A 136,337-nucleotide genomic window follows, 5' to 3' on the forward strand; every position below is an offset into this window, starting at 1 on the left:
TGTGTAATGATGTGGGGTTCTGTTCTGTGTGCTATGAATGTTTTATTACCATCGGTTAATAAAAAAGCTTCTTTGGGTCAGAATGTAGCCAGATGAGAAATCTGAACAGAGATATAGAGAGAGGGTAGGCGGAGTCAGGGAGACGCCATGTACGTGCCAAAGGAGACAGATGCTGAAAGTTTACACGGTAAGCCACAGCCTTGTAGTGAAATACAGAATGATTGAAATGGGTTAATTTAAGATTTAACGGCTAGCCAACAATAGGCCAGAGCTAATAGGCCAAGAAGTAATGTAATTAATATGGTTTCTGTGTAATTACTTGAATCTGTGCAGCCAGAAAACCAACAAGCAGTCTCCGTTTACAGTGTGAAATACCATATCCTGGAGACAGCATGGCCCATTCTTGAACTTATCACCTGCATGAGATCATATCAATAATATTGGTCAACATCCCCTGACTTTAACCCACAAACCTATGAGCACCTGATTTTCGATAAAGGAGCTAAAAGTATACAATGGAAAAAAGACAGCATTTTCAACAATTGTGCTGGCAAAACTGGATGTCAATCTGTAAAAGAATGAAAATAGATCCATATCTATCACCATGCACAAAACTCAAGTCCAAATGTATTAAAGACCTCCATATCAGGCTGAACACACTGAACCTGATAGAAGAGGAAGTGGGAAGTACTCTACAGCACATGGGCACAGGAGACCACTTCCTACGTATAACCCCAGCAGCTCAGACACTAAGGGCATCATTGAATAAATGGGACCTACTAAAACTTAGAAGCTTCCGTAAAGCAAAGGACACTGTCACTAAGACAAAAAGGCAACCCACTTACTGGGAGAAGATTTTCACCAACCCCGCAACTAACAAAGGTCTGATCTCCAAAATATATAAAGAAATCAAGAAACTAGACCGTAAAAGGCTAATCAATCCAATTATAAAATGGGGCACTGAGCTGAACAGAGAATTCTCAACAGAAGAACTTCAAATGGCCAAAACACACTTAAGGTCATGCTCAACTTCCTTAGTGATCAGGGAAATGCAAATCAAGACAACTTTAAGATACCATCTTACACCTGTCAAAATGGCTAAAATAAAAAACACCAATGATAGCCTTTGCTGGAGAGGTTGTGGAGAGAAGGGTACACTCACCCATTGCTGGTGGGAATGCAAACTTGTGCAACCACTCTTGAAAGCAGTGTTTCGGTTTCTCAGGAAATTCGGAATCAACCTACGCCTGGATCCAGCAATACCACTCTTGGGAATATACCCAAGAGAGGCCCTATCATACAACAAAAGTATATGCTCAACTATGTTCATGGCAGCATTGTTTGTAATAGCCAGAACCTGGAAACAACCTAGATGCCCTTCAACGGAAGAATGGATGAAGAAAGTATGGAATATATACATATTAGAGTATTACTCAGCAGTAAAAAACAAGGACTTCTTCAATTTTGCATACAAATGGATGGAAATAGAAAACACTATCCTGACTGAGGTAAGCCAGACCCAAAAAGAGGAACATGGGATGTACTCACTCATATTTGGTTTCTAGCCATAAAGCAAGGACATTGAGCTTATAATGCATGTTCCTAGAGAAGCTAAATAAGAAGGTGAACCCAAAGAAAAACATATAGACTTCCTCCTGGGTATTAACCTTCATCAGGCTATGGAAGGAGACAGAGTCCCACATTGGAGCACCAGACTACAACCCCAAGGTCCAAATCAGGAGCAAAAGGAGAGAGAGCACGAGCAAGGAACACAGGGCCATGAGGAGTGCACCCACACACTGAGACAATGGGGATGTTCTATCGGGAACTCACCAAGGCCAGCTGGCCTGGGTCTGAAAAAGCATGGGATAAATCCGGACTAGCTGAACATAGAGGACAATGAGGAATACTGAGAACTCAAGAACAATCGCAGTGGGTTTTTGATCCTACTGCACGTACTGGCTTTGGGGGAGCCTAGGCAGTTTGGATGCTCACCTTAGGAGACCTGGATAGAGGTGGGCGGTCCTTGGGCTTCCCACAGGGCAGGGAACCCTGATTGCTCTTCGAGCAGATGAGGGAGGGTGACTTGATCGGGGGAGGGGGAGGGAAATGGGAGGCGGTTGCGGGGAGGAGGCAGAAATCCTTAATAAATAAATAAATTAAAAAAAATATTGGTCAACATCCTAGCAGGCAGACTATGCTGGACTTACAATATGGCCAAAAAAGAGATGGGGCATTAAATTGAGAGAAAGGTGTGTTGAGGTGTTAGTGGGAAGTGGGGCTGAAAATTAGGGAAGGGTATAATCAAGATATATTGTATACCGTTATGACATTGTCAAAGGATAATAAAATAATTATAAAATAAAGAGAGGAGCAGTGTGTTAAGCCTTTAATCCCAGCACTCAGGAGGTAGAGGTAATGGAATCACTGTGAGTTCAAGGCCAGCCTGTTCTACACGGCAATTTCCAGGCAAGTTGAGCTACCAAGTGAGACTCTCTCTAAAAGAAAATTAAGTTCAGAAACAAAAGTAAGGCAGTACATGTCTTACTGCCTTAAATACTGGATTTTGCCTTTATGTGCAACATGATAAGCTTGTGAATTACATGTCAGGTGAATTATATACCAATAGAGCTGTTAGTTTTGGTAAGTGTGGAAGAGAAAGGCAGAACTTCAAACATGTCCACAGACAAGTGCACTGGGTCAAAAGACAGAAGAATTATCATACATACCTACTGACATTAACAATGGATAAAAAAATCCATTTTTAATAGGTTCTTGGTCTTTTCTATAAAAGGATTATGTCGGTTGTTGAGAGAATCAACGTTCACACCAAATGCCGTGCTCGTAATGACATCCAAGCTGTAGGCCCCTAACACTCTGAGGAGATAAAGATGTGGGAATTTACCACATTCAGAAAGAAGCTTGAAATAATTTATATTTTGGGCAAGACTGGTGAAACCACCCCAGTTGGCCAAGCACCTTCTACTATCCACCCTTTACCCTTGCGACCTTGATACTATCACATTTCTTTCTCAACTGTACATTTGTCACCCTGTGTCTAAAAGGGAAGAAGGAGCAGCTGGACATGTGAGACACACAGGATGGCCCTTCTGCCCCTGCTGCCCTTCCTCTCCCAGAACCACAGTGGATGTACCACTACTCACTCTTTCAAGGTAAGAGGCTTGCCTTTCTCTACCTCTCTTCTCAAGTATTTTACCAAAATATCTCCGTACTCTTCAATGATGGGGAACATCTAAGCAAAAACACAAAGGCACCCATGGTTGTTAGGTGTGGAGACTCAAGTCACACAAACATTTCAACTAACAGTCCTTTTAGTCACCTCTTTGAGTTTTCCACTGGTGAAGGTGGGAGACAGCAAGGCTCGAATTCTCTTCCACTCCTCATCCTTAGCTGATGAGAGGGCTTTACTCATTATCCCCACTGGGCCAAAATTCTAGAGTCAAAAAATGTAAATATTGTTCTCTGTAAGTCCAGACCTTACTATGGTTGCAAAGTGCTAGGTGAATATTGGTGTATAACAGTTTGATTGTGACTGTTTACTATGGATCAAGCCTCATCCTAGAGTCAAAAGTGTTCAGAATTTCCTCACAATCTTTAAGACATTGGGTGCTCACTGGGCTGCCTGTTGAACTTTTAAACATTTTCATTCCAGGATCCTTGTAACTTTTAATCTCTATGTGGTTCAAAAATTAGTTTCAGGGTTGGCAGGAATCAGGAACAAACATAGTAGATTCTCCAGAGTTATGCAGATGGCAAATGGCTTGAGAATAAATAGAAAGTGAACTTTGTATCACACAAGTTCTCCAGCTCTATGTTTACAAAATAGGCCATGTGACAATTGATGCCTTGATATGGGGTGTGCACGTGCATGCATATGAACGTTCAGGTGTGTGTGTGTGTGTGTGTGTGTGTGTGTGTGTGTGTGTGTGTGTAGAGTAGAACACTGGTGTGCATTCTCATTTGGAGAACAGAGGTCTGACATCTTCCTCTATACCTCTACTGTATTTTTTTAGGCTGAGTGTCTCAGTGAATATAGAAGGGTCTGGGTTGGCTAGAGTAGCAGCCAGCAGGCCCCTAGGATCCACCTATTTCCAAATACAGCTCAAATAACACATACATGCTGCTCTGCCCAGCTTTTATGTGGATGCTGGGGATCTACACTCAGGTCCTTTACCGACAGAGCCATTTCCCTAGCCTGAGACACTTTAAATATTTGATCTTTGGGTTTTTTTCGAGAATTATTTTAGTATTGTTTGTATGTATGCATGCTTTTGTGTATAAATGTATGTACATATGTATACAGTGTAATCAGAGGTCAGAGGAGTGAGTTGGATCTCCTAAAGCAGGAGTTACAGGCGATTTGAGCTGCTGGATGTAGATGTAGGCAACCAATCCCCCATCCTCTTTTAGAACTTTCAGCCACTATGTCATCTCTCTAGACCCTGGTTTATTTGTTTTGAGGTTGTTTGTTTAGGAATAGTGTTGTAGGAATCATTATTCCTTAATTTTTTCTTCAGTGATAAAAGGGAAAATATAATTTTATTTCCATGGTGGGAACTTTATTCTGTTTTCCACATTTATACTATATACTAATGTGGAGTTTCACAACTGCCCTTAAATTAAAGCACTCAGCACAACAGGAAGAAGTGGAACTATCTTCCCTTAATGAACAGCAGCAGTTTCAACTAGGCCTTCAGCCAACTTCACGACATGAACAAAAGCTGAATGAGGACAAGAGAGATAGCTCAGTAGGTAAATGTGCTTGCTGCCAAGCCCAACAACCTGAGTTCATTCCCCAGGATGCAGGGGGTAGAAAGAGGGAACCACAAGGTTTCTCCAGACAGAACAGTGGGATAGCCATGATTTAAAAAGAGAGAACATTGAACTAAGTATCATACCTCACAATAATTTACCATAAATAAAATCATATATTTAAGAGCTAATCTCAAAAGGATATTTTTTTACACAAGAAAACCCACACAAAAGGGCCAGGTGACTAGTCATCAACTTGACACTATCCACACAATACACTGAGAAGGGAAATGGATACAAAATGAGAGAATAAGGCAGGCTGTATATGGAGAGGAAGGAGCCACACTCTATTCTGTGTGTTTGCCACTGCACGAGTATAGATCTGTGAAAAACTGCACCATACCACACAGACATAAGAAAGGACCCATGACATAGGAAATGTAAACACAATCTAGATGACAACAGTGTACATCTACAAGTAGATACAATAATATAGTATATTTATACTTCCTCACTAGTAAAATGAATACCCGTACCCTGCTTGTATATTATTGTGGAAACCACTGTGAATCAACATTTATTTCTTTGTTTAAATTCACTAAGTAGCAGTGCATGCTCTTATACCCAGAACTCAGGAGGCAGAGGCAGGCAGATCTTTGTGAGTTCAAGATAGCCTGGCCTATAGAGTAAGTTCCAGATTAGTCAGAGCTACACAAAGATACACTGTCTCTAAAAAACCAAAGAAAACAGAATAATTTCAATAGGTAAAAATAAAGGTTTGTATTCTTAAAAGGGGGAGTCCTGGGTGGTGGTTCAACAGTTAAGGGTGCTTGCTGATCTTCTGGAAGAGCCAGGTCCCAGCACCAATGCCAGGCCCCTCCAACGGTCTGGAACACTAATCTAGTGGACCTCAATCCCTTTTTTGGCCTCCACAGGAACCTACACATGTATGGCATTTACTTTTATAGACACATGCAGTGGGACAATGGTCTTGTACTTTTTAAAGGTTGTCAGTTGTACTGGTTTAGTAAAATGCTGATTGGTCAGTAGTCAGGCAGAAAGTATAGTTGAAGCAACCAGCCAGTAAGTAGAGGCGGGGTGATGAGAAGAGGAGAATTCTGGAAAGAGGAAAGACTCAGTCTGCATTCCTCACCCAGACACAGAGGAATCAGGATGAGACTGCCTCACTAATAGAAGGTACCAAGCTATGTGACTAGCACAGACAAGAATTATGGATTACTGTAAGGTGTAAGAATTAGTTAACAAGGAAGCCTGAGATCATATGTCAACCAGTTTATAATTAATGTAAGCCTCTGTGTGTTTCTTTGGGACTGTGTGGCTGCAGGAGCAGGCACGATAGAACCTCTGTCAACAGACATACATATATACATATAAATGAAAATAGCAAAAACAAGTCTTTAGATTTTTTTAAATTAAAAAAGTTACCTACCCGTCGGTTTGTGAACACAGAATAGCATTCCTTCACTAGTACATTTTTGATCATCTCTGTGTCCGTGATAGCTAACACAGGTGTTCGACCTTCATGCAACCTGGGCGAGGAAAACAGCTCATTAACCCAAGCTAGGTTATAAAGTGGGAGCCCAAATCCTCACTTTGATTCCAATGTTACATGACCCTCACTCTGGTTATACAACAAGTTGTCACACTAATTCCAAGTCCAGCTTAGGGAGTCTGACCACAGATCCATGGAGTCTTTGTAAAGTGACAGGTGATGTCATTGAAGACACAACGAGTCACTTAAAGACAAAACAATTTGTAGTGGGAATCTCGTAGTGGCATTGTATCTTGGGTAAACATTAGGATGAAAAAGTTGTTTCTGACTGTATGAATGATAATGACGGAATATATTAGTTTCTTGTTCAAGGATCCAAGACCTTGAGGAAATCATAGTCGGGAACAGTGATTGTTTTCTATGACTTATAGTTGTTTTCTCTATGGGATTTCCATCCATTGCATGTCTTCTGTCACAGTACTATCCAGGCACACTTGGAGGGCTTGAATTATTGGCTGCTGCAACAATGCACAATAGGGACTGGAATCGCAGGGGTGTGATTATTTCTTTCAGAGAACATGTAGAAGAGATCAAAGCAGCTTTGGCATGAGGAACTTGTTGTACCCCAAACACAACTTTGTGTAGAATCAATAAATACATTTCTGAACTGAGATTTGAGGTTTAGTGTAGAGAGCTGCGTGGAGCCACACCTGATGGCGATGTGTAGAGAGCTGTGTGGAGCTGCACCTGATGGTGCTGGCTTCCGCCCCCTGCGATCCCAAAAGCAAGTGCTCTCTGTGATAATCAGCTTCTATATGGCTAAGGCCTGACTCATGCTATTATCATGCAATGATCATCAGCTGCTTGCATATGCATGAACCTATGGGCAGTGCCCACATGGCAATCCGGGGTTGGCGGCCCATGCCTTTTTAAGGCTGGGAGAGGTTTGCCCAGAAGAAGAAAGAAAGAGAAAGAGAAAGATTGCTGTGAACAAGGTCCTGAATAAACTGCTTGCAAAAAGAGCTCCGGTGTTGCGTCTTCCTTGCTGGTCGAGGCAGGCGTGAGAGTTTAGTTCACAAAAACTGTTCCTCCCTGTTGTGAATGAGCCTAAAATTAAATTCTGGAATTTCTTTCCTCTGAACATCCCACACAACAGGAAGCACCAGACATCTGGTGTCCAGTGTCATGGGTTCAGAGATGAGAGAGGTCTCGATACTCCAGGACTGGTGGTGATAGAGGATGCTCAGAACAGGCGGTTCTTCAGGATAGGATCAGGACTTGGGGATTTCACCATCTCAGGAGCAGCAATATGATGGTCACTTAGTGTTTGTTAAAAGGAAATGGAGTGAATGTGAGAGAAAAACAGCTTACAGAACTGTTGGTAATAGTTACCAGACATTGTTATTGGATTCATGCAACTCCCTTCAATGAAAACTTGGGGTATGGAAGCCAGTGTTGAGAACCTAATGAGCTCATGTGAGAGAGGAGCCCATACATCCTAGAGAGGAGTCAAGATTTGCTCTTTATGTAATTTGATCTCAAATGCTCTGCATCCACTGCAGAGTGAGGAATCACAGAAAGGTCCATTTGAATTTGAACAGGAAAGTAAAAAGGAAAACACCCAGGCTAGCAATTGTCAGTCAGCAGAGGAGAATGTTTCCTCACAAGAAGACAGGAATGTTGTTTCAGAGAAAGAAGAAAGTGAGGAGGGTCAAGGTAATGGAGATGAGACACTGATAGTAACAATTAATAAATGGGACCTTTTGAAACTGAGAAGCTTCTGTAAGGCAAAGGACATGGCCAAAAAGACAAAATGGTAGCCTATAAAATGGGGAACGATCTTTACCAACTCCATATTGGACAGAGGACTGATTTCCAAAATTCATAAAGAACTCAAGAAACTAGATATCAAAATACTAAGTAATCTAATTGAAAACTGGTATGTGGATCTAAAGATAGTATTCCCAACAGAAGAATCTAAAAGGACTGAAAGACACTTAAGGAATTTTTTTTAACATTCTTAGTTATCACAAAAGCAAATCAAAATAACTCTGAGATACCATCTTACCCCTGTCAGAATAGCTAAGATCACAAATACGGTTGACAGCTTATACTGGAGAGGATGTAAGTGGAAACTTCTCCATTGCTGGTGGGAATGCAAACTCATGCAGCCACTTTTGAAATCAGTATGGCAGTTTCTCAGAAAATTCAGCATCAACCTACCTCAAGACCTTACCATACCACCCTTAGTCATATACCCAATGGATGCACAATCATACCATAAGGGTATTTGCTCCACTATGTTCATAGCAGCATTATTCATAATAGCTAGGGCCTGGAAACACCCTAGAGTCCCCTCACCCGAAGAGCGATAAAGAAAATGTGGTAATTTACACAATGAACTACTCAGCAGTAAAAAACAATGACATCTTGAAATTTGCAGACATATGGATGAACTAGAAAAAAGCATCTTGAGTTAGTTAACCCAGACAGAGAAAGACAAACATGGTATATAGTCACTTATAAGTGGATATTAGACATAAAGCAAGGATAAATAAGTTACATTCCTCAGCCCAGAGAAGAAATTGATAAAATATTAATAGAAATTATTTTATAATCTTCAGGTTTTCATAAAACATCATGTTACTAGTAAAGGTCTAAACTAAAAATTTATATTACCAGGTGATAAGCTAAAGAAAGTATAAAAATTATCCTACTTGTTTTTGGTATAGTTCAATTCCTTTACCTGTAAGAAGTAATCCTAAGGATAATCAAAAAAATGAAATTTGGAAAATGTAGATATTTCACTTAACAGAATTAGTAAAAAATAAAATATATACATCATACTATTGATACATACTCAGGATTTCAATGAGTATCTGCCTAAGTTCTGAAAGGGCTGATTCTGTAATTACTCCTTTATTAGAAACAATGGCTATAAAGGGAAAAATCAATGCAAATTAAGCATAAGCACCTGCTTACATTTTCAGTAAAATAAAACATTTGTGTCATTGTAGCTAAACACAACACGGGGATAGCACATAACCCTGGACAAACAATTGTTGGAAGCTCTAATCACACTTTAAAAGACACGTCATTTAGATGCCACTTCTGAAAGTCTTTATTTTTAGAGCAAGGCCAATGGTTTGGATGCCAGTGAGTTGTTGACGCCATAGCAAGACACCTATGATGACTCCAGTCCAGAAACTCTCTGGAAGAATATTAAGAAGAACTCATAGAATGATTGGATTGATGGTTGCTGTGGTATGGAAATTATTGTATTGACTGTAACTGTTGTCATGCCTGGACTAGCATGAGGTAATTGAGACTGCTGAATTGATTAAAGTGTGGCATAAACATGCTGCAGAACTTTGGACTTAGCAAAATAAAATAGATAGCAAGGTAGTCAATGAAATAGATGCTTTGAAACAAGTTGTAATTCTTTTTTTTCCTTGTAGACCAGGCTGGCCTCGAACTCACAGAGATCTGCCTGCCTCTGCCTCCGAGTGCTGGGATTAAAGGCGTATGCCACCATTTCCCAGCTCATTTTGGTTTTTAAATACATTGAATCTCTAAATTCAGTTCAACAAGACAGTACACAATGTTATACACTTCTATCAAAAGTCTGGCAGCAGATGGTGATGGTGCATGCCTGTAATTCCAGATCTCAGGAGCCAGAGGCAGGTGGATCTCTGTGAGTTTGAGATCAGTTTGGTCTACAGAGTGACTTCCAGGACAGCCAGGACTGTTACACAGAGAACCCTGTCTCAAAAACATAATAAAACAAAATAACAAAAACATGAAGTCCAGAGTCCATGGAACATCAAAGCCTTTCAAAAAGCCACAATATACAATGTTCTCAAGATAATTAGTCCTGTGAACCATGGCTCTTCATGACACATGGCATCACCTTTACAACAGAGGGGCCATTACTACAATTCTGGGCTGGCGTTGTCCTGCACAAGTAGAGTACATCCCCCTAAAAAGAGTCAACTCCATGGGACTTTCCAGAATACTCACCTCCACATTTTTCCATATTTTTTATAGCACATAGCATCAAATTTCCATACACCCTGGAATGAAAAACAGCATGACATCCATTATTATCCTGTATGTACCAAACCTTCTGTAGCCAGAAAACCAAACCCTCAAATCCCATGAAATATAGTTTACTGTTTCTGACAGAGAAAAGTTCTTCAGTAACGTTTAGTGGCACCAGAAAGATGACTCAGTGGGAGAAGGCAGAGTGACAGTGCAGGACACCTGACCCCTTCCTGTGGACTCTGCATGCACAGCCATAGTCATACACATGTGCACAGCAGCATATACACACAAAATAATAATAATAATCTTAATAAGAATAATGAAATTGTTTTTGCAGAATTTGCAATCAAAATATAGAATGTCTACAAGAAAATCTGAGCTGATGGCACTGTGAGCTTTGCCTCTCGCCCTCTGAACGTGAGCTTGGGAATGTCTGCTGTGGACGGACCGTAGGCCAGGTGTCAAAGCACGTTCATCACAAATGATCCACATAGACTAAAATGTGGCACATGACATGCTTATTACTGAAGTTTCTAACTTCAGTTGTTTTGTTGAATCTTCCTTTTCCCAGTGGTTTTGCTTTTAATATCTTTAAATGAAAATCCAAAATGCATTGTGCAGTCCAGTATGTGAGGTGACTGACAGCCACCATCCTGTCTCAGGTTACACACTTGCTGCTCACACTCTTTCACAGGCTGCTGCCTTTAAAGGAAGAGAAGGTAGGTCCACGTCCATGTTAAATCACTTGCTGGCATGTCTAAATCCCATTCTCAGCACCACAAAACCGAGACAGAAGAGAAAGCCTGTCTTTAGGGCTCGAGACGTGACGCCACCGTTCTGGGCACTTGCTGTTCTTCCAGAGGAAACAAATTCTGTCCACAGAACTCAAACCCAACACCTCACAACCATCTGTTTCTCTGGCACAAGGAGAATCCTATGCCCTCTTTTGGCCTCTGTATGTACTGCACTTATGTGCATAAACCCACATGGATATATATAAAATCTTCTTTCTAACAGAAACAATCACTATCCTGGACCCTAATTCTTAAAAAAGAGACAAAAGCAAAATACACTAAACTCGAGAACCACCACCATGTCGTGAAGAGTAAATGGTGAGACTAGAGCTATAGAAGTTGTTTCAGGGGTTCAATAATTACACCGAGAACCCAAGGACACAAAATGTCCCCCAAAGGTGTGTATTTATGTCTTTGAAAACCTGATGCTTCAAAAATATTCAGCAAGGGGAGAAAATTATGCCCATGAGTTGGATACAAAGAGAATTTTATGTTGTTCATACAGGTTGATGTCCTAGAAGCTGGAAACCCCCTCAAGATTTTCTTCAAATAAATACAGAAGTGCCTTCCTGGAACCTGCCCTGGGTAAGAAATAAACTTCTTTTACTGCTCACAAAGTCTGAGCTCCTGAATATCAAGATTAAATGGGTTGGAGATCTTTGCATTTCACCAAAGACAAACTTGAGTCTCAATAATCTGACATCAGGGCCAGTGAGATGGCTCCGATGAGAAGGCACTAGCCACCAACCCTGACAACCTGAGATTCATCCCTAGGACTCAGATGGTGGAAAGAGAAAACAGACTCCCACAAATTGTCCCTTAACCTACAAATGCATGCTGTGGTGCATATACACTCACCCCAAAATTAAATAAGTATGGGGGAAGTTGACAATGGGGGCTGTGGAAATGGTTCAATGGGAAGAGCACACTATAAAAACCAGAGTTTGAATCCCCAATATCTGCATAAATGACAACCAGGGTTAAAGTCCTCCAGTATCCCCACTTGCAGGAGGCCAAGACAAGGGATCCCTGGAGCAACCTGGCCACCTAAACTAGTCAAGTCAGAGAGAACTGGGTGTGTGAGAGACCCCGCCTTAAAGTATAAAGTGAAGAGCAATCAAGAACACATCCAGTGCCAACCTGTGGCCTCTACATGCACACGTATATCCATGCATAGGGACCTGCGCACATATGGGCACTCATGCACATGTAAGTACAGGCATAAACACTATAAACAAACACACAAACAGTTGATAGTCTTAAGTTGGCAATAGAGCCCTAAAGAATCACTGAACATTCTCTAGTATCGTGAGAATACACAGTATGAGGGCCTGAAATCACACTATCATTTCCTATCAAGGAGCATTTAACAAAACTAAACCATTTTTGTCCGTCCATCAAGAATCAACAATTACCTCGTAGAAATTCATCAGAGTTCCTAAAAATGGCAGAGGTTTGGGTCCAGGAATTCCCTGTTTCTTAAAAACATCATGGTTACGGGTCCCATATCTATAGAGAGAAACAGAAAGTCTTGTCACCACAAGCAGAGAGGAGATAAACACGACCAAAGCCAAATCTTGAAACATACCAACAACATGGCTGTCCCTTCAGTTCCCAGAGCTTAGGGGCAGGGTGAGGGGTCCAGTGTGCAAGGCAGCCCATGGTTTGTATATGCTCCTACTGAGTTCTGGTGGCTCCAGGTGTAACCTGAAAGTCACTCAGGTCATACCAAGAGTAAATCTGATCAGAAAGCCCCTTCACCTCAGCAAGAGGGAGTTGAAAGTGTGTATGTGTGCCCAGCAGATCTGCATAACATAAACATGAACTTTAATAGTCAGTGCCACTGGGGCTTTAGTATAGTGGTAGAGTGCTTGACTAGCACATATAGGCTCTGGTTTGAGCCTTCTTTCTGCCATAAATAAAAATACAAAATGAACACAATTATTTCATCTCAGGCCTTCAAGATGACTGCACAGGTAAAGGCACTGGCTGCCGAAGTTGACAACCTTAATTTGACCCTCAGGATCCACAAAATAGGAAAGAAAAGACTCCTCAAAGTTTTCTTGTAACACAAACACACACACAGACACACACACAGACACACACACACACACAGACACACAGACACACACACACACACACGTCTCTTGTGCTGCCTCTATTCACAATAATTAAAAGCATGTGATTTCAAAGTTTTTTTACAAGAGTTAATTTTAACTTCTATTATCACGTTTTATAATTGTATTCTGGTGCTTGTGGAAGGCATTGGGTCTCCTGGAACAGTAGTTACAGATGATGTGAGCCATGTGGATAGCAGGATTCTAGCCTGGGTCAAATAGAGCAATCAGTGCTCTTAACCACTGAGCCATCTCTCCAGCCCCTGCTTTCCTTGTCACATTTGACCTTGCACTCAATACCAGAATACAGGTCTGAATACAGCCCCAACCCGAGGACACGGTGGAAGTGGAACTTTGGTGGTGACTCACCGGTATAGGAGCACCAGGCTGATTACCAGGAGGACCCAGGTTTCCAGGGAGAGAATTGAAGTCAGGTCCATCGTTGCTTGATGTCAGCAATGTTACCCTCTGTGTTCTCCCTCCAGCTGTGTGCTACCCTTTGCAAGGCTTCTCTTCCACTAATGGTGCTGAAGTGTGCCCAGCCTGAATGTTTATACTCTGGGAAGATGCGGTCCAGGGTTGTGCATGGCCGGGACTTTGGTCTCCTGGATAGATCATGAAGTTCATCACAGCCTATTTTGATCTTTTGTGAGTTAACATTCTGTGTGTAATCAATACACAGTGTTTTCATTTCAGGAAGACCAAAGATTATTTTTTAATCAAAAATTCAAGCAAATTTATTGATGTGAAATGCCCTTTCACCAAAAATATCTTATGTCAATAACATATGAAATAAAGTCAAAATTGTTCTATATGTGTACAGATCTTTACAGAATGTCTTTCTCCTTCCCTGTAAGATACTTCATTATTTATCAGAACTCAACTTAGATAAAAAAAAATAGTCTCTTTGAATCTATCCTAACCTGTGCCCCTAAGAAATAAAACCACTTCTCCTGAGGTATGTCTCCTTCACATGCATCTCCTTCCCTCCAGCCCAGCACTGAGGGTCTTCCCGTACAGCACCTTTACTGGATTGTGAGAATTTTCTGAGTAGCAGTCACCCAATATGTAATAGAGTGGTCATTCAGACCTGTCAACTTAAGTTGGGAGAGGTGCTGGGTTGAGCAGGTTCCAATTATGTGTTAAAATGTCTTTGATTAGTTTCTAGTAAACGTTAGGGGACCCTTTTTTGAGTGATGAGAATGTTCTAAAACTCACTGACTGTGTAGCTTGTATAACCACATAGAGCCACATTTAAAACATTGAAAATTGCTCTGTGAATGGATAAATCATGCAGTGTATGAATATGTGGTATTCATATTCTGATGAATTGCTTAAAGCTGTTGCATTGCTTAAAATTTTTATTTTTATTTGAGACCACTGATGTTTGTTTGTTTGAGAAAAGGAAAATCCAGGAGAAGTGATAAGAATCAGCTGGGAGAGTGACAGCTCACCAGTCACAAAGCCCTGGCTCCATCCCCATCCCCATGTAATTGGTGGTACACTTTGTAATCCCAGAACTGAGGGAATAGAGGCAGGGGGATCACAAGTTCAAAGAGAAAGTTCAAAGCTACATAAGGAGTTTGAGACCAGCCTGCGGCACATGAGACCCTGTCTTGGGGAACAAAACCACCAACAAAACCAAATTCGTCGACTCCTTCAATATACCAAAATTCATTACCTGCTGCTCCAAGCTAGTGGTCATTATGAGATGAGACAGACCTTACCACTTCCTGCTGAACTGTTTGTAATGATTGTTCTGTCTCTTTAAGAGACAAGCCAAGCCCACTCCCTTCCTGCTTGCAGCCTCAGAGCCCCACTTTCTCTTCTTCCTGTCCCCTCTCTTGGAGAGGCAGCCTATCTCTCCCCTCCCCTTTTTCCTTCCCCTCCATAATCCACCTAATAAATGTCTAACTTTACTCTGTATGGTATGTTTATCTGTCTCTCTAGCCCAACTGCCGCAGTCACATGGAGACCTGCCACGTGTTCTCTTGTGCCATCCCTGCTTGGGACTGGCTGCTTTTGGGACCCCAGCAGCTTTCAGGAAACCCATCTGCATGGTGTGCCTGTCTGTCCCTTGCCCGCCTGCCACCCACATGGCTAGCCAGCCGCTGGGGAGGTCCAGGGGACCAGCCACCTTTGTTTGTTGGCCTGCCGCTGGTCTCGACCCTGCAGCAAGCTGCCGGGACCCGCAACAAATCCATAATACTGTTGACACCTAACAGGTCCTGGGTGAGAGGGAGGCATTGTAGCATTTGTGTGCTAGCCCACTGGTGAGTGGTGAGTCCACAGGCTCTAATGGACAGTTCTAAACCCATGGTCACACAGATGGCACTAGTTAAAGCCTGCAGGGTATAGAAGAAATCATGAATATGGGAAAGAGATTTTAGGGAGGAAGTAAGATTGACAAGGTTGGGAGGGAAATAAGTGAGAGTGGAGAAAATTATCCAGAATTCATTATATACAGGTTGTCAGACAACAAAATTTATTAAGTAAAAATAAGTGCAGGACTCTGGGTTGGGGATGTAGCTCAGTTGAGAGGGTTCTTGCCTAGTACTCAGAAAGCCCAAGGCTGGATCACCAACACCACCGAACATGGTTGGGTGGTGGTTCTAATCCCTGCCCTCCAGAGGTAGAGACAGCAAGATCAGAAGTTTAAGACCATTCTTGGCTACTTAGCAAGTCCGAGGCTAACCTGGACTACAGTGATAGGTCCTGTATTAAAAAAAGCTCATGGCCCTCCAATAAGGATATCAATGTTGTGCCCAGATTACGACCCCCAGAAAGACCACCACAAACCACACAAGACCAGACTGTAAAAAGCAAGGTTTTTATTGCAAGGTATCTCAGAATCCGTCTCCAACACCCAGTCGCAGTGAGGTAGAGAGGAGTTAAGAGTTTCTTTGTGGGGTGTTCTTCTTTTTTTTTCTTTTTTTTTCTTTTTTTTTTTTTTGATTTTCAAGACAGGGTTTCTCCGTAGCTTTTGGTTCCTGTCCTGGAACTAGCTCTTGTAGACCAGGTTGGCCTCGAACTCCACCTGCCTCTGCCTCCCGAGTGCTGGGGTTTGCTTTTTTAAAGGCAAAAATCACAAGCAGCCCTCTGGGTAGTGGTGGTGGGGTTGGCATGGGTGTAATGGCTTTGCTTTCTCTCCTATCCTGTTTAGTCAGTTTGTTCTTTGTTTTCAGAGCAAGTCACCCTGCCCCTGAGTCAGGCCACCTTTATCAGCCACGTGGCTGGGTTTCCTTTTCCTTTCCAACTTCCAAGGCCATTATCTTTCTGAGAACATGAAGTTAGTCTGCATTTTCTGATTTTAAAACATTCTGGTAAAAAATTCCTTCTCGTCCCTTTAAGAATAAGGTATGAGGGTCTCACATCAGTAGACAGAGACTCCAGGTTTTTCAATATACAACATTATATACAGCATTTTTAAAAGTTGTATATTTTAATATACAGTATCACATTAACATTTTCTTTTTTGTTGATTATTGATTTAAAAAATTATTTTTTATTTTTATATACCTACTCCACTTTCTCCTTCTCCTGCCTTCCAGCCTCCCCCTTCCCATATTTATCTTATCTTCAGGTGGGGCAAAGCTTTTCTTGGGGAGTCAATAAAGTCTGGCATACTAGGATTTGACAGGATCAAGCCCCTTCCCCCGTTTCAAGGCTGAGCAAGGTATCCCACCCAAGGGAATGGGCTCCAAAAAGCCAGTTCATGCACCTGGCATAGGTCCTGGTGCCACTGCTAGCTCCCCGTTAACATATCAAGTCACATAACTGTCACCCACATTCAGAGTACCTAGTTCAGTCCTGTGCAGGTCCCCCAGTCAGTCTATAGTCTGTGAGCTCCCACTAGCTTAATTCAGCTGTATCTGTGGTTTTCCCCATCATGCTCCTGACCCCCTTGTTCATATGATCCCTCCTCTGCCTCTTCAAATGATCTCCATGAACCCAGCCCTGCTGAAAAAAAAGTACATGGTCCTTTAATAAGGAAATCAGTAGAGAGAGACTCCAGATTTTTAAATATACAGTATTATATGCAGTATATACAGTATTTTTAAATATATTTACATGTATATTTTAGCATGCACTATTTTATCTACATGTTCTCTATATAATTTCATTCTGTGGATGTAAACAAACAAATGCTGCTGGGGATGTAGCTCAGTAGAGCATATGAGTAGCATGCATGATGTCCTAGATTCAATCCCCTTTAGCAGGGGAAAAAATTCCAAATACACTAAGTTGAGGCAGCATTGGTAAAACTTTGGATGGGTGAGACGGCTTAGCTGGTAAAGGTTCTTGCTGCCAAATTCTGATGACCTGAGGTTGTCCCTGTGGGAATAGAGAATCAACTCCTGCAGGATGTCTTCTGACCTCCCCGTCCTGCATGCCATGGCACAGAAGAAACACGAAGAAAGAACAAATAATATAAAAAATTAAAATAACGTCAAAACCATGTACTCTGTTATTTTCCCTGTAGAGAAAAACCATGTACATGGGTTATATACCTGTCTAACACACTGACCAGGTGATGACTGTTGGCATGGATTCCAAGTGCTCTGGTCATGTCCTGTGATGAGAAGGGCAGATGGCTGGAAATGGGCCTAAGGCTTCATACTTCCTGGAGAAGTTACTGACACCCAGTTCTTTTTCATTACTCTGGTCCTATTTATCACTCAGGATCTCCCAGGTGTTCCAACTCAATCAGGCTCCAAGAGCTCCTGATTGTAGGACGGAGCACTAAGAAGGAAGGATTTTACAGAATTCACCAACCATTGTGGCTTTGTGGTCTAAAGATTACATTATTTTATCAACTGGGGTGAAGAGTGTGGAAGATCACTCAACCACAAGTGCATGCACACATGTGCACCCTATGCCAAGAAAGCTTACATCAGACAATGATATCTAAAGTTTACTGTTCTATGTACTTTGCCCACATTAATTGATAGCATCTATTTCTCAAACTATGTCCAAATGATCAATATTCATCTCAGGTTAAGTAATTAATCTCTAATGCTACAAGGATCCAAGAGATCATGTGGCTGCAAAGCTCACAGTCTCCATCTTTTTTATTTGCAATTTTGAAGAAAAAAATGCATCATCACCCTTACTCTCTTTCCTCCCATTCCTTCACTCCATGTCAATATTATGATCTCTTTGTAATTATTGTGATTACACATATGTAAGCATAAATATATAAAAAAAACATGCTGAGTCCATTTAATGTGGCTTGTTTACATGGTTTCAGGGCTGACCACTCTGTACCGGACAATCAATTAAGAGACCCATCCCTAGGGAAGACTAATTCTCCCTCTCTCAGCAGTTATTAATTGCCTATAGGTCATCATCTAGGGGTGAGGTCTTGTGAGATTCCCCTCTTTGTATTAGCATGTCTATTAGTGATGCCAGTGTTCAGATCTTGTTAAGATAAAAATATTTTGTTATTTCACGGGTGTTACTTCCTATCATTTCTAGGAGACACTATCTTATAGTAGACTTCCTGGTCCTCTGACTCTTACACACACACACGTGCGCGCACACGCACGCACACACACAGACACACAGAAACACACACATTCTCACACACTCATAGTCATGCCTACATTCTCATGCATGCAGGCACACCCAGTGCACAGAACATATGCTCACTCAATACACACAGTCACACACACTGTGTCTCTCTCACATTCAAACACCAATAATGATTCATTAAATAATAAAAAGTTATGTCTTCCCAGCAGTCCTGTAAATAAATCTAATAGTGAACAACTATGTGTGTTTACAATTAAACTGTTATATCTCATCAACCTAACAAAGTATCCTTTAAAAATATAAAGAAAACATTCCTTTTCTATTTTCTTGTGAATTTTATACATGAGTATTGAATTGCGATCAATTCCATCTTACTTTCTCCTCCCTCCAAGTCCTCCAATTACCCATCCCCTCTCAACTTCATGACTTAATCACACTAAGTTCACTTAGTGTTGCTCATGTGTACATCAGTTTAGGGATGATCACTGTCAGGAGTGTCGACTCACAACCCACAAGCCACACACAGCCAAGAGTAAAACATAATTCAGCCCCCAAATTCATAAACTTATTCGAGGCATTGTAAGTTTGGGGCTTGAGAAATAATATAATTTCTTGTAACTCAATTTTTGGTTTGAAGGCATGACTTTTGTAGATGACAATGTTGTCACACAATGTCAAAAAGATGAACTCAAATGCAGTATTTGACACTTTCACCATTAGCATATCCAGCTTTTTTCTCTGGACCTCTCCCACCAGCAACTTTCAAAACCAACCCATAGTTTTAACAGAAACTCTCAGTTGGCTTTTTGCTGTCAAAGTTTGGCTTCATTTCGCAAGTCCACCGTGTCATGCCAGAGTTTCCAGGAGGCAAAGTTTAAAAATCACTAATGAGCTCGGCGGTGGTGGTGCACGCCTTTAATCCCAGCACTCGGGAGGCAGAGGCAGGCGGATCTCTGTGAGTTCAAGACCAGCCTGGTCTACAAGAGCTAGTTCCAGGACAGGCTCCAAAAAGCCACAGAGAAACCCTGTCTCAAAAACACCAAAAAAAAAATCACTAACGAAAATAAACACTTTTTCTACCTCCCTACTCTGCTTGAACTCAACTAATATCAAGGCAGCAAGGGACAGGGGAAATGAGTGTATCCAAAAGGTCATTTGTCCAGGATGAATTGAGTTCTTAAGTTAAAGCTCTAGACTATTAACTAGGACAAGGGCTCTCTTGGTAATTAGCACATAGAAATAATCCACCATAGAAAGACAGAAAACTCCAATCACTTGTTATATTTTCTTTAAACTACATTTACTTGTTTATTGGAGAGTCATACCATGATAGATGTGGAGGTCAGGAGTCAATGTTGAGGAGCATGTGATCCCCAGGGACAGATCACGTCTCTATGTTTGGAAGCAATTGTCTTTACCACTGAGCCACATCACCACCTACACACTTTTTAAATACAACATAATTATGCAATAACATTGCTGTCTAAATTGGGGTTTCTATTGCTGTGCAGAGACATCATGAGCATGGCAACTCTTAGAAAGGAAAATCATGTAAGTGTGGTGGCTTCCATTTTTAGAGATTTAGTCCCTTATCATCATGGTGCCACATGGTGGTGTTCAGGCAGTCATAGTGCTGGAAACGGAGCTAAGATTTCTACGTTTCGATTTGTAGACACCAAGAAAGTATCTGTCTTAGTAAGCGTGGCTTGAGCATATTTGAGACTTCAAATCCCACCTCTACAGTGACAGACTTCCTCCAACAAGATCTCACCTACTCCAACAAGGCCACATCTTCTGATACCCTTCCCTTTGAGATTATGGGGGCCAATTACACTGAAGCTACCACAGCTTTATAAGTTTCAATTTGGCACAGCCCAGAGTCAAATGAGGAAACACTCTCAGTAAAGATATTGTCCAGGTCACACTGGCCTATGGGTACGTCTTGGGAGATTGTCATTTTAATTAATGTAATAGAGTTCAACCAGTTTTGGGAGCATCATTCCCCAGACAGATGATCCTGTGCTGTATGAGAAAACTAAGTTTGAGTCTGAGCCCTCCAGCAAGCAACATTCCTCTATGGCTTCTCCTGAAGTTCCTGCTTGAGTTCCTGCCCTGACTTTCTTCAGTGATGGTCAGTAGCCTATAAGCATAAATAAAAGTTGTTTCTTCCCAAAGTTGCTTTTGTTCAGATTGCTTTATTACAATAATGGAAAGGAAGCCAGAATGATAACCCAGAATAGCATAAGACTCACTCTGTAGTCAAGGCTGCTCTCAAACTTGTGGTCCTCTTCCTCAGCCTCTCATGTTCTGGCATTATAGCCTATAGTCACCTCACCTAAATTACATCCACTTTGCATTCAACTGTACAGGAAGCCCAAGGAAACAAGTGGTTATGGTGCCTGCTGCCCACAGTGACTTTTCCAGGGGTTCTTCCCAGCCTATATCAAGTTCCGGTACTATAGTCTTATCTTGTGGTTCTCTCTAGAACCTGAGCCTCTTCTGTTTGTCCAAATTGAGTCTTCACTTGCCCTGGGCTTGGACTCATCTGTGGGGATATACAGTAAGATGACATGTGAACAAGGCCAGCACCAAGAGAGTCACCAGGTCAGGCAAGGCGGTATAAGCCTTTAATCATTCCTCAAGGCCCAGTAATACCACTTTTGGGCATATATCCAAAGGATGTTCAATCGTGCCACAAGGACATGTGTTCAACTATGTTCACAAGAGCATTGTTTGTCATAGCCAGAACCTGGAAACACCCGAAATGCCCCTTGACCAAAGAATGGATAAGGAAAATGTGGTACATTTACACAATGTCAGAAAAAAACAACAACATCTTGAATTTTGCAAGCAAATGGATGGAGCTAGAAATCATCATTTTGAGTGAGGTAACTCAGACACAGAAAGACAATTATCACACATACTCACTCATAAGTGGTTTTTCAACATAAAGCAAATAAAACCAGCCCACAAATCACTAAGCCAGAGAATTAATGCATAGATCTAATCTACATGGGAAGTAGGAAATGACAAGATCTCTTGAGTAAATTTGGTGCATGAGGACCTTGGGGGAGGGTTTAAAGGGATGGGAGAGGCAAGGAGGGGAACAGAGAAAAATGTAGCTCTCAATAAAAATAAAAAAATAATAAAAAAGATGACTAGTAAAAAATGTACTCTGATTTATCTACATAAGATTGTGAGAAAACATGATAGAGAAAAGTCTATCTTTACTGTGTGACTGCATAATCTTCAACATAGGATGACCTTAAGTGTCTTTTGGCCATTTAAACTTCCTCTGCTGAGAATTCTCTGTTCAGTTCAGTGCCCCATTTTTTAATTGGGTTAATTAGCATTTTAAAGTCTAGTTTCCTGAGTTCTCTATATATTTTGGAGATCAGACCTTTGTCTGTTGCGGGGTTGGTGAAGATCTTCTCCCAGTCAGTAGGTTGCCTTTTTGTCTTGGTGACAATGTCCTTTGCTTTACAGAAGCTTCTCAGTTTTAGTAGGTCCCATTTATTCAATGTTGCCCTTAATGTCTGTGCTGTTGGGGTTACACATAGGAAGCGATCTCCTGTGCCCATGTGTTGTAGAGTACTTCCCACTTTCTCTTCTATCAGGTTCAATGTGTTCTGACTGATCGTGAGGTCTTTAATCCATTTGGACTTGAGTTTTGTGCATGGTGATAGATATGGGTCTATTTTCATTCTTCTACAGGTTGACATCCAGTTATGCCAGCACCATTTGTTGAAGATGCTTTCTTTCTTCCATTGTATACTTTTGGCTCCTTTATCAAAAATGAGGTGATCATAGGTTTGTGGGTTAAAATTCGGGTCTTCTATACGATTCCATTGGTCGACTCCTCTGTTCTTATGCCACACTGTTTTCATCACTGTAGCTCTGTAACATAGTTTGAAGTCAGGGATGGTAATGCCTCCAGACAATCCTTTATTGAATAGGATTGTATTGGCTATCCTAGGTTTTTTGTTTTTCCACATAAAGTTGATTATTGTCCTCTCAAGATCTGTGAAGAATTTTGATAGGACCTTGATGGGGATTGCATTGAATCTATAAAATTGACTTGGGTAGAATTGTCATTTTTAATATGTTGATCCTTCCAATCCAAGAGCAAGGGAGGTCCTTCCAATTTCTGGTATACTCCTCAATTTCTTTCTTCAATGCCTTAAAGTTCTTGTCAAATAGATCTTTCACTTCCTTGGTTAGAGTTACCCCAAGATATTTTATGCTGTTTGTGGCTATCGTGAAAGGTGAAGCTTCTCTGATTTCCCTCTCTGCTTCCATATCCTTTGTGTATAAGAGGGCGACTGATTTTTTGGAGTTGATATTGTATCCTGTCACATTACTAAAGGTGTTTATCAGCTGTAAAAGTTCTTTGGTGGAGTTTTGGGGGTCGCTTATGTACACTATCATATCATCTACAAATAACGAAAGTTTCACTTCTTCCTTTCCAATTCGAATCCCCTTGATCCCATTATGTTGTCTTATTGCTATTGCTAGAACTTCACGCACTATATTGAAGAGGTACGGCGAGAGTGGACAGCCTTGTCGTGTTCCTGAGTTTAGGGGGATGGCTTTGAGTTTCTCTCCGTTTAATTTGATGTTAGCTGTCAGCTTGCTGTATATAGCTTTTATTATATTTAGGTATGACCCTTGTATCCCTAATCTCTCCAAGACTTTTATCATAAAGGGATGATGAATTTTGTCAAATGCTTTTTCATCATCTAATGAAATGATCATATAGTTTTTTTCTTTCAGTTTATTTATATGATGGATTACATTGATAGATTTTCATATGTTGAACCAGCCCTGCATCTCTGGGATGAAGCCTACTTGATCATAATGGATAATTTTTCTAATGTGTTCTTGGATTCGGTTTGCCAGTATTTTGTTGAGGATTTTTGCATTGATGTTCATGAGTGAGATTGGTCTATAATTCTCTTTCTTAGTTGAGACTTTGTGCGGTTTTGGTATCAGAGTAACTGTAGCTTCATAAAAGGAATTTGGCAATGCCTCTTCTGTTTCTATATTGTGAAATACATTAAGGAGTATAGGTATTAGGTCTTCTTGGAAGTTCTGGTAGAATTCTGCATTGAAACCATCTGGTCCTGGGCTTTTTTTGGTAGGGAGGTTTTTGATAACCTCTTCTAATTCTTCGCGACTAACAGGTCTATTTATATTGTCCACCTGGTCCTGGTTTAACTTTGGTATATGGTATTTATCTAAAAAAGGTATCCATTTCCTTTACATTTTCCAGTTTTGTGGCATATAGGTTTTTGTAGTAAGATCTAATGATTCTCTGAATTTCCTCTGTGTCTGTGGTTATGTCCCCTTTTCATTTCTGATCTTATTCATTTGCAAATTCGCTCTGCCGTTTGACTAGTTTGGATAGGGGTTTATCAATCTTGTTGATTTTCTCCAGGAACCAGCTTTTTGTTTCATTGATTCTTTGTATTGTTTTCTGTGTTTCTATTTTGTTGATTTCAGCCCTCAGTTTGATTATTTCCAGTCTTCTACTCCTCCTAGGTGAGTCTGCTTTTTTTTTCTAGAGCTTTCAGGTGGGCTGTTAAGTCTACAATGTGAGCTTTCTCTGTTTTCTTTAAGTGGGCACTTAGTGCTAAGAACTTTCCTCTTAGGACTGATTTCATAGTGTCCCATAAGTTTGAGTATGTTGTTTCTTTATTTTCATTGAATTCCAGGAAGACTTTAATTTCTTTCTTTATTTCTTCCTTAATCCAGGTATGGTTCAGTTTCCATGAATTTGTAGGCTTTCTGGGGGTAGCATTGTTGTTGAATTCTAACTTTAATCCATGGTGATTTGATAAGACACAGGTGGTTACTAATATTTTTTTGTAACTGTGGAAGTTTGCTTTGTTACCAACTATGTGGTCGATTTTTGAGAAGGTTCCATGAGCTGCAGAGACTAAGGTATATTCTTTCGTATTTGGGTGGAATGTTCTATAGATGTCTGTTAAGTCCATTTGCTTCATTACCTCCATTAATTCTCTTATTTCTCTGTTAGGTTTCTGTCTGATTGACCTGTCCATTGGTGAGAGAGGAGTGTTGAAGTCTCCTACTATTAGTGTGTGCGGTTTGATGGCTGCCTTGAGTTTTAGCAATGTTTCTTTTATGTACGTGGGTGCTATTATATTAGGGGCATAGATGTTCAGGATTGAGATTTCATCCTGACGAACTGTTCCTGTTATGAGTATAAAATGCCCCTCTCCATCTCTTCTGATTGATTTAAGTTTGCAGTCAACTTTGTTTTTTTTTTTCTTTTAAACACCGCTTGGCCCATTATATCTAGCCTTTTCTTGGCTAACACTCACACCTGGACTAGCCCATTTCTAATAATCTGTTTAGCCCACGAGCTGGCTTACCAGGAATGATCTTAACGTGCTTCTGCCTGGAGTGGAGGAATCATGGCGACTCACTGATTCAGCTCCTTTCTCCCAGCCTTCTGTTCTGTTTACTCCACCCACCTAGGGGTGGGCCTATCAAATGGGCCTAGCAGTTTCTTTATTGCTTAGCCAATGAAATCAACAAATTGATATATGACACTCCCACATCACTTCCCCTTTTTCTGTTTAAACAACAAAAAAAGGAACGCTTTAACTTTAACATAGTAAAATTACATATAACCAAACAGTTATTATGCAAGAATTACAGTTACTATATATATATATCTTTTATTTTTTTGTTTTTGTTTTTGTTTTTTGTTTGTTTTTCGAGACAGGGTTTCTCTGTGGCTTTTTGGAGCCTGTCCTGGAACTAGCTCTGTAGACCAGGCTGGTCTCGAACTCACAGAGATCCGCCTGCCTCTGCCTCCCGAGTGCTGGGATTAAAGGCGTGTGCCACCACCGCTCAGCTTACTACTTTATCTTTTATAATAACAAAGACATCTTGCTGCCTGGACAGTCACCCAAAGTTCTTTTGTACTGTTGGGGCATCCATCTTCAGCCTTCAGGCCCATAGTATCCAGCAGACATTTTCATCAAGCAGGAAATTCCAAAGACAGTTCAGTTACTTTCTGCTGTGTCCTGCAGAATGTCTCACAGACTCTTTCATGAGTCAGGAACCCCGAAAGACCATCTCACCTTTAGGCAAGTTCAGCAGTCCTCTCTGCGGGTTCTCTTTGTCCAGTTTATGCAACATTCCAGGCAAGAGCAGTTTCTTGCCCAAATGGCTATCAAACTCCATAAGGATCCTCTTCGATGCCCATCTTCCTCTCAAAGTAGATTGGTGCTGCCAGGAGCAGACGTGTCTCATTGTCATGAAAAACCCTAAGTTATTAAAATATTTTAAATGCCCTATTCTGTAGCCTTTGAGAGATATGAAGAATGCCTATCTGAAATATATCTCTATATATCTAGAAAATCTAAGTAACATGATTACAAACTTGACTATTATTTATGATTATCCATCAATAACCTATATTTCCTAATTATACATTACATTTTTTAATGAACTACACAATCACAACACCTTAATCAAGATCAGAAATACATATACATATAACAAAATTGACCTTAAAATCCATACCAATGCAAATTATTCATACCTATATCATTTCCCCCTTTAAATGTAAAAGAACATCTATAAACAATATTTTGGAATCATGGTCACAGTTTTTTCTCTCCAAACTGCTTCCTGCTGAATGGGGGCGTCATTAATGAGGTCTTTCATGGTATAACCTGTGTGCTAGTTTCATCTCAGTTGGCAGTTGAGCGAAGTAATTTTTTGAGGGTATTACAGCAACCTTTCAGGAGGGCGTGGTCTCTCATACCAAATTGGAATAGAAGAAATCCACAGGGTCTGGTCCTCTGTGAAAACAAAAGAAGACCCTCTCCAAAGCATCATATCCTTAGACCCAAATTTTGAAATCGTAATACCCTTATATCCATTCTGGTTTAGCTTGACAACTGTAGTAATATGGAGCGGCGGCGGGGCTGCGTCCCCGGCCCGGCTAGCTTTACCCAAAATAATTACACGGACACTGTATTCTTTTAAACACTGCTTTGGCCCATTTCTACCTAGCATCTTCTAGGCTAACTCTCCCACCTGGACTAGCCCATTTCTTATCATCTGTATAGCACCGGTCTTACCGGGAAGATTCTAGCCTAAGTCCATCCTGGGTCGGAGCTTCATAGTGTGCGTCTTCCCTGGAGCAGGTAGCATGGCGTCTCTCCTGCGTCTGTTCCAGAGAGGAGAGCTGTCGAGTCTGCCCCCACTTCCTCTTCCTCCCAGAGTTTTGTTCTGTTTACTCCTCCCACCTATCTCCTAACCAATGAGAGCCAAGCAGCTTCTTTTATTTTAACCAATGACCTTCCTCCATCAGGCAACCCATGTAATGAAATGTCTCTCTGTATGTAGCTCCTTCACAGTCAAAAATTTTAAAGAAAACACAATGTACATAATCCAGACTCTCTGTGAATTTTCCATTTTTATGTGGCTTATTTTTCTTTATTTCTTTTAATCTCTTAACTATCTGTACTTTGTCTCTTTAAAGGCTTTACCTTTTTTTTTAAACCATTAACTTTATTCTCTATATTCTTTTTCTTCTTTCTCTCAAGCCTATGTGACACACATCCAACAGTGTGATCTTTTATGTCTGAATTTGTTTTATTGTGAATCTGTAATTTTTTTATTATCCAGGAGCATTTTTTAAAATGTTAAGCAGTTCTTAAAAACTTAAGTTGCACCATGTAGGGGTAATACGGTACTGCCTGTTTACTGCCAAGTCTAAACCTTAACTGAGCTGTTATTATGGTAATTACGGCAGTTACTGCCTGAGGTCAGCACAGTTCAACATGGAGCAGCCACTCCAGCCTTAGATCCATTTGATGCCCCTGAGCTGAGCACAGTTCCAGGCACACAGCAAGTCCACATTGGCACCGCAGTCAGCAGTTTAACTCTGAGACTGAGCGTGCAGCACAGAAACTCTTTTCATCCAAGTTACAACCAACTCTGATACGCAGAGCACTGCGCAGTCTGAAAACACGTCTCTTTATGGTGGCAAGAATCCGCCATGCTCTTCCGCCTGCCTAAGCCTGATTCTGCCATCTGCCCAGGTGCAGGCGGGGAGCACTGAGAGCCATCAGCATGGTCTCAGAGCACTCTCCTTCCGATCCCAAGCGGGAACAGAAACATCCAGTCCCATAAAATCCATTGAAATGCTTTAAAGCCAGAGTTCAAGCTGGCAGCACAGCCCCAAGAAGCTGCGCTTTAAAATGACGCAGCATTTTTTTTCTGCTGCTGATGCCGAATCAGGAAATCTCTCTACAGCATGCCACCAACAAACAGCAAAAATCTGTGATAAACTATCTCTCCCTTATTTTTAAGCCTTCTCAGGTTTTTAAGCGGATTTAGTCCATCACGTGTGGGCGCCATTCTATCGTATTAGGAGCGGCAGGCTGCGTCCCCGCACCCGGCCACCCACACGGCTAGCTTTACTCGAAATAATTACACGGAAGCTATATTCTTTTAAACACCTCTTGGCCCATTATATCTAGCCTTTTCTCGGCTAACACTCGCACCTGGACTAACCCATTTCTAATAATTTGTTTAGCCCACGAGCTGGCTTACCAGGAATGATCTTAACCTGCTTCTGCCTGGAGTGGGGGAATCGTGGCTCCTGAAGTCAACTTTGTTAGAGATTAGTATGGCCACACTTTCTTGTTTCTTAGGTGCATTTGCTTGATAAGCCTTTTCCCAGCCCTTTACTCTGAGTAGGTGCCTGTCTTTGTGGTTGAGGTGTGTTTCTTGTAAACAGCAGAATGTTGGATCCTGTTTTCTTATCCAATCTCTTAGCCTGTATTTTTTGTATTTTTTTTTGTTTTTTTTTTTTTGGTTTTTTTTTTTTTGGTTTTTCGAGACAGGGTTTCTCTATGGTTTTGGAGCCTGTCCTGGATCTTAGCCTGTACCTTTTTATAGGTGAGTTGAGTCCATTGACATTAAGTGATATTAATGACCAGTGGTTGTTAACTCTGGTCACTTTTTTAGTCGTAGAGTTTGTGTGTTTCCCTTCTTTGATTTGTGTTGGTGAAGGGTCTCTAGATGTCTGAGTTATTGTGGTCATTGTTGGACTCCTTGGTTAGTGATTTTCTTTCAATTACTTTCTGTAAGGCTGGATTTGTGGCTACATATTGTTTAAATTTGTTTTTATCATGGAAAATTTTATTTTCTCCATTTATAGTGAACGAAAGCTTGGCTGGGTATAGTAATCTGGGCTTGCATCCATGGTCTCTCAGTTTCTGCAGTACATCTGTCCAGGACCTTCTGGCTTTCATGGTTTCCATGGAGAAGTCAGGTGTAAGTCTGATAGGTTTACCTTTATAAATAATTTGGCCTTTTTCCTTTGCAGCTCTTAATATTCTTTCCTTATTCTGTATGCTTTGTGTTTTGATAATTATATGGCGAGGGGATTTTTTTTTTTGATCCAGCCTATTCAGTGTTCTGTATGCTTCTTGAACCTTCATAGGTATATCTTTCTTTAGGTTGGGAAAGTTTTCTTCTATAATTTTATTAAATATATTTTCTGGACCATTGAGCTGCACTTCTTCTCCTTCTTCTACTCCTATTATTCTTAGGTTTGGTCTTTTTATTGTGTCCCATATTTCCTGAATATTTTGTGATGAGAGTTTGTTGGACTTGCTGTTTTCTTTGATCAGTGTGTTTATTTTCTCTATGGTATCTTCAGAATCTGAGATTCTTTCTTCTAACTCTTGTATTCTGCTGGTTATGCTTGTTTCTGTAGACTCTGTTTGTTTACTTAAATTTTCCATGTCCAGCCGGCCCTCTGTTTGTGTTTTCTTCTTTGCCTCCATTTCAGTTTTCAAGTCTTGAACTGTTTCCATTATCTGTTTGATTGTTTTTCCTTGGTTTTCTAGGGTATCATTCACTGATTTATTCAATTCTTCAAACTTTCTTTTATATTTCTCATCCATTTCTTTAAGGGCGTTTTTTACATGCTGTTTTAGGGAGTCAATCACTTTCATGAAGTCAATCTTTTCTACTTCTTCTTGATTAAGGTGTTCATGTCCTCCCATTGTGAGGTTGCTGGTTTCTGGTGGCTTCATGTTGCTTTTCAGCTTGTTGGGCGAATTCTTGCCTTGGTGTCTGTCCATCTCTTCTTCCAAATGCTCCCTTATGGATCTTCTTTTATTGGATCAGGTCTCCTTGCCTACCCAACGCTGGCTCTCCCCAATGTTGGCTCTCCCCAGCGCTGGCTCTCCTGGCGCTGAAAGATCAGGCCTCCGTGCTGGTTGGGGAGCTCGCAAACAAAGCGCCTACCCTGCTTGGTGCAGGCAGGCTATAGAGACGAAGGAACTCCCGCCCACTTGGGTGCCCCGAGGATTTGGACCCAGTGCCCAGACAGGCTGGGCTGGGTGATGTTATGTGCCAAAAAGGGTGGTGGGGCCGAAGTGGGGACGGTTCTGGATGGAAGCTGGGTGGGCTAGGAAGAAAGGCAGTATGCAGGGAGTAGAGGCCCTGCAGAGAGCCCAAGAAGGATAGGGGGCCAAGGAACCTCTGAGCTCCCCATCCCAGGCTGGCACCGTGGGGCCAGAAACTCACCCCAACGCTGGCTCTCCTGGCGCCGAGAGATCAGGTCTCCATGCTGGTTGGGCAGCTCGCAAACAAAGCGCCTACGCTGCTTGGTGCAGGCAGGCCATCTATTTATGGAATATTAATGCAGAAAAAACACATTATCTTTGAATAAATCTTTTTACCACATAAACTGAGTAAAGAGTTAGAAACTCATTTGGCAGAGGTCTCTGAATTGATTATAAAAGGAAAATACAGTGCTCGCTTTGGAAGCACATATCCTAAAACTGTAACGGTACAGAGAAGATTAGCATGGCCCCTGGGCAAGGATGGCACACAAATTCGTGAAGCGTTCCCTATTTTTATCCAACATTCTGCTTTTTACAATAAACACACCTCAGCCACAAAGACAGACATTACCTCAGAGTAAAGGGTTGGGAAAAGTTTTTTCAATCAAACGGACCTAAGAAACAAGCAGGTTTGGCTATAGTAATATATAACAAAATTGACTTCAAAATAAAATCAATCATAAGAGATGGAGAAGGACACTTTATACTCATAACAGGAACAATTCATCAGGATGAAGCCTCAATCCTGAATATCTATGCCCATAATATAAAAGCACACACATATGAAAAAGAAACATTGCTAGAACCCAAGGCACACATCAAACCCCACACACTAATAGTAGGAGACTTCAGCACTCCTCTCTCACCAATGGACAGATCAACCACACAGAAACTTAACAGAGAAATAAGAGAATTAACAGAGGTAATGAATCACATGGATTTAACAGACATCTATAAAACATTCCACCCAAATAGAAAAGAATATACTTTCTTCTCAGCATCTCATGGAACCTTCTTGAAAATTGATCATATACTCGGTAACAACACAAATATCCACAGATACAAAAAATTGTAGTAACCACCTGTGTGTTATTGGATCACCATGGAATAAAGTTAGAATTTAACAACAATTCTACCCCCAGAAAGAGTACAAACTCATGGAAAGTGAACAGTCATCTACTGAACCACCCCTGGGTCAAGGAAGAAATAAAGAAAGAAATTAAATTCTTCCTTGAATTCAATGAAAATAAAGACACAACATACCCAAATTTATGGGACACTATGAAATCAGTGCTAAGCAGAAAGTTCATAGAACTAAGTGTCCACATTAAAAAAAAGAAAAAACAAAGAAATCTCACACTAGAGACTTAACAGCACAGCTGAAATCTCTAGAAAAAAATAAGCAGACTTACCCAGGAGGAGTAGAAGACTGTAAATAATCAAACTGAGGGCTGAAATCAATAAGATAGAAACACAGAACACAATCCAAAGAATCAATGAAACAAAGAGTTGGTTCTTTGAGAAAATCAACAAGATTGACAAGCCCCTATCCAAAACAATGCTGTACAATAAAGAAACTTCCGGAGGCATTACCATCCTTGACTTCAAACTCTATTACAGATCTACAGTAATGAAAACAGCTTGTCATAAAAACAGAGAAGTCGACCAGTTGAATTATATAGAGACCTGGTTATTAACCAACAAACCCATGAACACCTGATTTTTGACAAAGGAGCTAAAAGTATACAATGGAAGAAAGAAAGCATCTTCAACAAATGGTGCTGGTATAACTGGATGTCAACCTGTAGAAGAATGAAAATAGATCCATATCTATCACCATGTACAAAACTCAAGTCCAAATGGATTAAAGACCTTAATATAAATCTGACCACATTGAACCTGATAGAAGAGGAAGTAGGAAGTAGACTGCACCACATGGGCACAGGAGACCACTTCCTACATATAACCCCAGTAGCACAGACAATAAGGGCAACAATGAATAAATGGGACCTCCTGAAACTAAGAAGCTTCTGTAAAGCAAAGGACATTGTCATTAAGACATAAAGGCATCCTAATGAATGGGTGAAGATCTTCACGAATCCCGCATCAGACAAAAGTCTGATCTCCAAAATATATAAATAACTCAAGAAATTGGACTTTAAAATTCTAATTAACCCAATTAAAAATGGGGAAGTAAACTGAACAGAGAATTCTCAACAGAAGAATTTCAAATGCCCAAGAGACACTTAAAGTCATGCCTCAATTCTTTACTCGCCTCAGATTGGCTTCAAGTCGCCACATACCCTATCATTTGCCTTCCAACGTGGATTTAAACTCCACACCTCCTGGAATCCATGGGCCCGGACTCTCTCTGCCTGCTTGGTTTGATTTTTTCTGAGATTTTTATTTTTATCTTTCCATTCAAATATTTACACTTTCTTCCCTCCTCCTAATCCCCTCCCGCTCCCCCACACTGCTCTTCCCTCTCCCTCACTGCTTGAGAAATGGCAGGGAACCCTGCCCTGTGGGAAGTCCAAGACCCTCCCCACTACATCCAGGCCTAGGAAGGTGTGCATCCATAAAAGGACAGTATGTCTGAGCTGTTTTTAATTCTTCCTTGCAGCGTCACACTTAGGCAGAGCAAGTCAGAGTGCAAGCATAAGCATTTGCTGACCGCTGCTAACCCCTTGGGGGCAAAAACTCCCTGTGAAGTTTCTGCACAAATAGATACACTGTTTGAAATCCTCACCGCAACTGAGTGGAGCGCTGCCACAGTGACATTTGCAGCTTGACCTTTTGTCCCAGCATAGGACGCTGGGTGCGCAGTAGTCCGCTCTCGCAGAGGCTGTGTCACAACCCAGTGTGGAGCAGCAGCGTGTGTTCCCAGGGCAAGCTGTGCTGTTTATCAGCCACTAGAAGCTCCCTGGGTTTTTGTGCCCTGTGCCTGGATTCTGGGTTTTCTCCCTCTGTCTACTACATCTAACCTCTCAAGTGACTCATTTTCCCCCAGTTTTTAAATAAATATCAGGGCAGATTTTTTTGTTTTGTTTTTTTTTCTTTGTGTTTTTTTCTTTTTATTGTTTATTTATTAGCATGTGGAGGTCAGAGAACTTACTGTAGTCAGTTCTTCCCTTCCAGTTTGTGAGTTTAAGGGACTGAACTGAGGTTGGTAGGCTTAGCAGCAAGCACCTTTACCCACAGCCCACTGTCTGCGTATTATTTCTTTTTTTTTAATTAGTTAATTTATTCATTTACTAAAGATTTCTGTCTCTTCCCCACCACCGCCTTCCATTTCCTTTCCCCTCCCCAATCAAGTCCCCCTCCCTCCTCAGCCCAAAGAGCAATCAGGGTTCCCTGCCCTGTGGGAAGTCCAAGGACCACCACCTCCATCCAGGTCTAGTAAGGTGAGCATCCAGACTGCCTAGGCTCCCCCAAAGCCAGTACGTGCAGTAGGATCAAAAACCCATTGCCATTGATCACGACAGGAACCAATGCAACAGTGTCACGACAAATCCTGTTTTAAAATCTGCCCTGATTTCCCAACTGGACAAGAAACAGCGCCATCTGCTTGTTAACGGGTAAAATGGCAGGTTTTGTTTCTTATGGGACTTTTGCCATGTTTTTGCTGCCACTATGGAAGAAATCACAAGAGGCCTACATGCCTATGGAGATACCTCAATTTACTGGTTATTAGGTTTCAGTTTTCTTCTTCATATTATATCATTATGGAAGTATATGGCATTAATTGATAGGATTAATACCATGATAGGCAAAATTGACTCCATATCTACGGGTACTAGGAACTTACCTGAGAGGGTCCAGGCTGTTGAATTTGACATTCAGAAGTTATCACAGAGTTTTGATAAGGTAACCGACAGAATATACCTCCAGAATGGCAATTTACATGATATTCAGGAGCATTTCAAGGAGGAGATGTTATCTTTGAAAGGAAACATTAAGACCTTTGAATCGCAGGTGCAGAATAAGGACCATAAAATTGATACCATAGGGAAATCACAAGAAATATTTGCAGGGCAGGAGATTCAGGCTTTATGAGAGATTATGATTAAGAGATTTGAAATGATTGAGGAAATTATTGGAGCTGATGATTAGGGTGAGAAGACACAAGGGCAGGGTACACCGTCACCACCAGCTGTCAGAAACTGGTCTACCCAGGATTTTAGTGACATACCCTGTAATTTACTCTGACAAAGCATCAACTTCTAAAGTCCAAAGGGAGCCAAAAATGGTAGATAGATGTTGATAGGGATGCTGGTCAATCTTACTTCCTCCCTGCAAATCTCTTTCCCATATTCATGATTTCTTCTGTGTCCTACAGGCTTTTACTAGTGCCATCTGTGTGACCATGGGTTTAGAACTGTCCATTAGAGCCTGTGGACTCACCACTCACCAGTGGGCTAACACACAAATGCATACAATGCCTCCCTCTCACCTAGGACCTGTTAGGTGTCAACAGTATTATGGTTTTGCTGCGGGTCCCAGAAGCTTGCTGCAGGGTCAAGACAAGCAGCAGGCCAACAAACAAAGGTGGCTGGTCCCCTGGACATCCCCAGCGGCTGGCTAGCCATGTGGGTGGCAGGTGGGCAAGGGGCAGACAGATAGGCACACCATGCAGATGGGTTTCCTGAAAGCTGCTGGGGTCCCAAAAGCAGCCAGTCCCAAGCAAGGATGGCACAAGAGACCACGTGGCAGGTCTCCATGTGTTGTGGCAGTTGGGCGAGAGAGACAGATAAACATACCATACAGAGTAAAGTTAGACATTTATTAGGTGGATTATGGAGGGGAAGGAAAAACGGGAGGAGAGAGAGAGAAAGAGAGAGAGAGAGAGAGAGAGAGAGAGAGAGAGAGAGAGAGAGAGAGAGAGAGGCTGCCTTTCCAAGAGAAGGGACAGGAAGAAGAGAAAGTGGGGCTCTGAGGCTGCAAGCAGGAAGGGAGTGGGCTTGGCTTGTCTCTTAAAAAGACAGAACAATCATTACAAACAGTTCAGCAGGAAGTGGTAAAGTCTGTCTCATCTCATAATGACCACTAGCGTAGAGCAGCTAGTGGTATATTGAAGGAGTCGAAGAATTTGGTTTTGTTGGTGGTTTTTGTTCCCCAAGACAGGGTCTCATGCCCCCCAGGCTAGTATCAAACTCCTTATGTAGCTTTGAACTTCGTCTTTGAACTTGTGATCCCCCTGCCTCTACTCCCTGAGTCTGGGATTACAGAAGTGCACCACCAATTACAGGGTGCTGGGGATGGAGCCAGGGCTTTGTGACTGGTGAGCTGTCACTCTCCCAAATGATTCTTACCACAACTCCTGGATTTTCTTTTTCTTACACAAACAAACATCAGTGGTCTCAAATAAAAATAAAAATTTTAAGCAATACATCAGCTTTAAGCAATTCATCAAATGTGAATACATGCATATTCATACACTGCATGATTTATCCATTCACAGAGTAATTTCCAAAGCTTTACATGCGGTTCTATGTGGTTAAACAAGCTACACGGGCAGTAAATTTTAGAACATTCTCGTCACTCAAAAAAAGGTCCCCTAACAATTACTAGAAACTAATCAAAGACATTTTAACACATAATTGGAAACTGCTCAACCCAGCACCTCTCCCAACTTAAGTTGACAGGTCTGAATGACCACTCTATTACATATTGGGTGACTGCTACTCAGAATATTCTCACAATCTAGTAAAGGTGTTGTACGGGAAGACCCTCAGTGCTGGGCTGGAGGGAAGGAGATGCATGTGAAGGAGACATACCTCAGGAGAAGAGGTTTTATTTCTTAGGGACACAGGTGAGGACAGATTCAAAGAGACTATTTTTCTTTCTAAGTTGAGTTCTGAAAAATAATGAAGTATCTTACAGGGAAGGAGAAAGACATTGTGTAAAGATCTGTACACAGATAGAACAATTTTGACTTTATTTCATGTGTTATTGACATAAGATATTTTTGGTGAAAGGGAATTTCATGTCAATAAATCTGCTTGAATTTTTGATTAAAAAATAACCTTTGGTCTTCCTGAAATGACAACACTGTGTATTGACTATACACAGAATGTTAACTCACAAAAGATCAAAATAGGCTGTGATGAACTTCATGATCTATCCAGGAGACCAAAGTCCCGGCCATGCACAACCCTGGACCGCATCTTCCCAGAGTATAAACATTCCAGGCTGGGCACACTTCAGCACCATTAGTGGAAGAGAAGCCTTGCAAAGGGTAGCACACAGCTGGAGGGAGAACACAGAGGGTAACATTGCTGACATCAAGCAACGATGGACCTGACTTCAATTCTCTCCCTGGAAACCTGGGTCCTCCTGGTAATCAGCCTGGTGCTCCTATACCGGTGAGTCACCAGCAAAGTTCCTCTTCCACCGTGTCCTCGGGTTGGGGCTGTATTCAGACCTGTATTCTGGTATTGAGTGCAAGGTCAAATGTGACAAGGAAAGCAGGGGCTGGAGAGATGGCTCAGTGGTTAGGAGCACTTATTGCTCTTCTATTTGACCCAGGCTAGAATCCTGCTATCCACATGGCTCACATCATCTGTAACTACAGTCCCAGGGGACCTAATGCCTTCCACAAGCACCAGAATACAATTATAAAACATAATAAAAGTTAAAATTAACTCTTGTAAAAAATAATGTGAAATCACATGCTTTTAATTATTGTGAATAGAGGCAGCACATGAGACGTGTGTGTGTGTGTGTGTGTCTGTGTGTGTGTGTATGTCTGTGTGTGTGTGTCTGTGTTACAAGAAAACTTTGAGGAGTCTTTTCTTTCCTATTTTGTGGATCCTGAGGGTCAAACTAAGGTTGTCAACTTCGGCATCCAGTGCCTTTACCTGTGCAGTCATCTTGAAGGCCTGAGATGAAATAATTGTGTTCATTTTGTATTTTTATTTATGGCAGAAAGAAATCTCAAACCAGAGCCTATATGTCCTAGTTAAGCACTCTACCACTATACTAAAGCCCCAGTGACACTGACTATTAAAGTTCATGTTTATGTTATGCAGATCTGCTGGGCACACATACACACTTTCAACTCCCTCTTGCTGAGGTGAAGGGGCTTTCTGATCAGATTTACTCTTGGTATGACCTGAGTGACTTTCAGGTTACACCTGGAGCCACCAGAACTCAGTAGGAGCGTATACAAACCATGGGCTGCCTTGCACACTGGACCCCTCACCCTGCCCCTAAGCTCTGGGAACTGAAGGGACAGCCAAGTTTTTGTTATGTTTCATGATTTGGCTTTGGTCGTGTTTATCTCCTCTCTGCTTGTGGTGACAAGACTTTCTGTTTCTCTCTATAGATATGGGACCCGTAACCATGATGTTTTTAAGAAACAGGGAATTCCTGGACCCAAACCTCTGCCATTTTTAGGAACTCTGATGAATTACTACGAGGTAATTGTTGATTCTTGATGGACGGACAAAAATGGTTTAGTTTTGTTAAATGCTCCTTGATAGGAAATGATAGTGTGATTTCAGGCCCTCATACTGTGTATTCTCACGATACTAGAGAATGTTCAGTGATTCTTTAGGGCTCTATTGCCAACTTAAGACTATCAACTGTTTGTGTGTTTGTTTATAGTGTTTATGCCTGTACTTACATGTGCATGAGTGCCCATATGTGTGCAGGTCCCTATGCATGGATATACGTGTGCATGTAGAGGCCACAGGTTGGCACTGGATGTGTTCTTGATTGCTCTTCACTTTATACTTTAAGGCGGGGTCTATCACACACCCAGTTCTCTCTGACTTGACTAGTTTAGGTGGCCAGGTTGCTCCAGGGATCCCTTGTCTTGGCCTCCTGCAAGTGGGGATACTGGAGGACTTTAACCCTGGTTGTCATTTGTGCAGATATTGGGGATTCAAACTCTGGTTTTTATAGTGTGCTCTTCCCATTAAACCATTTCCAAAGCCCCCATTGTCAACTTCCCCCATACTTATTAATTTGGGGGTGAGTGTCTATGCGCCACAGCATGCATTTGTAGGTTAAGGGACAATTTGTGGGAGTCAGTTTTCTCTTTCCACCATCTGAGTCCTAGGGATGAATCTCAGGTTGTCAGGGTTGGTGGCTAGTGCCTTCTCATCGGAGCCATCTCACTGGCCCTGATGTCAGATTATTGAGCCTCAAGTTTGTCTTTGGTGAAATGCAAAGATCTCCAACCCATTTAATCTTGATATTCAGGAGCTCAGACTTTGTGAGCAGTAAAGGAAGTTTATTTCTTACCCAGGGCAGGTTCCAGAAAAGCACTTCTGTATTTATTTGAAGAAAATCTAGAGGGGGTTTCCAGCTTCTAGGACATCAACTGTATGAACTAAATAAAATTCTCTTTGTATCCAACTCATGGGCATCATTTTCTCCTTTTGCTGAATATTTCTGAAGCATCAGGTTATCAGAGACATAAATACACACCTTTGGGGGACAATTCGTGTCCTTGGGTTCTCGGTGTAATTATTGAACCCCTGAAACAACTTCTATAGCTCTAGTCTCACCATTTACTATTCACGACATGGTGGTGGTTCTTCAGTTTAGCGTATTTTGCTTTTGTCTCTTTTGTAAGAATTAGGGTCCAGGTTAGTGATTGTTTCTTTTAGAAAGAAGAATTTATATATATCCATGTGGGTTTATGCACATAAGTGCAGTACATACAGAGGCCAAAAGAGGGCATAGGATTCCCTGGTGCCAGAGAAACAGATGGTTGTGAGGTGTTGGGTGTGAGTTCTGTGGACAGAACTTGTACCCTCGGGAAGATCTGCAAGTGCTCAAACTGCGACGTCACATCTCCAGCCCTAAAGACAGCTTTTCTGTACTGTTTCTGTTTTGTGGTGCTGAGAATGGGATCTAGGGATTTAGACATGCCAGCAAGTGATTTAACATGGACGTGGACCTACCTTCTCTTCCTTTAAAGGCAGCAGCCTGTGAAAGAGTGTGAGCAGCAAGTGTGTAACCTGAGACAGGATGGTGGCTGTCAGTCACCTCACATACTGGACTGCACAATGTACTTTGTATTTTCATTTAAAGATATTAAAGGCAAAACCACGGGGAAAAGGAAGATTCAACTAAACAACTGAAGTTAGAAACTTCAGTAATAAGCATGTCATGTGCCACATTTTAGTCTATGTGGATCATTTGTGATGAACCTGCTTTGAAACCTGGCCTATGGTCAGTCCACAGCAGACATTCCCAAGCTCACGTTCAGAGGGCAAGAGGCAAATCTCATACTGCCGTCAGCTCAGATTTTCTTGTAGACGTTCTATATTTTGATTGCAAATTCTGCAAAAACAATTTCATTATTCTTATTAAGATTATTATTATTTTGTGTGTATCTGCTGCTGTGCACATGTGTATGACTATGGCTGTGCATGCAAAGTCCACAGGAAGGGGTCAGGTGTCCTGCACTGTCACTCCGCCTTCTCCCACTGATTCATCTTTCTGGTGCCACTAAACGTTACTGAAGAACTTTTCTCTATCAGAAACAGTAAACTATATTTCATGGGATTTGAGGGTTTGGTTCCCTGGCTACAGAAGGTTTGGCACATACAGGACAATAACGGATTTCATGCTGTTTTTCATTCCAGGGTGTATGGAAATTTGATGCTATGTGCTACAAAAAATATGGAAAAATGTGGAGGTGAGTATTCTGGAAAGTCCCATGGAGTTGACTCTTTTTAGGGGGATGTACTCTACTTGTGCAGGACAACGCCAGCCCAGAATTGTTGTAATGGCCCCACCGTTGTAAAGGTGATGCCATGTGTCATGAAGAGCCATGGTTCACAGGACTAATTATCTTGAGAACATTGTATATTGTGGCTTTTTGAAAGGCTTTGATGTTCCATGGACTCTGGACTTCGTGTTTTTGTTATTTTGTTTTGTTACGTTTTTGAGACAGGGTTCTCTGTGTAACAGTCCTGGCTGTCCTGGAAGTCACTCTGTAGACCAAACTGATCTCAAACTCACAGAGATCCACCTGCCTCTGGCTCCTGAGTTCTGGAATTACAGGCATGCACCATCACCATCTGCTGCCAGACTTTTGATAGAAGTGTATAACATTGTGTACTGTCTTGTTGAACTGACTTTAGAGATTCAACGTGTTTAAAACCTGAAATGAGCTGTGAATTGGTGGCATACGCCTTTAATCCCAGCACTTAGGAGGCAGAGGCAGACAGATCTCTGTGAGTTCAAGGCCAGCCTGGTCTACAAGGACAAAAAGAATTACAACTTGTCTCAAAGCATCTATTTCATTGACTACCTTGCTATCTATTTTATTTTGCTAAGTCCAAAGTTCTGCGGCATGTTTTTGCCACACTTTAATCAATTCAGCAGTCTCAATTACCTCATGCTAGTCCAGGCATGACAACAGTTACAGTCAATACAATAATTTCCATACCACAGCAACCATCAATCCAATCATTCTATGAGTTCTTCTTAATATTCTTCCAGAGAGTTTCTGGACTGGAGTCATCATAGGTGAGCTTGCAATGGTGTCAACAACTCACTGGCATCCAAACCATTGGCCTTGCTCTAAAAATAAAGACTTTCAGAAGTGGCACCTAAATGACATGTCTTTTAAAGTGTGATTAGAGCTTCCAACAATTGTTTGTCCAGGGTTATGTGCTATCCCCGTATTGTGTTTAGCTACAATGACACAAATGTTTTATTTTACTGAAAATGTAAGCAGGTGCTTATGTTTAATTTGCATTGATTTTCCCTTTATAGCCATTGTTTCTATTAAAGGAGTAATTATAGAATCAGCCCTTTCAGAACTTAGGCAGATACTCATTGAAATCCTGAGTATGTATCAATAGTATGATGTATATATTTCATTTTTTACAAAATCTGTTAAGTGAAATATCTACATTTTCCAAATTTCATTTCTTTGATTATCCTTAGGATTACTTCTTACAGGTAAAGGAATTGAACTATACCAAAAACAAGTAGGATAATTTTATATACTTTCTTTAGCTTATCACCAAGTAATAGAAATTTTTAGTGTAGACCTTTACTAGTAACATGATGTTTTATGAAAACCTAAAGATTATAAAATAATTTCTATTAATATTTTATCAATTTCTTCTCTGGGCTGAGGAATGTAACTTATTTATCCTTGCTTTATGTCTAATATCCACTTATAAGTGACTATATACCATGTTTGTCTTTCTCTGTCTGGGTTAACTAACTCAAGATGCTTTTTTCTAGTTCATCCATATGTCTGCAAATTTCAAGATGTCATTGTTTTTTTACTGCTGAATAGTTCATTGTGTAAATTACCACATTTTCTTTATCCACTCTTCAGGTGAGGGGCCTCTAGGGTGTTTCCAGGTCCTAGCTATTATGAATAATGCTGCTATGAACATAGTGGAGCAAATACCCTTATGGTATGATTGTGCATCCATTGGGTATATGACTAAGGGTGGTATGGTAAGGTCTTGAGGTAGGTTGATGCTGAATTTTCTGAGAAACTGCCATACTGATTTCAAAAGTGGCTGCATGAGTTTGCATTCCCACCAGCAGTGGAGAAGTTTCCACTTACATCCTCTCCAATATAAGCTGTCAACCGTATTTGTGATCTTAGCTATTCTCACAGGGATAAGATGGTATCTCAGAGTTGTTTTGATTTGCTTTTGTGATAAGAATGTTAAAGAAAATCCTTAAGTGTCTTTCAGTCATTTTAGATTCTTCTGTTGGGAATACTATCTTTAGATCCACATACCAGTTTTCAATTAGATTACTTAGTATTTTGATATCTAGTTTCTTGAGTTCTTTATGAATTTTGGAAATCAGTCCTCTGTCCAATGTGGGGTTGGTGAAGATCTTTCACCATTTTATAGGCTACCATTTTGTCTTTTTGGCCATGTCCTTTGCCTTACAGAAGCTTCTCAGTTTCAAAAGGTCCCATTTATTAATTGTTACTATCAGTGTCTCATCTCCATTACCTTGACCCTCCTCACTTTCTTCTTTCTCTGAAACAACATTCCTGTCTTCTTGTGAGGAAGCATTCTCCTCTGCTGACTGACAATTGCTAGCCTGGATGTTTTCCTTTTTACTTTCCTGTTCAAATTCAAATGGACCTTGCTGTGATTCCTCACCCTGCAGTGGATGCAGACCATTTGAGATCAAATTACATAAAAAGCAAATCTTGACACCTCTCTGGCATGTATAGGCTCTTCTCTCACATGAGCTCATTAGGTTCTAAACACTGGCTTCCATACCCAAAGTTTTCATTGAAGGGAGTTGCATGAAACAAATAACAATGTCTGGTAACTATTACCAACAGTTCTGTAAGCTGTTTTTCTCTCACATTCACTCCATTTCCTTTTAACAAACACTAAGTGACCAGCATATTGCTGCTCCTGAGATGGTGAAATCCCCAAGTCCTGATCCTATCCTGAAGAACCGCCTGTTCTGAGCATCCTCTATCACCACCAGTCCTGGAGTATCGAGACCTCTCTCATCTCTGAACCCATGACACTGGACACCAGATGTCTGGTGCTTCCTGTTGTGTGGGATGTTCAGAGGAAAGAAATTCCAGAATTTAATTTTAGGCTCATTCACAACAGGGAGGAACAGTTTTTGTGAACTAAACTGTCGCGCCTGCCTCTACCAGCAAGGAAGACGCAACACCGGAGCTCTTCTTGCAAGCAGTTTATTCAGGACCTTGTTCACAGCAATCTTTCTCCTTCTCTTTCTCTTTCTTTCTCCCCCTGGGCAAACCTCTCCCAGCCTTAAAAGAGCATGGGCCGCCAACCCCGGATTGCCATGTGGGCACTGCCCATAGGTTCATGCATACGCAAGCAGCGGATGATCATTGCGTGATAATAGCATGAGTCAGGCCTTAGCCATATTAGGAGTTGATTATCACAGAGAGCACTCTCTTTTGGGATCGCAGGGGGCGGAAGCCAGCACCATCAGGTGCAGCTCCATGCAGCTCTCTACACATCGCCATCAGGTGCAGCTCCATGCAGCTCTCTACACATCGCCATCAGGTGCAGCTTCACGCAGCTCTCTACACATCGCCATCAGGTGTGGCTCCACGCAGCTCTCTACACTAAACCTCAAATCTCAGTTCAGAAATGTATTTATTGATTCTACACAAAGTTGTGTTTGGGGTACAACAAGTTTCTCATGCCAAAGCTGCTTTGATCTATTTTACATGTTCTCTGAAAGAAATAATCACACCCCTGCAATTCCAGTCCCTATTGTGCATTGTTGCAGCAGCCAATAATTCAAGCCCTCCAAGCGTGTCTGGATAGTACTGTGACAAAAGACATGCAATGGATGGAAATCCCATAGAGAAAACATCTATAACTCATAGAAAACGATCACTGTTACCGACTATGATTTCCTCAAGGTCTTGGAGCCTTGAACAAGAAACTAATATATTCTGCCATTATCATACATACAGTGAGAAACAACTTTTTCATCCTAATGTTTACCCAAGATACAATGACTCTTCGAGATTCCCACTACAAACTGTTTTGTCTTTAAGTGACTCGTTGTGTCTTCAATGACATCACCTGTCACTTTACAAAGACTCCATGGATCAGTGGTCAGACTCCCTAAGCTGGACTTGGAATTAGTGTGACAACTTGTTGTATAACCAGAGTGAGGGTCATGTAACATTGGAATCAAAGTGAGGATTTGGGGCTCCCACTTAAGAACCTGGCTTGGGTTAATCAGCTGTGTTTTTTGCACAGGTTACATGAAGGTCGAACACCTGTGTTAGCTATCACAGACACAGAGATGATCAAAAATGTACTAGTGAAGGACTGCTATTCTGTGTTCACAAACCGACGGGTAGGTAACTTTTTTAAGTTAAAAAATCTAAAGACTTGTTTTTGCTATTTTTATTTATATGTATATATGTATGTCTGTTGACAGAGGTTCTATCGTGCCTGGTCCTGCCGCCGCTCAGTCCCAAAGAAACACACAGAGGCTTACATTAATTATAAACTGGTTGACATATGATCTCAGGCTTCCTTGTTAACTAATTCTTACACCTTACAGTAATCCATAATTCTTGTCTGTGCTAGTCACATGGCTTGGTACCTTCTATTAGTGAGGCAGTCTCATCCTGATTCCTCTGTGTCTGGGTGAGGAATGCAGACTGAGTCTTTCCTCTTCCCAGAATTCTGCTCTTCTCATCACCCCGCCTCTACTTACTGACTGGTTGCTTCAACTATACTTTCTGCCTGACTACTGACCAATCAGCATTTTATTAAACCAGTACAACTGACAACTTTTAAAGAGTACAAGACCATTGTCCCACTGCATGTGTCTATAAAAGTAAATGCCGTACATGTGTAGGTTCCTGAGGAGGCCAAAAAAGGGATTGAGATCCACTAGATTAGTATTCCAAGCAGTTGAAGGGGCCTGGCATGGGTGCTGGGACCTGGCTCTTCCAGAAGATCAGCAAGCACCCTTAACTGTTGAACCATCACCCAGGACTCCCCCTTTTAAGAATACAAACCTTTATTTTTACCTATTGAAATTATTTTGTTTGTTTTCTTTGGTTATTTTAGAGACAGTGTATCTCTGTGTAGCTCTGACTAATCTGGAACTTACTCTGTAGGCCAGGCTGTCTTAAACTCATAGAGATATGCCTGTCTCTGCCTCCTGATTGCTGGGTATAAGAGTATGCACTGCTACCTCTTTGGCTACTTGGTGAATATTAAAAAAGAAACAAATGTTGATTCACAGTGGTTTCCACAATAATATACAAGCAGGGTCGGGGTATTCATTTTACTAGTGAGGAAGTATAAATATACTATATTATTGTATCTACTTGTAGATGTACACTGTTGTCATCTAGATTGTGTTTACATATCATATTTCATGGGTCCTTTCTTATATCTGTGTGGTATGGTGCAGTTTTTCACAGATCTATATTCGTGCAGTGGGAAACACACATAATAGAGCGTGGCTCCTTGCCCTCCATATACAGTCTGCCTTCTTCTCTCATTTTGTATCAATTTTCCTTCTCAATGTATTGTGTGGACAGTGTCAAGTTGATGACTAGTCACCTGGCCCTTTTGTGTGGGTTTTCTTGTGTAAAAAAATATCCTTTTGAGATTAGCTCTTAAATATATGATTTTATTTATGGTAAATTATTGTGAGGTATGATACTTAGTTCAATGTTCTCTCTTTTTAAATCATGGCTATCCCACTGTTCTGTCTGGAGAAACCTTGTGGTTCCCTCTTTCTACCCCCTGCATCCTGGTGAACGAACTCAGGTTGTTGGGCTTGGCAGCAAGCACATTTACCTACTGAGCTATCTCTCTGGTCCTCATTCAGCTTTTGGTCATGTGGTGAAGCTGGCTGAAGGCTTAGTTGAAACTGCTGCCCTTCATTAAGGGAAGACAGTTCCACTTCTTCCTGTTGTGTTGAGTGCTTTAATATAAGGGCAATTGGGAAACTCAATGTTAGTATAAAGTATAAATGTGGAAAATAGAATAAAGTTGCCACCATGGAAATAGAATTATATTTTCCTTTTATCGCTGAAGCAAAATTAGGGAAAATTATTTCTTATAACGCTATTCCTAAACAAACAACCCCCAAACCAAATAAACCAGGGTCTAGAGAGATGACATAGTGGCTGAAAGTTCTAAAAGAGGATGGAGGATCGGTTGCCTACATCTACATCCAGCAGCTCAAATCACCCGTAACTACTACTTTAGGAGATCCAACTCACTCCTCTGACCTCTGATTACACTGCATACATATATACATACATTCATACAGACATGCATACATACATATACACAATACTAAAATAAATCTAGAAAAAAAGCCCAAAGATCAAATCCTTTAAGTATCTCAGGCTAGGGAAATAACTCTGTTGGTAAAGGACATGAGTATAGATCACCAACATAAAGCCTGGACAGAGCAGCACGTATATGTTATTTCTGAGCAGTATTTGGAAATAGGTGAGTCCTATGGGCCTGCTGGCTGCTACTCTATCCAAACCAGACCATTCTATATTCATTGAGACACCCTGCCGAAAAAATAGAGTAGAGGTAGAGAGGAAGATGTCAGACCTCTGTTCTCCAAATGAGAATGCACACCAGTGTTCTACTCTACACACACACACATACAGACACAGACAAACACATACATGAGCATGCATATGCACACACGATCACAAACCATAACAAAGCATCAATTTTCACATTGCCTATGCTGTACATATAGAGCTGGAGAACTTGTGTGATACAAAGTTCACTTTCTATTTGTCCCCAAGCCATTTGCCATCTACATTACTCTGGAGAATCTACTATGTGTGTTCCTGTCTTCTCTAACCCCTCCCCAACCCTGGAACGAATTTTTAAACCACAGGGAGATTTAAATTTACAAGGATCGTGGAATAAAAATGTTTAAAAGTTCAACAGGCAGCCCAGTGAGCACCCAATGTCTTAAAGATTGTGAGGAAATTCTGACCATTTTTGCATGTAGGATGAGGCTTGATCTATAATAAATAGTCACAAACAAATTGTTATAAACCAATATCCCCCTAGCACTTTGCAACCATAGTAAGGTCTGGACTTACAGAGAACAATATTTATATTTTTTGACTCTAGAGACTTGAACCACTGGGGATAATGAGTAAGGCCGTCTCATCAGCTAAGGATGAGGAGTGGAAGAGACTTCGAACCTTGCTGTCTCCCACCTTCACCAGTGGAAAACTCAAAGAGGTGACTAAAAGGACTTCTAGCTGAAATGTTTGTGTGACTTGAGTCTCCACACCTAACAACCATAGGTGCCTTTGTGTTTTGTGCCTAGATGTTCCCCATCATTGAACACTACGGAGATATTTTGGTAAAATACTTGAGAAGAGAGGCAGAGAAAGGCAAGCCTCTTACCTTGAAAGAGTGAGTAGTGGTACATCCACTGTGGTTCTGGGAGAGGACGGGCAGCAGGGGCAGAAGGGTCATCCTGTGTGTCTCACATGTCCAGCTGCTCCTTCTTCCCTTTTAGACACAGGGTGACAAATGTACAGTTGAGAAAGAAATGTGACTGTATCAAGGTCGCAAGGGTAAAGGGTGGATAGTAGAAGGTGCTTGGCCAACTGGGGTGGTTTCACCAGTCTTGCCCAAAATATAAATTATTTCAAGCTTCTTTCTGAATGTGGTAAATTCCCACATCTTTATCTCCTCAGAGTGTTAGGGGCCTACAGCTTGGATGTCATTACGAGCACGGCATTTGGTGTGAACGTCGATTCCCTCAACAACCCAAATGATCCTTTTACGGAAAAGACCAAGAACCTATTAAGATTAGATTTTTTTAGTCCATTACTTATGTCAACAGGTATGTATGGTGGTTCTTCTTCCTTTTGACCCAGTGCACACTTGTCTGTGGCCATGCCTTTTTCTTCCACACTTACCAAAACTAACAGCTCTATTGGTATATATAATTCACCTGACATGTAATTCACCAACTTATCATGTGTGTATAAAGACACAATCCAATATTTAAGGCACAAAGACATGTACTGTCTTTCTTTTGTTCCTGAACTTAACCTTCTTTTAGAGAGAGTCTCACTGGGTAGCTCAACTTGCCTGAAAGCTGCCGTGTAGACCAGGCTGGCCTTGAACACAGTGATCCCATTACCTCAACCTCCTGGGATTAAAGGCTTAAGACACTGTTCTCTTTATTTTAGAATTCTATTATTTATCCTTTGACAACATCATAAAGGTATACAATCTATCTTGATTATACCCTCCCCTAATTCTCACCCCCACTTCCTCCAGATACACCAACACATCTTTCTCTCAATTTAATGTCCCATCCCTTGTTTTGGCCAAACAGTAAGTCCAGCAATCTCTGCCTCCTAGGATGTTGACCAGTATTATTGGTGTGATCTCATGTAGGTGATCAGATCGAGAGTGGGCCAGGCCATGTCCAGGATATGGTATTTCACACTGTAAACAGAGACTACTTGTTGGTTTCCTGACCACACAGATTCAAGTAATGACACAGAAACCATATTAATTGCATTACATCCTGGCCTATTAGCTCTGGCTTCTTATTAGTTAGCTCTTACATCTTAAATTAACCCATTTCTATTATTCTGTATTTCACTACAAGGCTGTGGCTTACCAGGTAAAGTTCCAGGGTCTGTCTCCTTTGGCACATACATGGCATCTCCCTGACTCCGCCTACCCTCTCTATATATCTCTGTTCAGATTTCACATCTGGCTATATTCTGCCCTGCCAAACGCCCAAAGAAGCTTCTTTATTAACTGATGGTAATAAAACATTCATAGGACACAGAACAGAATCCCACATCATCACACAACCTGTCCCAGCTCTTACTTTACCCCCATATCTGTTGTCATGATGTTCCTTCAGCCTGGAGTGATGGTGGAGTTGATAAAGATGCTCCATGTAGGACTCAGCACTCAACAGTCACTTATTCTCAGCTCTCTGATCACTCTGGGGTCTGCACTGACTGATGACCTACATGGTCTGATACCAATGTCAACTGCAGAGGACTCTGTTCTAGCCATGCTGCACATTTGAACAATCATCCTTCAAGCAGCCTTGATCTGAGCAACCACCAATTTACTTTCCCTATATTTACATATTCTGAGTATTTTACATCATGGGATCATAGACTATACAGTCTCTGTGACAGGCCTCTGTCATTTAGAACACTATTAAGTGACACTACTGTAACTGTCTCCTATGTCTATGAATGAGTAATATTCTATATTAGTTTATAGACATTGAAGTTAGTTTTATATGTTTGCCATGAATTTTGCTGCCATGAGCATTTCAATAAAAGGTTACGTTTAAATATTTGTTTTGGGATATATTCAGAATTGTCGTTCCTGCATTACAAAGTAACTCCATTTTAACATATTAAACAACTAAACATATGTTTTCCACAGTAGATGCAGCTTTTCATATGTCTTCTGGAAATGCAGGAGAGTTCCAAGTTCCCCATGTCCCACCCAACACTTGGCTCTCCTATGACTTTGATCATTGCTGCTTAGTGGATATGCTGCAGACTGAATCTGTGGTTTTGATTAGAATTTCCTTAATCCTAATGCAATTAAAAAACTAAGCTAGATATATTGATGTCTGCTTTTCGATCATCTCTCTCACATAGCTGAATTATTTTAACATTTTTTTAAGATTTATTTATTTTTATTTTATGTGATTGGATGTTTTACCTACACATATGTGTACCATATGAATTAAGGGCCTGCCTAGACCATAAAAGGGAATTAAATCTCCTGGAATTGGAGTTATGCATGGTTAAGGGCAGCCACATGGGTGTTGGGAATCAAATCTTGGTCCTCTGCAAGTGCAGTCAATTCTAACTGTTGAGCAATCTCTACAGGCCCTGTAGTAATTTTTTGGTGTGTGTATGTGCTGGGTACAGTTAGCAGTGGTGTTTCTTTGGGGTTTTTAATATTTTCTCTGTCAATTACTTTTCCATACACAGCTCTTGTGTCCTTTTCCCTACATTCCCCACCCTGCTTGAGAGAGACAGGGAACCCTGTCCTGTAGGAAGTCCAGGCCCTCCCCCCTACATCCAGGCCTAGGGAACTGTGCATCCATATAGACTAGGGTCCCAAAAAGCCAGAACATGGCGTAAAAACAAGTCCCAGTGCCTTTATCAATAGCTTCTCAGTCAGCACCCATTGTCAGCCACAATCAGAGTCTGGTTTGATCACATGCTCATTCACACCCAATCCAGCTGGATTGGGTGAGCTCCCATTAGAACAGGCCCACTGCCTTAATTCGTGGAGCAACTCCTAGCGGTCCTGATTCTTTGCTCGTCTTCTCCTTTCTTCTGCCTTCAACTGAACCTTGGGAGCTCAGTCGTTCCTCTAATGAGGGTCTCTGTCTCTATCTCCATCCGTCGCTGGACAAAGATTCTATGGTGATATTCGAGATAATCATCAGCGTGATAGTGGGGCAAGGACCATTCAGGTACCCTCTCCTCTGCTGTCCAAGGACCTAGCTGGGGGCATCCCCGTGGATTTTATTTGGATGGCCAGAACACAAATAATGACATGGAGACTTCTTATTAATTATGAAAGCTTGGCCTTAGTTTAGACTTGTTTCCCACTAGCTCTTATAACTTAAATTAATCCATTTCTATTAAACCACCTTCTACCACATGGTTCATTACCTATGCTCCATATGTACATCTAACTCCCAATTCCAACCCTCTGCCCCCACATCTTGCTGGTGAATTACACCTCTCTTCTTCCCAGAGTGCCTCTCTCCTACTGGAAGTTCTGCCCAGTCATTGGCCATTCAGTTCTTTATTAGGCCAATCAAAAAGTGCCTTAGAAGAGACACATCTTCACAGTGTACAAAAAGATTATCCTGCAACATAAGCCTCTCTGCACCTTTTCTCTATATGGTCTTGCTTTATCTTTTTTCATACTCTCTCAAGACATTTTGTATTCTTCTGCTACTTGAAGAAGATCACAAGATCTCACACATGCTAGGCAAGTACTCTGCCACAAAACAATATCTCAATAAATTTTCCAGTATCCTGCTGGATTTCTTGAACTGTTGGTTATTTAGTAAGATTATTATATGATAAGGATATTTATATAATTAATTTGCACAGACAGCTGATTATCCAAATATCCAAATATCCTTTCTGGTACTAGTGTTGTTTGTATCATGCCAGCTGAAAAACAAATGCTATCTTGGCTGTTCTTTCTTTACACTTATCAGCTAATAAGAAATCTACCTATTTCTCTACTTGTTTATTTATTAGCTTAAGAAGAAATTTATTGATTTATTTGTCTATGTGTGTGGACATGTGCTTTGGTGTTTATATGGCATGTGTTGGTTCTCTACTTCCACAGTGTGGGATGCAAGGATCAAACTCAGGTTGTTAGGCTTTTCTGCAGGTCCTGTTAGCTCTTGAACCATGTCAATGGACCTGTCTATATTTTGGATCCACACAAACTACAGGAGCAGAGTTAAATCCAAGAGTCAGAATTGTTCCTTTCACTACTCCTCAGTGCAGAAGGAGCATTATGGTGGTGACCCAGTGTGAGCAACCTCACAGAGAGAGTGGTTTGGTTGAGACACTGATGACTTATTCTTTAGATTGTTTCGTGATTTCACTACATAACACCTGTATTTCCACTAAAATTTATTATTTGTCTATCCTTTCCAGTACTCTTTCCATTTCTTACACCAATATATGAGTTGTTAAATGTCTCCAGATACCCAAAGGATTCGATAGCATTCTTCAAAAAATTTGTGGATAGAATGAAGGAAAACCGGCTGAACTCTGATGAGAAGGTAAAAAGTGATGGTCTCCTGAGAGGTACAGGGTTTGTAATATGTTGGGCTGTGAACATGTGAGCTGTGTGTTTCACTTCATCTATCAATAAAAGTAGATAGAAAAGGTTATATTTATAGAGAGAAAAGGGATATTTTTATTTCTGGGAGAGGAAAATTTGGAATTTTGAAACACTGGTTGAGAATAAGTCAGGAATTAACCCTTAGCAAAACAAATAAAATGAAGAGTGCCCTTTGTAAGGATTAAAATTAAGAAAAAATGGCAAGGCACAGGACCAGCACAAGCTAACACCACCAAATCTCCAACATAGATGAGGAAGGACCTCTCCATATGCTGCACCTCCGTGGGAACTCTTGGCACTTAACAGCTGCAGAGAGAGGGTATAACCACCAATAGGTTTCTCGTCCACCAGTGAATGACCCCACATACAGGGACATATGGGCAGCACTTGGACTCAGTGGGTTATTAAAAAAAGGGGTCATGAAGTTTGGGAGAAGAAATGTTACAAGGGATCTAAAAGAATCAAATGGAGGAAATGATGGGGTGGGTATGACTATATCTCCTTGTATACATCTATGAAAATCTCTAGGAACAGATAAAACTGATTAAAACAAGGGAAATACTATTTTCATCTCCTACAAAAACATTTTCAAAAATCAATGTTATTTTTTAAAATTATATCTATTGTAATTTATTGTAAAGTGTTTATAAATAGCTGGATTGCTTCTGGGTTCAGCTACAGTTCCTTCTGTTCTTTAAGAAATCAAGCAAGACTAACCACGTGTGAATTTAAGGAAGCTACATTCTCAGAAAGAAGGGTGAGCTTCTGCACTCCTGATCTACCTCTGACCTCTGACCTTACGATTGACCTTCTATTTTTGCAACTTCTCTTTTGCTTCCAGCACAGAGTGGATTTTCTTCAGCTGATGATGAACACTCAAAATAATTCCAAAGACAAAGAATCTCATAAAGGTAACCAAGGACTCCCTGGTCTATGGACGAGGAAGTTCTCAGTGAGTGGTCATCGCTCAGAAAATGAGTGGGAAGGTTTTCTTTTTTTATTATATTTTAATTACTTATTAAAAATTTAAACCTCCTCCACTCCTCCCATTTTCATCCCACTCCCCTTAACCACTGTCACCCTTCCTTTCCAGTCTTAAGAGAAGGCAGGGTGTCCTACCCTGTGGGAAGTTCAAGGCCCTCCCACCTCCATCCAGGTCTAGGAGGTGTGTATCCAAACAGACTAGGCTCCCAAAAGCAAGCACATGCAGTAGAATCAAAATCCGGTGCATTTAAAATTAACTTCTCAGTCAGCCTTCATTGTCAGCCACATTCAGAGAGTCCGGTTTGATCACATTCTTGTTCAGTCCCAGTCCAGCTGGCCTTGGTGAGTTCCCATTAGATCAGTCACACCATCTCCGTGGGTGAATGCACCCCTCGCAGTCCTGAGTCTTGTTCATGTTCTCCTACCTCAGGATCCAGCAATTCCACTCTTGGGATTATACCCAAGAGGTGCCCAATCATACTACAAAAGCATTTGTTAAACTATGTTCATACCAGCACTCTTTGTAATAGCCAAAACCTGGAAACAACCTAGGTGTCCCTCAATGGAAGAATGGATAAAGAAGGTGTGGCACATATACACTTTAGAGTTCTACTCAGAGGTAAAGAACAATGACTTTTCAAATTTTGCATGCAAATGGATGGAAATAGAAAACACTTTACTGAGTGAGATAACCCAGACCCAAAAAGATGAATATGGTATGTACTCACTCATAAGTGGATTCAGGCCATAAACAAAGGACATTGAGCCTATAATTCATGATCCTAGAGAAGCTAAATAAGAAGGTGAACCCAAAGAAAAACATATATTTATCCTCCTGGATATTGGAAGTAGACAAGATTGCTGGGCAGAAGTTGGGAGCACGGGGGTGGAGGCAGGTTGGGGGAAAAAGAGATGGGGAGAGAGAAGGGAGAAGGGGAGGATTGGGGAGAGCTTAGGGGAATGGGATGATTGATATGGAGGAAGTATAGATATGGGAGCAGGGAAGAAGATATCTTAATTAAGGGAGCCATTGTAGGGTTGGCAAGAGACTTGGCTCTAGAGGGGTTCCCAGGTATCCAAGGGGATTTCCCCAGCTAGGTCCTTGGGCAGCAGTGGAGAGAGTGCCTAAACTGGCCTTCTCCCATAGCCACACTGATGAATATCTTGCATATCACCATAGATCCTTCATCTGGTGATGGATGGAGATAGAGACAGAGACCCACAGTGGAGCATTGGACTGAGCTCCCAAGGTCTAGTTGAGCAGAAGGAGGAAGAATATGAGCAAGGAAGTCAGGACCATGAGGGGTGTGTCCACCCACGGATATGGTGGGACTGATCTAATGGGAGCTCATCAAGGCCAGCTGGACTGGGACTGAACAACAATGTGATCAAACCGGACTCTCTGAATGTGGCTGACAATGAGGGCTGACTGAGAAGCCAATGATAATGACACCAGGTTTTGATTCTACTGCATGTATTGGCTTTTTGGGAGCCTAGTCTGTTTGGATACATACCCTCCTAGACCTGGATGGAAGTGGGAGGGCATTGGACTTCCCACAGGGCAGAACACCCTGACTTCTTTTAGGACTGTAGAGGGAGGTAAGGGGGAGTGGGGGAGTGGGAGGGAAATGGGAGGAGGTGGAAATGTTTAATTAATTAATTAAAATTCTTAACCTCTGGCAAAGGACTGGAGTTCAGTTCCCAGCACCTGCCTCTGAAAGCTCACAATTTTCTAAAACTCCATGTCTAAGGAATCAGATGCTCTCTCCTGGACCCCATAGCCACACAAAACACACACATGGCACCCATCCACAGACACAAATACATATACACAAACATATATATAGAAAAAACACCTACACACATAAACTAAGACAACTTAAAAATTCATTAAAATGTGTTGTAAATGCCTAGATCTTTTGTTATGCTAAGTTCAACTTTGCATCTACTGACAACTCAAGAGTACAATAAAGACTCAGTTCAAAGTCAACCAAAACTCCCAGACAGACACAAATATATATAAATAAAAAATAAAAATAAATCCTAAAAACAGAATATGCTACATGTCTTGAAACTGCCCACTGATGATGAGGATGAACATAGCATAAACCTTGGGACATCCTGACTGAACCAATCTTTTCCTTCTTTAGCTGTCACATAGATGTCAAAGTGATAACGGTCCCAGGATGACTGAGTGACTTCTCCATATTTCTCTCTAGCGAAACAGGAGCCTTGTTTGATTATCTCCTTATCTCTTCTGTGTTGGTACACCCTGACCTGACTTTCCTGAAATGTTTTCTTACTTTCAGTTCTGTCTGAAGCAGAAATTATGGCCCAGTCAATTATTTTTATTTTGGGTGGCTACGAAACCACCAGCAGCACCCTTGCCTTTGCCCTGTATTTACTGGCTACTCACCCTGATATCCAGAAGAAACTGCAGGAGGAGATCGATGTGGCTCTGCCCAATAAGGTGAATGGTGGTGAATTGGAATAGAAGAGAAGAAGACATACCTTCTTTTCACAAAAAATGCTGTGTGAAGTGTGTATGCATAGATCATAGACCTGTACTGGGTATTTTTCTAAATCACTCTCCACCATGGTTTTTGACACAGGTATTCTCACCGAATCTGGAGATCATCAAATTGGTTAGGCAGTCTGGATAAGGATCACCAGGCATGCCCTGTCTCCGTCCCTTCCCCCACCCTGCTAGGATTATAGATGTTAGCCACTATGTCTGGCTTTATGAATGATATGTATCTGAACTCAAGATTGCATACTAGACAATTCATGAGATATCTTTAAAGCCCAAGTGATAGTTATTCTAACCATTCTGTAAGAGACTGGATAGCTAGCTCAATGGTTAAGAGTGTTGGCTGCTCTTTCAGAAAATCCATCTAGGTTTGATTCCCAGTACCCAAGAGGCAACCCTCGACTGTATATAATGTCAGACACAAAGGATCTGATGCCCTCTCCTGACTTCTGTGGACATTGTGCTTATGTGGCACAATACACATATGTAGGTAAACAGCTACACTCATAAAATAAAACAATTTTAAAATCCTTTAAAATGTATTATAAGTGCCTATAACCTTTGCAGTGCTCAGTTCAACTTTGGACTACTGAGAACTCAACAGTACAATACAGATCAATTGAAAGGTAATCTAAAATCTCAGAACAAACCTTTTTCTTTCTTCCCAGGCACCACCCACCTATGATAAAGTGATGGAGATGGAGTACCTCGACATGGTGCTGAGTGAAACGCTCAGATTATACCCAGTTTCTGAGAGACTTGAGAGAGTCTGTAAACAAGATATGGAAATGGGTGGTGTGTTTATTCCCAAAGGGTCAATAGTGATAATACCAATTTTTTCTCTTCACCGTGACCCACAGTACTGGCCGGAGCCTGAAGAATTCCACCCTGAAAGGTACTAGAATTCCAGTAGTTGGAACCCACTATGAACTGTGCTGGGCTGTACATACTGTAGTGTCTCTTATGAAAAGATGATCTAAATGTGATTTAGTATCCATTTGCATTCTGTGAAGAGAATGACAGGGAAAGGGGAAGAGAGATGGGAGGAAAAATGAGAATTTAAATACAATGTTTTAATCCTCCTTCATCAAGTAACAAATGACGAAGTTAAGTATGAGGCAGGAACCCGCTTTCCTTCAGTCTAACTGACATATGCTTTTGATAGACGGAACCCAGCATTATATTGAAGAGACATTTAAGACATGTATTCCCCCATTTGCTTTTATTCTTTGACAATAGCATGTATGTAAAGACTATTTTGGTTATTTTTTATTCTTTGACAATTGCATGTATATATAAGGTATTTTTGTCACTTTCGCCTCCTACCACTTCTCCCTTGCACACTTGTTGAAGCCCTGCTTGTCCCCATCAAGTCTTCCTCCTCTATTCATGTCGTCCTGTTGTCTTGTGACTCATGATTTTAATTGTGGTTGCTTGCATAAGTGCAAGTCTAGGAGTTATTTACTGCAGAATGGACAACTCACCAAGAGCTACGCCATTAAAAAGAATCCCCCCACCCCAGGAACCATTGCTTGTCAATAGTTCCTCACAGAGGTGATGTTTCACAAACTCCCTCCCCAATCCTTGATGGAGTGTATCAACATGGCCTAGCCTTGTGTAGGCAACCACAGTTGCTGCGAATTCATAAGTACAATGGCTGTGTCAGGTCCAGAAGATAGTGTTTCACAGCACCCCTGTCATTCCCTGGATCTTATGTCATTCTGCCCCCTCTACTGAGATGTTCCATGAGCCTTGCAGGGGATGATACAGATGTCCCATTAAGCACTGAGCACTCCACCATCACTCATTCTCAGCATTTTGAGCAGTAATGAGTCTCTGTGTTAACTGTCTCCACTGCAATCAGAAGCTTCTCTGACCAAGACTAATAGCACCACTAGTTTTTGTGTATAAACATGAATATTCAGGAGACAGTTTGATACCATGTCCACTTAGCAAAACAACAGTAGTACATTCAACCCTAGTGCATATAACCTCCAGATTTACAGTATCAGGCATTAAATACCACTGTAAATTGGAACTCTGATCCAATCAGACAGTGGTTCATTATCCCTACCACATAACACTAGTGGGCACATAGGATACATTTTCTGTCTAAAGCATTTGTCTTATCTCAGATATGGAAACTTTTTTAGGGCAAGGGGGACAAAAAGGACTTTTAGTGTACAATTCTCAGAGTCAAATACCAGGAATCAGTTCAGTGAACCTTTACTATTCTCCCTGTATGCCTGGTTAGATGTCTGAAGGTAAATTCATGGATGTAGATCTTATGCTTCTATCCTTTTCTAACTTGTCGTTACTGTGTGTCTCCAGGTTCAGCAAGGAGAACAAGGGCAGCATCAATCCTTATGTGTACATGCCCTTTGGGTATGGACCCAGGAACTGCATTGGCATGAGGTTTGCTCTCATGAACATGAAACTCGCTCTCACTAAACTCCTGCAGAATTTCTCCTTCCAGGCCTGTAAGGAAACACAGGTGAGGGAAAAAAACTATCTCTGTGAATAATGTTTTATGGGAGACATTTTTCTTTTTTTTTTTTTTTTTTTTTGATATGAGACTGAATTGGGAGACATTTTTCAACTGAAGGTTCTGTTTATAAAATTGAATCTGCTTGTTTGAGGTTTGCTAACTTGTTTTATGGCCTAATGAGTGATTTGTATCCAGGGAAGAATTGATGGGCCTCTGGTGCTGAATCAGTATAGAGTACAACTGTAGCATTATGAAGAGTTAGTGCAGGCAGTATGACAGGATTCTGTGCGTTCTCTTTGTAGTTCCAGTCATGTCCTCGGAAAACTGTTATGCCATGTGCTATAAAGCGGTTCAGTGATCATGGCTTCATGTTTGTTGGGTGGTGCACTATTCTTCCGGAACTCACAGAAGCCCTCCTCTGACAGTCCTGTCAACTACTGGCTGTATATTAGAATCACTGAGGAACTTTACAACTCATATATATATATTTCTCAAATGGCAAAGTGCTTACCTGGCATGCACAAAGACCTGGTTCCCATCCCCAGAAATGCATGAAGCAGCTATGAGGAAGTATACATGCAATCCCTGTACTATAAAGGGCAAGGCAAGATGATCAGAAATTCAAGTAATCCTTGGCTGCATAGTGAATTTGAAGCCAGCAGGAGCTACAGAATACCCCATGTCAGAAGCAAAAATAGAAATTCATGATTCCTGGAGATCATGTCTGAAATCCGAAAATAATTTACCAGAGCATGGCTTTAAAAGCCCATCTCTGGCTTTCAATGTGATGCTAAATTAAGAATCATTATTGTAAAACATAAATGTTAGGGCTCAAGTGATGGCTCAGTGGCTAAGAGTACTAGCTGCTCTTACAAAGTACCTGAGTTCATTTCCCAGTACACAAAAGTTGGCTAACAACCATTTGTAAATCCACTTCCAGGGCTGCTTGTGTTCTTTTCTGGCTTCCATTGAGACTGCACATATGTGGTATACAAACACATGTGCAGGTAAAACATTCCTACACATACAATAAAAAATAAATCTTAACAAAGTTGCTGGTTATGGATGATTTTCAACCTTATGAGACATATTGCTGGTTCTGCCTCACTTCTCAGGACCTCTGCACCAGAAGCAAATATCTGTCATGTTTCCATAAACAATGTATTCTTTTTTCCTCCATATTCTTCTCTCATATTCAAGTTCTTGTTAATTCTGCAAATGAATCTTCTTCTTGGATGTATTTCCTCATGTGCTTTATATTCTACTTTTGGATTCTGCAGGCTGTATTTATCACCTGTGCTAATTCTTTGTCATTAAAGCCTCCAGTGCTTTTTCTCTCAGTATTGAAGGAGATTCTGTATCTTTCCTATACCACCTCATATCATTCCTTCCACCAACTCCAATGATCCTTTGTGGAGAATTTGTGCATTGAAAGCCTTTGGTAAATGTTTTGAAGTAGAGCTTACAATTTTAATATTCTTTCATAAAAACACCAAAACTAATTTTAAAATAACAGATAACACTTGTGTATAAATTTTATGCACATCTCTTTTTTATGCCTCATGGAAAACAAATGTATACTACTTAATATTTTAAAAGAATATGATAGGACATTTAGAGAAAGCATTTGCATTTTCCTGAACAATTTGTTCCTGTTTCATGCAAAGGTATGGCTAAAACTTAAGAGATTTGTGTGTTTAAAATGGGCCTTCTCTTTGTCAATTAGTTTTATTGAATGAAGAGAGGGATGGAAATATTTGTTCTGTGATTTGTGGTTTAAGGAAGTTATGTAGATTTGTCAACCCACAACCTCACTTATTTTACTACTTTCTCCCTAAAGCATTTAAATCATAAGCATGTACAGAGATATAGACAGACAAAGCAAAGTTCAAGTTTTGAGAGCCTTGGAACATCTTTCAAAGGCAGATGCTCTGGCAAGCTCCAATCCTCTTAAATTTGACTCATCTCTGTCTCCATGACAACTTTGTTATCCTCCCTTCTCTTGTGAACAAAAGATTATTCCACTGTTCCCCTCTGTCTCTGAATAGCATAGAACTAAAGCACCACTGAAAACACAGGAGGACTCAGAATTCTTCATTTATCCCATCTTTCAAAGCCATAATAGATGCTAGGAAAGCAAGCAAATATCTGTCCTCCTAAAGACTTCTCTGAATGGACACACTGTACTAGTGACATATGATCTAGGCTGTGAGGACTGTTCATAGAGTGGAAATGTATCTTCTCATGGTTAACTTGCAAATGTCAACAAACAAAAAATAACTTTTCTGGACTTACAAAAATCAATATGACATAGTAACTAAGAATCAGGCTCAAATGTAAAATTGGCTAGGCTTAGTGGCTCATGTATTTAATACCAGCACTCACGGGCAGAGCTCCTGTCTGTGACTTCAAGACCTGCCTAGTCTACATAATGAGATGTAGGGCAGACTCAGGTACAGAGTGAAACCCTGTTTTGAAAAAATTAAAACAAAACAAAAATTAAAGTTTAAAAATTTTAACAGTTTTACTCTAAAGTAGTATAGAACTGAAATAACATAAATAAGCATGGCTTCATCTCAGTCCCTGTCTACCATAGAGTCTCAATAAATATATTGCCTTATGCATATTTGGAAGCATGTTTTTCACCATCTAATGGACACAGCTTGGAGATAAGGAAGTCCAAGCATATGACCTCAAATGCAGCTTAGATGTACCTTCAAAACATCATTCCGAATGGTTTTTACCTTTCAATATGGGTTGTTGTTGGCTCACTCATTGATTCTCAATTTTTATTCTTCCATGGTTGCAGATTCCCTTGAAATTACACAGAAAACCAATTCTTAAACCAGAAAAACCCATTGTTCTAAAGGTTGTTCCACGGGATGTGCTCATAACTGGAGCATGACTTTCCCTCAAGGACTCTGCAGTGTTCCTCTTCAGGTGGTGTCCAAGAACATTGGAATCTTTAATATACTTCATGAATAAAACACAGATGAAGATGAGGATTAATCAACTGGACTTGGTGCATGGTTAAGGATTCAGTACATCCATTGAGCTTTCTCATTGTCAAAATAAAGGAGAATGTCACAAAACAATCCCACACCAGTTTGGAATTATGATTAATAAAAGAGTTATTTATTTAAAGGGGAAAACTTACAGATTACCATCCTGGACAACAGCCCCCTGCATGACCAGGAAAAGAGTCTGGTTGTCAGAAGCAGAGTCTGAAGCAAGAGAGGGAGCACATGGCTACCACTGCTTTTGCAAGCCAAAGAGACCACGCCCAAGTGGGCTGATATCTTAAAGGCTATTGGCTAAAGGAGCAGAAGGAGCTCCTGCAGCACCTCCCTCTTTTGTTTAAGTAAGAGAGTTCCAAACCTACTACAAAATTATATACAATAAGAGCAAATATCCTATTCTAACTAGCTTAAGTCTTGTATAATAAATAACTTGGACAAGTCATGAGTGGAAAGTAACTACATTTATATAGTCTTCAACCCCATCAAAGATCTGAGAAGGGAAACAATGTTATTTGAGTAATTAGGAAGTGCAATCAAACAACTTCCAAAACATGCAACGAATCACAGAGACAACTAGCTACCTGGGCAATCACCCAAAGTCACATTTGCAGTGTTGAGGCAGACAACTTTAGCTAAGGTCTAGAATAACTGACAGATTATTTCTAAAGGCAAGAAAATTTTCAAAACCATATTGCCCTGTCTTAGCAAGATTTGACAGTTCTGCTTATGTATTTCCAGATACTATGTATTTTGTCAGTAGTTGAAGTATGGGCAGTTCCTTGCCCAGAGGCTGGTTTTGCCAAGAAGAAGACAAGCTCCAAGTGGAGTGTCTTGGGTGCTCAACAGTCTCTCAGGAATAGATCGGTGTTGCCAGGAGCGATTGTGTCTCACTACCACATAACTCTAAGTTAGATTAAATGCCATTTTCTACAGCTCTTTGAAGAAGTTGAAGATTATCTATTTATATGGAATATAATATTTATGTATCTAAAAAGACCCAATTAGTATAACTATAAATATGACAAACATAGATGACTATTGCTCTATAATTCTTAATACCTATCTAACTTAAAGATTAAGACAGTAAACAACTATGCAATAAATGAGGACAATGACTCCAAATGTAAACAATGTACAAGTATCTTGACCAGAGTTAGAAATGTACACTTCAATATGGTAAATATATATAAATGTTTTAAACAGAGGTAGAAGCATGCGTGCATACAATATTCAATATAATTTAACTTTGTATTCATATACAAGAATCTATGCCAATGTAATTGTCTATTAATAATAACTCACAAATACCAATCTATTATCCCATTATCCAATTTTCCCCCTTTTTTTAAAAAAGATTCCTGAGCTTATAAAATTCCTCCCCCAACTCTCAACCATATATCAATTATAATCAACCCCTAAATGATGTCCCTAAACCTGAGGACAAACTTTGCTGGGAGAGGAGACATCGTCCTCTAAAATTACTTCCAGCAGCAGGAGCTGGATAAATTGCTCAGTGGTTAAGAGCACTGCCTGTTCATCCAAAGGTCCTGAGTTCAATTCCCAGCAACCCCATGGTGGCTCACAACCATCTGTAAGGAGATCTGGTGCCCTCTTCTTGCCTGCAGGCACACATGCAGACAGAATACTGACAATACTGTATACATAATAAATAAATAAATCTTTAAAAAAAATTACTTCCAGCTGTTATGGGAGCAACGTTCTTTCTAGGGGATCCTGTGAAAGTAAAATGATGGCTAAATTTCAAGAATAATGTCTGGTAAGACAGCAAATAGTCTTTGAGTATTTTGTGGAGGTCTGGCCAGAATGTTGTAAAAGATGTACACCATTTCAGCTAACCAAGTAGGAACCGTCTTGTGCAGCTGGTACCCAAAACAGGTCTTGTAGCAGCACTATCAGTATCATGACATCATATCTACCAGGTGGAGTTGTTGTTATGGGTCCCCATTTCTTCCTGGAAACTTCAAAGATTACTGCAGGAAAATTCATTGTTCATTGTGGAAAACTTTAACATTAATTATATAGACATAAACAGACATATATATTCAATGAAAGGCATGATAGATATGAAGAAAAGCAAAGATGTTTTCTAAAATCTTTTTGCCTTCTGTCCAATATCATGCTCTTGATATGAGACAGAAACTCTGGGTTTTTCTCTTAACAACAGGCTTGGAATTAAAGAGGGACTGAGCCAGATTTCCAACTCCAAAACCAGCTCTATATACTTATGAATATAAGTAAAAAAGATTGTGTGGTATACATATAAAATGCTTAATATTTAAGAAAAAAACACTTCATTTTCCTAGAGATATAAGCTGGACCATTATTTGTTTTAATTTCTGCAGGTATACCCATGATGGCCATATTTTAATTTTCCAAATTCTGCAAAGTGGAAAACATCCATTGCCAAATTTCATTTCTTTGAGTACCCTTTGGGTTAGTCCCTGCATGTAGTGGTGTTGGGTTATATAAAGAGCAAGTAGGGCATCTCTTTATAATCTCCTTAGCTTGTTGCCATGTAATACAAAACTCTTTCTTTAAAACTTTGTTAATGGTGTGATTTTTTTATGAAATTCTGAGGCCTGCAACATGCTTCCAATCAACAATCAATTTCTGCATTACCTTGTGCTAGAGGACCTGGCATACCCATATGGGATCGAATGTGTGTTATGTACATCGGACAAAGCCTATTTCTGATTATGTCTTGTACCTGAATAAACAATTAAGTCAATTCTGTATTATCTTTTTTTTTATAGATATTTTTTATTTCTTATTAAAAAAACAAATTTCCACCTCCTCCCAGCCTCCCCTTTCCCTCCCCCTCCTCCCACTCTTCTCCCTCTCCTCCCACTCTTCTCCCCCTCCTCCCACCCCTCTCCCCTTCCCCCCACTCCTCTTCCCCTCTCTCTCCAGTCCAAAGAGCAGTCAGGGTTCCCTGCCCTGTGGTAAGTCCTAGGTCCTCCCCCCTCCGTCGATATCTAGGAAGGTGAACATCCAGACTGGCTAGGCTCCCACCAAGCCAGCAGATTGCGTAGGATCAAAACTGCGTGCCATTGTCCTTGGCGTCTCATCAGCCCTCATTGTTCGTCATGATCAGAGAGTTCAGTTTTATCCCATGCTTTTTTTGGTAATAGTCCAGCTGGCCTTGGTGAGCTCCCAATAGATCAGCTCCACAGTCTCAGTGGGTGGGTGCACCCCTCGTGGTCCCGACTTCTTTGCTCATGTTCTCCCTCCTTCTGCTCCTCATTGGGACCTTGGGAGCTCAGTCCAGTGCTCCAGTGTGGGTGTCTGTCTCTATCTCCATCCCTCGCCAGATGAAAGTTCTAAGATGATATGCAAGATATTCGTCAGTATTGCGCTAGGATGGGGTCATCTCAGGTTCCCTATCCTCAGCTGCCCAAGGAACTAACTGGGGACCTCAGCTTGGGCTCCTGGGAGCCCCTCTAGGGTCAATTCTCCTGCCCACCCTAAAGTGGGTCCCTTAACTAAGGATTGTGGTTCCGTGCTCCCCTATCCAACCTTCCTTTATCCCGATCCTCCTATTTCCCCAAGTCCCCCCTCCTTCCCTTCTACCTTTTCTCTCCCCATCTCCCCTTACCCCCTTCCCACCCCACCCCCAAGATCCCACTTTTCTCCCCGGCAATTTTGTCTACTTCCCTTATCCAAGAGGATAACGATATGTTTTTCCTTGTGTTCACCTTCTTACTTGGCTTCTTTAGGTTCGCCAATTGTAGATTCTGTGACCCCTATTTATGGCTAGAAACCAATTATGAGTGAGTACATCCCATGTTCTTCTTTTTGGGTCTGGGATACCTCACTCAGGATAGTGTTTTCTATTTCCATCCATTTGCATGCAAAATTCGAGAAGTCATTGTTTTTTACCGCAGCGTAGTACTCTAGTGTGTATATATTCCATACTTTCTTCATCCATTCTTCCATTGAAGGGCATCTAGGTTGTTTCCAGGTTCTGGCTATTACAAATAATACTGCTATGAACATAGTTGAACAAATGCTTTTGACATGTGATAGAGCATCTCTTGGGTATACTCCCAAGAGTGGTATTGCTGGGTCCAGGGGTAGGTTGATCCCGAATTTCCTGAGAAACCGAAACACTGACTTCCACAGTGGTTGCACAAGATTGCATTCCCACCAGCAATGGATGAGGGTACCCCTTCCTCCACAGCCTCTCCAGCAAAGGCTATCCTTGTTGTTTTTGACTTTAGCCATTCTGACAGGTGTAAGATGGTATCTCAAAGTTGTTTTGATTTGCATTTCCCTGATTGCTAAGGAAATTGAGCACGACCTTAAGTATCTTTTGGCCATTTGAAGTTCTTCTGTTGAGAATTCTCTGTTCAGTTCAGTGCCCCATTTTTTAATTGGGTTAATTAGCATTTTAAAGTCTAGTTTCTTGAGTTCTCTATATATTTTGGAAATCAGACCTTTGTCTGTTGCGGGGTTGGTGAAGATCTTCTCCCAGTCAGTAGGTTCCCTTTGTGTCTTAGTGACAGTGTCCTTTGCTTTACAGAAGCTTCTCAGTTTTAGTAGGTCCCATTTATTCAATGTTGCCCTTAATGCCTGTGCTTCTGGGGTTATACCTAAGAAGCGATCACCTGTGCCCATCTGTTGTAGGGTATTTCCCACTTTCTCTTCTATCAGGTTCAGTGTTTTCGGGCTGATAATGAGGTCTTTAATCCATTTGGACTTGAGTTTTGTGCACGGTGATAGATATGGGTCTATTTTCATTCTTCTACAGGTTGACATCCAGTTGTGCCAGCACCATTTGTTGAAGATGCTTTCTTTCTTCCATTGTATACTTTTAGCTCCTTTATCGAAAATGAGGTGTTCATAGGTTTGTGGGGTAAAATCCGGGTCTTCTATACGATTCCATTGGTCGACTTCTCTGTTTTTATGCCAGTACCTCCCTGTTTTCATTACTGTAGCTCTGTAATAGAGTTTGAAGTCAGGGATGGTAATGCCTCCAGAAGATCCTTTATTGTATAGGATTGTTTTGGCTATCCTGGGTTTTTTGTTTTTCCATATAAAGTTGATTATTGTCCTCTCCAGATCTGTAAAGAATTTTGATGGGATCTTGATGGGGATTGCATTGAATCTATAAATTGCCTTAGGTAGAATTGCCATTTTTACTATGTTGCTCCTCCCAATCCAAGAGCAAGGGATGTCCATCCATTTTTTGGTATCCTCATCAATTTCTTTCTTCAATGCCTTAAAGTTCTTGTCAAATAGATCTTTCACTTCCTTGGTTAGAGTTACCCAAAGATATTTTATGCTGTTTGTGGCTATCGTGAATGGAGAAGCTTCTCTGATTTCCCTCTCTGCTTCCATATCCTTTGTGTATAGGAGGACAACTGATTTTTTGGAGTTGATCTTGTATCCTGCCACATTACTAAAGCTGTTTATCAGCTGTAAAAGTTCTTTGGTGGAGTTTTGGGGGTCGCTTATGTACACTATCATATCATCTGCGAATAACGAAAGTTTAACTTCTTCCTTTCCAATTCGAATCCCCTTGATCCCATTATGTTGTCTTATTGCTATTGCTAGAACTTCCAGCACTATATTGAAGAGGTATGGCGAAAGTGGACAGCCTTGTCGTGTTCCTGAGTTAAGCGGGATGGCTTTGAGTTTCTCTCCGTTTAATTTGATGTTAGCTGTCGGCTTGCTGTATATAGCTTTTATTATATTTAGGTATGACCCTTGTATCCCTAATCTCTCCAAGACTTTTTTTTTCTTTTTTTTTTTTAAAGATTTATTATGTATTCAGTGCTCTGAAGAGTTAGAAGAGGGCACCAGGTCTCATTACAGATGGTTGTGAGCACATGTGGTTGCTGGGAATTGAACTCAGGACCTTTGGAAGAGCAGGCAATGCTCTTAACCACTGAGCCATCTCTCCAGCCCCCTCTCCAAGACTTTTAACATAAATGGATGTTGAATTTTGTCGAATGCTTTTTCGGCATCTAATGAAATGATCATATGGTTTTTTTCTTTCAGTTTATTTATATGCTGGATTACATTGATAGATTTTCGTATGTTGAACCAGCCCTGCATCTCAGGAATGAAGCCTACTTGATCATAGTGGATAATTTTTCGGATGTGTTCTTGGATTCGGTTTGCCAGTATTTTGTTGAGGATTTTTGCATCGATATTCATGAGTGAGATCGGCCTGTAATTCTCTTTCCTGGTTGAGTCTTTGTGTGGTTTTGGTATCAGAGTAACTGTAGCTTCATAAAAGGAATTTGGTAATGACCCTTCTGTTTCTATATTGTGAAATACATTAAGGAGTATAGGTATTAGGTCTTCTTGGAAGTTCTGGTAGAATTCCGCGTTGAAACCATCTGGTCCTGGGCTTTTTTTGGTAGGGAGGTTTTTGATAACCTCTTCTAATTCTTCGCGACTAACAGGTCTATTTAGATTGTTCACCTGGTCCTGATTTAACTTTGGTAAATGATATTTATCTAAGAAAGTATCCATTTCCTTTACATTTTCCAGTTTTGTGGCATATAGGCTTTTGTAGTAAGATCTAATGATTCTCTGAATTTCCTCTATGTCTGTGGTTATGTCCCCCTTTTCATTTCTGATCTTATTAATTTGCAAATTCTCTCTCTGCCGTTTGATTAGTTTGGATAGGGGTTTGTCAATCTTATTGATTTTCTCCAGGAACCAGCTTTTTGTTTCATTGATTCTTTGGATTGTTCTCTGTGTTTCTATTTTATTGATTTCAGCCCTCAGTTTGATTATTTCCAGTCTCCTACTCCTCCTAGGTGAGTCTGCTTCTTTTTTTTCTAGAGCTTTCAGGTGGGCTGTTAAGTCTCCAATGTGAGCTTTCTCTGTTTTCTTTAAGTGGGCACTAAGTGCTATGAACTTTCCTCTTAGGACTGCTTTCATAGTGTCCCATAAATTTGAGTATGTTGTTTCTTAATTTTCATTGAATTCCAGGAAGACTTTAATTTCTTTCTTTATTTCTTCCTTAATCCAGGTATGGATCAGTAGTTGGCTGTTCAGTTTCCATGACTTTGTGGGCTTTCCGGGGGTAGCCTTGTTGTTGAATTCTAACTTTAATCCATGGTGATCTGATAAGACACAGGTGGTTAGTAATACTTTTTTGTAACTGTGGATGTTTGCTTTGTTACCGACTATGTGGTCGATTTTCGAGAAGGTTCCATGAGCTGCAGAGAAGAAGGTGTATTCTTTCCTATTTGGGTGGAATGTTCTATAGATGTCTGTTAAGTCCATTTGTTTCATTACCTCCATTAATTGTCTTATTTCTCTGCTAGGTTTCTGTCTGATTGACCTGTCCATTGGTGAGAGAGGAGTGTTGAAGTCTCCTACTATTAGTGTGTGCGGTTTGATGGCTGCCTTGAATTTTAGCAATGTTTCTTTTATGTACGTGGGTGCTTTTATATTAGGGGCATAGATGTTCAGGATTGAGACTTCATCCTGATGAACTGTTCCTGTTATGAATATAAAATGCCCCTCTCCATCTCTTCTGATTGATTTAAGTTTGAAGTCAACTTTGTTAGAGATTAGTATGGCCACACCTGCTTGTTTCTTAGGTCCATTTGCTTGATAGGCCTTTTCCCAACCCTTTACTCTGAGTAGGTGCCTGTCTTTGTGGTTGAGGTGTGTTTCTTGTAAACAGCAGAATGTTGGATCCTGTTTTCTTATCCAATCTCTTAGCCTGTGCCTTTTTATAGGTGAGTTGAGACCATTGACATTAAGTGATATTAATGACCAGTGGTTGTTAACTCCGGTCATTTTTTTTTTAGTCGTAGAGTTTGTGTGTATCCCTTCTTTGGTTTGTGTTGATGAAGGGTCTCTAGATGCCTGAGTTATTGTGGTCATTATTGGACTCCTTGGTTAGTGATTTTCCTTCTATTACTTTCTGTAAGGCTGGATTTGTGGCTGCATATTGTTTGAATTTGTTTTTATCCTGGAAAATTTTATTTTCTCCATTTATAGTGAACGAAAGCTTGGCTGGGTATAGTAATCTGGGCTTGCATCCATGGTCTCTCAGTTTCTGCAGTACATCTATCCAGGACCTTCTGGCTTTCATGGTTTCCATGGAAAAGTCAGGTGTAAGTCTGATAGGTTTACCTTTGTAAGTAATTTGGCCTTTTTCCTTTGCCGCTCTTAATATTTTTTCCTTATTCTGAATGCTTTGTGTTTTGATAATTATATGGCGAGGGGATGTTTTTTTTTTGATCCAGCCTATTTGGTGTTCTGTATGCTTCTTGCACCTTCATAGGTATATCTTTCTTTAGGTTGGGAAAGTTTTCTTCTATAATTTTATTAAATATATTTTCTGGACCATTGAGCTGCACTTCTTCTCCTTCTTCTACTCCTATTATTCTTAGGTTTGGTCTTTTTATTGTGTCCCATATTTCCTGAATGTTTTGTGATGAGAGTTTGTTGGACTTGCTGTTTTCTTTGATCATAGTGTTTATTTTCTCTATGGTATCTTCAGAATCTGAGAGTCTTTCTTCTATCTCTTGTATTCTGCTGGTTATGCTTGTTTCTGTAGTCTCTATTCGTTTACCTAGATTTTCCATGTCCAGCCGGCCCTCTGTTTGTGTTTTCTTCTTTGCCTCTATTTCAGTTTTCAAGTCTTGAACTGTTTCCATTATCTGTTTGATTGTTTTTCCTTGGTTTTCTAGGGTATCATTCACTGATTTATTCAATTCTTCAAACTTTCTGTTATATTTCTCATCCATTTCTATAAGGGCGTTTTTTACATGCTGTTTAAGGGCGTCAATAACTTTCATGAAGTCAATCTTTTCTCCTTCTTGATTAAGGTGTTCATGTCCTTCCGTTGTGAGGTCGCTGGTTTCTGGTGGCTTCATGTTGCTTTTCAGTTTGTTGGGCGAATTCTTGCCTTGGCGTCTGCCCATCTCTTCTTCCAAATACTCCCTTATGGATCTTCTTTTACCAGATCAGGTCTCCTTGCCTACCCAACGCGGCCTCCCCAATGTTGGCTCTCCTGGCACCAAGGGATCAGGTCTCTGTGCCCAACCCTGGCTCGTCCCAATGCTGATTCTCCCCACTGCTGGTTCTCCTAGGGCCGAGAGATCAGGCCTCCGTGCTGGTTGGGCAGCTCGCAAACAAAGCACCTACCCTGCTGGGTGCAGGCAGCCACAGAAGCAAAGGAACTGCAGCCCGCCTGGACGCAAAAGAGGGGGGGGGCGAAGAGGGGGGCTCTGGACGGAAGCTGGGTGTGCCAGGAAGAAAGAGGCAGTACCCAGGGAATAGAGGTCCTGCAGAGAGCCCAAGAAAGACAGGAGGCCAAGAGACCCCCGAGATCCCTGTCCCTGGCTGGCGCCGCGGGCCAGAAACTCACCCCAACGCTGGTTCTCCTGGGGCCGAGAGATCAGGCCTCCGTGCTGGTTGGGCAGCTCGCAAACAAAGCGCCTACCCTCCTTGGTGCAGGCAGGCCACCGAAACAAAGGAAGTGCAGCCCGCCCGGCCGCACCGAGGACTGGGACCCAGCTCCCAATGCCACGCGCCAAAAGAGGGCAGGGGGGGCCAAGTGGGGAGGGCTCTGGACGGAAGCTGGGTGGGCCAGGAAGAAAGAGGCAGTACCCAGGGAATAGAGGTCCTGCAGAGAGCCCAAGAAAGACAGGAGGCCAAGGGACCCCCGAGATCCCTGTCCCTGGCTGGCGCCGCGGGCCAGAAACTCACCCCAACGCTGGTTCTCCTGGGGCCGAGAGATCAGGTCCGTGCTGGTTGGGCAGCTCGCAAACAAAGCGCCTACCCTCCTTGGTGCAGGCAGGCCACCGAAACAAAGGAAGTGCAGCCCGCCCGGCCGCCCTGAGGACTGGGACCCAGCTCCCAATGCCACGCGCCAAAAGAGGGCAGGGGGGGCCAAGTGGGGAGGGCTCTGGACGGAAGCTGGGTGGGCCAGGAAGAAAGAGGCAGTACCCAGGGAATAGAGGTCCTGCAGAGAGCCCAAGAAAGACAGGAGGCCAAGGGACCCCCGAGATCCCTGTCCCTGGCTGGCGCCGCGGGCCAGAAACTCACCCCAACGCTGGTTCTCCTGGGGCCGAGAGATCAGGCCTCCGTGCTGGTTGGGCAGCTCGCAAACAAAGCGCCTACCCTCCTTGGTGCAGGCAGGCCACAGAAACGAAGGAAGTGCAGCCCGCCCGGCCGCCCCGAGGACTGGGACCCAGCTCCCAATGCCACGCGCCAAAAGAGGGCAGGGGGGGGCCAAGTGGGGAGGGCTCTGGACGGAAGCTGGGTGGGCCAGGAAGAAAGAGGCAGTACCCAGGGAATAGAGGTCCTGCAGAGAGCCCAAGAAAGACAGGAGGCCAAGGGACCCCCGAGATCCCTGTCCCTGGCTGGCGCCGCGGGCCAGAAACTCACCCCAATGCTGGTTCTCCTGGGGCCAAGAGATCAGGTCCGTGCTGGTTGGGCAGCTCGCAAACAAAGCGCCTACCCTCCTTGGTGCAGGCAGGCCACAGAAACAAAGGAAGTGCAGCCCGCCCGGCCGCTCTGAGGACTGGGGCATTCTGTATTATCTTGTATAAATTCAGTGGTTTCAATATGCAAGATAACTCTTTCTGCATATTGTGAATCAGTAACTATATTAAGAGGTTCTTTAAAATTAATTCTTTTATTTCACCAGTCGTGAAAGGCACTATAATTTCTGCTGCATCTATACCTGCTAGTTGATTAAACCTCAGTTTACCTTTTATAATTAATTCAGAGACATTTTCCACATAAGGTTTTAATTTTTACTTGGTTTCTGTGGTAAAAAAAAAAAAAAGGGTCCATCTAAAATATCTTCCCTCTGCATTAAAATTCCTATAGGAGAAATTCTGGAAGGCAGTATGACTAGAATACAACTAAGATTTGGATTCACCCTATCCACATGTGCCTCCTGTAGTTTTTCCTCAACCATTGTCAGTTCTTTTTCTGTTTCAGCTGTTAATTCTCTGGGACAATTCAAATCTTTATCACCATCTAAGGTTTTGTTTAAATGAATTATTAAATCAGGTGTTATCCCAACAGATGGTCATAGACTGGAAATGTCTCCTAACAATCTTTGAAAGTCATTAAGAGTCTGTAATCAGTCTCTCCTAATTTGTGCCTTTTGTGTTCTAATTTTCTGTAAACCTATTCTGTAACCTAGGTAATTAACAGAATCTCCTCTTTGAATCTTTTCAAGAGCAATTTGTAATCCCCATTTAGGCAAAACTATATTTATTTCCTCAAACATTCTTGCTAAAGTATCTATGCTTGAATCCGATAGCAAAATGTCATCCATGTAATGGTAAATTATAGACATAGGGAATTGCCTACGTATTATTTCCAACAGCTGACTCAAAGTATTGACACAGGGTGGGGCTATTGAGCATCCCCTGTGGGAGGATAGTCCCCTGGCATCTCCTAGTAGGCTGAGCGTTATTGTAAGTAGGCACTGTGAAGGCAAATTTTTCTCTATCCTTTTCTTGTAAAGATAGAGTGAAGAAGCAATCCTTTAAATCAATAAATATAAGAGACCATCCTTTTGGTAACAGAGAAGGCAGAGGAATTCTAGACTGTAGAGGGCCAATAGGTTGAGTTATCTTGTTGACAGCTTTTAGATCTGTCACCATTCCCCATTTACCATATTTCTTTTTACAACAAACACAGGAGAATTCTAAGGCCTAGTTGACTCCTCAATATGTTGAGCATCTAATTGCTCCTGTACCAATTGTTCTAAAGCCTACAATTTATCTTCAGCTAGAGGCCATTGCTTTACCCATAATGGCTTTTCAGTTAGCCATTTTAAAGGTAGGGTTGTTGGCACCTCTGAAGGTTTGTTAGTTGCTTTATGTTCTTGTACAGCCTGGATGGCTGGTGACCTTTGTGCATAGTATCTTATTACATCCTTCCCAGAATTATGAGTTCCTGGTACTGCAGGAATGTTAATCTGGGTATTCCATTGCTATAAGCAGATCATACCCCATAAATTTATTGCAATATCAGCTACATATGGCCTTAGCTTTCCTCTTTGATCTTCTGGCCCAATACAGTCAACCCATCTCGTGCTTTGTTTAATTTGAGATACGGTTCCAATTCCTAGTAATTGAACATCTGTCTCTTGAAGAAGCCAATTTGGATGCCAAGATTCTGAAGTGATGATGCTCACATCTGCTCCTGTGTCTATCAAGCCAACAATCACAATTTTATTTATACGTACTCTCAGCTTTGGTCTCTGGTCATTTATAGAGGTTTGTCAAAATTTATGATTCTTATTTTTTTATTTGAAATTCTGACTTATCCTCCAAAATTGAGCCATCATTTAGAACCTTATGGTCTTGCACAGAAGGTTCTAGAGTTTTTCATTTTCCTGGTGTGACATGTCCTCCACAATTACTGGGAATGACTGGGCCATTTTTAGCTTGGGGGCCTAAGAGAGGACCATCAGGGAGTTTCCTGATGGTATCAGGTTGCCTTGTCTGTCTGTTGTTGATTTGCATTCATTGGTCCAATGTCATCCTTAACCACACCTCCTACATACACCTGAAGGATGAGCTTTCCTATTGCTATTCCCAGGGGAGGTATTATTCCTAGAAATTTCTTGCCTGCAATCCCTTTTCAGATTTCCTAATTTACCACAGTTAAAACATTTGGCAGTTTGATATTCCCTCATTGTTTTGGAAATTGCTTCCCCTACCCAAGATTCATCATCGTAGTTAAATGTCTGAAAATTCATGGTATGCTGAATCCATTCATGCATAGGTACTGTTCTAGACCTTAAAGGCCCAATTATCTTTTTGCATTCTAAGTTTGCATTTTCAAAAGCCATCAATTCAAGAACTATTGATCTATCTTGTGGATCTGTTACTTCTATGTTCCAAGCCTTAATTAATCTTTGCAAAAAGTCAGTGTAGGGTTCTCCCTGTCCCTGTCTAAACCTGGTATATGACTCTATTCTTTTCCTTAGTTCTTGTATTCTATCCCAAGAATTCAATGCTACTTTGTCGCATAGGGACAATACTTCTTCATCATAAAGAACTTGGACCTATGGATCAGCATAAGCTCCTACACCAAGAATTTGATCCTGGAAAACCGCCACACTCTTTTCTCTCCCTTGCTGTTCCATATGTTTGGATTCTTCTCTCAAATAAATTCTAAACATCAAGGAAGGTCAATCTTCTAACACTGCAGATGCTAAATGGCAGAAATCATGGGGCTTAGCCCTGACATTAGAAGTCCAAGTTCTTATCTTTTCCTTAACAAATGTAGAGTGCAAGCCATAAGTAACAATGGCATACTTAATTTCCTTCAGGTCATTCATCCCTGTCAGCTTCTATCTACCATCTTTGGCTCCCTTTGGACCTTTAGAAGTTGATGTTTTGTCAGAGTAAATTACATTGTATGTCGCTAAAATCCTGGGTAGACCAGTTCTGACAGCTGGTGGTGACAGTGTATCCTGCCCTTATGTCTTCATACCCTGATCATCACCCCCAATAATTTCCTCAATCATTTCAAATCATGCTACCTAAGCACTGCACTACAAGGGGGGATTTAAAAACAGCTCAGAAAAGATCAAATCAGGTGGGCAGAGACTGTCCAGGCCCATGGATTCCGGGAGACATGGAGTTTAAATCCATGTCGGAAGGCAAATGATAGGGTACATGGGGACTTGAAGCCAATCTGAGCAATGTAAAGAATTGCAGCAAGAAGAGCCAATGTGCGAGATGCTATATTGAACTGATGACTCCACACACAGTCTGTGGCTGAGGGAGGGCTTGAGCCAAGCTGCGCTGATGGCAGGCAGCTGAGCCATGACATAAGGGGGTGGGGGGAGGAAGGAGGTGTGGGTGGAGGGGTGGGGAGGGTGGAGGAGTGGTTCTAAAACCAAATGTTGGGTGCCAGGTAAAGGAGTAAGTCACAAAACAATCCCACAACAGTTTGGAATTATGATTTTAAAAGGGTTGTTTATTTAAAGGGAAAAACTTACAGATCACCGTCCTAGACAACAGCCCTCTGCATGACCAGGAAAGGAGTCTGGTAGCTGGAAGCAGATTCTGAAGCAAGAGAGGGAGCACACAGATACCACTGCTTTTTCAAGCCAAAGAGACTACACCCATGCTTTTTCAAGCCAAAGAGACCACGCCCAACTGGGCTGATATCATAAAGGCTCTTGACTGAAGGAGCAGAAGAAGCTCCCGCAACATCAAAATAGAGTACCATCTAATGTAAAGGAAATGACTAAGGCAGCTAAGAGAATGAGAAATTCACCTGCTCTGGTCCTCATGGGATCATCTCCATTCAAATCTTGCTGTCTCCATTAATTAAACTGAGGTTTTTGGAGAGTAACCATGTCTCTAGAATTGATCATTAAATTTTTGATGAAAATGTGAATTATTGTAACAATACTAATTGTAATATTGGTATAATATGTTGTGGCTCAAATCTTCTACAATATTACACTGAAAATATAAAAATCTTTCTTTAAAAATCCTATTTAAACATATTTTATATTCTTTGAGTGTTTTATACAATATATTTTGGTTATTTAATTCCTTTTCTGCAACTCCTCCAGATCTTTCCCCATCTTCCTTTTTATCCAGCTCTATATTATCTCTCATTGTTTCAAAACTAATCTAAACAAAATGAACCATGGAGTCCAGTTCAAGTAGATAACAATTTCTGGGTGTGAGGCCTACCCTGGAGTACAGTTGACAATCCCAGTGTCACCCCATTGATGAAAACTGGCTTACCTTCTCTCAGGACCTATCAATTGACAATATCTCCTTGGCTAGGGGGAGGATTCTGAGCTCCTCTACACTCAGTTTTTGTCTGGTTTACGCTCATGCAGATCTTGTGAATTCTGTCACAGTCTCTGGGAGTTCATATGTGCATCTGCTATGCTGCATCTGGAAAATACTGTTTCCTTGAAGTCATCCACTATCTCTGGCTCTTAGACTCTTTCTGCCTTCTATTCCACACAGATCCTTGAGCCTTGAGGAGTGAGGTATGACATAGACATCCTGGGCAGAGTCGAACATTCCAAAGTCTCTTTCTCACTTCATGTTGACAAGTGATAGGTTTTCTTATTAGTTACAGTCTACTACAGGAAGAAGAGTTTCTGATGAGGGTTGAGCAATGAACTATTCTATTGATATAACACTATGTCATTAGGAATCTTTTTATTGCTATATTCATTTAATAGATTAGTAGTAGTAGGTATTCTCTTAAAACTCATTTTTATCTAGTCGCAAGTTCTTGGCCACATTGAACTCTGTGTTGGTTATGGGGTCCATCTCATTGAATGGGCCTGAAATCCAATTTTAAAAATGGTTGGTTATTCCCATAACATTTGTGCCACAATTGCACCAGTGGGCATATCTTTCAGGAAGGTCCTTATTGTAGCTAACATGGTTCACAGCTGAGTGAGACTCTTAATTTCTTTTCTAATCAAGTATTGTGTATAGCTCCTTCTAGTACTGGAATCACTACCATATAACATGATGTTTTTACATGTACTAAAAGAGAAGATAGACATCTTAATGAAGGAGGATTCAAAACAAAATATTTTTCAAATATAATTAAATCTTAGGCTATGGGAAATTTTATGCATGCACACAATATATTTTGTTTGTATACATCCTCTACTGCCCCACTCAAATTCCTTTGGATACCCTCCCACAACTCCCTGCCAATTTCATGTCTTCTTCTCTGTTTATAACCTTCTAAATTGGCTGGGTGGTGGTGGAACAAGCCTTTAATCCCAGCACTTGGGAGACATAGGCAGGTGGGCCTCTGAGTTAAAGACCAGTCTTGTCAACAGAGTGAATTCTAGAACAGTCAAGGCTATACAAACATTCATACATATCAAATAAAATTTTTAAATATTAAAAATGTTTTTAAATTTTTATTAATTTCTTTACTTCTCTCTGTGAATACGCATGAATACCATGCTGTGTCTGTGGAGGTCAGAGGACAACCTGTGGGCATTGGTTCTACTTTCCTCTATGTGGTTTATCAGGGATTAAGCTCAGGTCATTAGACTCAGCAGCAAGCTCCCATTGGGCCATCTCTCTGGCTCATAAACTAGATATTTCAGATACAAGAAGGATCTATTTCCTATAGACAGAAATATTCCACCCTGAGTTTCTGTGTTAGGTGTTCCCTTTGCACTAAAGCATCCACATGGCAGGATTAGGGAATAGCAGAAACATGGAGAAAGCTGCCAGATGCAAAATTTTGTTCCTTCTCAGATGTCTCATGCCCTGAATACTTTCCTGCCTCCCTTTCTTTGTTTTGCTCATATCATCCATGAGTCACCATACCATTTATCTGACCTATGGTTGCTCTACCCCCTCCTCATATTTCCACCTTAACCTCTGTGTTCACAACATTGGCTTCTTTTGAGCTGAAAAGCCATGGTCTCCAAAGCCCTCATTATCTTACAACTTAAACATAGCAGGAAGTTCAGCAGGCTACCCAGGGAAATAGAAGCTTTTTGTCCTCCCAATCCTTTCCCTTCACAGTGCAGTTGATATTCTAAAGCTGGCACTACAAATTACATTAAATAGCATAAACTTGGACTGGAGAGAAGGCTCATGGATTAACAGTGCTTATACCCACTGCTAAATGTAGCTTTCTCCCCTCATCAAAAACAGCTTCATTTGCAGCAGATGGGCGCTGCTACAGAGATGCACAACATGTTAAAATGACAGGGATGCTGTACCTATGAAACCTCAACCATGAAACTGCCTTAACAAGATCTGAATAACAACAACATCAGCTAATATCCCTTGTGGATGGGGGAAGATTGTACAGGCTAGATGAAGAGCTACAGATAATCAGTAGCTATTGAGAGGGAAAAATCAGTCTCCTCAAGGGTTGAGCCCCCTGATAGGTCGTCCAATCAGAATTTGTCAGTCATAATTATGTATACAAACAGCAACTCTAAATGGGCTTACTAGGATTTGTGTGTGTGTGTGTGTGTGTGTGTGTGTGTGTGTGTGTGTGTGTGTGTCTGCAAAACAACAGTGGGTATAGAGAGGTCATGAACATGAGAGGGAGTGGTAGGGACATAGGAAGAGTTGGGGTGTAGAGGAGGAGCTGGAAGTGATGTGAATACAGTACTCAGGTATGGAATTACCAAAAGATAAAAACTAACCAAAAACATGCATGTGTGAATATTAAGTTAAATACCATATTTTACAAATAGAATCTATCCATACTATTTTCTTTGATTTTCTTGAACACATTGGCACAGGAAACCACTTCCTAAATATAACCCCAATAGCACAGACACTGAGAGGAACAATTAATAAGTGGACTTTCCTGAACCTGAGAAGCTTCTGTAAAGCAAAGAACACAGTCAACAAGACAAAACAACAGCCTACAGAATGGGAAAAGATCTTTACTAATCCCACATCAGATAGAGGGTTGATTTCCAAAATACACAAAGAACTCAAGAAATTGGTCATCAAAAGAACAAATAATTCAATTTTAAAAAATGGAGTACAGACCTGAACAGAGAACTCTCAACAGAGGAATCTCAAAGTGCTGAAAGACACTAAAGGAAATGTTCAACATCCTTAGTCATCAGAGAAGTGCAAATCAAAACAACTCTGAGATTCCATCTTACACCTGAAAGAATAGCCAAGATCAAAATCACTGGTGACAACTTATGCTGGAGAGGTTGTAGGGTAAAGGGAACACTTCTGCTTTGCTGGTGGGAGTGCAAGCTGGTACAGCCACTTTGGATATCAGTATGGCAATGTCTCAAAAAATTAGGAAACAACCTTCCTCAAGACCCAGCAATACCACTTTGGGGTATATACCCAAAGGATACTCAACCGTGCCACAAGGACATGTGCTCAACTATGTTCTTAGCAGTATTGTTTGTCATAGCCAGAACCTGGAAACAACCTAAATGCCCTCAACTGAAGAATGGATAAGGAAAATGTAGCATATTTACACAATGGAGAACTACACAGCAGGAAAAAAAATAATGACATCTTGATATTTACAGGAAAATGGATGGAGCTAGAAAACATCATATTGAATGAGGTAACCCAGACCCAGAAAGACAATTATCACATGTACTCACTCACAAGTGGTTTTTAACCATAAAGCAAAGAAAACCAGCCTACAAATAACAATCCCAGAGAACCTAGACTACAATGAGGACTCTAAGAGAGATACATGGATCTAATCTACATGGGAAGAAGAAAAAGACAAGATCTCCTGAGTAAATTAGGAGCATGGGGACCATGGGAGAAAGTCAAAGGGGAGGGGATAAACAAGGAGGGGAGCAAAGAAAAATGTTGAGCTCAATAAAAATAAATTTTAAAAAAGAAAAAAAAGAGGAGGAGTTGGGAATAATGTGAATACAATACTCAGGTATGAAATTGCCAAACAATAAAAATAAAAATAATAAATAAATAATAAAATATGCATGTGTGACTATTAAGATAAACACAATATTTTACAAATAGTACCTATCCATACTGCTTTCTTTGATTATTTCTTACATTGCATATAAAGAATTTTGGTCTTTTCTCTCTCCAATTCCCCTCTTTCACCCTCTCCTGCTGAGGCTCTTCTTGCTCCCTGGCCAGTTCCCACTTCCCTGTCTGTTTTTGTGAGGGTGACCCACTGAGTTTATTTAGAGTTTCTAGCCTAAGTGTGAGTGGAATGCTATTTCCTGGGAAAGTAGGCATGGACAACTGACCAGTTACTACACCACTGGATAAAATACTCCTCTAGACATCTTTTTTATTTATTTATTTTTTTGGTTTTTTCGAGACAGGGTTTCTCTGTGTCCTCTAGACATCTTTAACTGCCAATAGCACCTTAGGGAATTGTTAATGTTCAGTTTTATGTGGATCCATGGAAGGAATAGGGTCACTACAGGAAGAATTTTTGCTTTTGAAGCAGCAGGGGAGCCAGATGCTGGGGAAATGACTGTTGCCTCACAAAAGTCCTTTCTTATTGTTATGCAACTTATACCTTAGCAAGTCAATTTCTGCATAATACCTTTTAGCTAAGGCTCCCCAAAGAAAACAAATATCAATGCAAATCTGAGTCAAAGGACATTTCAGATTTCTGAGTACCCCTAGGAAGGGGAAATAGACAAGACCTCCTGAGAAAATTGGGAGTGTGAGGGTGGGAGGAGAAGAGAAGGTGGAAGGGGAAGAAGAGGAGAGAAGGGGGGTGAGGAGAACTACAGAGAATGGAATGGTCGAGATGGGGGAAGAACAAAGAGCAAGGAAAGAGATATCTTGATTGAGGGAGCCATTATGTGGCTAGCAAGAAACCTATCACTAGAGAAATTCCCAGGAATCCACAAGGATAACCCCAGCTAAGACCCTAAGCAACAGTCGAGAGGGTGCCTGAACTGGCCTTGCTCTATAGTCAGATTGGTGACTATCTTAAATGTCATCATAGAACCTACATTCAGCAACAGATGGAAGCAGATGCAAAGAACCACAGAAGAGCATTGGTCTGAGCTCTCAGAGTCCAGTCGAAGAGAGGGAGGAGTGAGAATACTAGCAAAGAGGTTGTAATTACCTGGCGCGAGTGAGAAGGAACCACAAAACACGCAACAAACCCACTTAGGAGTTTATTAGAGGGGGCAAGTACAGGCCTGGGGAATGGGTGTACAGAAAGAGAATGAGAGAGAGAGAGAGAGAGAGAGAGAGAGAGAGAGAGAGAGAGAGAGAGAGAGAGAGACAGAGACAGAGACAGAGAACCGAAGACAGAGAGAGATGGCGCATCCAGCTTTTTAAAAGCTGCCTTGTGCATGCGCACAGGGGGATTGAGGTGGTTACATCATATGCAGATGACGCAGATGACGGGGCTCATGCATGCATACAAGGGCTTAGCTGAGTCATATGTAGATGTAACTATGCATGCACGCAAGGGCTTTGCTGAGTCATAGTGGATATAACCATGTATGCACGCATGTGGGTCATAAAGGGCCCTTTAACATTCAGGCACTTCTGCCTGAGGGCTTGTCTGCGTGTTCATGGCTCTAGAACCCAGAGTGCAGCCTTACTTGTAGCTGAATAATTACAGAGGTCAAGACCATGATGGGGATATCCACTGAAACAGCTTACCTGAGCTAATGGAAACCTTCCAACTCCAGCCTGACAGTGAGGGAACCAGCCTAGGACCAAACTAGGCCCTCAGAATGGGGGTGACAATTTTATGGCTGGGGCAGACTGAGGCCACTGGCAATAAGACCAGGATTTACCCTATTGCTTGTTCTGGTTTTTGGAACCCATTCTCTCTGGAGGGATACCTTGCTCACCTAGATATAGTGGAGAGGGCCTTGGTCCTGCCTCAAAGCAATGTGCTGAGGAGAGGATGGAAGGGGGAGGGAGCAGGAGGAGATACAGTGGGAAATGGAACTGGCATGTAAAATGAGATAAGATAGTTTTTTTTAAATAGAATTTAAAGTGGAGGAAAAGGTAAAAGAAAATAAGAAAAAAAAAGAAATTTAAGTGGAAGCCCACATGACTCTAATGTTCTTGCAGTCTGTAATTTTGACAGATCCAATACCAATACCTTTATCCTCCATCCACACCAACTACACTTAAGCCAATATTGATGAGATGGGATGTAGGGACCTGAATCTCCAGGTGTCCCTTGGGTAAAACAGGAGGCCACAGCTCAAGGACACCCAGGAATGGCTTCTCCTTAGGCTCCATCTCTTTCAATGCCTCACTATCTCTTAATATCATCAGATTTGGAACAAAAGTACCAGTATACCAATCTCATGGGACAAAGTAGAATCAAAACACAGCATTTTCAATTTCAATATATAATTTCTTTTTCCTAATAAACCCTCAAAAGCTTTAAGTGCACATGAAAAGCAATGATCCTCACTTTTTAGTAAGAGTCCAGTGACTCAGAGATGTGCAAGTGAAGCACTTTGTTTTACAAACTCTGCAAGAATGCTAGGAATGCTGACTGAGGACAGAGAATGGCCTCTAAACACTACACACACACCTTTCTCTCTACCTCGCTCTGTCTCTCTCTGTCTCTGTCTCTCTGTTCATGTGTGTCTCTTTCTCACTCTGTCTCTCATTGTGCTCATGACTGGCCTGGAACTTGCTATGTAGACCAAGTTGGCCTTGAATTCACAAATATTCACCTGCCTTTGCCTCCAGTATGCTGCATAGCACAAATTCTGATTAGTGTTAATAATAAAAATCCAGAGTCAGATATACCAGTTAATAATGAAGATCAGAAAAGCAGAGCAGCCAGCCACAAGAAAGTTCTTACCTCTACCAATGTTCAGACCAAAAGGGTGATGCTGCCCTCAGACTGCCTGCTCCAGACTGCACTCAGCTCCTGTCTCCTCTTCTTTTATATTCTCTCTCTGCCCAGCCACATCACTCCTGTCTTCACCTCCATAATGCTGGGATTAAAGGTGTGTGATTCCAAGTGTTGGGATCACCTTTGTGTGAATTCAGTTTCTCTTCTAGATCAAATGGATCACTTTTGTGTCTTGAAATAATCTCCCAAGTTTTGATATTAAAGGTGTGTGCCACCACTGCTTAACCTCTAGTAACTTAACTCTACCTGCTGATCTTCAGGCAAGCTTTACTTGTTAGAACACAAATAAAATATCACTACAGTGCTGGGGTTTACAGCATATGCCACCCAAACTTGGGCTTTCTTCCTTTCCTTACAGAGTGATCAGGAAGATATAATATTTATTTATTTATCTATCTATCTATGTTTATCTTCTATTGGTGCGAAGTTCTTTTTATTTTTTATGGTGGAAAGGAGAAATCAGGGGATCATATTACTTTTTATTGATAGATAAAATCTGTACACAATAATTATGAGACAAAATGAAGAATCCAATCCAGGATACCAGTTGTTATGCAGCTGCTGAGGCCACTGCTGATATTGCTGTTTTTTCATTCAAAAGGGGATAGGGAACCTGAACTAAGAATAATTGGGATAGAAGAAAGAGAAGAAGTATAACTCAAAGGCACAGAAAATATATCCAACAAAATCATAAAAGAAAACTTTCCCAACCTATGGAAGAACATGCCTACGAAAATACATGAAGCATACAGAACACCAAATAGACTGCACCAAAAAAAAAAGCCTCCTTACCCCTCACCACATAATCAAACACTAAACATAAACATACAGAATAATGAAAGAATTTTAAGAGCTGCAAACAAAAAAAGGCCAAGTAACAAACAAAAGCAAACCTATAAAAATACACGCGACAATAAATAAATAATTAATTAATTAATTAATTAATACGCATGACATCTCAATGGAAAGAGGTCATGTACAAGTGTTATGTAGACACTAAAAGACCATGGATGCCAGCCAAGACTACTCTACCCAGCAAAACTTTTGATCACCATAGATAGAGAAAACAAGATATTCCATGACAAAAACCTGATTTAAACAATGCCTATCCACAAATCCAGTCCTGCAGAAGTTAGCACAAAGAAGACTCCAACCTAAGGAAGTTAGCTACATCCACAAAAACACATGCAATAGATACTATTACAGCAGAAAATCCCAAAGAAGGGAAACACAAACGATGCCACCATCATTACAACAAAAACAAAAATAACAGGAAACAGTAATTAAGGGCTATTACTATCCCTTAATAACTAAAGGTTAGTAATATCCCTAATAATTAAGGGTTGTTAATATCCCTTAATAACTAAGGGTTATTTGATGGGGAAGCTCAGCCAATCACATCTGGCTAGGGTGTGGCAGCCTAGAGCCCAGGTAGAAAAACAGGTTTTTTTCTAGGTGTGCGCGCTCTCTACATTGTGCTCTCTGGACCATTTCAGATTTCAGACCTCCCACTCTGGTAGCGTGAGTTTCCCCCTTTTTCAATTATTAAAAATATAACTGTTGTTCTTGAGCTGGTCTGGTTATTTATTGTACCGACCGATACGCCAACACTACAGTTATTCATATCTCTTCATATAAATGGACTCTCCCAGAGGACCTAGACAACAATGAGGACCCTAAGAGAGACGTATATAGATCTAATCTCCATGGGAAGTAGAAAAAGTCAAGATCTCCTGAGTAAATTGGGAGTTTGGGGACCTTGAGAGAGGGTTGGAAGAGAGGGGAGAGACAGGGAGGGGAGCAGAGAAAATGTATAGTACAATAAAAATCGACTAAAGGAAAAAAATAAATGGACTCAATTCATCACCTGTAAAAAGACACAGACTAACAGATTGGATACAAAAACAGAATCCATCCTTCTGCTGCATACAAAAAGCACACCTCAACATCAAAGATACACATGACCTCACAGTAAAGGATTAGGGAAAAAATTCTCCAATCAAATGGACCTAAGAAACAAGCTGGTGTAACCATCCAAGTATCTACCAAAATAGACTTCCAACTAAAATCAATCAAAAGAAATGAAGGAGGACATTTCATATTCGTCACAGGAAAAAAAATCCCTCAAGATGAAATCTCAATTCTGAACATCTATTCCCCAAATGCAAGGGCACACACATTTGGGAAAAAAAATTACTAAAGATTAACTCATACATTAAGCCCCACACATTAATAGTGGGAGACTTAACATCCTACTCTCATGACTGGAAAGGGCTGCCAGACAGAAACTTAACAGAAAAATAAAGGACTTAACAGACGACATTCCACCCAAACACAAAGAATTACTTTCTTCTCAGCACCTCATGGGACCTTCTCAAAAACTGACCACAAACTGAGTAACAAAGCAAACCTCAACAGATACAAAAGATTGGAATAACCCCATGTATCTTATCAAATCACCATGTCTTAAAGTTAGAATTCAACAGCAACACTAATATCACAAACCCTACAAACACATGGCAATTGAACAATACTCATCTGAATCACACCTGGGTCAAGGAAAAAAATAAAGAAATTAAATAGTTCCTAAAATTCAATGAAAATGACCACACAGCATATGCCAAATTTATGTGACATAATTAAAGCAGTGCAAATAGGAAGTTCATTGCACTAAATGCCTACATAAAGAAGCTGGAATAATACCACACTAGCGAATTAACAGAACACCTAAAAGTTCTAAAACGAAAAGAAGCAAACTCACCCAGAAGAAGTAGATGTTGGGAAATAATCAAATTGAGGGCTTCCAAAATAGAACCCCAGCAGCACAGACACTGAGAGAAACAATTAATAAATGGGACCTCCTAAAACTGAAAAGCTTCTGTAAAGCAAAAGGCATGGTCAACAAATCAAAATGACAGCCTACAGAACTGGAAAAGATTTTCACTAACCACACATCAGACAGAGTTCTGATCTCCAAAATATACAAAGAACCCAAGAAATTGGACACCAAAAGATCAAATAATCCAATAAAAAAAATGGAGTACAGACCTAAACAGAGAACTCTCAACAGAGGAATCTAAAATGACTGAAAGACACTTAAGGAAATGCTCAACATCCTTAGTCATCAGAGAAATGCAAATCAAAACAACTCTGAGATTCCATCTTACACCTGTAAGAATGGCCAAGATCAAAAACACTGATGACAACTTATGCTGGAGAAGTTGTGGGGGAAAGGGAACACTTCTGCATTGCTGCTAGGAATGCAAGCTGGTTTGGATGTCAGTGTGGCGATTTCTCAGAAAATTAGAAAACAACCTTTCTCAAGACTCAGTAATACCAATTTGGGTATATATCCAAAAAATGCTAAATCATGCCACAAGGACATGTGCTCAACTATGTTCATAGCAACTTTGTTTGTCATAGCCAGAACCTGGAAACAACCTAAATGTCCCTCTATTGAAGAATGGATAAAAAAAATGTGGTACCACATGGTGGCTCACAACCATCTGTAACGAGGTCTGCTGCCCTCTTCTGGTCTGCAAACACACACAGACGGAATATTGTACACATAATAAATAAATAAATATTTTTTAAAAAAAAAAAGAAAAAAAGGGGGCTGGAGAGATGGCTCGGTGGTTAAGAGCATTGCCTGCTCTTCCAAAGGTCATGAGTTCAATTCCCAGCAACCACATGGTGGCTCACAACCATCTGTAACGAGGTCTGCTGCCCTCTTCTGGTCTGCAAACACACACAGACGGAATATTGTATACATAATAAATAAATAAATAAATAAATATTTTTAAAAAAAAGAAAGAAAGAAAGTGGTACATTTACACAATGGAGTAGTACACAGCAGAAAAAATAACGACAGCTTGAATTTTGCAGGAAAATGGATGGAGCTAGAAAACATTATTTTGAGTAAGGTAACCCAGACACAGAAAGACAATTATCACATGTATTTACTCATAGGTGGTTTTTAACATAAAGCAAAAAAATCCAGCCTACAAACCACAATCCCAGAGAACTTAGACAACAATGCGAACACTAAGAGAGACTTACATAGACCTAATCTACATGAGAAGTAGAAAGTGTAAAAAGACAAGACCTCCTGAATAAATTGGGAGCATGGGGACCTTGAGGGAAGATTGAAGGGGGAGGGGAGAGGCAGGGAAGGGAGCAGAGAAAAATGTAGAGCTTAATAAATATCAATAAAAAAAGAAAGAAAATGAAGAATATCAGAAAATGGAAAGATCTCCCATGCTCATGGATAGGTAGGATTAACATAGTAAAAAATAACAGTCTTATCAAAAGCAATCCATAGATTCAATGCAGTACTTATCAAAATCCCAGCATAATTCTTCACAGACCTTAAAAGAAAATACTAAAGTCCATATGGAGAAACAAAAAACTGAGGATAGCCAAAACAACTCTGTACAGTAAAGGAACTTCTGGAGGTATCACCATCCTGTAGGCCTAAATTTCTGCATGGTGTGGTAGCCAGGCTATCAAGCCATATTTAGTACCTGAAGTACCATTCAGCGTTTCATCAACACCATTTAAGTGTTTTGTGGCAGGACCTCTTAAAAGAGCTGCAGGGTATTGCAGCTAATGCTGAGTCAGGAAGCCTCTCTTAGATGAGATCGCTTGCCTCTAGCAAGCAGAGCCCATCTGAGAAAATGCTGCTATCAATAAGCCATGCTTAACTAGGTTCTTTTGTGTCTAGAATAACTTCCCAAGCTCTCTCAGGCTTTATGTGGATGCAGTTATCCACGTGGGTGCCATTCTGTGGACTGAGGTTTCTGTCCTGCCTGGTTCCCACAATCGTTAAATCCCAAAGAAATCACACAGAGGTCTACATTAGTTATAAACTGATTGGCTAGTAGCTCAGACATCTTATTAACTCTTACAACTTATGTTAGCCCATTATTCTTGTCTATGTTAGCCATGTGGCTCTCAGTACCTTATTAGACGAGGCAGTTACATGTTTTTTTATTATTATTTTTTTTACTTATTTTTTTTTATTGGAAAAAAAATTTCTGCCTCCTCCCAGCCTCCCATTTCTCTCCCCCCTCCTCCCGCCCTTCTCCCCTCCCCCCACTCCTCTCTCCCTCCCTCTCCAGTCTGAAGAGCAGTCAGGGTTCCCTGCCCTGTGGAAAATCCAAGGTCCTCCCCCCTCCATCCAGGTCTAGGAAGGTGAACATCTTAAGTAGCCATTTGGGGCTTTCTGAAGAATAATCTACTGTGGGCATACTTTTGGTTTTGGATGCAAGCCAAAGTAACAAATAGCTAGAGAGAAGGGAGAAAGTAGACGGAAATCTACTGGGGAGGCTGCTTTAAAGCATCCAACTGGAGTGAGTGCCCAGTAGAGTTCTGGCCATAGTGTCCATCAGATGAGATTCCAAGCAAAAAAAAAATGCTGAGATAATGTCATCAGATCTGCTGCTCACAAAATCCAACGAAACTGACTGGGGAAACTGAGGCAGTCAGCTGAAGGTTTCATGGCTGAAGTTCCAGGTTCTCATTTCTACGGTAGACACTCTTATATGGTGAGATAAACAATACTAACTGTTGGAAATAGAGTACCTTCCAGCAGATTCCATGGTGTTTTCACTCTCGGTCTGTTTTGCTGTTCTCATTCCTCCCTATGTAGAGTTAGGCAGCTTTTTGGGGGGCAGCCCGTGCCCAGATAAAGGACTGGGGAGGAGACTGAGATACATGTGCTTGGCTCTGAAATAGGGGGTGGAGAGCTAACTTGTAGAGGTACTCAGAAAACACATATACATGACTTACCGACATAACATACAGTACACTTCCTGGGCTTGACAGACGTGAAAGGCAGACAGAGCTGCAGTGTGAACTCGGGAGTCTGGATAGGAGTCCGTCCCTTCATGGAGCTACTTAACTGCTCTTGCTGCTTTGCGTAAATGAATGTGCATCCGCATTGGCTGCCAAAGGCCTCTGGCAGTCCAAGACTCAGAAAGCTCTTGACTTTCTTCTAGATCTTTACAAATCTTGCTGGAAAATGCCCAAAGTCAAAAGAAGCCGGAAAGCTCCGCCAGATGGTTGGGAATTGATCGAACCAACACTGGATGAACTAGATCAAAAGATGAGAGAAGGTAAGTGGTAGTGTCCTAACTGGGTAGGTTGGATGTAGGAGGCTCAGGTGCCTCCAACGATAGACAGGCAACTGTGAGATGAGGCGCATTGCCAACTGGTCAAGTTCTGTTTACTTATCGGCTCAGAATGCTCAAAAGTTCTGAAATGGGATATATATATATATATATATATATATATATATATATATATATATATATATATACTAATAGTGCATATTTCTGAGAGAAAGATCCGGTGTCTTTTTCACTTTAAGTGTTGTCTTGGAGACAGGGTCTCACTGTATAAATTTTTTTCATTACTTTTGACACAGTGTTTCTACATAGATCAGTAGATCATGCTGGTCCGGAGCTCATGGAGAGCTGTCTGCCTGTGCCTCCCTAGCACAGAAATTAAAGGTATAGCAAATGCCCAGTTTCCTCGCTCTCACTCCCTCTCTCTTTCTTTGTCTTTCCTTCCTTCCTTCCTTCCTTCCTTCCTTTTTTTCTTTTAAGATTTATTTTACATTGGGGGGAGGGGATATATGCATGGGAGTACAGGAGGCTGGAAGAGAGTGTCAGATCCCCTAAAGCTGGTGTTACAGGTAGTTGTAGCTACCCTGACATGGGTACTGGGAATAGCCCCATCATAAAGCATCTTTTACCTCCCCCCCCCCTTTTGAGATTCCTTGTAGTGGCCTGGGGCTTTGAAAATCTTTGTCCCTGGGTCCTTGCACCATGTAGCGGTTTCTGCACCACAACCCCGCTGTGGAATCCTGGCAGTCAGCTTGTCTGTGGACATTTTATCTGACCTTGAGTATATGCTAGCCTTTGGTGAGCACAGCGGGTCCTAGTTTGGTTGTGTTACTGTGATAAAAAACACCCTGACCAAAAGCAACAAAGGGAAGGGAAGGGTTTATTTGGTTTACAATTCCAGGTTGGAGTCTATCATTGAGGGGATGTCAAGACTGGAACTGAAACACACCCATAGTCAAGAGCAGAGAACAGGGCTGGAGAAATAACTCAGTGATTGAGTACATGCAGCTCTTGCTGAGGACCCAGGTTCGTTTCCCAACACCCACATGCCTGCTCATGTGTTTATGACTCCATTTCCAGGGATCCAGCACCTCTTCTGACATCTATGGGCACTGGGGACATACAAACACTCATATATAAATGATCTAAGAAACTTTTTTAAAAAGTGGTAAATGCACACATGGTGCTTGCTCACACACGAGTTCAACTAGCTTTCTTCACTCTCAGACGTTCAGGATACACACACACACCGAGAATGGTGCCTCTATTCAGAGTAGATCTATCTCAGTTAGGCTAACTTGATCTAGCTCATTACTCAAATAAGGCCCCCTTAGGTGATTCTAAGTCTGCCAAGATGAATAAAAGACATCTTGCTGTATGACTACTTGCTTGTTCTTTGTGTGGTGTGAGAGTGGTTTTGCACAAACGTGTACTACAGAGCATGGTAGAGGTTAGAGGACAACTTACCGGAGTCAGTTCTCTCCACCCTGAGGATTCCAGCGATCAGCCTCATCGTAGTTTTTATCCCACCACCCTGAATTGCTATTTCATGTTTTGCTTCATGTGTACAATCTTTGTGCCTAGTGTTTGCAAAGGCTGAAAGAGGGACGCTGGATCCCTGGAACTGGAGTTACAACATAAGCTGCTACCTGGGTGCTAGTAATTGAACCTGGGTTCTCTGCAAAAACAGCCAGTGCTCTTGACCACTGAGCCACCTTTCCAGCCTCCTTCAGATTGCTATTTAAAACAATCTTTGAAATACCTGTTTACAGCTGATCTGATCATTGCTATTGAGGTTATACCTATAGCAATAATTTCTAAGCCGCTGTTAACTTTGCTTTCTCTTTTCACAGCTGGTTGCGCCAGTTTCTGTTCAGTACTCAGAACTTGTAGTAGTCAAGCTTGCTATGTATGGGTCAAGAGATTTCTTGACACAACTCTGAAAGTAAAGGAAATTAGAGTGGGTGAAAAAGAGTCTGTATTCATCCTGCTTCAGTGTGTTCCTACACTCATGGTAACTCTAGACATTCCCTATCCCATTCTGCATTCTGCTAGAAGGGCTTGAGGATTTCAGTTTTGTCCACTCTTGTCATTGTCCGTTGTTTTCATTACTATCCCCACGGGTATAAAATAATCATAGCTATAGTTAAGGAAGCAAACATGCTGCGTGCCATGCAGACTGACTGTCTCCTAAAATATAATACATGCTTTTTTCTCTCCAGCTGAAACTGAACCCCATGAGGGAAAGAGAAAAGTGGAATCTCTGTGGCCCATTTTCAGAATCCATCACCAGAAAACGCGATATATATTTGACCTGTTTTATAAGCGGAAAGCCCTTAGTAGAGGCAAATGTGACTGGCTAAATACCTTGGCCTTTAAAAAGCTATTGTTACTCTGTTCATATACCTGTGGAGGCAAGTGCATCCCAAGGATTCAGCGTGGAGGATGTGGGACAATCATCAGGAACTGGTTCTCTCCTTTTGCCATGTGGGCCTGGGGGATTGAACTCAGGTCATTAGGCTTGTATGGAAAGCATTCTTGGCCTCTGAGGAAACTTGCTGACCTTTTGTATTTGAATAGTTTTAAGATATATATATAGTGGTTCATAAAAAGGCCTTTAATCCCAGCAGTTTGGGAGGCATAGGCAGGTGGTTGTCTGAATTCAAGGCTAGCTAGATCTACGTAGCAAATTGTAGGACAGTGAGGGGCTGCACAGAAAACCCTATCACAAAACAGGTGAAAAAGCTGAGTGCTGAGACCCATAGTTTCAGCACTTGGAAAGCAGAAGCAGGAAAATGTTAGGACTCCAGGCAAGCCTTGACTGTTGTGCAAGATTCTGACTCCAAAAACAAAACTAAAGACAATGGTTCTTATTTTTGCAAACCTAGCAAGCAGCAGTTTACTGATGAAGAAATTTTGTATGTTTTCTTTTTGAAACAAGGTTATACCAGTGTAGCCCTGGCTGGTCTGGAGCTTACATAGACCATACTTAAAATAACAATGTTCTACCTACCTCTGTCAAATTCTGGGATTAAAGACCCCCCCACTTAAATTTTTTTTTCTGTTTGATTTCGAGGCAGGGGCTGTGTCGTCATAACTCTCCTGGAACTTGATTTGTAGACCAAGCTGGCATCAAACTTAGAGAAATCTTTCTGTCTCTGCCTCCCAAGTGCTGGAATCAAAGGCTTAGGCCACCATACCCAGCTTAATTTTCCTTTTTAGTCTACGATGAAGGCAGGTTTATTGTGCCATGTTCTGATGTCTTGTCCCTACCTTTCTGACAGAGCTCTATGAATACTGTATTAAAGAAGGCTATGCAGACAAAAACCTAATTGCCAAGTGGAAAAAGCAGGACTACGAGAATTTGTGCTGCCTACGCTGCATTCAGACCAGGGACACCAACTTTGGGACAAACTGCATTTGCCGGGTTCTGAAAAGCAAGCTGGAAGTGGTAATGCCTGATGGCTGGACGGGGAATTATTTTGTTTAAAGCTTTGCTTAGTTGACCATAATGGGTATTTGGGGAAGGAATTTTGACATTGGAAATCTGCCTGCCATCCCTCCCAAGAGTGAGTCCTTCCGATCAGAATCCTTCCCAGTGAGATGTAAGACTGGTCTCAACACTACCTGTGGTCAAATAACTGGACCAAGCCTCTTTTCTTAGGCAGTAGCTCTGAGGTGATGGAAGGGTTACATTGGCGTGGCTACTAGGCAACCTAGCCCTTTCTGTCTGGCCTCATGGTGACAGTCTCTGTGTATCCTCATGGTGACAGTCTCTGTGTATCTTCTGTCAGAACTTTATCCAAAGCAAGGAGTAGTGACTCATGCCATAATCCCAGCACTTGGGAGGTTGAGACCAGCCTGGACTAGCGCTGAGATCGTGTTTCAAAATAATAATAATGATAATAATAATAATGATGATGATTTCAAAGCTAGGCACCTGGCAGTGGTGCTGGGGTACACAGCATGTTTCAGAACAGCCTGGGATTCATACAATATTATCTCAAAACAAAAACCCCCCAAAATCAAAGGCTGCCAGCAAAGGGACCCTTCTGACATGATACAGGACAACACCTCCTTCTCACTGCAAACTTCTGCCCAAAGTGGCCTTGGCCGCATCCACTTTGCAGAATTTGGCAAATTAAAATATGTTCATCACACCATTGACACTTATTCAGGCTTTCAGTGGGCAACTGCTTTAAGTTCAGAAAAAGCTGATTCAGTAATCACTCATTTATTAGAAGTCATGGCTATCATGGGTATACCTACACAAATAAAGACAGATAATGGTCCTGCTTACATCTCTAGGAAAATGAAACGGTTTTTTGATTATTACAATATCAAGCATGTTACAGGTATACCATACAATCCTACAGGTCAAGCAGTCATAGAAAGATCAAATCGAACTATAAAAGATATGTTGAACAAACAGAAAGGGGTGGAAAACACCCCCAGAAATAGGTTACATAATGCTTTGTTAACCTTGAATTTTCTCAACTCTAATGAGAAGGGAACAACGGCTGCAGAAAGACATTGGATAATGGAAAAGTCTACTGAACTAAATCAACCAGTTTATTTCAAGGATGTGCTGACCTCACAATGGAAGCCAGGAGATGTGCTACGTTGGGGAAGGGGTTTTGCTCTTATCTCCACAAGTGAGGAAAAATTGTGGATACCGTCAAAATTAATAAAGGTTCGGTTTGAAGAAGAAAAGCCACTTGGAAGAGATAAATAACAATTCTTTCATAAGGATGGCGAGCATACTGATGGTAAGAAATACAGATAGGTTAGAGGCAGGGTTCTTTTCTTATCTCCACAGGAAAATACTCATCTTCAAAGAAATTAAGGGACCCTGAATATTTAATTACTGATGGATGGACACATTTTGTAAGTATTAATTTATATATATATATATATGTCTTATTAAACATTTCTTTATAAATATGTAGAGCTGGTTTTGAAGTTGGACTCTGGCTCAGTCCCTCTCCAATTCCAAGCCTGTTAGTAAGAGAAAAACCCAGAGTTTCTGGACTTTCTGTCTCATGTCAAGAGCCATGATATGGGACAGAAAGAAATATGAGTTTAGAAAACATCTTTGCTTTTCTTCATATCTATCATACTTTTCATTGAATATATCTATCATGCCTTTCATTGAATATATATATGTATGTCTATATATGTCTATATGATTAATGTTTAAGTTTTTCACAATGAACAATGAGTTTTTCCTGAAGTGACATTTGAAGTTTCCAGGAAGAAGATGGGGCCCCACAACAACAACTCTACCTGGTTGATATGACGTCATGATACTGATAGCGCTACTACAAGACCTGTTTGGGTACCAGCTGCACAAGACGATCCCAACTTGGTTAGCTGAAATGGTGCACATCTTGTACAACATTCTGGCCAGACCTCCACAAAATACTCAGAGACTATTTGCGATTTTAAAAGACATTGATCTTGAAATTTAACCATCATTTTACTTTCACAGAATCCCCCAGAAAGAACGTCGCCCCCATGACAGCTGGAAGTAATTCTAGAGGACGACGTCCTCTCTCCCAGTAAAGTTTGCCCCTGGGTTTAGGGACATCATTTAGGGGTTGGGAGGTTGGGGGAGGAATTTTATAAACTCAGGGATCATTTTGGGGAAAAAAAAAGGGAATGATGGGATAATAGATTTATAATTGTGAGTTACTGTCTTTAGACAAATATATTGGTATCGATTCTTGTATATTGATACAAAGTTAAATTATATTATTGTATGCATGCATGTTTCTATCTCTGTTTAAAACATTTTTTATGTATTGACATATATTGTATTGATATATATATTGTATATATTTACCATATTGCAGTATACATTTCTACCTCTGATTAAGATACTTATATAATGTCTGTGTATTGATATATATTTACCATATTGCAATGTATATTTGTACAGTGTTTATATTTGGAGGTCATTATCCTCATTTGTTACACAGTTGTTTTATTGTCTTAGTCTTTAAGTTAGATAGATATTGAGAATTATATAAATAGTCATCTAAGTTTGTCATTTATAATTAGACTAATCAGGTTCTCTAGATATATAGAGATTATACTCAGTATTGATAGATAATCTACATCCTCTTCAAAGAGCTGTAGAAAATGGCCTTTAATCTAACTCAGAGTTTCGTGATAGTGAGACACAATTGCTCCTGGCAACACCGCTCTATTCCCGAGAGAATGCTGAGCACCAAAGACACTCCACCTGGAGCCTTTCTATTTGGCAGAACTGGCCTTTAGGCAAAGAAATGCCCATACCTCAACCATTGACAGAGATACAGAGCGTGCATCAATGGATAAAACAGGACTGTCATATCCTGCCAAGACAGGGTAAGATAGTTTTGAAAAGTTCCTTGCCTTTAATAATGGTATGTCAGTTATGTTAGGCCTTAGCCAAAGTTGGTTGACTCAACATTGCAAACGAGACTTTGGGTGATTGCCCAGGTAGTCAGTTGTCTCTGTCAATTGTTGCACATTTTGGATATATCTTGTTTGTTAAGTAATATTTATTCCCTTCTCAGAACTTTGACGGAGTTGAAAATTATATAATTGTAGTTACTCTCTATATTATTTAGACTCCTTGGGATAGAATGTTTAGCAAAACTTTTGTTCTCAATATTGTTATATTTATTATTTGTTATTATTGTATATAGTTGTATTTGGTTTAGTTCTGTCTTATTTAGACAAAAAGGGGAGATGTAGGGATAAGCCCCGCCCCTAAGGGGGCATGTCACCTCGGGCTAATGTTTGCCTATAAATTTGGTGAACATGCTCCCAGCCGCTGCTTCTGCATTCCTGGTCTCCTCGGGAACGGTGGTTCTTTAAGTGTATTTCTCCATTAAAGATATATATATATATATATATATATATATATATATATATATATATATATATACACACACACACACACACACACACACACACACACACAATCTGTCTGCATTCGTTTACGCCGTTACAGTGGCTGAACTCCAGTTTTAGACCCTTGAAATGGAATACCAGGACATCAGGCCAGGGCCATCCACTGAGCTTTCATTCAAGTGCAGATGGCCTCAGCTCAGCAGGCAGCTCTATCTGCCCTCTGTGCCAAAGCTGGGGCTCTGGTGTGGATGTGCCAAGCCATGGCTAGTGGTTGATGGCTGCTTCCCAAGAGGAGGCTCTTGGTGTCCCAGCCTCTGGATTGTTCCTCAGTTGGCAGAGGGCAGCCTAGTATGCATGAGGCCCTGGTTCCATCTCCAGCACCCCATAGAACCAGATGTGGTGGTGCACATCTGTACATTAAGCTGTGAAATGTAGGGTTTTCCATTATGAGACTTGTCTCAAAGATTTAGCAGAACTTTACCAGAAAACTTTATTTGCTTAACATGGGCTCTTGGACTCCAGAAAAAGGTCAAGACAGCATTTCCCCAGCCCCAGCCACTATGCCCTGGGACAATTCTGCTCTGGCCACAGGAACTTGAGTGCATACCTTCTGCCCAGTGTCCTCAAGAACTCTGGCCTAAGCCCTCTAGGCAGTAGCAGGCCCACCAGGAGAATAAAAAGGCTGGCTTACATCAGGTGGTCACACACCTTTAATCCTTTAAGCAGAGACAGCGGGATCTCTGAGTTCAAGTCCAGCCTGGTCTACAGAGCAAATTTTAGGACATCCAAGATTACTACAGAGAGAAACCGTGTCTCAGAAAAACAAAAGTGGTGGTGGTGGGGGCCTTGTTTACAGAGGACTCTTTGTGACAGGTGTGTCTTGCCTTAATCACACACAGACGTGTAACTTTCAGCTAGTGGTAGCTGTTTCCATTTTCCCAAAGGAGCTAAAATATCCAATGGAAGTGTGTAGGGACAGGGACTGTTCCACCAGCACCCTGTACAGCACGTTTCAGTCGGTATGTGCAGGGTTGCAGCAGTGTATACAAATGTCCCCGTCTTCTGTTACAGGGTCGCATCATCGAGTGCACGCACTGCGGCTGCAGAGGTTGCTCTGGCTGACACCCGCGACTCTGCTGTATTCTGGACTTTGGACTTTGTTGGTTCCTACCTACTGGGCCACCCCCTTCTGGAGCAGCTCTTCTCAGAGAGGTGCCCAGAGAAGAGACCCAGAGGGAACATGGGCTCTAGAGGTGAAGGCTTTCCAATCGCTGAAATCTGTAAAAATAAAACCATTAGACCTCTTGGCTATATTCATTCTTTCAGAGCATCAGGCTGCGGGATGCAGGGGATGGGCACAGTCGTGACTCAGTGTCATAGCCAGTCTGTGAGCAGAAGCTTACACTTTCTCAGCAGTGACGTGGAGGGCAACCTGGGCCCAGTATTTTGTCCTCATGCCTACGCCTGCAGAACGCTGTGGTGCCTGTAGGAAAAGGACACCAGCACATTCTCTGCTTTTAAATGGAAGGAGCTCCTGGGCTCCAGCTGCACTGTGAACACTGGGAGCTTGTCGCAGCAGCATGCGCCATCACTTGTCCCTAAGGCCTCCCCGGACACCAACATTCCCAGTGGTGTCTTGGTTCCCCTTAGGCTTGGTCCGGAACTCCTGCCAGGGGTGGGAGGCTTCCTCTGCTGGCATCACTTTCAGCCACTGCTTGTAATAAGCTCGAAAGCCATCAATCTTCTTCAAGTAGGTGTTATTCCCTTTGTACTGTAATTAGAAATGAACAGAACTATGTCAAGGTGAGTGACATACAGGGACAGAAGCTTCACCATGAGACCCATCACTCTGTACAATGAATACAAAATACACTAAGAAAAGCAGGGAGTTCAGAAATGTTCTCAGGCAATCCAAGCCACTGCATGTCACCCAAAGCTACACAGCAGCTGACCTCTGCTCTGCTTTCAAGAGACTACAGTGGACAGGATAGAAAAATGGACATTAGATTTACTGCTGTATTGCAGGGCAAGACAAACTGCCCTTGGCCTAAAAGCCATCGATTCGAAGGGCACAGCTGCGCTCCTAAACCTGTGGAGGTCACCTCAGCCCCACAGCTAGAATTGAGGCATCCCATCAGTTCTGCCTCTTTTGCTGAGATGCTCCCATCCTGACCTATAACCTTGGCCCACTGCAGCATCCACTTGTAGGGAGGTTAGGAATGAAGAGCCTGAAACAGCTGGCAGGGGTTGTCTAGGAAAAATAGGCCAAACCAAAAAAAGACAGGAAAACCCCATTAATTATGAGATTCAAAAAATTTGATTTAAAAAGATGAAGTTCAAGTCAGGTGTGGAGATACATGCCTTTAATCCCAGTACTTGAGAGGGAGAGGCAGTTTGAGGCCAGTTAAGTCTACAAAACAAGTTCCAGGACATCCAAGGCTACACAGAGAAACCCTGTCTCAGTAATAAGCAATAGATTAAGTGTGCTGAAGAAATGGCTCAATGGTAAAGTGTTTGGTATGCAAACAGGACAAATTCACTCTAGTACCCATGCCTTGTGAGATAACCCGTGCTAGGGAGATGAAACAGGCAACAAGAGCAAGTCTAGCCAAACATTAGCTCCAGTGTCAGTGAGACGCTCTCAGAAATTAACTCCGAGAGTGGCAGAAGGCTTCAGTTTGCACCTAATGCCCCTCTCTACGCACTTAGCAACGAGACCATCTCCTGATAAGATATTTACAACATGGAACTGAAGAAAGTCTAGGGGCCAGCCTGAGTTACCTGAGACTGGCTCAAAATGAAAAGTGGCCTGGAGAGATGGCTATGTGGTTAAAGTACTGTTCTTCCAGACGACCTGGGTTCAGTTCCTAGCATCCACACCAGGCAGCTCACAGCCACTTGTCGGCTCCAGGGTACTCAATGCGGCTCAGGGCCTTGGGGTTCTCTTAAGGAAAGCTACTGAACAACTTTCAGAAAGGAAGTGAACGTCAAGCCCCTAAGGACAAAACCCAGAGATGGCAGCGGCTAAGGCAATGGTGAGCACTGTAAGGTTGGCACACATACCCGGTCAAAGGTGGGAGGGTACTCAGCAGCAAACTCTAGCTGACGGATGATCACTTCATTCACTGGGACGCTGTTCTGCCTCATGTCCTTCAGGATATCAATGAGATAGGCATAGTCCAGCTTCTTGAGGGCCGCGTTGATCAGAGTGCTGTAGATGTGGGTGTTAGGGGCCATCTGGGATTTCTAGAACGTGGACATCACATGGTCAGCAGGATGATGGTGGCTGCTAGGACAAGGGAGTCTGCCAGGCCCCATCCACAGACCCACAGATAGGCACCAGAAACAAGACGGGTGGAACCGTACAGCAACAGCTGGCTGTCCAACCCCACACAAAAGCAAGTTTGTCCTGTCACTTCAGCCCTGAAAATTCTGGAGAGAAGACTGCTGCTCCGGCGGCAACAGCCAGGAAACGAGGTGTAAAATACCTCCACACTCTCACCCTTGGCTGCAGCTCACTGCTTAAAGGGTCTTCACCACAAGGTGGGGGGCAGTCTATAACAGCCAGCATTAGCACGGGGGTAGAATGTGGGAACACAACTTGGTCCTTATAGAAGTGGCCACTGCTGGGGTCGGCTGGAATTGAATGAGCATCAGAGCAGCCACAGCTGAAAACCACCCTCTGCTCTCCAAGCTTCTAGTCCATCTCTCCTCTTGCCAGAGCTCCCATCCCTCCGGGTGTTAGGGCTCAGCCTCATTCACATCTCTCCACTGGAACCAACAGTCCCTTCAAGATGGAAACACATTCCACAATACGTCACAGAATCTGCTCATTCCCACGGGGTCACGGCCATTCCTGCTCCACACTCATTTGATCCTGCTGGGTCCTATTTCCCCCATAACTTCTTGAGAACTCCCTGGGTTTTCTCCCAGAACCGGAGGCATCCTGCTTGGGCTTGGGCCTCTCACCTTCATGTCCGCAAGCAGCTGCATCCCATCCCTGGGTCTATGGCACCCAATGGCCAGATTGCAGAAAGTCCGCAGATCGGGGACAATTCCCTTCTTTGCCAGGACTGGCAGCAACGCCTGTAAGACAGACATGCAGCTGTTACCTGAGACCTACAAGCCCTGGCCAGATGTCCTGATGAATTCCTTTGCTGGACGCTAGAGACCAAGAGGCACCATTGCTTAGAGGCCTCTGGACTCCCTCAGCTGGCTACATGGCACTGCTGGTCTCTACTCAGCCCCAGAGGACTGTCTTCTTAGCTTGTCCAGAGGAAGGTGTGCTCTGCACTGTGGCCATTTCTCTGTCACCTTTGACCCTCACAGATGCCCAGGGCACTGCTTCTGTCAAAGTGCATCACATAAAAACTGACTGTGTAAGTGACAAAAACCTGTCTGGAGCCTGCCTATCATCTCTGTGAGATGGGAGAGCTGCACACAATCAGACTGCGTCTCCTGGCCTGACCACAAGAGAAGCAGAGAGACCTGAAGCTGATGATAGCACAGAGTATGTGCAGTGTTGGGAACATATTGGGGTGGCAAGAACACTCCAGAGACCAATTGGGGTGCCTCATGGTGAACCTATCTTTTTGAGGGGGGAAGCTGAACCAGGGTCTCAATATACTGCCTTGGCCAGTCTGGGGTTCACTATGTAAACTGGACTAAAACTTAGAGATCTGTTTACTCTCGAAAGAAAAGGTCTCAAGGACTCTAGGCTGGCACTGAACTCTCAATTTGGCTATGCTAGATTGTCTTATGTCAACTTGACATATGCTAGAGAGCTGAAAGGAGGGACACTCAACTGAGAAAATACATACATAAAATGGGGCTATAGGGCATTCTCCTAATTAGTGATTTATGGGGGAGGGCCCAGCTCAAGGTAGGTGGTGCCAGCCCGAGGCTGGTGGTCTTCGGTTCTATAAGAAAACAGGCTTAGCAAACCTTGAAGCAAAAACAGTAAGCAGCACCCCTCCATGGCTTCTGCATCAGCTCCTGCCTCCAGGTTCCCTTGTTAGAGTTCCTATTCTGACTTCCTTAGATGGACTACAAATGTACAAATCCATCTCAAATCGCTGTTGGTCGTGGTGTTTCATCACAGTAAATAGGAACCAAAGCTAAGACAGTGGCCAAGGGTGGCCTTAAATGTTTGATCCTCCATCCTCCAATCCCCAGCTCCTAGGATTATAGGTGTGAATCAGGTAATGCAGTGCTAGGAATGGATCCAGGATCACATGTGTGCTAGGCAACTCTACCAGTTGAGCAACCCTCGGCCCCACAGTGACATTTTATTTTGTTTTGAATGTGTATAGGTGTGCCTGCATTTATGTCTAAGTACTACTTGAATGCTTAGTGCTCACGGAAGCCAGAAGAGGGCATCAGATCCCCTGAAACTGGAGTTACAGATGGTTAAGAGCTGCCAGATAAGTGCTAGGAACCAAACCCAGGGCCTCTAGAAGAGCCAGTGTTCTTAAGCACTGAGGCATCTCTCCAGCCCCAGCTGATGGTGATTCTTTAACAGCTGAACAACTCTACGGTCCTGTTCCTAAAGCACCTGCTTATCTTATGTACCCCTCCTCAGTATAGTGACACGTTTGACCTCTTGGAACCCAGCATATCAGGATGTCCCTTCTTCCTAAATGCCCTTCATGCCCTACCTCTATGTGGTAGGGCTGTGTTGCATCTGGCTGGTTTGTGTCTCAATTCCTAGCTTCATATAAGGCCAAGCCTAGAGCAGGGCTCCAGATATATCTGCTGACTAATAAGCTACATTCTACAATCTAAGGTCAGAGAATGAAGACCCCAGTAGATAGTGCCTGACCTTTGCTCCCTCCAGGTCTCCCAGCTTGCTCTTCTTCCTTATCAGCGTGTTGAAGAAGGTAATGTCGGCCTCCACCTTATGCCTGTCCAGGATGGTCAGCAGCGAGGATTCTGCAGGGCTCCCAGGTTCCACCACCTCAGCCAGTAGAGTGAGTGTTTTGATGTCCGGCTGGAGCCCATGTTCTGCCATCTTTCCCAGGAAGCCCTCCAGACCTCCCATCAAGGCCAGCCTATCAGCAGGTGTGGCCACTGTCCCAAAGGAGACTACAGTTGGGGAGAGAGTCCCAAGACTCAGGATATTAACTTCCAGATTCAAGGGGGGGAGCATCAGGGCCAGTGGGGTATGGGCTGGTATATGGCCAGGTTCTGCCTTGGTTTCTGTCTCAGGCTGGATTTTGCTTGTTACCCCAGTCTCGGGGAACTCTGAAGGTCTCTCAAGTTCCTGAGAAGGTTCCAGAAACAACTGCCTCTCTAGTGCCTCCACATGTCTAACTGACACATCAACCACTGCCTTGGCCTGGACTTTCCTCCGGGCCTCAGGCCTGCCTGCTGGTAGCTGGAACGGGATGGTCTCTTCCTGAGGCTTCAGGAGCAGCCTGGAGGCAACCTCTGGGTCCCCCAGACCACAGTCTCGAGCTGCACCCAACAGGAGGTTATAGCCATGCCTAGTTGGTTTGATGCCCAGCCTCAGCATCTGCCGCCATACCTGCAGGAGAAACTAATATTAGCTACATGTCTCTGCCTCCTCTGGGCTCCCATGGAAGGAGGCGCTGTGCAGTAACAATCAGACCGGCAAACTCCTAAGGCACAAGAAAGCTGGAGTAGCTCTGCAGTGCAGCAATGGCTGAGTGTATGTGAAGACCTGGAAAAAAACCCTAGCACCACCAAAAAAAGAAAAAAAAAGTGCAGGGGTGTGACTCGGGTATGGAGCTCCCAGGTTCAGTCACTGTGACGCCAGCCTAGAGCCCCAGGTAAAAGGATCAAGAAACCTCAAAAATACAAAAACAAAAAACGGCAGGGGTGGGAAGTGGGGATATGAGAACTGGCCACCAAATCAGATGACCTGAGTTCAATTCCTAGACTCTACATGACAAAAGGAGAGAACCAACCTGGGAGGTTGTCCTCTGGCCTCTACATTTGTGCTGGGGAATGCAAATGCCTTCCCCGCCAAAATACATATCATCAAAAGAGGTTTAAGAGGTGGTGAGATGGCTCAGTGGTTAAAAGCTCTGGCTGCTCTTCCAGAGGACTCGAGTTCAGTTCCCAGCACCCACATGGCAGCTCACACCTGTCTGCTACTCCAGTTCCAGAGGATTCAACACCTTCACATAGACATACATGCAGGCCAAACCCCAATGCACAGAAAATAAATACATACATTTAAAGAAGTGACTAAACAAAGAGGAATCGAGAAAGTATCCAGCCTAACTAAGGCCAGGCGTGGCAGCACACACCTTTAAGTAGTTGTGAGCTACTGTGTGGGTACTGGAAACTGGACCCAGGTCTTCTACAAAAGCAGCCAATGCTCTTAACTTCTCTCTCCAGCACCCTTTGGTTTTTCTGTTTTGTTTTTTTGAAACAGGTTCTTACTATGTAGCCTTGGAGTCATTACGTGGATCAGGCTAGCCTTAAACTCAGAGATGCCTCTGCTTCCCAGGTGCTGCACTAACTCACCAGTCCCTTCTCTGGTTCTGACAGAAACCTTAGAGGGCTGGGTGTGGGCAACAGCGGTCACCCCACCTTAGAGCAAGGTATGCAGATGGGGACTGGCAGGTTAGGCACCAGCTTGGCAAACCTTGCAAGGCTCTAATGCCTATCAGGGCAACGTTTTCAGGAAGGCAGGGATCTTGGCAGCCTTTCCTAAGGAATAGTTAGCAGAATGGAAAATTAAGAGATATATACACCATATTGTTGAAATAAAATGTGGCAGAGTCACACACTCTGATATACTTGGCTTTTTTTTTTTTTGAGACAGGATCTCAAACTAGAAGTCTCAATGGAGACTAAGTTGTAGCAATTTTTTCTTTTTTGATGTGTGTTTGTGTGTGTCTGTGTGTCGCTGTTGTAAATCTATACTGTAAGGTGAACATCAGGTATCCTGTTATATCACTCTCTGCCTTACTCAAGGAGAGAGGGTCTGTCACTCGACCTGGAGCTAGGTTGGCAGTCAGCAAGACCTAGCAATCCTCATGTCACTGGTGTCCGAAGAGCTGGGGCCACAGTGACAAGATCACACCCATCTTTTTGCACGAGTTCTAGGGATTTGAATTTAGGTCCTCATGTACTTATATAGCAAGTGCTGTTACCTATTAAGTCATCTCCTTAGCCCTAAATCCCAGCTGAGTGGCTGTGGGAATCTCATGTATGGTCTTGGGTTGTCATTCAGTAAAGTGCTGAGAAGCTTCCTGAAATGCATGTCTGGAAACAGGATATCTGGACTGGACTGCTGTCAGGCTGTGGTGGACACATTAGATGGCAGAGCCTGGAAAAACATGACTCCCAAGCATCCACTGGTAGCAACACCAGCACCCACTCCTGACATAATGAGAGATCTGAGATGGGAATAGAGGATCTGTCTCACTTTGAGACTAAGTGTGTATTCCTGGTTGCACCTGGAGAGATGCCAACTAGAGTATGAACCTGAGGGATGGGCTGAACACATACCCCAGTTCCCATACTGCAATGGTCAGGAAACCCAAAATTAGAGGGTCTGAGAAGGAGAGGGATGGGCTGGCTGTGCCTTCACTAGAAGAGCAGCATTGCCACAAGCCTCCTTTCCATGCTGTCCACAAAATGGAGGAAGAACATGCCCTGTAGTGATTACCACTAAGGCCAGGAGATGGCAGATGTAAAAACACTTGGCACAGTGGGCTGGAGAGAAGGCTCAGCAGTTAAGAGAACAAATTGCTCTTTTAGGGGACCTGAGTATGGTTCCCAACATCCAGTTCAAGGGACTCACAACAGGCTATACAACTCCAGCTCCAGTTGACCTCCTTCTGGCCTCCTGCATACATACATACAACTTAAAGACAAAAAACAAACAAAGCTAACCCTGGCACCAGGCAGGACAACGGCAAGACTGACCTGCACGGCTTTCAGGAAGCCTGCCTTCTTGTCCTGGATGCAGCCCACGAGCAGGAAAGAGAAGGTTTCCTCTGTGGCTCTGTGCCCCTTGTGGATGATTTCCTGGGCAAGAGGAGAAAGCAGTCTCACTCAGAACCTATAGCAATGTCAGTACCAGGTCCATGCATCTCTTGGGAACAGGTGCCTGGACACAGCACTGGAACCAGTTAGAACCAGCCCCATCTCCCCAGCTCTGCTCCTTGAATCAGCAGCATCTGCAAAGCTGACCCTTGCAACCACTGTACTTGAGCCCTAGAATAAAAGGACTGGTTTCAAGACCCAAAAACAACAGCAGTCAACTATGGGCATGGATAAGGACAAGGCCCTGAGCTACTCAGCCTCAGTTTCCTCATCTGTGAAAGAACACACCTTCTAGGATGTCTGAACAAGGCTTCAACCATGTAGAACTATACAGGGCAAGGACACCGTCCCCACCAGTCTTTTCAATGTCAAGCTGGGCTAGACCTCCTCAAAGACACTCCCATCTCCCAGAAACTCCTGTCTTCCCACTCAGCACAGGATCCCCCTCTCCACCACCATCCTTTTGCTTGCCTGCCTACAGCCCATACTGTCAGACTGAGGCCACGGAAAGCTAGGTCATGTTGGATACATGTGAATCCCAGCATAAAGCATGGGCTGTCTCAGCTTTCCTGAACATTCCAGGTGAAGGGAGACAAGTAATCTGTCTCTCACACTTGTCCCACAGGACTGGGTCTGACTTGGAAGAGCAAGGGAGTCCCCACCTTGAAGACATCAAGGCACATCCTGAGGTCTGCACACTTGGCGGTCACCTTCAGCAGGGCATGATATGTTTTCAGGTTGAGTTCGAAGTTTTTGGCCAGGAGCTGCTGTCGGAGCTTCAGAGCACTCTGCAGGGCTGAGTCCTTCCAGGGGGACTCTGCACAGACATTGAACAGGGCTGTGTAGGTGGCATCCGAAGGCTCCAGGTCTCGCTTCTTCATCTGTTGAGACGGGAGAACACTGAAGGAAGTTCTAGGTGAATTTGGATACAGAGATCACAGCCACTTTGAAGGGCCCAAGTAGCACCTCATACACAGATCCAAACTCCTTACTTCACTAGAGGGACTATGAAAATTGAGCCCGCACTCTTGGAAATGCCAACAGGAAATCATCCTCCTAGGCCACTTGAAAGAATATTCTAGAGCTGGTGTGCTTATATTCTGAGGCCTGAGCAGCTTATCCTGACCGTCCAGGATGCACAGAGCGTGTCTGTTCTGGGAAAGGGGGACCAGTACTCACTAGTTGGGAGCTCACGAGCTAGTCAACTCTGCTTAGAAACCAAGGATGAGATCATTCAGAAAGATCATTACAATGATTCATATACCTACAATGTCCTTTGAGAAGTGCAGTTTTGTCAGGTATGTTGGCGTCTTAGCACTCAGACGACAGAGGCAGGCATGAGTTCATGGCCAGCTTGGTCTACATAGCTCCAGGTAAGCCAAGGTTACATAGTAAAACTGTCTCAAAAATGCAAAACAAAAGAGAAGTGCAGTTTCTTTCTGTTTGCTCTAACCACAGACTATGAGGACTGGAGTAGTGTACCAACTAAGAGGACTAAGATTAGCAAGAGTCTGCTAATATAAGGACTCCCTTAGCTTCTGGCCCCAGAAGATGGGTTGTATCTTGTTTAAGTCTACAGCTGTCCCATGTAAGGTTCTTTTTTGATTCATGAAGGAACAGAAGCAGGGTTTGTGTGAGCAACTGTGGATGATGTGGAGAGGAATACAGACTAACTAGGCATAGTAGCAGAGAAATAAGGGACATGTGGGCTCCTAGCAGCCCAAGCGCATAACTAAGCATGTCTCTTGTCACCTACTCAGTTCCCCAAGAACACAATTTGGATTCAATGTCAACAAACCATGTCGTCTGCCCATAGTGGCATTATGCTCAGGATCTGCTCCCAGCATGCATTTCAGAGCTTTGGCCCTATTACTGTGGCCCACACTCACGTCATTATAGAGTTTGAAGGCCTTCTTCAAGTAGCCGACGCGCCCACAGCCCCCAATCAGCACCGTATAGTTGCACTCCAAAGGCTGCAAGCGCTCTTCCTTCAGCATCTGCCTCTCAAACAAATCCAGGGCCTCCGCCAGCTAGGTAAAAAGCCAGTATGAGAGAGAGCTCAGGATGGTTTCAGAGACCTTTAGCAAGCCAAGGCGAGTGGGGCATACATTTGGCAGGGGGATCAAAGCCATTCTAGGCTACACAGCATGTTTCAGAACAGCCTGGGATTCATACAATATTATCTCAAAACAAAAACCCCCCAAAATCAAAGGCTGCCAGCAAAGGGACCCTTCTGACATGATACAGGACAACACCTCCTTCTCACTGCAAACTTCTACCCAAAGTGGCCTTGGCTGCATCTCTAATTTTCTACACTGTCCTGTCCCTTTAGTACATACTTTCATTCCTTATTCTTTGTTTTCGATGTTGTTGTTGTTCTGGAGATCATACCCAATGCCTACACATGCTTGGAAAACACTTTACCCCTAAACTGAATTCCTAGCCCAATTTCCACTTTCTCTCTTTCGTTTTCTTTTCTCCCTTCCCCTTTCCCTTTCTTTACCATGTAGTGGGTTAAAGATAGCTAGCGATATGGCTCAGCAGATAAAGGCACTTGCAGTGTAAATATAGTGACCAGAATTCGATCCCTGGGTCCCATATAAAGGTGGGAGGGAAGAAGCAGCTCTACCATATTGTCTTCTGACTTCTACATGTGCACCATGGCACAAACACTCATCTGGCACAAAAACAATAGAGACCCAAGGACTGAGCAACGAACATTCCAGTTTCAACAACTAGGAAGGCTGCACTGCCTCACATATGTCAACCCGGCAGAAAGGAAGACCTCGAGGTTCTCGGACCTTTCCTTCCTTGATCAGACGTTTGCACTGAAAGAAGTACCAGTATGGAGTGTTCCTCCTGCCCTGCCACAGTTTGGGCTCCAATTCTTCCTCCTCGACACCCTGCTCCTTCAGCTGTAGATTATACAGCTGGGCTGTTGACTTGTGGAATAGTCTCCGGGAAGAGTATTTGTCAGAGAGGGTTCCAAAGCTCTCTTCGTCCTCCTCCTCTTCCTGAGGAGCCACAGTGCTGAGCTTATTGGAGTCAGAGCAGAAGCTGCCCATGTTCTTCTGGCTCCCCTGGCCCAGGGGCAGGTGGGAAGAAGAGCTGCAGAAGGCTGCCGACACCTGCCAATGTGGCCATGCCGACCTCAGCTGTGCAAGTCCCTCCTTGACTCCTGTCCATCGGGTGGATCCAAGAAGATCCCAGTGTTGGAGGACAGACAGTCCTATGGGGTGGGGGCCAGAAAAGAGCCGGGAAAGTCTCATGAGGTCTATTGCTGGCCTTCTTGTACCTGAAATGAAGAAAAATAAGGAAGTCCCATCAGCCTCTGGGCGGAAGCTGGGAAGAAGAGAGAAGTGCAGATACTAGGGTGGCTCTGAGTTAGGAAGTCTGGGCTCAGGCTGGGGATGGGGAGTATGAGACGGGCCGTTATTTACACTCTCAGCAATCAGAACAAGGTCATCCTCGGTTACATATCAACTTTAAGGGCAGCCTGAGCTTCTTGGGATTGTGTCAAAAGAGTAAGAGTAACAGAGAGAGAGAGCGCCAGGTGTGGTAGGTAGCCCATACAGTTAATCCAAGCACTTGGGAGGCAGAGTTCCAAGCTAGTCAGGGCTACAGAGATCCCTGTCTCGAAAACACAACAACAAAGAGGGCCTGAGCCTGTCTCAGCAGATAAAGGTGCTTTCTGCCATACTTGATGACCTGAGTTTGGTCCCTGCATCTACGCAGTAGAAGCTGTGGTGCGTGTGTTCTCTGACCTGTGCACATACACTGTGCAATGCACCCATGTAAATGCACACATAAACAATTGTGTTTCAAAAATGCACAGGAGTGCAGGGTAGCCTCTGCTATAAATAAGACCAGGCTATATGAGACACTGTCTCAAAAAACCAGAACCAAACCGAAAAAGAAGTCTTAGGCAGGCCTGAGATTCTTATGCAGCCTCAGGCAGGACTACAAACAAAGTGGGGTGAGAGTGTCTGTAGCTTCATGGTAGAACACCTATCTAGCCTTCATGAGGTCCTAGGTTCAATCCTCAAGAAAATGAAAAAAAAATACATATAAAATTCCAGCACTCGGGAGGCAGAGGCAGGTGGATCTCTGTGAGGTTGAGGCCAGCCTGGTCTTCAGAGTGAGTTCCAGGACAGACTCCAAAAGCTACAGAGAAACCCTGTCTCAAAAAACAAAAACAAACAAACAAAAAAGAAAACAACCATGTACGGTGTAGTGGCGTACTCCTTTAGTGCAAGCACTCAGAGGTCATCACAGGCAGATTTCTCCAAGTTAGAGACCATCCTGGTCCACATAGTGTGAGTTCCAGGTCAGCCAGGGCTACAAGACACACACTGTCTCAAAACAAAACAAACAAAATAACCAGAAAATTATATACGTGCTTACATATTTTTTCCCTTTTGTGGTACTAAAGGTTGAATTTAGAGGTCTACAACTCATCTATATCACTAGATATATATATATATATATATTTTTTTTTTCTCCCAGACAGGGTCTCTCTGTGTAGCCTTTGCTGTCCTAGAATTCACTCTGTAGAACAGGCTGACCTTAAACACACAGAGATCCAACTGCCTCCGCCTCTAGAGTGCTGGGATTAAAGTTGTCTACCACCAGTGCCTAGCGATCTTTATAGTTTTTGAGACAGGGTCTCACTGAGTAGCCTTGGTTAGCCTCAAACTCATCTTATTTTCTTGCCTCAACTTTACTTCAGTGCTAACATTACAAGCAAGGACTACTGTGTCTGGGATTTTGTATTTATTGGCTTGTTTGTTTATGAATCTGGTAGCATTGGGCTTCAAATCCAAGGACTTGTGAATCTAAAACTCTCTCACTGAGCTGCATCCTCCCATACCAGCCTAGCATTTAGTTTTTATTAGATGGGCTTTAGAGTTCAGCCTGCATAATTTAAACCCTTTAATAAAAAGACATCAGCCAGGTGGTGGTGGCACACACCTTTAATCCCAGCACTCGGGAGCCACAGGCAGGAGGGTCTCTGTGAGTTCAAGGCCAGCCTGCTATACACCTACACACGTACTTACAAACGTCCGTACGTACAAAAATCAGGATAAACTTTTGTTTTGTTTTGGTTTTCGAGACAGGGTCCCTCTCTGGCTGGAACTCTGTGAACCAGGATAGCCTTTAACTCACAGAGATCCTCCTACCTCTGCTTCCCCAGTATTGGAATTAAAGGCGTGTGCCACCGCCGCCCGGCTGACGATAAACATTTTAAATCCTAGCTCTATTAGAAGGTTGACTCTCCCTCCAGGTTGGCCTGGATCTTTTGATTTCCTGCTTTCACTTGCCATTTATTGGTATTAAAAGTATGCTCCAACATTCCCGGTTTATGTTATGTGGTCCTGAGGCAAACACTTTGCCAACTGAGCCACATGCCCAGTCTCCTTACCTGAGTTTTAAACCTTTGAATTAGAGCTACGTGGAGGCTGTCCAGTCGTAGGGGGGCCTGGGACCCTCGGGCCGCCCCTGCCTCCCCTCCCCAGGCCTACAGAGCGTGGATTTTCTCACGTGACCGACGACGCCGGCTTGGACAGTCCCTTGGCTCCAATTTCGGCCTGGCTCCGGGGATTCCTACGAGGGTTGAACAAGAAGTCACTCCGAGAGTCGTGCGCATCGAAGCGCCTTAAGGCGTCCTAGGGGTCGCAGGGTTTCGGCCCCGATCAACTTTCTTCCCTTAGCCACACGCGCCTGCGGTCCCGCCCTCACACGTTCTTTCGGATTACTGACCCAAAGAGAAGAGCGTTCGGCCAGCGGCTAGGCAGGCCTGAAGGAGCGGTAGGACTCCGCTCTCTATTGGTTGAGTCTGGACGGGGGCCGGCACGCGGGCTCGGGCGCTCCCGGCATCCCTTGCGGGGCGGTGGCGGCGGCGGGCGAGAAGGAGGGCACGGCAGAGTGCAGGGTGAAGTGGGGAGGGCGGCTGAGAGACCTGAGGGGGAGCCGGGCCGGAGGCCGCCGCCGCCACCATGCAGGAAATCATCGCCAGCGTGGACCACATCAAGTTCGACTTGGAGATCGCCGTGGAGCAGCAGCTCGGGGCGCAGCCGCTGCCCTTTCCTGGCATGGACAGTGAGCACGGGGCCCGGGGGGTGGGCGACGCCGATTCTGATCAGGAGTTCCCTCTGCCCTGAGTCGCGGGAACCTCACCTTCGCTCAGCAACTCCTCTTCCGTCTTGGGATGTCCCATTGTCAGTGGAACTCGGGAACCCTTTCCTTGGATCCTTGATTCCCCGGGGGCAGCCCTCGGGGCAGCAGGACCTTGTCGGTAGTTCGAGTGAACGCGTGTTATCCTGAAATGGGACTCCCCTCTTCCACCCTGCTCCAGCTAGAGCAAAGCCCTAGAACGTCTCCCACTTCCACCTCTTGGAGCGCTCCTTTCTTAACTTCGGTCAGAAGTGGCTGTTGAGTAGACCTTCACTCCAGGCACTCACCTCAGGGTCTCCTGCCCCACCCAACACAGACCCCTGGGGAAACCCTTCTCTCTACTGTCTCTCTTTAAATGTTGACTGTTTTCCCATGCTGGTGGGATATCTTTCGTTTGGGGGAGCCTCTCCAGTTCAGATCCGGTCTTTGGCCAGGTCGTTCCTGAATAGGCATTATGTCCACTCTTAAACAGTCGGCGTTTGTCTGACTTAATGGCACTACCTTGAGACCATGGGACAGTATGTGTGGGGCAGCTCTTCTCCACCCTACACCACAGATCCAAAGCCTGTGGAGGCAGGTGCGCAGTAGTAAGCCCTTCTTATGCCTCCTTCCTTGGAGAGTCAGGGATGTGCATAACTTGGGTACTTCTCCAGCTTTGTCTTGTGGTTGTGTTGAGTATGCCAAAACCCAGCAAGGCTACAGACCCTCCTTACTGGTTCAGTGGTGATGCTCTTTGAGAAAAAAAATTCTGCCCCGAAGAATTAGCCATCCTCTCAATCCCCATGACTGGATTTCTGACCTTAAAGAAGGAGGCAAAACCAACTACGATATAGAAAGAAAGATCACAAATACTCTGAGATGGTATTTTTGTTTGTATTAAGACCGTTTCAGGTAGTCTGATCTGGCCTGGAATTTCTTGTGTAGCCAAGGATGCCGTTGAAGTCCTGATCCTCCTCACACCTTCACTCCCAATTTCTGTAGTACTAGACTGAACCCAGATCTTTGTGTGTGCTTCTCAGGCACTCTGCCAACTGAGCTACATCTCCAGCCTTTGTTCTTCCTTATTTATTTTGTTTGTTTTTGTATTTTGAGGCAGTCGGGCTATATAGCCAAGGCTGGCTGAGATCTTCCTGCCTCAGTTTCCTTCTCCTAGGTACTGGGATCACCAGTGTACACCATCATGCCCAGCAGCGTCTTTACCACTTTAACTCTGACCTAGCAGAACCTGCCTGCTTCTGGGAGGCCACTGAATCTCTTGGAAGTTGGCAAGAGGCACTTGAGTGGCTTAAGGAACACCATCTCCGGTTTCTGTTTTTTTAAGTTTGTTTTCTAGAAATGCACGCTGATAGATCAGTGGAAACTGTTTATGAAACCAAGAATTGTTCGTTCGGCAACCGTGGCTGATGAATTTCCAAACTCAACAGAATAGATGGCCCTGGCCCAACTGACTGCCACTACATCCTAACTCTGTAGTTTTACGTAGTTTTACTACCCTCCCAGAGCTGCCTGCACCAGTGGGGATGAAAGGCTGCGCTCCTTTGTAATTCCATGTAGACCTTGCATATTAAGGTCTTCACTTGCATTCTACTAAGCTAGTGTCTCCGAGGCACCTGCCTGTTCTGGAATCTGTCCCTGCTTAGAAGCGTCATATACTCATTGTTATTTCCTGTGAGACCATTCATTCCGTCTTAATGTACCTGTAAATTAACTCTCCTAGGAGGTATGAGCTGGGGGTAATTAACATTTCTGTGAGCTTGTGTTCCTTCTTGCCTTTTCCACCCACTCTTAAATATCTTGGAAGCTATGGGCTTTCAAGATCTCAGAAAGAACATCATGTTTGTTTCCCACCATACAGGTCACATTTTACAGGTTGACTTAAACAAGTAGTGTTTGCTTTGAGACAGGGTGTAACTCTGTAGCCCTAGCTGGTCTAGAACTCAGAGATTCATCTGCCTCTGCCCCTTTTTTTGAGACAGGGTTTCCCTGTGTAACAGTCCTAGCTGTCCTGGAACTAACTCTTGTAGACCAGGCTGGCCTCAAACTCACAGGGATTCACCTGCCTCTGCCTCTGCCTCCCGAGTGCTGGGATTAAAGGTGTGTGCCACCATGCCAGTTATGAGCTTTGTAGTTTTTGCCAGCTCACTACACCCTGGATTAGAGATCCTAAGAGCCTCCCATTAGCACCTGGCTTTGGTTGATAATGAGCTCTTTCCTTTTACAGAGTCGGGGGCTGCTGTCTGTGAATTCTTTCTGAAAGCTGCCTGTGGCAAAGGTAAGAAAATCTTGACTTCCTCATGTCCTTCTGAGGTCTCCGAGTTTGTCTGCTAGCAGATTTACAGGCCACCAGGTTTGCTTGTGTTGCTTTCTGTAGGTAGGTGTCCCTAAATAAAGCTATGGCTTGGATAGGCCAGAAGGATGGTTCTACCCAAAACTTAAACACAGACTGAGCCTGCATAACTTAAGGGCTGCTTTCTTGTGTCACAACCTTCTCAGACACGGGCACTGGGGACATAGAGGCTTTCAGGAACTTCTCAAGGTTCCAGAATTACGTGTAGCAGCACCCAGTGTTTGAATACAGACTTTTTTTTTTTTCATAATTCCAGTGTGTACACGCTGTTCTTCAATGGCTTCTTTCTTCTTCTTCTTCTTCTTCTTCTTCTTCTTCTTCTTCTTCTTCTTCTTCTTTTTTTTTTTTTTTTTTTTATGTTTTTCGAGACAGGATTTCTCTGTAGTTTTTGGTGCCTGTCCTGGAACTAGCTCTTGTAGACCAGGCTGGCCTCGAACTCACAGAGATCCGCCTGCCTCTGCCTCCCAAGTGCTGGGATTAAAGGCGTGCGCCACCACCGCCCGGCAATGGCTTCTTTCTTCTTAGTTGACACTAACCAGACCTCCACAGAGGCTCTGGGAGCCTGGTTATTCATTGATTCATAGGTAATAGTGGGCAGAACCTTATGTGTCATGCATACACCTGGGCATCTTCCTCCCTCTGGAAATTTTTTTAGGAAACTAATTTTAATCATAAACTTAAATAGGGAGCAAGACCCAGAGCAAAGGGATGGTTTGGATAGGTAAATTGAATGGGAGTCCAGCGAGTTTGGACTCCACAATGCAGTTACTTGCTGCTGAAGCAGAAGGCCTTGGAGGTAGACCAAATAGCTTGACTTCATGGTTTCTGGTCATTGCATCCTGATCTCATTCCCAAATGTTTGCTCAGTTACTGTGCCCTCTGACTCTTAGGTAGCTTGACAGATGTTGGCGGGCTGTTGTTTTTTCTTAAACTTCAATAAAATTGTCCTTGGCTTCCTTTTGAGTCCATTTTTAAATTCCTTTATTAATTAGATTAAGTATTCCCAAAAGGGATTCCCAGTTCCCCAGATAATGTGTCCTGAAATTTCCTAGGAATATGACCACCCATCTTGTGCTGTAAAGCTATCCTTAATTTATGGTACTGTAGGTGTCCCTTAGCTGCTAGCTACATACATGTGCTGACCAATCAAAATCTAGGCATAGTTCTTCAGTCACACTGCTGTGAACTCAGATGCTCACCAGTCACACGAGGCTAGTGGCTGCTCTTCTGGATAGTGAAGGTGTAGAGCATTTCTTTCCATTGTGGCCAAAAGTTCTTCTGGTCAGGGCTGGTCTCATCTTTCTTGGTCACAGCCTTAGTCTCAAGCAAACCTGCCAGCAGTTCTGGCAAGCCATCAGTTACAAGTGTGACATCCCCAAAGGATGTTCTGTCCCATCAGGGTAAGACACTACCCTATCCTGCTGCAGAAGGACACTGCTCCTGTTTATGCATGTCATATCCCTTCAGTTATAAAGCTGATATTAATCTTGAGGCATTTTTCATAGGACATGGCCTCCCTGGAGTCTGGGATTCTGCTAATGGCCCTCTTTATCCTGTAAGGCATACTTTTTTACCTGTGTACCACCAGAACTGTTTTTTGTTTAAGAAACCAGCTGACCCACCCCAGACTTCTTATGTATCTGTCTTATGCTAGTGTATGTGAAATTATGAGATGATATTTTAGTGTTTTGTTGTTTTTGTTTTGAGACATGGTCTCAACTTGTAGGGCTGTTAGGCCTGAAACTTCCTATATGGACCAGGGTGGCCTTAAACTCACAGAGATCCATCTGCCTTTATCTCGCAGGTGCTGGGCTTAAAGGTGTGTGCCATAACACCCTTCAGTGTAACTGGAGGTTTCTCTCACACCCTCCAGTTCCCAAGTAACCATTTTGAGGCTTAATATTAATTATAAATGGTTGGTCAATGGCTCAGGCTTATTGCTAACTAGCTCTTACATTTAAATTAACTCATCTTTCTTTGTTGTTGTTGTTGTTGTTTGGTTTGGTTTTTCAAGACAGAGTTTGTTTCTCTGTATAGCTTTGGAGCCTGTCCTGGAACTCACTCTGTAGATCAGATTTCAAACTCAGAGATCCACCTGCCTCTGCCTCCCCAGTGCTAAGATTAAAGGCATGTGCCACCACTGCCTGGCAGGCTTTTCAAGACAGGGTTTCTCCGTAGCTTTTGGTTCCTATCCTGGAACTAGCTCTTGTAGACCAGGCTGGCCTTGAACTCACAGAGATCCTCCTGCCTCTGCCTCCAGAGTGCTGGGATTAAAGGCATGCGCCACCACCGCCTGGCCCACTCAGGCTTAGTATTACTTAAAAATGCTTGGCCAATGACTTAGACTTATTAGCTAGCTCTTACATTTAAACTAACCCATTTTTAAATCTATGCTTTGTCACGTGGTTCTTGGCTTGTTACCTATTTTTTTACAGGTCTTACTTCATTGGCAGCTGGCTGACTTGCTTACTGGTGTCTCTTTCGACTCTGTCCTCTTTTCTCCCCCTGTATTCAGTTTGACTTTCCTGCCCAATCTTATTCTGCCTGGCTATAGACCATATCAGCTTTATTTATCAACCAATGAGAACAGCACATTCATGGTGTACAGAAGGATAGCCCACATCACGGCCATATTTTAGTTGGGTTTTTCTAAAATACTTTAAACTCAAATACATGGCTATTAAAATATAAAGTGGGCTAGAGCAATGGCTCCAGAGTTAGGATCACTGACTGCTCTTCCAGAAGACCGAAGTCCAATTCCCAGTACCCACATGACTCTCACAACCCTCTGTAACTCCAGTTCCAGGGGATCTGACACCTTCCCCCGCTTTCTGGCCCCTGCAGACACCTACATACCCATAAAGTGTAGTGTTTGCTGGTTTGCCACCTAAATCCACATTGCCTTTCCAGAGATACCGCTGCTGGTGGTTCAAAGTGTAGGATGGCAGCTCTCCAGCTCCTGCTGGGTTCATTTCCACCTGAACCTATGTATCTCTTCACTCTTCCTTGGCAGGGGGCATGTGTCCATTCCGGCACATTAGTGGTGAGAAGACAGTTGTATGCAAACACTGGCTGAGAGGACTGTGCAAGAAAGGGGACCAGTGCGAGTTCTTGCATGAGTATGACATGACCAAGATGCCCGAGTGCTACTTTTACTCCAAGTTCGGTAAGGCACGTAGAATCCTGGGAGGCTCGGCTCTGGGGCAGAGCCTGGCAGCCTGAGCTAGTTCTTCAGTCAATAAGGGAATGATATTGTTTTCTGTGCTCTGTCATAGCTTCAAGACCATTGTGTAATAGCTTCATGTCCTTGTGGCACTTCTGGTTTTGGAGCACTCTGGGATATTGAGACTAACAGGGGTCCCCAGTGAATAAGCAATAAGTGTCTCTGCTCACGGCAGCCTTGCCCCTGAAATCCACATCTCCTGGCATGGTCACCGATCACCCCCAGCCTGAGTTTCTTCCTTCTCTCTGGGAGTATGATCCTAGGCAATAGCGTGGCTATCCCAGCATTCCTCGTAATAGCAAGTCTGGGGCTGTCTTGTGAAAATGAACCGACTCGTCCCATAAAACTAAGATTGTTTTGAGCTCTGATTAGAGATCATGAGGCTCCTAGTGTTTGGGGTGAGCTGCATAAAGAAGCAGGGACAGAGTGGAAGTGGTAGAGCTGGTACAGAACTTAGTCCCCAGGGTCTCTGCTCTGCTCTGCTGTTAGTGGTGTCTCAGGAAACTCTGATGGTCAGCCCAAGGGCTTCTTCAGCCCCAGGTCCTGTACACTGCCAAGAATAAAGTCAGGAGGCTCCAGATAAGCTGAGTATTGGGCATGTGTTGAGCTTTCAGTGCACTGTTACTAGAGGAGATACTGGTTATTCCAGCATCCCAACAGGCTTGGGGTTTGTTATTATTGTGGGTTTTTGGTTTTTTTGAGACTGGGTTTTCTCTACATTGATCTGTAATTTACTATGCACACCTGGTTTGTTTTCACTATTCAGTGGACCCCCTTCCTCACTCGGTCTCCCAAGTGGGCTAACAGGTGAGAGTCACCATGCCTGGCTTTGGATGCTGGTGCCTTAGTTTCTTTTTTTTTTCTTTTTTTTTTTTTCTTAATGACATTTATTTATCAATGGTGATAACTCTTGCCTGTTTTGCCTTGTTTTTTGAAGCAGTATAAGAAGAGATCAAAATGGCCAGAAATAGAATTCAGGCTTCCTAGCTCCCTGCCTTCTCAAGTTTGTCCCATTTGCCACATCCATATCATTACCATCTCCCACCCTGTCACCCATAGCAGCAGGGCCCAGCTGCAGCTGCAGCTGCTGGCAGATGGGCGACACTTGTGTGGAGGATCCTCTCCCTCTAGGTGTTTAAGGGACAGACCTTTCCTTGCCTGCTAGAGGTTTGCTCCAGAGTTAGCTAATTAATTGGTAAACGAGGGAAATAATAGAGAATTAGTCATGGGAAATTCTGTGTAAGATATGAATTGGCTTCAGCAGAGTGAACTAGGAAGATCCCAGAGGGAAGTCCTGAGCTAAAGGCTAAGAAAGGTCTAGTAGTGGCTGTGGATTCATCTTGGGCAACAGGGAAGCAGTTGTGGCTAGGTGAAGGGCACTGGGTCTATAAGCAAGCAAGTGGACTGGGCCATTCCTCTGCTCTGTAAGTAGAATGTGTTAACGTTGATTGCAGAGGGCAGTGTGAAGGTGTATCCTCATGCTGGGGGTCCAGCACCTGAAGCTCCTGAGAGGTGCTGGTCCACACATGTTATCTTCAGTAAGGCTTACCCATGCCACCACAGAGACCCAGCTTTAACTCCCAAATAGTTCTCCTAATGTTTCTCCTAAAGGTCAGAGTTCCTCAAACCTTCTCTGTGACAGCTCATAGATGTGAAGAATCAACAGTCCTGTCTCGGTGGATACACTTGAATCTGGTCTCCCGCCACCTAGGGATTCCCCAGAGTCAGCTGCTCTAGTACCCTCTCAGCAGCAGCGATGTGTGTGAAGGCAGGACTTGTCACAGCCCCACAGACTGCTCTCTGCTAGTACATGATCCCGTTGCTTTAGGAGCCAGTCCCAGCACAGTTCCATGAGGCTATGTGTCCACATTTCCTGCAGGGGAATGCAGCAACAAGGAGTGCCCCTTCCTGCACATCGACCCTGAGTCCAAGATCAAGGACTGCCCTTGGTATGACCGTGGCTTCTGTAAACATGGTAGGTGACAGGAGGCCTCCTCAGGCCCACCTAATCCCCAAGACTACCAGATGATCCTCTTGGGACTTCACTTCCTCAGCCCTACCTGGCTCAGCAAACCTGACCTACTGGGGCCAGTGAAGCTGTTTGTTTGTTTGTTTGCTTGCTTGTTTGTTTGTTTGTTTGTTTGCCTTATGGCAGGTGTTGTACTGTATAGCCCACATGCTGGTTTTAAACTCAGTTCTTTTTGGTTGGTCTCCCAAGTGCTGGGATTTCAGGTGGGTGCCATCACGCATGGCTGTGGGGCATTTTAGTACCCTTCATTTCCCTCAATCCTCCCAAGGAAGCTGTGAGCATGGTGTTCCTGCTTGCACTTTTGATAAGCTCAGCATGGAGAGGCTGGGGTGCTGCACACTGTCCCCTGTGAATAAGAAAGGAAGCCAGCTTTTGAAGCTACACTGTGGCTCTCTGAGCAGAGCTCTGACTGATAGTGGAACACTTAAGCATTGTCTCACTGAAAGGAAGTCTGAATGACCTGAATGCTGGGTTTTGCAGGTCCCCTGTGTAGGCATCGGCACACTCGGAGAGTCATTTGTGTAAATTACCTCGTGGGATTCTGCCCTGAGGGACCCTCATGTAAATTCATGCAGTGAGTATCCTGGTACCAGCTCTGCTGCTGCCCTCTGAGTACATCCTAGGTGCACCTTGGCTTTGGTTTCTGGGTGGTGTCCACCCTAGGGTCTGGGTAGAGCTGAGAGGTGTGGAGGAGCCACTGCTATGTCTGCTGCCGCTTCAACTTGGAGAGCCTAAGGAGCTCTGTGTAGCCCAGCATTTAACCGTCCCTGAGCCGTGACCTTGAGAGTCTAAGGCACACATGTTAACTTGGTAGTTGTGGATCTGAGCTTCTGTCTGAAGTAACATGGGGACTGACGAAGCCTTCCCTCCCGCTGCTGCTTTGGTCCACATTACCCAACCTGCAGCAGTTGTATAGTTGCCTGGTTTGTCCTGTGGTCCCTGCCTTACTGAAGGCAAGTGGTCAGTGCTGCTACTAGTAGGTCCTGTTCCTCGATGAAAGCCCTGGAGCTTGCATCTGGTCCAGGGATGCCTGCTTGTCACCAAGTGTTTCTGTGCATTGTCAGGAGGGAAAGGAGCTTCCATGTATGCTCCCTCTCCTGCACAGCACAAGTACCAGGATGGCCACGCCTTCCTTTAGAGCAGCCCTTGCCCAAGGGCTCCGCCGGCAGTTCTTTTGTGCCAGTCTCACTCTGTGTCTTAAACTCTGGGTTGTTTGCTGAGAGGGTAAGTAGTTTTCAGACACCACCTGATCTGTCTCCTCTCATGCCCCGTTGTCTTCTCGGACCAGCCCTCGATTTGAACTGCCCATGGGAACCACTGAGCAGCCCCCACTACCACAACAGACGCAGCCTCCAACAAAGGTATTGTACCCTGGTTCCTCTCTGGCCACATTGGCCTGCAGAGATGGTCTCATTATCCACTCAGTGTGAGGTCTGCTATAAACCCCACTGGGTGAGGAAGGCAAAGGGGAAGGCAGGAGAGAGGTGATGTACCCTCTCATTGCGACAGAAAAATCAGAGCAAAGCAGTTTGCTTGTTTCAGAAATGGAGGGCAGCAAGCCCCAGAGTAGGTGGGAGATAAGTTCACGTAGCAGTGTCACCGTAAGCATGGGACTGTGCAATTGTGGCTCAGTGGTCTCTGCCTTGGGAACTGGGAGCAAGGGCTCAGGGGCTGGCCCATGTATGGCTGTTCTTACTTCTGAGCCAGAACCTTCCCTTTACAAAGAAGGAAACTTGGCCTCCTGCAGGGAGTGATTTACCTGATGGGCTACTGCCAAGCGATGGCAGAAGTAGAGCACAACCAAGGTTGTCTGATAACTGGCCAGTGCTAGCATGGCTCCTGTGGGGATTATGGTCACAGACATTTATAAGACTAGCCAGCCCAATCCAGTGTTTATCCCTAAGCATAAGGAAAGAGAGAAATGCCATGGATAAATGGGGATGTGTGTAGTGCTCAAACAGGGCACCCTGGGCTTGCTGACAGGAGTGGGCCATTAGGCCCAGAGGAAGGGCTGGCCTGCACAACAGGCAGGGCCTTAAGCAAGTCTCTACATCAGCTAACTGCCTTCCTGAAGCCTGACTTTGGCTGGCTGGCTGGCTTTTAAGTCAGCTACTACATCCCATTTTAGTCCTTCCAGTGCCAGAGTCTGAAGGGGCCTGCACAGACCCCCCCACTGTCAGGAGATGGTGGCACAAAGGAAATCAGACTTCCTGAGGAAAGCCAGACAGTCCCTGGTGCAACTGATAGCCTGGGGGTTCATAGCTCTAGCCTGACATTTCCTGGGTCAGAGCCAAGACGCCATCTGGTTGGAGGTGCTTTGCTCTGGAATCCCTACTTAAAAGCCCCACTCCCCTTTCCCATGTGACTCCCTAGAGGAGGGCCCTCTCAGCCCCTAGACTGCAGGCCAGCGTGTCAGGCTCCAACTGTTTTTCTGTGACTGTTGCTCGCCGTGTAGGCTGCTAAACATCTGGCTGAACCAAGCGTTCATCCTGACCTGAAGCTAGAACCTCAGAAACAAAAGTAAGGCCTGATCATGCCCTCACCCCACTGCCCAGAGACTTCCTCTTGTCTCTTCCATGTTTTCTTTTCTACTTTTAGTTCTCGTTTTTGTGTGTCTGCATGGTGTTTTTCGGACAGCAGCTCCTGCCATCATCACCAGAACTTTCTTTCCGGCCCACTCTCCTGGGGCAGGCCATTGCAGAAGCCCTCTTCCTGCTGGTCATGCAGGAGAGGTCCCGTCCTCTTTTTTTTCCGTCCCCACTGGTAGTCCGCGTGCACGTGTTTTCCGCAGTAAAACCGTGTTGTGTAACTCTTTCCAGCAAAGTAACAATCCGCCATTACAAAGGTCGTCCTCCTTGATCCAGTTAACGAGTCAGAACTCTTCTCCCAATCAGCAGAGAGCCCCTCAGGTCATTGGGGTCATGCAGAGTCAAAACAGCAGTGCAGGCAACCGGGGACCCCGGCCGTTGGAGCAAGTCACTTGCTACAAGGTGAGTCTCAAGGATGGGGTGGGGATCACTGGGGTACGGGGTAGAGTCTTCAGTTAGTGGTCATTCCCTCCCTCCTCAGAAGTGTTATTGCTGGTTTGAAGAGTGAAGGTGGGCCACTGTGGTGAGCTAATCACCATCCTACTTCCTGTACTGCCAAGACGGGGTAGAAGAAGGTACACGTGCTGTTGAATGAGTACACTGTGCTTTGAAGTGAGAATTTCCAAAAAAGGTAGAGGAAGAAAATGGAAATGCTTCAGGGTAGAATGATGCTCAAAGCAGCCTATGTGTGCATGCCAAAGGAACAGGACAAAGCGTTAGGCCTACACTGGTAGGAATTGGATTAGGAACACTCACCAGTCTATACAAGAAATGAACTCTGAGTGATAGATGGCAGAGAGTCTCATGAGAATCTGTAGTTGCTTGCTAGACCTTATGTGAATATGAACTTGTGTTTGTATCTTTTGGTAAGAGCTGAAAGGTTAAAAACTTAAGGGTCTGCCATTGCCACCTGGCAGAAACAAACCCCCTCCTGCTCTGAGGGATATATCAACAGCTAGAGTTCTGAAGGATAAACTTGTAATTAAAAAAATCAGAAAATATGCTGGGAAATGTCCCACATGGTGGGGTGTCAGCAGTGACACCCACAGAAATAGATATGTGAGGACTTCATGTGTGGGAGGTGGCTCAGTGGGTAAGACATTTGTTTTGTAATCGTGGGGACCAGAGTTTGGATTCCTAGCACCTGTACATCTCAGGTGAGCATGGCAGCTTGCCTATCCAGCTCACTAGTGAACACAAGGTCCCAGAGCTAGGTGAATTCTAGGTTCATTTGAGACTCTGCCTCAGTAAAGTAGAGAGAAGGAATGCTGTGTTACATATGGGCTTGTATATGTAAGCCTGCACACACACACACAAATGCTAGAGGTAGTATCTATGTGTGCACACACATACATTCCTAGAGCAAGCCTGATCTACATAACATTCTATCCTCTTTTTTTTGTAATGTCTTAGGCTCATTCCATGGCTATACATGGAAATCTGATCTTTTTCAAAGGCTACATAACCACAACTTATTTCACCAGTTCTGTTAAAAGACAATAGCACTGATTTGAATACTTGAGTATTAGTTAATTCTTGTCTAATATCTACTGGCATCTGCTTTTTGCTGGAAGTTCTGAATCACAGGATGTTCATATACGTGGCTTTAGGTAAGACCATGGCCTAGGGCAGTGCCAGACAGCCAGGCATTGTCTGATACCCTGCTCTACAGGTGGAGGTGGAGAGAGGCAAGCATTTACAGAAAACTCAAAGGCAAGATGTGTGTGGATTCAAGTGCCCTAAGCTCGCTGACTCCACATCTCCTCTCCACTTTCTCTGACATAGTGGAGCTGGGGAGGAAGAGCTTTCCTGGTAATTTCTCAAAGACAGCATCCACTATCAGCTTAGCTGTCATTTTGCTCCCATTGATCACCGTGCAGCAGTGTCTCCTCTATGAAGCAGACACTCAGGTCCTGAGACTCTGAGAGAACAGGGCTCCCTACCACAGGTGTGGTATACTGTCCATATTAAATGTCTTGAAAGTCTGCATTCCCTAGGACCAGCTATGGAGATAAGTGTATGTGCCAGATCCAGGGAGTGGGGCTTCCTGGTGGTCATACCAGTCCAACGGTTGGACTGGATGCTATCTAGACTACTCATCCACACAGAAGCCACATCTGAGTGGTGGTATGGTAGCACATGCCTTTAAACCAAGCACTTGGCAACCAAAGGCAGGCAGATCTGTGAGTTCAAGGCTAGCCAGGGCTATACAGTGTGAGACCTTGTTTCAAAGTGGGGGGAGGGTTAGAATAGAAAAGAAAAAGTACTGGATACTGACAGACTGCCACTAAGGAAGCCAGGACTGAGCTAGCATGGGCATGCAAACCTGATGGGAATCAACACAGAGTTGTGGTCTGCTGCCATCTCTTGTCCATTTGTTCAGTGCTAGGCCAACACTGCTGTTCACTTCTAAATAATTCTCTTTTGAGGCGGTACAAGAGCAGGCACTATAAAAGGGCTAAGTTAGGGTTAGTGATAGCTCTGTCAGGTGACACAATACCTTCTCCAGGTTGAAGGACTGGCCCTTCGCTCTGGCCCTGTGATCAAAGCCTGTCCTCAGATAGCTTAGAAATGTAGACAAGATTCAAGAGGGAAAGCTTCAGACATAGGCCACCTCAGTGTTCTCAGCAATGGCTCCCTGAATTGGGGCAGGAGCCTGGTGGCTTCTGTCGGGTTGGTCCCTCCTATCTTTTCTAGGAACCCCAGACCTTACCAGCTCAGAGGTAAGGTGATTGGCCTGCCCTGTGGAGGGCCGGTGGGGGAGCTCTTTGCTGTGGGAGCCCCTGTTGGGCAGGTGTGGTGGGGGTGGGGAGCTGCTCCCCATGCGTGCTTCATTGCCTCTTCTGAGTTCTTCACAGGCTGTAACTTGGTGGGCACTGCGTTAGCTTCCCAACTCTCATGCTTTTCTCTTTCCTTCCCCCATGTTCCCAGTGTGGCGAAAAAGGACACTATGCCAACAGATGCACCAAAGGGCATTTGGCCTTTCTCAGTGGACAGTGACAGCAGCTGGAATCCGGAGCAGCCTGAGAGCCATGCTGTTGGGAACAAGCACTTAGCTGCTGAATGTAGTGCTGTCAGGACTTTGGCTAGAGCCGCAGGCACACCTGCCAGGGCTCCTTTTGAGGGGCCCTGTCTGTCCTGTCATTTTGCAGTAATCTTTTTTTTTTTTTTTAAAAAAAGGAACATATGCTTCAGTTGGGTCCCCTGAGCCAGAGTTTGCTTGGACGTCAGTGCCTCATTTATTGGACTCCCTGCATTCTGCCCTCTTGGGGAGAGAGAAGCTGTGCTTCTTGGTCCTGTGTGGAAGATGGCCAGCATCTCCCATCAGAGGGCCTCATTAAACACCAGCACCTGGAGAGGATGGGTAGCTCATGTGGGGTTGTGGCCAGGTCAGCCTGCTTTCTCCATGTCCAGCTGAAACCTCAAGCTGTGCCTATGAATGTGACTTGAACAAGGGAGCCCTTCCTGACAAGCTTGGAGCATTCACTGCCTGGCTTGGCCTTGGCTTTTTGAAAGGTGTCAGGCTCCCACGCTGAGCTACTTTTCTGGGCTTGCTTTCTTGTGGAGCACCTACCTGACAGTGCTTCAGGTCCACCTTCAGCCAGTGCTGCAAACCACTTTTACATAGCTGACCCAGTTGACCTGCGCCTACCTCCTGCCAAGCAAGCTCTGTGCTGTCACTCAGACCCCTGTGGCATGCAGAGGCCACCCATCCTTGAGCCTAGAAAATGTGAATCCATCACCTGCAACCTGCTGGGCGAGTGGGCCTATCTGAGTTCAGTTAAAATACTTTTTATGAAGTTGATTAAAAAGCTTGGTTTTTAACCTATGTTTCATTACTTTAGGGACTCCTGAGGAGCTTCCCTTTTAGCAGATGTCGATCTCACAAAGAGAAGTGACTGCTGCTGGAAAGGGACTTTGCATGGTACCTCACATTATCTTTGATAACCTAGTTGTCAAGCCAGTCCTTGCTCTATGTAGGCTCTATGCAGTGGGTATTCTCCCTTCCTCTCCTCCACTCCCATAAGGAATTAGTAGCTTGGCCTTAAATCTTGAAGAGACTGGAATGGTAAGTGTTCAGGTAGAGTGGTGAGCTTGCTTCAGGAAGGCCTGCACATCTCATTACCCACCCCCAAGGTTTCAATTCTGGTCATTTTACCAGTGCGCTGGTGGTCCTCGTGCAGAAAAGAAGGGTTGGTGGACGCTTGCGTTATCCCCAAACCCCCTGCATTGTTAAGATGTCCAGGAATAGGCTGGAGTGATGGCTTACTAATTACAAGTACTGGCTGTTCTTCAGAGGCCCCTTGTTTGATTCCTAGCATCCTCAACCATCTGCAACTCCAGTTCCAGAGGATCTCAAACCTTCCTCTGTAGTACCAGAAACACAAATGGTGCATGTATATTCACACACACGAGAGGAAAATACCCATACTCAAAATAAGCTGATCTTAATAGAGTACCTGGGTTCTATTCCCAACACCCATATGGCAACTCTAACTCCAGTTCCCAGGGATTCAATAACTTCTGATATTTGTGGGTATCAGACACACATGTGCACATATATACAGACATGCAAAGAAGATACCCATACACAAAATTTCTTTAAAGAGGCAGGTGCAGTAAGCCACGTCTTTGATCCCAGCACTATGAAGGCAGAGGCAGACACTGAGCCCATCACATCCAGAGCTAAGAGATCTTTCCTCCTCCCCGCAAATTGTCATGAATCAGGGTTCATGCTTTACGTTGTGTCTGCCAACCAAAGGCTACAGCACCTCTAAACAGCCACAGTGCTTATGGCAGAGAACAGACCTGTGGACAGTTGAAACCCCAGGTGACATGCTGCCCCACAGTGAGCTGGGACACAATCCCAAGCACACAGTGGTGTGCAGAGCCCACTGTCTTCATGAGCCAAAGTCCTGGGCTGTGTGACAAGGGTACAGGAGCACAGAACAATGACCACGCCAGGCCAGCAGTACATGAACCAGTCACCTTTTATTGGGCACTAATTCTTAGGACATGAAGATCCAGCCAGTTGAGTTCTTCATGGATGGGCACAGGAGAGGCGCTTATGCTCGGGTGTGTGGTCCCCTCATAGTGACTTTCTTCAGTGGTACTTGCGTCGCCGCTCATGTTCTACAATTAGGAAAAACAGTCTGCTACCATGTGTTCCAGTGAAAGCACCGGAGAATGATGGCAACAGGCCACAGTCATGCCAACCCTTCCCGTACATTTCTTCCTGCCATTTGGCTAATTTCCCATGTATTAGATGGCTACACTGGTATCTTTAATAGGCCCCCAACTAGAAGTATTACACAGGTCCAATAAGGAGCAGCTGGGAATCCCAGAGGCTGGTGTCCCCAGTCTGCCATCAGGCTTCACCCGCCTAAGACTAAGAGTAGCTGAGACTGAGGAGTAGCTGTGCTTTGCCAGAGCACTGTACTACCCAACCTACTACCGTCTTCACATCAGCTGCTAGGAGGATAAGCTAGCTTTCAGCATTGTATAGTATGCTTCCCAAGCACTAAATTTAAACTTCAGGCTAATTCCAACTTATTTTTCCTGTGTTCTTTTTCATAGGCTCCTCACTTAAAACCGTGTTATACATGCCACACTACTATAATTCCTGTAACCCTCCCAGGTGGACGGACAGGTAAGGAGCACCCAAAGCTCCACTGCTGATGAGGTGAACAAAGCCAGTCAACACCAGCCTCCCGGCTAACAGGAAGCTGGGTCATGCCAGAGCACTTACTGAGTTCCTTGTAAGAAAGGCAGTAGCTGAAAACCACATAGGCTGCCAGCACCATGTTAATCCCCGAGATGCTGCCTTTCCGCACATTGATGTACTTGTTGTAATACCGGTCATAACCTGCAACAGAGGAAGTGCTTACTGCCAATAATGCTTCTGAGACAGTGTACAGTAGCATCCCTGGGCTCTCTCAGCAACCCACCCTTCACTTACTAATGACAGTGGACTGTGAGATTATGTCTCCATGACCCAAGACTAGCCCCAGAGCACAGGCCCACTTAACAGGGCATCTATACTTCCTTTGGCTTTAACTTTGTAGGTTTGGCTCAGCTTGTTACTTTTTGCTCCTGCTTCACCCCCAAGTCCAGTCTGGGACTCTTATTCTAATTCTGCCCCAGATTCCAACCCCCAATAAGGACCACATCACCAGAGCCAGTTAGGTTGACTAAGCAAACCATTCATGACAGCACTGAGTGCCTTAAATATAAGCAGCCAGGTGCATTCACCAGAGAGGGTACAAACATACTCTAAGTTAGTAAAAAAAGGATGAAATGAGTCAGGCGAGACAAGAAGGATCAAAGTTCAAGGGTATCCTCAGTTACAAACCAAATTTGAGGCCTGCCTACCTGAGACCCTGTCTTTCAATTAAAAAAAGAGGCACCTCTGAGGTAAAGGCAAGATCTCTTGAGTTTAAGGCAGCCTGGTCTACAAGTTTTATCCCAGTCATGGCTATATTATAGTGTGAGCCAAACAACAAAACAGAACAACAGCCGGGCGGTGGTGGCGCACGCCTTTAATCCCAGCACTCGGGAGGCAGAGGCAGGCGAATCTCTGTGAGTTCAAGACCAGCCTGGTCTACAAGAGCTAGTGCCAGGACAGGCTCCAAAACCAGAGAAACCCTGTCTCGAAAAACCAAAAAAAAAAAAAAAACAAAAAAAAAACAGAACAACAAAATAGAGGCCTTGGCTAAGTATCATTAAAAATTTTAAATAGCACTGGGCAGTTATGGTGCACGCCTTTAATCCCAGCACTCAGAAGGCAGAGATAGGCAGATCTCTGAGTTCAAGGCCAGCCCGGCCTACAGAGAGAGTTCCAGAACAGGCACCGAAGTTATACAGAAAAACACTGCCTCGAAAAACCAGAAGGAAAAAAAAATTAAAATAGCAAGGACTGGCCGGGAGGAGCTATGAGCATAGGCCACATTAGTTTCCTGGACAGGTGTAAACAGACATGGGGGCAAAAGGCAGAACTGGAGGGAAACCTCAAGCCAGACCAACTCACAGGAAAAATAGCATGGGGTGCCAGATTAGCAAAATGGGTATTTCTGAGGAGGCCGGAGGCCATGCATGACTCCATCAAAGATCTGACCAATCCTGAACTTAGTACATGCACAAGATGGACCCTTTAAAATGTTTTAGGAAGGCTTGAAGAAGAATGAGCATGATACAGGCTGGTGATCACCAGGATTTAAACTCATTCTTTTCTCAAGGAAGTCTTTGTTTGTTTGTAACTCTTTTTGTTTTTTTTTTGAGACTAGAGTCTCATGTTTCACAGGCCAACAAATTTGGTAAAGGTGGACAGACACTAAACTCTAGATCCTCCTACCTCCAGCTTCCTACTGCTAGAAGTACAGGTGTGTGTAACCACACCTGGATTTTCAGTTTCCTCTAAGATAGAGGCATTGATCCAAAGCAATAAAATTATTTTTAGCTGGATATGGTGGCACCATTACCTGGGAGACTGAGGCAGGTTTAAGAAAAATTCGAGGCTAGCTTGAGCCTAATAGCCTCAAAAAATATACAACATTTCCCAGGCTGAAACATCTCAAAGCTCACCTTTGTTGTTGCTTTGTGTATGTATGCAGATGGTGTGTGCATGCTCACGTTCACAGATGTGAGACTGGAGGCAGTGGCTGGCATCAGGCAGTATCTCTCCCCACCATGTCTTGAGACAGGTGAACTTGGAGCTCACTCAACTTAGAGCTGACCAATTAGCTAGACTTAACTAGCATTCAGTGTGCTCCGGGAAGGGATCCTCCCATCTCTGCCTCAGCACTGGAAGCACAGGCACACACTGTTTTTAACATGAGCACTGGGAACCCAACTCAGGACCTCATGCTTACACAGCAACTGCATCACTATTAAGCCTCTTTCCTGACCCACACAGTCAGCCTTTTTTTGTTTTGAGACAGAGTTTCTCTATATACAGTCCTGGTTGTCCACAAACTCACAGAGATCCAGACATGCACCACCATACCCAGCTTCAGTCAGCCTTTGATAGGCTCATACAAATACAGAAATTCAGGAGTTAACCACCATCATCACCCCATCTACAAAAACAATATATTTCAAGACACCAAAGCCTTTATCGGAGCCGGGCGGTGGTGGCGCATGCCTTTAATCCCAGCACTCGGGAGGCAGAGGCAGGAGGATCTCTGTGAGTTCGAGAGACCAGCCTGGTCTACAAGAGCTAGTTCCAGGACACCCAGGGCTACACAGAGAAACCCTGTCTCAAAAAAAAAAAAAAGAAAAAAGCCTTTATCACCCAGATTAACTCATACAAAAACAAACCAGCACACAAGAGTATTGCTTTTGTCTTCACACCCATTAAGATACTGACCTCTCTGAAAGGCTCCCACAATGCCACTGGGGGTGAAATTCCGCATCAATATCCAGCTTGGCAGTTCTCCAAGTTTAACCTCCATAAGCTTCTTCTCCTTCAGTGGCACTGAAAGAAAAACAAAACAAAAACACTAATCCTTCAGCAACACAGACAGCACTCTTCCATGTACCATTTCAACTGTTCATGCAGGTATACAAAGTATACAGGTGCTGCACTAGTCATTTTCTGAATAAATGTATCACAACAAAAATACTAGTGTAGGCCTAAGCCTATGTTATAGGGCTGTTTAGCAAAAGCTTTAAACACCAAGGCTGGAGAGATGGCTCAGCAGACAAGAACTCTGAGAACCTGGATTCAATTCCCAACATCCACATGACAGCCCATAACCGTCTAATCCAGTTGCCTTCTGGTCTCCTCTGACACCAAGCAAACATGTGGGGTACAAACATGCACACATACAAAAGCACCCCTACATACAAAAAGTAAAATTAAAAAAAAAACTTTATCAACCAACAATATGCCTGACAGCTTACTGAGAATGACTGTAAGGAAGAGAGCTAAAGGCCACAAGAAAGAATAAAATGGAGAGCAGTTTAGAGCACTATAAAGCTAGCATCTAAGTCAGGCACAGTAGCACACACCTGTAATCCCAGGAGTTCCCACAGTTCTCAGGAAGTGTGGACAAGATGATCAAGATGTCAAAGCATGAACTACAAACAAAGCTATCTCAAAAAATAAAAATCCCGGGCTGGAGAGATGGCTCAGCGGTTAAGAGCATTGCCTGCTCTTCTAAAGGTCCTGAGTTCAATTCCCAGCAACCACATGGTGGCTCACAACCATCTGTAATGAGGTCTGGTGCCCTCTTCTGGCCTGAAGGCATACATGTAGACAGACTATTGTATACATAATTAATAAATAAATAAATTTTAAAAAATAAATAAATAAATAAAAATCCCGCTGGAGAGATGGCTCAGAGGTTAATAAGAACACTTTTCCAGAGGTCCTGAATTCCCAGCAACCACATAATAACTCACAACCATCTATAATAAGATCTGGTGCCCTCTTCTGGTGGGTAGGCATACATGCAGGCAAAATACAGTATACATAATAAATCTAAAAAAAAAACTTAACATTTGCTTTATTCATTTAAAGATTTATTTTTAATAATGTGTCCGTGTCTGTGAGTAAGCATGTACACATAAGTACAGGTGCCTCAAGAAATGTGTCAGATCCCATGGAGCTGGAGTCACAATTGGTTTGTGAGCCACGTTATGTATCAAGTGTTCTTTACCACCAGCCTGCCAGTCCCGCTTTACCTTATTTAGTCATCACACAGAGTTAAGGATTACCCCACTATGAGAGGAATCTATACACCGGTAGGAAACAAATCAAACCTAACAACTTGTCTCCATGCTCTGGAAGTCAATCTCAGGAGAGGTCTACCCAACCCCTTGGGATCTGTGCATGAGAAGAATTGTTCTCTGACTTCCACATGCATGCTCTAGCATACATACGCTTGCATACACAAAATATTAACAAAAATAATTATTGGGGGGGTTGAGATAGGGTTTGCCTGTAGTTTTGGAGTCTGTCCTGGAAAGTGCTCTATAGACCAGGCTGGCCTCGAACTCACAGAGATCCACCTGTCTCTGCCTCCCGAGTGCTGGGATAAAAGGCATGCGCCACCACCGCCTGGCCAATAATAGATTTTTTTTTTCTAGCTTTGGGAGACAGAGCTTTGGAGCCTGTCCAGAACTCTCTCTGCCTTTCAAGTGCTGGGATTAAAGTTGTGTACCACCACCACCCATCAACAAAATTAATTTTAAAAAGTTGAGCATGGGCAGAGGCAGGTGGATCTCTGTGAGTTCACGGTCAGCATGGTCTACAAGAGCTAGTTCCAGGACAGGCTCCAAAGCTACACTCTGTCTCAAAAAAAGAAAAGAAAAGAAAAGAAAAAGCTGAGCATGATAGTGCATGCCTTTTATCACCCTAGCACTCTGGAGACACGCACGCAGAGATCTTTATGAGTTCAAGGTCAGACTGGTCTACCTAGTGAGTTCCAGGACAGACAGGGCTATATACAAACACCCTGTCTCAAAAATAAATAAAAATAAGATTTATTTTTATGAAGTTGGAGAGATGGCTAAGTGGTTAAGGACGTTGGCTGCTCTTCCAGAGGATACAGGAGGTTCAGTTCCCAGCACCCACAAGGTTCACAACCGTCTGTAACTCCATTTAAGGGGATTTTACAGAATACCTTTTTGTTTGTTTTGTTTTTTGTTTGTCAAGACAGGATTTCTCTGTGTAACAGCCTTGGCTGTCCCAGAACTCACTCTGTAGACCAGGTTAACCTCAAACTCACAGTGATCCACCTGCCTGCCTCCCAAGTGCTGAGATTAAAGGTGTGCACTACCACCCCCGGGCACCAAATACTTATTTTTATTATATGTACATGAGTATTTTGCCTGCATACATGAATGTACACCATACTCATGCCTTCTATCCAAACAGGTAAGAAGGCATCAGATGCCCTGGAACTGGAGTTAGAGATGAACCACCATGTGGGAACTGGGAACCAAAATCTGGTCATCTTTAAGAGCAACAAGCGCTCTTAACCATGGAGACATCTTTCCAGCCCAAACACCCCCACTCCCAAATCTTATGTGCTACTGATACACTTAAAAAAAAATCAATACTTAGGAGTCACAAACTCTAATTCCTTCACCAGAGTACAGTGAATAGGTTAGGTTATGTGAACTGATCTTATTCAAATGCCCCAGAGGAAAACCAGACGTCCAGCACACACCAACATAGTCCCGGATTGTGGGCCAGTCATTTTGTTCCACTAATCTTTGTTTCTAGAGGCGAGGCAGGGTCTCTCCACAGCCCCGGCAGTCCAAGAACTGGACGTGCAGATTAGACTGACCTTGAACTCAGGCCTCCTGAGGGTGTGAGCAGCAGTGCAAAACCTGCAAAGTTGTTTTCTGACCCTTATAGTATCCTTATGGCTCTTCTGTGTGTGGGCTCACGTGCTTATGAGCACACACACGTGTGCGCACACACACACTCATGTGCCACAGGCCCTGATTTTAATTATTTTTCTTTCCTTCTTTCCTTCTGTTCTTTTTTTGAGACGGTCTTATGTAGCCCAGGCTAGAACTAAACTAGTGAAAGACCCTCTGGACACCCCCCCCAGAACCCGTAGCTGGCCTGCTCCCATGAGAACATCCTGTTCGCTTGAGACCCTCAGGACCCTCTCAGGACCTGCAGCTAGCCAGCTCTCATGAGAACATCCCGTTTGCTTAGGAAAAACAGGATGCCTATAGTCAGCACATGTGCCAAACTTAGAATATCAGCAGTTCACAAAAGAGACAATTCCCCCTATGAAAGATCCCAGCTTAGCTGCTGTAACGTCATTTCACAAGGCTTTTGACAAACAAATGTAAGTGCAGAGTGAGGTCAGGGTCCCTGGCTGCAAAGCAGGATATCTATAAAATATGACATCTGTAAAGCAGGATATCTATGAGATAGGACATCTATACGACAGGATGTGCTGGGAAAGGAAAATCCAAAAATGGAAACAGGGTATCTGTTGCCATACATCTGTGCTGGGAAAGGAAAAACCACTTATGCCCCTTGCCTCATTCCAACTGACCAATAACCACGCATCTGCTTCTGTAATCTGCTTTTGCCACCCTTTCCTATAAAAAAGACCTCCTCCCAGTCTGCAGGTGCGCAAGTCCTCCGAAAGACTTTGCCGCCCGCAGGTACCTGTGTTTACTCAATAAACCTCTTGCTAATTGCATCCTGTGGTCTGGTCTCGGAGTGTCCTGGTACTGGGGTCTTCATCAGAGAGGAAAGGTCCTCTCTGAGGGTCTTTCACTAGCTGCAGTATGCCACCTTCCAAGTGCTGGAACTACAGGTTTTATGTGGTGCTGGGGGCGGAACCCAGGACTCTGTGCACGATGAGCAGGCACTTTACCAACTAAGCTGTACTACCCACCCCAGATATCTTTCTTGAATTAATTTTTTGTGTGGGGGGGGGGCATGTTGAAACAGGGTATTGCTATGTAGTACTGGCTGGCCTTGAACTCAGCAATTCCCCTGCTTTAGCTTCCAAAGAGCTAGCACAACAGTTGTGCATTACCCCTTCCAGCTAGCTAAGTGTACCCAACTGCTTAGGCCTTAGTCCAAAGGGCTCTTCACACTGTCTACTTAAATAAGACTGAAAACTTCGGGGCTGGAGAGATGGCTCAGCGGTTAAGAGCATTGCCTGCTCTTCCAAAGGTCCTGAGTTCAATTCCCAGCAACCACATGGTGGCTCACAACCATCTGTAATGAGGTCTGGTGCCCTCTTCTGGCCTGCAGGCATATATTGTATACATAATAAATAGATATTAAAAAAAAAAAGATTGAAAACTTCAAGACAGGCATGGTGGCACATGCCTTTTAACCCCAACACTCAGGAGGCAGCAAGCAGGGCGATTTCTGTGAGCTCAAGGCCAGCCTGGTCTATACAGTAAGTTTCAAGACAAACAGGGCTAAAGAGAACTTGTCTTTTCTTTTTTTAAAAAAAATAAAAGCCATTTTTTTCAACTTTTTTTTTGGTGGGGGGGTCTACTTATGTAGCCCAGGCTGGCCTTAACTTGGTGACTCATCCTTCTTCCAGCTCTTGAGCAGTGTCGTCGATGCTCTTCACTGTCTCTTCTGAAAACAGTGTGCACTAATCGTCTCTCCTGGCATTTTACAGATAAAATGCCCTCTAAAGCCTCAGGTGGTGGTGGCACACACTGTTGATCCCAGGGCTTGGGAGGCAGAGGCAGGCAGATCTCTGAGATAGAGGTCAGCCTGGTCTACATCTACATAGGGAGTTCCATGATAGCCAGGACTATCAAAGAAACCCTGTCTTGAAAAGCCCAAAAACAAAACAAAACAAAAAAATTTTTTAAAGCCCAGCTAGCCAGGCAGTGATGGCACACGCCTTTAATCCCAGCATAGAGGCAGGCAGATCTCTGTGAGTTCGATGCCAGCCTGGTCTACAAGAGCTAGTTCCAGGACAGCCAGGGCTACACAGAGAAACCCTGTCTCAAAAAAAGAGAAAAGAAAAAAAAGAAGAAGAAGAAAGCCCAGCTTCTTCACACTCCATTTCAGACACCCCACCACTTCATTTTCCCAGGCTGTGATAAAGAACACAGAAACAAGCCAAGTATGGTGGTAGAGGCCTGTAATGCACTGAGACACAGAGGCTGCAAGATCAGGACCAACCTAGGCTACACGGAGAAACCCGGTCTCAAAAGGAGGTGGGTAGACAACCGTGAAATGAGGGAGATGAGATGCCACTCCTCAAAGTTGTCCTCTGTCATGCACGCAAGCTCCATCACTCCCTTGACCATACCTAGACAGACATCGTCTACGTGATACGTAATCCCATCAGTGCACAATGAATGAGTGTAAAGATTTACACGCGCGCGTGTTAAGGGAACGACCGCTTGCCTGTCACAAGGACATCTTTGGGAATTAAGAGGCCCCGCGAACCTAGGTCTGAATCCCAACTGGGCTCTCAGGATTTATGACCTTGAACAGGTCACTCCGACTTCAGTAGGTGTGTTCAATTCGTGTGTTACGAATCTCACAGCGGCGTCGGGAACCATACCAGGCAAGTGCTGGGGCTGAACCTTAATTTGAACCTCAGCTCTGGAAAGGCCCGGCGCTGCGGTGCGTAAAAGTTCAAGTACCCCCCCCCCCGTCCGTCAGTGTCGTGGGAGGAAAAAGCAGCAGCTTAGTCCTCAGGGGAGGGGGGCCAAACAAACGGTTCCCGGCAGCGCCTGTGCAGGCCCGGAGAGGTTTCTCCGGACTGCCTCGGTCTTCCACCGCCACGCCAGGCGGTGCACGGCGGTAATCCGCCAGAGTGCACAGAGGAGGGCCGGCAACGCAGGACCTCAGAGCAAGTGTCCAGCGCCCCAGGGGAGGCCTCGGAGAAGTCCCCGGGAGCAGGGCAAGTGGCCCCGTAGTTCCTTCTCACCCCACTGTGGCCCTGGATCCTGCGCCCAGATCGGGCTTCTAACCCCGCGGCCTGGCAAGAGTCAGAGGACTCACCGAGCGACGCCATCTTGCAGTCCCGGTGTCCGCAAAGCCCAGCCTTGCGCGAGGGCTGCTGGGAGCACGGGCTCACCGGAAGTAGGTCACCCGTTGGGTAGAACGTAGAACGCGAGGGTGCATGGAAGGGGCCTGCAGCTCTTGGAGAATAAAGTCCCCGCGGACCCTGCACCTTGGGATCAAACGGAAGAAAAAAAGGACAAAAGGGAAAGAGGACATTCTGGCTTTTTGTCCTCTGCTTTTGGAGCTATTATGAGAAATGAGTGGTGTAAGGGTTAGGGCTGTGGCTCAATCCCGAGCTCAAGGCTCTGGTTTCATTCCACGCCAAAATGAAAAAAAAAAGCAGAGAAGTCTTGAAGGCTGGTACATTTCTTGCCCTCCCTAATTCCTTTTACCCGCTATTCAGATGGTTAAAGGGTTTCCATGAAGATTGCAGACTGACCAGAAGTTCAGGTTCAAGTGTTGGAGCCGAGGTCAAGGCTACCATAGCCACAGGCAATTATCTTACCGATAATTCCCAACTTTTAACAGCCTTGGATACAGCAAAACTGTATGAAATAACAGTCAGTCTGGCCTTGAAATCAGTTATGTGTTCTAGGCTGGCCTCAAACTTTCTTCCATACAGTTCCTCAGCATCTCAAGCGTCAGGATTACAGGTGTGCACTGCCTGTATAAACAGACACGACTGTTCCATGGTATGATTAAAGTGGAGGTTTTTTAATTATTTTTTATGTGTATGGGTATTGCTTGCATGTATGTCTGTATACCACATGCATGCAGAGCTACTGAGGTCGAAAGCAGGCACTGGATCCCGTGGAACTGGAATTGTGAGCTATTATGTAGGTGGTGGGAATCATACCTGGGTCCTCTGGAAGAGCAGCAAGTGCTCTTAACCACTGAGCCATCTTCCCAGCCCCTATAGGGGGAAGGCTTTTATTGTAGATATGAGGAAGAGGGAACAGCCAGAGGCATTTAAAGAGTCTAGAGTGGAGAGAGAAATAGACTGAACATGGCCAGGGCTCTTTGTGAGACAGAGGGGAATAGTGGGGGATAGAAACTAGAGAAAACAGTGACGCCGGGCTCTGGTTGAGCACTCTTTTAATTCCTCGGGAGGGGGGCTGGAGAGATGGCTCAGTGGTTAAGAGCACTGACTGCTCTTCCAGAGGACCCGGGTTCAATTCCCAGGACCCACATGGCAGCTCACAACTGTCTGTAACTCTAAGATCTGACACTTCACACCAATGCACATGAAATAAAGTTAAATAAACCATAAAAATATTAAAAAAAAATTCCTCGGGAGGCAGAGGCGGATCTCTGAGTCCGAGGCCAGCCTGATCTACAGAGTGGGGACAGCCAGGGCTTACATAGAGAAACCCAGTTTCAAAAAGAGAAACAGGAACAGAGAAAACATGGAGAAGAGTGGGGTTATAAACAATGAATAAATAGCTGGGGGAAGGGAAGCCAGGGAACTGAAGGGAGTTTAGTAGAGAGAAGGTGAAGAGTCAGGATGCTATAGCACGGACTTTGAAATGTGTAACAAGTGCTTGTGATACTGAGGGAGC

The 136,337-nt window shown here is 43.2% G+C and overlaps 5 protein-coding genes, 1 long non-coding RNA gene and 1 other non-coding gene across 10 annotated transcripts; 4 read left to right on the plus strand and 3 right to left on the minus strand.

Annotated features, from left to right (window-relative positions):
* Positions 1-2,738: 2,738 nt before the first annotated feature.
* Positions 2,739-13,681, minus strand: LOC142849015 (cytochrome P450 3A11-like). Its single transcript, XM_075971163.1, has 7 exons — positions 13,611-13,681; positions 12,540-12,633; positions 10,307-10,359; positions 6,224-6,323; positions 3,341-3,454; positions 3,165-3,253; positions 2,739-2,877 (listed from the first exon to the last, which is right to left on the minus strand). Exons 1-7 carry the CDS (start codon positions 13,679-13,681, stop codon positions 2,739-2,741), a joined length of 660 nt encoding a protein of 219 aa, XP_075827278.1.
* Positions 13,682-30,592: 16,911 nt separating this feature from the next.
* LOC142842757 (U6 spliceosomal RNA) lies at positions 30,593-30,699 on the plus strand. The gene has a single exon (XR_012909438.1). It is a non-coding gene; the product is annotated as a U6 spliceosomal RNA (small nuclear RNA).
* A 9,093-nt stretch (positions 30,700-39,792) lies between these two features.
* LOC142849957 (cytochrome P450 3A2-like) lies at positions 39,793-60,651 on the plus strand. Its single transcript, XM_075972876.1, has 11 exons — positions 39,793-39,839; positions 43,903-44,002; positions 46,783-46,896; positions 46,985-47,073; positions 47,361-47,509; positions 51,360-51,487; positions 52,391-52,460; positions 54,843-55,003; positions 55,732-55,958; positions 57,395-57,557; positions 60,361-60,651. The coding sequence occupies exons 1-11, from the start codon at positions 39,808-39,810 to the stop codon at positions 60,454-60,456; spliced, it is 1,329 nt and encodes a 442-aa protein (XP_075828991.1). The 5' UTR covers positions 39,793-39,807; the 3' UTR covers positions 60,457-60,651.
* A 30,660-nt stretch (positions 60,652-91,311) lies between these two features.
* On the plus strand, positions 91,312-96,239 carry LOC142849993 (uncharacterized). Its single transcript, XR_012910641.1, has 2 exons — positions 91,312-91,474; positions 95,998-96,239. It is a non-coding gene; the product is annotated as an uncharacterized LOC142849993 (long non-coding RNA).
* LOC142849857 (pentatricopeptide repeat-containing protein 1, mitochondrial-like) lies at positions 95,392-109,745 on the minus strand. Of its 2 annotated transcripts, XM_075972654.1 has the most exons (10): positions 109,711-109,745; positions 109,373-109,554; positions 106,752-107,245; positions 105,840-105,980; positions 104,613-104,831; positions 103,831-103,932; positions 100,748-101,452; positions 98,896-99,012; positions 97,990-98,172; positions 95,392-96,697 (listed from the first exon to the last, which is right to left on the minus strand). In XM_075972654.1, exons 3-10 carry the CDS (start codon positions 107,217-107,219, stop codon positions 96,515-96,517), a joined length of 2,118 nt encoding a protein of 705 aa, XP_075828769.1. In that variant the 5' UTR covers positions 107,220-107,245; positions 109,373-109,554; positions 109,711-109,745; the 3' UTR covers positions 95,392-96,514. The 2 variants fall into 2 exon arrangements, with proteins under 2 accessions (XP_075828769.1, XP_075828758.1); XM_075972643.1 differs by lacking the exon at positions 109,711-109,745 and having other exon boundaries at positions 109,373-109,707.
* Positions 109,746-109,825: 80 nt separating this feature from the next.
* Cpsf4 (cleavage and polyadenylation specific factor 4) lies at positions 109,826-124,136 on the plus strand. Of its 3 annotated transcripts, none has more exons than XM_075972846.1 (8): positions 109,826-110,049; positions 112,346-112,396; positions 115,485-115,637; positions 117,574-117,669; positions 118,204-118,297; positions 119,012-119,084; positions 120,543-120,713; positions 123,243-124,136. In XM_075972846.1, exons 1-8 carry the CDS (start codon positions 109,947-109,949, stop codon positions 123,309-123,311), a joined length of 810 nt encoding a protein of 269 aa, XP_075828961.1. In that variant the 5' UTR covers positions 109,826-109,946; the 3' UTR covers positions 123,312-124,136. The 3 variants fall into 3 exon arrangements, with proteins under 3 accessions (XP_075828961.1, XP_075828971.1, XP_075828977.1); XM_075972856.1 differs by having other exon boundaries at positions 120,618-120,713; XM_075972862.1 differs by having other exon boundaries at positions 120,621-120,713.
* A 1,148-nt stretch (positions 124,137-125,284) lies between these two features.
* Positions 125,285-134,923, minus strand: Atp5mf (ATP synthase membrane subunit f). Its single transcript, XM_075972890.1, has 4 exons — positions 134,776-134,923; positions 128,677-128,784; positions 126,061-126,177; positions 125,285-125,444 (listed from the first exon to the last, which is right to left on the minus strand). The coding sequence occupies exons 1-4, from the start codon at positions 134,786-134,788 to the stop codon at positions 125,416-125,418; spliced, it is 267 nt and encodes an 88-aa protein (XP_075829005.1). The 5' UTR covers positions 134,789-134,923; the 3' UTR covers positions 125,285-125,415.
* Positions 134,924-136,337: the final 1,414 nt, after the last annotated feature.

Source organism: Microtus pennsylvanicus, chromosome 1 (genome assembly GCF_037038515.1).
Source record: "Microtus pennsylvanicus isolate mMicPen1 chromosome 1, mMicPen1.hap1, whole genome shotgun sequence".
Taxonomy (NCBI): Eukaryota; Metazoa; Chordata; class Mammalia; order Rodentia; family Cricetidae; genus Microtus; species Microtus pennsylvanicus.

What these genes read in the sequence shown, in the direction of transcription:
- LOC142849957 (XM_075972876.1), top strand. Translation starts at nt 39,808, where the DNA reads ATGTGCTACAAAAAATATGGAAAAATGTGGAG. An exon ending in CTGTGTTCACAAACCGACGG is followed by an intron (nt 44,003 to 46,782) that starts GTAGGTAACTTT and finishes TTTTGACTCTAG; the next exon opens with AGACTTGAACCACTGGGGAT. An exon ending in GAAGAATTCCACCCTGAAAG is followed by an intron (nt 55,959 to 57,394) that starts GTACTAGAATTC and finishes GTGTGTCTCCAG; the next exon opens with GTTCAGCAAGGAGAACAAGG.
- LOC142849015 (XM_075971163.1), bottom strand. Translation starts at nt 13,681, where the DNA reads ATGGACCTGACTTCAATTCTCTCCCTGGAAACCTGGGTCCTCCTGGTA. An exon ending in CCAGTGGAAAACTCAAAGAG is followed by an intron (nt 3,254 to 3,340) that starts GTGACTAAAAGG and finishes GTTTTTGCTTAG; the next exon opens with ATGTTCCCCATCATTGAAGA. An exon ending in AAGCCTCTTACCTTGAAAGA is followed by an intron (nt 2,878 to 3,164) that starts GTGAGTAGTGGT and finishes TTATCTCCTCAG; the next exon opens with AGTGTTAGGGGCCTACAGCT.
- Cpsf4 (XM_075972846.1), top strand. Translation starts at nt 109,947, where the DNA reads ATGCAGGAAATCATCGCCAGCGTGGACCACATCAAGTTCGACTTGGAG. An exon ending in GCCCTTTCCTGGCATGGACA is followed by an intron (nt 110,050 to 112,345) that starts GTGAGCACGGGG and finishes TTCCTTTTACAG; the next exon opens with AGTCGGGGGCTGCTGTCTGT. An exon ending in GAAAGCTGCCTGTGGCAAAG is followed by an intron (nt 112,397 to 115,484) that starts GTAAGAAAATCT and finishes CTTCCTTGGCAG; the next exon opens with GGGGCATGTGTCCATTCCGG.
- LOC142849857 (XM_075972654.1), bottom strand. Translation starts at nt 107,219, where the DNA reads ATGAGACTTTCCCGGCTCTTTTCTGGCCCCCACCCCATAGGACTGTCT. An exon ending in GCTTCCTGAAAGCCGTGCAG is followed by an intron (nt 101,453 to 103,830) that starts GTCAGTCTTGCC and finishes TTTCTCCTGCAG; the next exon opens with GTATGGCGGCAGATGCTGAG. An exon ending in GAGACCTGGAGGGAGCAAAG is followed by an intron (nt 99,013 to 100,747) that starts GTCAGGCACTAT and finishes TCTGTCTTACAG; the next exon opens with GCGTTGCTGCCAGTCCTGGC.
- Atp5mf (XM_075972890.1), bottom strand. An exon ending in TGTGGGAGCCTTTCAGAGAG is followed by an intron (nt 126,178 to 128,676) that starts GTCAGTATCTTA and finishes CCTCTGTTGCAG; the next exon opens with GTTATGACCGGTATTACAAC. An exon ending in CCTTTCTTACAAGGAACTCA is followed by an intron (nt 125,445 to 126,060) that starts GTAAGTGCTCTG and finishes TCCTAATTGTAG; the next exon opens with AACATGAGCGGCGACGCAAG.